This window comes from Dama dama, chromosome 23, assembly GCF_033118175.1.
Source record: "Dama dama isolate Ldn47 chromosome 23, ASM3311817v1, whole genome shotgun sequence".
In the NCBI taxonomy this organism is placed as follows: domain Eukaryota; kingdom Metazoa; phylum Chordata; class Mammalia; order Artiodactyla; family Cervidae; genus Dama; species Dama dama.
Genome location: NC_083703.1, coordinates 64,192,824 through 64,322,954, shown reverse-complemented (window position 1 = coordinate 64,322,954; position 130,131 = coordinate 64,192,824). Strand labels below are relative to the sequence as shown.

At 41.6% G+C, this 130,131-nt stretch overlaps 2 protein-coding genes, 1 long non-coding RNA gene and 2 pseudogenes across 13 annotated transcripts; 3 read left to right on the top strand and 2 right to left on the bottom strand.

Moving 5' to 3' along the window:
- The first annotated feature begins 2,798 nt into the window (after nucleotides 1–2,798).
- Nucleotides 2,799–26,596, top strand: GGT7 (gamma-glutamyltransferase 7). Of its 4 annotated transcripts, none has more exons than XM_061127125.1 (15): nucleotides 2,799–2,992; nucleotides 8,215–8,450; nucleotides 8,825–8,976; nucleotides 10,413–10,530; nucleotides 11,401–11,468; nucleotides 11,683–11,756; nucleotides 12,345–12,541; nucleotides 14,440–14,527; nucleotides 16,061–16,188; nucleotides 16,359–16,447; nucleotides 18,738–18,887; nucleotides 19,007–19,124; nucleotides 19,885–20,022; nucleotides 22,032–22,124; nucleotides 25,937–26,596. In XM_061127125.1, the coding sequence occupies exons 1-15, from the start codon at nucleotides 2,824–2,826 to the stop codon at nucleotides 25,997–25,999; spliced, it is 1,881 nt and encodes a 626-aa protein (XP_060983108.1). In that variant the 5' UTR covers nucleotides 2,799–2,823; the 3' UTR covers nucleotides 26,000–26,596. The 4 variants fall into 4 exon arrangements, with proteins under 4 accessions (XP_060983108.1, XP_060983105.1, XP_060983106.1 ...); XM_061127122.1 differs by having other exon boundaries at nucleotides 10,413–10,542; nucleotides 22,032–22,131; nucleotides 25,937–26,595; XM_061127123.1 differs by having other exon boundaries at nucleotides 22,032–22,131; nucleotides 25,937–26,594.
- A 113-nt stretch (nucleotides 26,597–26,709) lies between these two features.
- On the top strand, nucleotides 26,710–29,166 carry LOC133044458 (uncharacterized). Its single transcript, XR_009689940.1, has 3 exons — nucleotides 26,710–27,345; nucleotides 27,455–27,631; nucleotides 28,807–29,166. It is a non-coding gene; the product is annotated as an uncharacterized LOC133044458 (long non-coding RNA).
- Nucleotides 29,167–38,961: 9,795 nt separating this feature from the next.
- NCOA6 (nuclear receptor coactivator 6) lies at nucleotides 38,962–129,870 on the top strand. Of its 8 annotated transcripts, none has more exons than XM_061127118.1 (15): nucleotides 38,962–39,109; nucleotides 69,097–69,202; nucleotides 72,631–72,912; nucleotides 76,861–77,016; nucleotides 88,408–88,530; nucleotides 95,297–95,425; nucleotides 96,158–97,000; nucleotides 99,055–99,201; nucleotides 101,725–102,841; nucleotides 105,361–105,482; nucleotides 108,738–109,331; nucleotides 114,658–114,726; nucleotides 117,009–117,045; nucleotides 120,176–120,324; nucleotides 128,745–129,870. In XM_061127118.1, the coding sequence occupies exons 3-15, from the start codon at nucleotides 72,678–72,680 to the stop codon at nucleotides 128,786–128,788; spliced, it is 3,765 nt and encodes a 1,254-aa protein (XP_060983101.1). In that variant the 5' UTR covers nucleotides 38,962–39,109; nucleotides 69,097–69,202; nucleotides 72,631–72,677; the 3' UTR covers nucleotides 128,789–129,870. The 8 variants fall into 8 exon arrangements, with proteins under 8 accessions (XP_060983101.1, XP_060983095.1, XP_060983097.1 ...); XM_061127112.1 differs by having other exon boundaries at nucleotides 38,963–39,109; nucleotides 108,738–111,692; nucleotides 120,179–120,324; XM_061127114.1 differs by having other exon boundaries at nucleotides 38,964–39,109; nucleotides 99,091–99,201; nucleotides 108,738–111,692.
- Nucleotides 62,547–65,822, bottom strand: LOC133045047 (small ribosomal subunit protein eS1-like; annotated as a pseudogene).
- On the bottom strand, nucleotides 82,213–82,978 carry LOC133044457 (small ribosomal subunit protein eS1-like; annotated as a pseudogene).
- Nucleotides 129,871–130,131: the final 261 nt, after the last annotated feature.

Sequence of the window (130,131 nt, the reverse complement as noted above, 5' to 3'; positions counted from 1 at the left end):
GGACTCTCCAGAGTCTTCTCCAACACCACAGTTCAAAAGCATCAATTCTTCGGCGCTCAGTTTTCTTTATAGTCCAACTCTCCTAAACTGGGTTGGGGGGGAACCTCCCCATGGTCAGATCTTGATCCAGAGCCTACCTAAGCCTAAGGGAATGGTCTCAAGGCTCTCTGAAGGGGTAAAGAACACATAGAATAGACACAGAGCCCACCAAGAAGACAGACACTTCATCGAGGGGGTATTAACTGAGAGGACTCAGCATCATGAAGGGCCTGAGGAAATGCACATCACTGAGTGAACACACACTTCATTCAGTGAGGACAGACCCTACTCAGGGCATCAGACTTCACTGAAGCATAATAAGCCATTTAGACCTCACTGAGGAGATAGGACCACTCTGTGGAGAAAAAGGCACATGTTAGGGCACACGGTTCAGTTCAGTTCAGTCACTCAGTCATGTCCAACTCTTTGCAACCCCATGAACTGCAGCACACCAGGCTTCCTTGTCCATCACCAATTCCCAGAGCTTGCTCAAACTCATGTCCATTGAGTCGGTGATGCCATCCAACCATCTCTTCCTCTGTCGACCCCTTCTCCTCCTGCCTTCAGTCTTTCCCAGCATCAGAGTCTTTTCCAACGAGTCAGTTCTTCCCATCAGGTGGCCAAAGTATTGGAACTTCAGCGTCAGCATCAGTCCTTCCAATGAATATTGAGGACTGATTTCCTTTAGGATGGGCTGGTTTGACCTCCTTGCAGTTCAAGGGACTCTCAAGAGTCTTCTCCAACTCCACAGTTCAAAAGCATCAATCCTTCGGTGTTCAGTTTTCTTTATGGTCCAACTCTCACATCCATACATGACTCCTGGAAAAATCATAGCTTTGACTAGATGGATCTTTGTCGGCAAAGTAATGTTTCTGCTTTTTTAATATGCTGTCTTGGTCATAGCTTTTCTTCCAAGGAGCAAGCATCTTTTAATTTCAAGGCTGTAGTCACCATCTGCAGTGATTTTGGAGCCCAAGAAAATAAAGTCTATCACTCTTTCCATTGTTTCCCCATCTATTTGCCATGAAGTGATGGCAAATAGTTCTAGTCCAAGGGCACACGGTCCTAGTATAAACAGTCCTCTTCCAGTCCCACACACAAAATTCTGGGCAGCCCTCTACCTCTTGCCCTTCGCAGCTCTTCTCTTAAGCTCCAGAGCGGTTTCCCAACACACTGCTGCCCTCTCCTGTCTATAGGTGGCATGGCAGATGCTATACCCCAAACGGATTTCATGTGGTTAAAGTCACCTCTAAATCTGGAGCCTGGGGTTGGGGGAGGAGGGGATATGTGGCCAGGGCTTAACCAGCCCCCTCCCCCTGCCAGGGATTGTGGAAAAGAGAGACCAAGAGAAGAAGCTGATATTCCCTTCATGCCCAGGGAAAGGTAACAAGAATATGATTCTCATCTGTCTGTGAGTACTGGAAGACAGGCAGATAGACTGTTAAATGGAAATTTGGACAAGAGGCCTAATAACAGAGGGAACCAACATCCCATCCTTGGAGACAGGGTAGTAGAGCAAGCTCTGGTGTAGTTGGAATTTGTCAGAGTGGGAAGTGTTTGGGTCATGTTGGACAAGATGAGAATCCACGAGATTAAGGAAATGCTGATAAAGATTATGGCATTTACTGTATTAAGCAGGTGTCAAGCCATATTTTAAAAACTTTCCAAATGCGATTTAATCTTCACAAGCAAAGATGGCTACTATTATTCTCTCCATTTTACAGATGAAGAAACCCCATACTGAATGAAATTGGGTATTTTGCCCAAGATTACACAGTTTGTAAGCAGTCACAGACAGAGTAGGAGAACGCATAGATCCATTCCCTACCCTCTCCCACCGCAGCCCATTCCTGCCATATCATCACCACCACCATTTTTTCTTTCTCTAAGTGTCCTTTCCAGAACCACATAAAAAACTCTTTAAATAACGGTAAACACTCAGGTTCCAGAGATCCCATTCCAGCCAACTAAATCATGATCGCTAGAATGCCATCCAGAGACCCGCTTTTAAAATCCTAACATAAGCTCAACACTTGCTAATAGGTCAGGGGTCCCAGAAGAGATTGTGATTAAAAGAGGAGTCGGCGAAATGTTGAGGCGGGGTGATCCAGGGAAGGATCCGACGACCCAGGAGAGACGTCCAAGGAGCGGTCTCAAAGTGAAGCAGGTTGAGGATGAAGTAGGGGGCTGGGGCTAGGGGCGGAGGTGGTGATGAAGGTGGAGTCTGAAGTCGAAAGAGGGCTCTGGGGTCGGAGGAAGTATGAGATAGGAGAATAAGGATCTTAGAGTCCAAGAAAGGGCCTGAGGTTCGAGGAGTTTGGCATTAGAGACAGCATCTGGGGTCGACGAGAGGTTTGCGGTCAGTGAACTGGACAGCGAGCCGATGAGGGAGCCTGGAGTCTGAGGAGGTTTCTAGCTCAAACTGGAAGGAAGAAGGGGTTTGGTCCCTGGCCTGCGTGAGGTGCCCCGAGCCACTCAGGTCGCGCTTACTGCGTGCTCTTCCCCTCCTGACCCCCCACTGCGCGATCCGGTTCGTCCTCCAGGCTCTGCATCCACACTCTCAGCCCGACCTACGCGGCCGGTGCCGGCTGATAATGCTAAGCAGGAGTATGTCAAATCCCGACACCTCCAGGGTCAGGGTTTGAGGCGCCCCCTCCCGGCAGTCCAGGAGCTCAGGCCCCGCCCTCCTCCTCCCCTGCCCCCCCCCCCCCCCGTCCCCACCCCGCCAGGCCCCCGCCTCAGCACTTCCGGCAGGCGCTGCGCTGCTGGGGGGCGCGGGCGAGGATGGCGGCGGAGAACGAGGCCAGTCAGGAGAGCGCCCTGGGCGCCTACTCGCCGGTGGACTACATGAGCATCACCAGCTTCCCGAGGCTGCCGGAGGATGAGCCGGCGCCCGCGGTCCCTCTGAGGGGCCGCAAGGACGAGGATGCCTTCCTGGGAGACCCGGATACCGGTGAGGCCCGCTGGCCCCATCCCTGCCCCCTGGGACGTCTCTGGTCCTCCTTCATCTGCGCGGAGCATCACCTCCAGCTCCAACTCCCTAATTCATTCCCTTCCTCCTGGACCTCGCCCTTCTCCTCCCCAGTCTCTGTTAATTTTCTGGTGGGGTTGGGGATGCATCTCTCTGCCTTGGAGGCTTAGGATGCGACAAGGGAGAAGGATGCCGGGGACTGCAGTAGGAGGGGTTGGGGTTACCCCTTGGGAAGAACCAACTAATAAGGAAGGAATGTTGGAGGGCAGTTCCTAAGGAACAGTTGTGATCACCCAGCAGACTAGATTTTTCTCTAGTCACAGAAAACAGGATAGAATAAATCAAGTCAGAGACTGCAGCAGGATGGATAGAGGCTAGGTCTTGAGAAGAACTTCCCCACAGCCAGGGATTGTGGGAAGGAAAGACATGAGAAGAAACTGAGAATCTCTTTATGTCCAGGGAGAGGTAACGAGAATATAACTCTCAGCTGTCTGTGAATGATGAGTATTGGGAGACAGGGGGATGGACCTTGTGACCTCTCAAAGTCCTTGGGGACCAGAGCACCTTCACTGCCCTGTGGATACCTCACCCTGCCCAGAGCAGTGGATCAGGCCAGAATGTTAGTAAGGTATCCTGCCCCCTAGCAAGCAGGCTCCAGAATTTTACTGTGTTATCTTCAGCACTCTACAGGAACTGCAAGAGGTGGGAATAGGGAGGGATGAGACAGGACCTAGGGGAGACCTGGAGCTGAAAGCTCTCTGAGCAGTTTTTCCCTAATGCTCTCTCTCCTGTCCATGTGGCTCAGCTCTGTCCTCCCCTCCATTTTTCATCCTCCACCCCCCACCATCCCTCATTCCCTCAACGTCACTTCCTGGCATTAGAGCATCCTTCTGCTTCACTCTCTCTTCCTCTCAGTGCCTGCACTTGAGCCCTGTCCCTTACCAGCCTGGCGGATTCTGCTTCTCTGGCCCAGCCCCTTCTAGTCTGGCCCTTCAGTAGCTACGCCTAGGCTGACAACTGCCAATTCTTCCCCTCTCCACAACTCTCCAGTCACCTGGCTCTGACTTTCAGCCCCTGTCAACCTGACTCGATTATAGCCTACGTGAAGGGGATTTGAGGGGACCATGGAGAGGATTATGGCCATCACATGTCAAAGCTGCAGATTAAAACTTCTTTTCTAAAGAGAGTAGCCCTGGAATCAGGAGGAAGCGAGAGAGAAGTGGGAGGATATGTCCTGGTGGATACCAGGACTGAAACCAGTTTCTTTATGCAGGAGTCAAGAATACCACTTCTGGTCCCAACACTGCCCTGACTCACTGTGTGTCTATGGGCACACATACCCTGACCTGGGCCTTAGTTTCTTCTTCCAGCTCAAAACTGCGAATGCCTATCTCCCAATCTAGAGATTGGAAACCCCTGATATGTTTTATCCTTCTTTCCTATGAATGTCTTAGCATTTGTCAAAACTGGTGATTATTTATTTGGGTTACTTTTGATTACAAGCCCTATGAGGATGGGATCATGGCTGTCTTGTTCACCATCCTTTATGCACCATCCAGCACAGTGCTAATATCTCAGCAAAAATTGTTGAAGAAATAAATGAATGCAAAGAGAAGATCTCAAGATGAAAGAATGGCAGGGGAGGGAGTTATCAAACCTCAGGGAGTTCCTTGAAGAGTTAATACAGGTTCTGCCCACAACCGTAAAAAAGTCCCGCAAAGACCGTGGTCACTGGAGTTTCTGGGAACCTGCTCTTTAGGCCAAGTTGTGTGCTAAGGTTCTAAGGACCTTGCCATCCTACCTGTGTAGCCATGTCTCCCGTCACTATTTTCCAAGCCCCAAGGCTCCTCTAAATCAGCGGGACCACCCTACTGGCTAACATGTCCTCCTATGTTCTGAATCTGCTGGTTCCACTGGGTGGCACTGCCCTATCCTCTTATGCAGGACTTTGGTTGTGCCTAGCTAGTCTCTAGCCTACTGTTTCCCAGAACCAAGTGTCAGGTACCCCGCAGTAGGCTCTGTGGGTAACCAAGCTAGATGGTGACCACTCCAAGATTGGGGAGAACTTTCTTTGCTCTTTTCTGAGTTCCAGGCCCATGTGTTCTTCTCTTTCCCAGAAATCTGCCTCTAGATGTCCTGCAAGTCCTTCACCTTCAGCATGTTCCATGCTGTTCTTGTCATCTCTTCCCCATACACCTGTTCTTCCCCCAGTGTCACTCTCAATTAATGACACTGCCATTCATCCTGTCCCAAGGTAGAAGCCCTGGAGCCACCCATGGTTCTCTCCCTTCCTCTCATTTCTAGATGGTGACCAGATGCTTTCTGTCTCCCTCCTAAGTATCTTCCAAATTCCATCTCACCATCCCTGGCATCACCACTGTAGGCTAAGCTGCCATCCTCTTTGATCTGTATTACCCATAGGCTTCTAGCTATTCTTCCTGCCTCATTCCCTCTTCCCCACCCCTCCCAACTCAATCCATCCACCACCCCCCATTTCTGATCATGTCACTCCCTATTTAAAAAATCTTTAGTGATTCTCCCCTCAAGGGAGTAAGCAAGCCAGGTATGATCCCAGTCTCCTGCTAAGCTCTCTCTCCTGAGTTCTAGCAAATAAACTATTTAGGATTCATTTCTTATGTGCTGCGCTGTGCTAAGTCACTTCAGTCATGTCCGACTCTTTGTGACCCATGGACTATAACTTGCCAGGCTCCTCTGTCCATGGGATTCTCCAGGCAAGAATACTGGAGTGGGTTGCCATTCCTTCCTCCAGAGGATCTTCCCAGCCCAGGGATTGCATCCCTTAGACCTTCTGCATTGGCAGGTGGGTTCTTTACCACCAGCGCCACCTGGGAAGCCCCTTGTCTCTCACAAACCCAGCTAAAACTGAGAATGTTACTGGGTAGCATAACTGAAAAGTTCAGGATATAGGGCTTCAGGCATAGTTGCAATGAAGTACTTGAAAAAGAATTGGCTTTTCCCCATCTTTTGCTTTGCCTTCATTTTTGTGGGCTTCATCTTCAGAAAGCCTCTCATCTTGTGGGGGTAAGATGCCCCCAGCAGTAATAGGCTTACATCTTAGCAACCTAGACAGAAAGAAAGTCTTTGTCTTTCCCAGTATTCTAGCAAGCAACCAAAAAAAAAAAAAAAAACAAACAAACCCAGAGTCTGAGTATCATTGGTGCCGTTGCTGGTCACATGCATCTGAATCAATCACTGTACTGAGGGCCCTGTTCTGATTGGCTAGACCTAGGTTATATTCTCACTCTGGTCAGGAGGAGGGAATGAGGAATGAGAGAGGGAAATTGGTGTTCTCTAAAAGAAAATTGAATGAGGAATGGTGTCAAAGCAAATAAAATTTAGATGCCTACTAAGCCAACTGCCTTTCAGATAACTCCTGCTGTTGACCCACAAATTCAGAATAGCCAAAAGTTAAACTCATTCTTCTTCTGAAAGACTTGTTTCTTCTGGTCCCAAAATAGCCTTTTCCTGGTGTCTTGCTGTTGTCCTTACACAACAGTAAAATCAATGGTATTTTCTCCCCACCACTTAACACAGTTAGCACCTAGTAAATATTTTTATTGAATAAATGGAAAATGATATTCACTTGTATATTTATATTATTCATATGTAATATACATTATATTACATATTTATATTATATATTCATATATTATATATTCATAATAAATAATAATGATAATGATTGATTTATGGTAAATAATTCATTTACCATAATAAATGATTGGTAGAATAAGAAGACTTGAATATATCTAATTATGATGGGGCCATAGCACCTTTATCTTCTGACTCCTCATATATGATTGGACAAACAGATTTAAGGACAAGTTCCTGGAAATATAAACCTGAATTAGCATATAAGGTTCATTTTTGAGGATAGCACTGGCTCCTGATGCCACGTGGAGCAATGGAAAAGAGGTTTTCAAGTTATGGAGACTCTTGATTCTGATATCTGTTTATTTTTTACTCTAAGCAGGCAGTATCACCTTCTTCAGCCCCAGTTTACTCTTCGGTATAATGGAGAGAGTGGACTGTCAAGAAGTTATGGGAGCGGAGGGAATGTATATAAAGTTCCTAGTATAATTAGCATCAATAAATATAAGTTCAAAACCCTTACCTTCATTTGAAACCTCTAGGAGACAAGGAGAGTTCTGGATCCACCGTGGGAATTTAACATGTCTGTTGAGTGAATTCCAGTTTTATTTACAGACTCTGGTGTTGGTGCTGAGGGTTGGAAGCAAACATAACCAGCTGAGTTGTTGCTGTTGTTTAGTTGCCAAGTTGTGTCCGACTCTCTGTGACTCCATGGACTGTAGCCCATAAGGTTCCTCTGTCCTTGGTATTTTCCAGGCAAGAATACTGGAGTGGGTTGCCATTTCCTCCTCCAGGAGATCTTCCGGACCTGGGAGGGACTAAACCCGAATCTCTTGCATCTCCTGCATTGGCAGGTGGATTCTTTACCACTGTGCCACCTGGGAAGCCCGCATACACACACACACACACACACACACACACACATTCTTTTCCATCATGGTTTATCACCGAATATTGAATATAGTTCTCTATGCTGTACAGTAGGACCTTGTCATCCTTTTTTTTCTTCAGAGTACCTGCCACAACTTGTAATGATATACTCCTTTGTTTATTTGTTTACTGTCTTCTTTCCACTCGTCTTCAAAACCCAGAAGGGCAGAAACTGTCTGTTCCTTTCCCCCAGCATCTAGCATGGGACCGGACAAACAGCAGACCCTCCATATTTGTTGAACGAATGGATGGATGGATGGATGGATCAGGGAAACAAGGTTGGAAGCCAGGGCCTGTCCACTAGGTTTATGGAGCTGCCTCGTGGCCTACCTAGAAGGCTGGGCCCCAGCTAGGGCAGGATCTGGTTTCCCGGGAGAGCCCAACCCCCGCCTCTCCAGGAAGTATTCTCAGCGCTGAGTCCTGGGTCCCAGGCAATTTGGTCTAGGGACGGGAGGGAATCCAGCCACCCTGCTCACTCCCCTCCCCCGCTCCGCCCTCCCTGGAGTGCCTCGTAGAGACGCGGAAAGGTGGGTAGTGCGGTCCAGTGGCGTCTGTTTGACCCGGGCGGAGAGAGGGGAGGGGGACGCAGAACAGCCCCGCCTACAGGGCGGGTAGGGCCCGGTGAGAGGAGCCCAGACAGACCCCCGGCCCGCCGCCCGCAGATCCGGACTCCTTCCTGAAGTCTGCGCGGCTGCAGCGGCTACCTTCGTCGTCGTCGGAGATGGGCAGCCAGGACGGGTCGCCGCTGCGAGAGACGCGCAAAGATCCGTTCTCCGCTGCGGCGTCTGAGTGCTCCTGCCGCCAGGATGGGCTCACGGTGATCGTCACGGCCTGTCTCACCTTTGCCACCGGGGTCACTGTGGCCCTTATCATGCAGATCTACTTCGGGGACCCCCAGGTGAGGGGTGGGGGAGGGATCGGAGAGGGAGCGGAGAGAACCAGGGGAGGAGGGGTGAGAAAGCTCTGGAGGAGACCGTGGGAACCGAGGACGGGCTTGAGTGATGGAAGGGGGTCAGCAAATGGAAAGGGGAGAGGACGGTGACTTGAGGGGGGAGGAAGGTCTCAAGGGAGGGGCTCCCGGGCGTGAGGGGGTAGAGCTCACACAAAGGAACGGATCGGGTCGGAGGCAGAGTCGTAGGCAAAAGTCGGGGATTAAAGGGCAGGTCTCGCATCCCCAACGTCTGTTGGAGGTCCTGAAGTTAGTGGAGGTCCCTTAGGGAGGTGGGGGGAGGGGGGCTTCTACTGTCTCACCTAGTTCCCTGTCCCTTCCAGATCTTTCACCAGGGCGCTGTGGTGACTGATGCCGCCCGCTGCACCTCGCTGGGCATCGAGGTGCTCAGTAAACAGGGATCCTCGGTGGACGCGGCTGTCGCAGCGGCGCTGTGTTTGGGGATCGTGGCTCCGCACAGTTCTGGTCTGGGCGGGTAAGAAGCTCCCAGCTGTGAGGGTTGGGGTGCCCCAGGGCTACTTCTGTCTCTTGGTTTATCATCCTCAGTGTGTGGGAGGTCTAGTTTGAGCAGAGGGTAGACGGCCCCAAATCCTTTCGTTTGCTCTTTCTGCACCCAGTCTTACCCCCTTGTCTTTTCATGGAGTCAGAGGAGGTGTTTTTCTTTAACTGGGAAAATGACTTCATAAGGGAGTATGCTGTCATTAATTAAGGCTGTGATCCTTAAACTTTTAGGATTTACAAATCCTTAAATCCCCGTGAGTCTGATGAAAGCAACCAATCCTCTATCCTCCAAAAATACACCCCCCGGTGGGTGCATGCATGCTCATTCGCTTCAGTCTGTTCCACTCTTTGCGACCCTATGGACTATAGCCCTCCAGGCTCCTCTGTCCATGGGGATTCTCCAGACAAGAATACTGGAGTGGGTTGCCATGCCCTCCTCCAGTGATCTTCCTGACCCAGGGATGGAACCCACGTCTCTTAATCTCCTGCATTGGCAGGTGGGTTCTTTATCACTAGCGCCACCTGGGAAACCCCTACCTCAGGGTAAAACCTCCTAAAACAAAGATGATAAACTGGCCACCCACTGGCCACACCCAGCACACAGCCTGGTTTGGTTTGCACCCTTAAATTTTTAAAAATTTATTTGCTAATATTAAAAAATTGAGAATTTTCATAAAAATCTAGATCTCTAATATTTCTTGGACAGTCTGGAGACATGATAACACTGGGCCTACATTCTCACCTGGTTGCAATTATCTGGAGCTGAATAGAAGCTGCTTCCCATGATGGGGCCGTAGTTGTAGTTGGCCATAGTTCCTACCACTCCCTTTTGTTTATCTGTCCTGCTTTCTCTATTACATGAGTTGGCTGCAAACCAGTTATCTCAGATGTAACCCCCATCTCAGATGGAAACAAACCATAGACAAGGGACAGGCTGACTAAGTCCATATCATGGCTCCTGCAAGACCAACCCTCCAGGCCCTAACTTTTGTGTACAGTCTGTGCTTACGTAATTCAGTCCTGGGAGAGGGAGCAAGGCCATACCACAGAGGCAGGTGCAGGAAGCTGGCAGGGGTCCAGCTTGGTGGGGAAGGGGAGGAATGAGGGAGGGGGAGTAGAAGGTCCTGCTCTCCCAGTCTCTCGGGTTTTCCTAATCAGGGATTAAAGTCTCCAGTAACAGGCTGGAAGAGGTCCGTGGACTCTGGGTTCCCAAACCCCTTGATTTCACCCCCCTTCTTGGGGGAGTAGCTCAGGCTCTGAATCCCTGCTGGAGAGGGAGCTCAGACCCCTGAGTCCAGATGACAAACTGAGACTACAGCCATCACCATGGGGGAGGTTGAGGAATGGCAGGTTAATGGTTCAGAGGAGTGGCATCTTATCATCACCCTCCCCCTTCTGTGTCTATCCTAGTGGGGGAGTGATGCTGGTACATGACATTCGACGAAATAAGAGCCACCTAATTGATTTCCGGGAGTCTGCACCTGGGGCTCTCAGGGAAGAGGCCCTGCAGAGATCCTGGGAGACCAAGGTGGGGACCCTGGTGAGAAGGGGGGGGGGTGTCTCCCTTTACTACCCTTCTGCTAACCCCAGCATTACTTTGCTGAATATTTACTATGGAGACAAGGAAAAGAGTTAAGTAGGATGATCTCAGGCCATGAAGGAGATAGGCAGCCCCCCCAAATAAAATAATGAACCAAAAAATCTGAGTGATTGATAACAGGTAGTACAATAACACCTGACTTCTCTGGCAACCTTGCCTATCTGGCACATAATAAGGAAGAAGAAAGGCCACTGGGTAGTCTGAGATGTCACAAAATAGCTGCATTATCACTCACACATCTCATTCTGAGGCTGTTGTCGGTGACTTTCCCAGTCCCTGACGTATTGGAAGATTATAGAGGAACTGCTGGAAGTAAACCCACTATCTACTGAGTGCAAAGGAAGAAATAGACTAACTCGGAGAAATAGATATTTAGTGCAGTAGCAAAAGCCCAACACACCCCTGAATTATCATGGTTCAGAGTAATGGTGGTGTGATAATGAAAAGGTTAAATGAAGGTCCCTTGTCCACTGTTCTAAAAGACAAGATTAGGTATAATCCAATATAGACCGGTTTCCATCTAAATTGTTGTCTCGGCCCTTAAAAGGGTTTGCTTAACTTATAAATCTCTTGGTTATAATAGAGAAAGGAGGCCTTTCTGCATTTACTGATAGGAAATCAGGGAGATGGGAGGAATGCATGCTGGGGACAGATTGTCCCTCCTTTGGGATACTTGGCCTGTGTCTCTCCCCTGTGCCAGCCCCCCATCCCTGGCTTGGGGCTCTGCGGAGTTCAGCCCAGCACCCCCCCTTCCAGTGACCTGGTCTCCTCTCTCCCTCACCTGCCCGCCTTGCCCAGCCTGGGCTCTTGGTGGGGGTTCCCGGAATGGTGAAGGGGCTACATGAAGCTCACCAGCTGTATGGCAGGTAAGGATTATCCCCCTGGGGACCAGGGACCCCTGTCTGCACTCCTCCTTGGGTGGCCTTCTCCTCCCTTCCTGGATTCTCCCCTTCCCAACTTCCCCCTCCTAATATCCCCTTCAGTTGCCAGGACTCTCTTTCCCAGGAACCCCCCTCCCCCCCAGGACCCCTCTTCCTTCCCCCAGGACCTCCTCCACCCCCTGCTCTCCGGCTCCCCCAGGCTGCCATGGTCCCAAGTCCTGGCATTTGCAGCAGCTGTGGCCCAAGATGGCTTCAACGTGACCCATGATCTAGGTCAGTGGGGCCTGGGGGTGGAGGGAAAGGCATGAGGTTGATGGAGAGGGGAGAGGAAACCTCTGTGATTTGGGTCCAAAGCCAGGAAGTGTCTCTCTTCTGATTGGCTCCTCAGACCCCCCTACCCACACCACTGGTACCTTCACTGTGTGTGTGTGTGTGTGTGTGTGTGTGTGTGTGTGTGTGTGTGTGTGTGTGTGTTCAGTGGCTTTAGTCGTGTCGGACTCTTTGCAGCCCCATGGACTGTAGCCCACCAGTTCTCCTCTGTCCATGGGATTCTCCAGGCAAAAATACTGGAGTGGGTTGCCATTCCCTTCTCCAGGGGATCTTCCTGACCCAGGGATCCAACCCGTGCCTCTTGCCTGTCCTGCATTGGCAGGCAGATTCCTTGCCACTGGGCAACATCTTCTCTGAGAGGGAGTCTCAAATTTGGGGATCTGGGAAGGGTTCATATGCAACCCACCTCCTCGGTAACAGGCTCCTGGAGGGGCCTGCGGTCTTAGGGCCGACCTCTCAGCCCTCATCCACCCTACCTGTTGCGCGTGTAGTCCCAACGCCCCCAGCCTAGCCGCGCGTCCCTGCCCGCAGCCCAAGCCCTGGCCGAACAGCCGCCACCCAATGCATCTGACCGCTTCCGTGAGACGTTCCTGCCGATGGGCCACCCGCCACTACCTGGCTCTTTGCTGCGACGGCCTGACCTGGCGGCCGTGCTGGAGGTGCTTGGCACCTACGGCCCCGCCGCCTTCTACGCAGGTGGCAACCTCACCCTGGAGATGGTGGCCGAGGTAAGTGCCTTGTAGCACTTCCCCAACCCCTGCCCCACCTCGGAGGACCCTACTTTAGAGAAGTCCTCTTCCCCCTTGCTTCTCGCTTTCTTTCTACATGTGTTTGCTGGGGATTCCATGCACTTGAAATTCTAGAATAGGCACAACTAACCTCAGAATCAGATCAGTGGTTTGGGGATTGGAGGAGTTGACTGGGATGAGACACAAAGAACCTCCTAGGGTGATGAGAATATTTTGTCTTGATTGAGAGGGGATCTTTGAGCTCCCCAATGTTGGGACCAACCTCTAACAGTGGGCTGTCCTGGCCCTCCCAGGCTTAGTGGGGACCCAGGATCAGCCTCAGCTTCGCTGAGCCCACAGCCCCACCCTGCTCCCTGGGTTTTCTAGGGAGAGACACAGTCGTCACTGGTGACTCTCAGGATTAGGGAAGATTGACACAAGGGCTTACCAACCTACTCCAAAGAGTCTTAATCTGAGGCAGTAATGGGTTCTGGGAACTATTGTTGATAGTTCAAAACCACTGATGGAAAATTATGTTCGAGATAAGGATTCATGGGCCAACTGAGTGATTCTCTCATTTGTGCATTGGGAGTGGGAATTAAAACAGGCCCATCATTCATTCTACATTCATGGAGCATCTGCTCTGTGCCAGCCTCAGTGCTGGGCACTGGCGTTATGGATGTGGTTATAGACACCCATCTCAAATGGATTTCCCTGGAAAGCCCAGCAGAGTACTGGCTTTAGATCTCCTGGGTCCAAGGGCTCCATCTACACTTGGTCAGTCTCTCTTTTTCCGTCTCACAGCTCTATTTTCTTTTATTTGAAGTCACTCTCTGTCAGATCCTTTCCACACCTGCTGTTCACCAGCCATCCTTCCAGCAAGCCATCCCAAAGAAAGAGCCTTCTCACTCCAGTAGTTCTAGCAAAACCTCAAAGCTAGGTCTCATTGGCCCATCATGGGTCTATTCCCAAACCAATCACAGTGGCATGGAAAAGAAATGCCCTGATTAGCCAGACCTGGGTCGAATATCTTCTCCTGATGGTGGAGAAAGGAATGAACAAGATTCTAACAAAAGACCATCAGAGCTTTCCCACAATTGAGTTTATTAACTTACCAGACAAAGCCAAGAAATTCAATGTGTAGGTCACTGAGGGTAGTTTAGAAGCCAGAGGTTTCAAGTTTTAAAAAAGTACTAAAAAAGAAAAAAAAAAAAGAAAGAAAGAAAAGAGGAGGGGATTCCTAGTGGTTATGCTAATTTAGGATTAAAAAATAGCATGTTGGATAGAATGAGGCCATAGGTTTGTACAAGATTGGATCATTGGTCAGTGGAGTGCTCAGTTATGTCCAGTAAGGTCTGTTCCTTCCAGGGTCATCCATAGTTCCTGATTTTGGAGTGACTTTAGTTGATTGTAGTGAAATGCAAAATTCAGTTTTGATATCTCCTAGGCAAGTGCTGCCGCCAAGTGGAAAATCTTTCTTCTACATAGGCAGGGGGCAGTATGTGCAAAGACATAGTCATGAGTTCAGCATCTGCAGGTCACTCTGGTTGCTGTACAGAGCTCATTGGGGAGCAACAGGACGTGAAGTGGGAGAGGTAGGCAGGGGCCAGGTCACAAAGGGCCTTGGATGCCAGACTAAGGAAGTCATTCATAGATCGTATCTAGCACAACACCTGGCACATACTGGGTGCTTATCATTAGTGCTTTTTCCCTTTCCTTTTTCTTTGCGTACCCACAGCTGATGGGGTTCCCTAAAGCTCATGATGGGAATTGCAGAAGGCACAAAAATTGTAAACATTTGATCTGTGTGTGATGCAAACATATACCTTAAGCTAAACTGCATGCTTCCAGTGTGGTGTGTGACTCATGGTGGTGGGGGGTCATTCTCTCCTCTCCAGGCTCAGCACGCAGGGGGCGTCATAACTGAGGAGGACTTCAGCAACTACAGTGCCCTCTTGGAGAAGCCTGTGTGTGGCGTGTACAGAGGTGACCTCTCCCCCAGCTCCCAGGGTCCCCACTGAGGAGAAGCCTCCCAGTCCATGGCCACATCCTTTTGGCCTAGTGGCTCCTCCCCATTTCACAAGAGAGAAACTGAGGCAATGAGCTGCCTAAGCAGCCAACCGTTGAAGCAAGCCAGAGCCAGCCTACCTTCTGAAGTAGTCATGGGGTCAGTTACCCCAAATATTTAGGAGATGGAGAGGGAGGTCTGGTCAAAGGCTGAAGCCTAGGGTTTGGGGTTCTGGCCATAGGTTTTCTTGATCTGGGTTCTGTGTTGTTGTCTCAGCCCCCTCCCCAGCCCCTCTCTCACTGCCTGTACTTCCTAAGATGAGTCCTTAAGACCAGTATCCATCTTAGCTTCATGTTAGAACAAACTCTTCGAGACAGTCAGAGGCCCACCTCCTCACTGTGCTAAAAGAAAACTGAGGCCCTGGAGAGGAAAGGAACTAAATCTACCAAACTCAAAACCAATGAGGAACCCAAAAAGTCAAGCTTACGACATGGGTGAACTCCATGTTTGTTGAACCCAAAGTGGTGGGCTCCTGGGTTCCTCAGAAGGCCCTTAGGCCTTCTGTCCTCAGGAGGCCCAGATCACCTCAAGCTCCAGCAGAGGCTGCTTCTGTGTTCAGGTTTCCAGGCCTCCATCTCTTAGGCCTGATTCTTCTTCCAGAAGGGGTGGAATATTGAGCAGAGGATGAACATAGCCTTGGAGCCAGAAGACCTGGTTTTGGGTACCAGCTGTGCCATTCACCTTAAACAAGCCACTTACCACTTTGAGCCTTGTTTCTTTGCTTAAAAGGGAGATAATAATAATGCTTGCCTCTCAGGATACCATGAGGAGTTGATGAGGTGATGCTGGAAGTTGCCCTGAACAGAATTGGCACTTGACATGTCATATTTGATTTCCATTTGCCCTCCCCAGACTAGGTTCTCTTGGCAATGCCAGTACCTTGAGTACTCTGGGCCCTCCTTACCTCTTATAACCTTGGACCAGCTACCTCATTTTACAGTTTCCTCACCTGTAAAATGGGGATAACAGTACCCATTATAAGGATTAAATGAGTTAATTAGTGTTATTTGTCAGGTATTATTATTCCTTTGATATCCAAACATCTAATAACAGAGACCTCAAATTGGAAGAGAAATTTGCTATTTCCAAGAAGTTTCAAGAGTGGGACCAGCAGGGGCCCTGAGGGAGGAGCTGAAAGGAGACATATGGTAGACCAGAAATCTGGACATCTGAATACCTGTCTCTGTTCTGTCAATGGATGGCAGTGTGGCTCTGGGCAAATCACTGTTTTCCTGAGCCTCAGTTTCCTCTTAAGGAAGAGGAAACAAAAGACAAATATTCTGGCCCGGCCCTTGACTCACCATGTGAACTTGGATGCACCCCTTTGCCTCTCAATGTAGTTTCCCTATCTGATGAGGAGGTTCAGGGCAGTGGTCTCAAGCCTGTGTGATGGTGGGATGTGGAGATGCCTTGACCCCTCCCCTGCCATCGCTCGTTTCCTGTCCTTTCAGGCCACCTAGTTCTCAGTCCCCGACCCCCACACACAGGCCCTGCCCTCATCAGTGCTCTCAACATCCTCGAGGGCTTCAATCTCACCAGCCTGGTATCCCGGGAGCAGGCTCTTCACTGGGTGGCAGAGGTAAGGCTGACCCCTTTGCTCCACCTGGGTCTGGAGACACAAGAGTGGGGGAATGGGGTGCTGCCATAAGGCCTGACTAAATCACCTCCAAGTTTCCTCACACAGGAAGATCCTGGTGTGGGTGCTGGGAGGGGCTTGGCAGCCTCTTCACACCCCTGCTCTGTTTACAGACCCTGAAGATTGCATTAGCCCTGGCCAGCAGACTGGGAGATCCCATCTACGATTCTACCATCACTGAGAGCATGGATGACATGCTTAGGTGGGTCCCCAGGAGCAGGACCCTGAGCACTACAGAGGTGGTGGCAGGTGTGGGGAAAGAACCAGGTGAAGCAGCTGGTGGAGCAGTGAAGCCTGCAGTCCCAAGTCAATGTCAGCTCAACCCCAGTTCACAGTGTGACACTAGTCACCTCACTGTGTGCCTCAGTTTTCCCATCTGTACAACAAGGTGGTCTACTTCATACAGCTCTCAAATTTTTTTGACCCCAGTGAGTGAAAGTCACTCAGTTGTGTCCGACTCTTTGCGACCCCATGGACTGTAGCCCATGAGGCTCCTCTGTCTATGGAATTCTCCAGGCCAGAATACTGGAGTGGGCAGCCGTTCCCTTCTTCAGTGGATTCTCCCAATCCAGGGATCGAACCTAGGTCTTACGCATTGCAGGAGGATTCTTTACCATCTGAGCCACCAGGGAAGCCCTTTGACCCCAGAGGGCACCTATATGGACCCAGCTGTTCCCTCTTTGGAGTGGAAAAAGAAAGTAATGAAAAAGACCCCCCAAGCAAATACTGGAGGTGGTGGGGGTTTTGATTAAAATGTACCTACATTAGCAATGTAACGTAGTAAGATTGTGGGCTCTATTTGGACAGCCCCAGTACAAATCCCAGTTTTAACCAGCCACTAGCTATGCAGCCTTTGGCAAGTCATTTAAACTCTCTAAGTCTCAGTTTCTACAAAGGCCTGACAATAGTGGTGCCAACTTTGGGACTTCTCTGCTGGTCCAATGGTTAAGATTCCACTCTTCCAATGCAGGAGGTACAGGTTCAGTCCCTGGTTGAGGAACTAAGATTCCAAATGTAAATAAGTAAAAATATAGAAATTTTTAATTAAAAAAAATTTTTAAAGTGGTGCCAACCTTATGAGGTCATGGTGAGGAATAAACAAGATCATACATGCAAAGTGCTTAGATAGTTGTCTGGCACGTAATAAATATTCAACAGATATCATTGTTGTTATCAATTGATAATAGGGGTAAGATTGATTACTATTTAACTGCTACTATAATGAACTTAAAGGCTAGCTAAAGGGAAAATCAGAAGCCAAAAATATAGTTCATGTCAATTTATACCAGTACTCAAACAGCCCTCTATGAATTAAGTTGGAAATGATGAGGCTAAATAAACAGCTAATAATTAAATAGCAGAGACAGCAGCAACCAAAAATTATAACCAGTTCAAGGCCACAGGGATAAAACCTAAAAACCAAGCCTCCTCCCGCTCACCCCCCTCAAACCACTTGAAACAAAACCCTCCATACCATCTCTGTGTGCCCACCAGCCCTCATGGTTGAAAACTGAATGAATGTCTTTAGTAATCCTTGGTAACTTGTTTTTCTCTAATCAGAATAACTAACTAACCATTATCATGTAAGAAACCTTCGGTTGAACTTTAAAAAGTGAAGAATTGCATGTTCTCAAGATCAATGCAAATTTAACCCTAAAACACACACACACACACACACACACACACAAACACACTCACATATTCCTATATTAAATTAATTGAACTGATTTATCCAGTAAATAGTTATTAATGTGCCAGGTTCTTGTGTGCCTTGGGGAAAAATTCTAATAGCAAGTAAAGATCTCTGTATACAAAACCTTCCTCTGACTGAACTCTTAATAAAACTTTAGTTCTGGACTACAAACACTAAGTTAAATGAATTCAGTTTGTTCATTCAAAACAAATCTTTTCTGATCATCCCTTATGTTCCAGGTACTTTAATAGAAAGGATCAAATGAATTGTTGAGTAACTAAAAGATTTGATTTAAACATGAAATAAACTAAACATTGACTCTAGAAGAAAACCTGTGCTGTGCAAAGTCAATTGAATCGTGTCCGACTCTTGGCGAACCTATGGGCTGTAGCCCACCAGGCTCCTCTGTCCGTGGGATTCTCCAGGCAAGAATATTGGAGCGGGTTGCCACGCCCTCCTCCAGGGAATCTTCCTAACCCAGGGATCGAACCCACGTCTTATACATCTCTTGCATTGGCAGGCGGGTTCTTTACCACTAGTGCCACCTGGGAAGAAGGAGCTTTTCTTCTTTTTTTCCAGAAAAACCTGAACAACATTTAAATCAATTCATTCAATAACTATCCGCTATATGCCAGGAATAAGTGAACTTCTGCTCTCATAGATCTAACAGTTCAGTAGTGGGGCGGGGCTGGGGGAAGCAGGTTTTAATCAAATAATTGCACAGAGACTCCACAAAGTGTGGTAGGTGGGGGTAACGAGTGCCCAGTGTGTGTTCATCTCTTACTTCTTATCTTTTCAGCAAAGTGGAGGCTGCCTACTTCCGGGGCCAGATCAATGACTCGCAGACAGCCCCTGTCCCGCTCCTGCCCATCTATGAGCTCAACGGGGCTCCCACGGCTGCCCAGGTGTTGATCATGGGCCCTGACGACTTCATCGTGGCCATGGTCAGGTATGCCGGCTCAGACTCAGAACCTGGCACAAAGGATCATTGGGACCAGGAAGGAGGTGGGGGTTGGGTAAGAGTGAGGGCAGGCTCAGAGCTCACCTGGCCCTGACCTTGGTCCCCAGCTCCCTGAACCGACCCTTTGGCAGCGGCCTCATCACCCCCTCGGGGATCCTGCTCAACAGCCAGATGCTGGACTTCTCTTGGCCCAACAGGACTGCTAACCACCCTGCACCCAGCCTGGTAGGGCCTCGCTTCCCTTCTTCCCTGGGGACCCTGAGATCTAGGTAGAAGGTGCAGTGGCATGACTGCCCCTCCCTCCCCACTTCTTCTAGGAAATTATATTATCAAGAAAAACAGCTAAACAAGGTATCCACTTCCTCCCCAGCCCAAGTGGCTTGGAGCCTGGTGGATCCAAAGAAACCTCATCCCATTCTGCCACCGTCTCACTGTGTGACCCGGGGAAAATCTTGTCCCCTCTCTGGGCCTCAGTCTCTTCACCTACTGTACAGTGAGGATATTGGCCACCTTGGGATGCTTTGGGTACTTTGCAGAATTAGCAGTCTATGACTGTGTGATGCTGAGCACTGAAGGGGCGCTGAAGAGGGACCCAAAGAGAAAAGAGATATGAATTATTGTCTGTTGTGAGAGCAGTGTCCTTAGCATCCTGCAGGCTGGGTCCCAGCAGGATAAAGACAGATAGAGATGCCCAGGGTGGGCATGAATCTGTTCCTTCTCACAGTCCTCTTTCTGGGCTTGATCCCTCTCCCGCCACCCATGGTAGCCCCCTAGCAGCCCATAGTTCAGGGAATCCATTATCTACCTCAGTTATCCAAGGACCCTGCCCATTTCACAGACAGCAAACTGTGGCCTGGGAATGGGCAGCCCCCATGAAAACTGGGGCTGTGGAAGGTTCAGGAGAGGGAGAGATTTTGGAAGAGTGGTGGAGTAATCCTTTCCTGTCCCGTTCCACCTCTTATTCCCCTGTGGTCTCTGACAACAGGAGAACTCGGTGCAGCCAGGGAAGCGGCCACTGTCTTTCCTGCTGCCCACTGTGGTCCGGCCAGCAGAAGGACTCTGTGGGACCTACCTTGCCCTGGGGGCCAATGGAGCTGCCCGGGGCCTCAGCGGCCTGACCCAGGTGAGGTTCCCCCAGGTAGGCCTTTCATGGCTAGGAGTCAAGCTGTGACCGGGGCTGTGGATGCCCCTCATGTCTGACTTGTCCTCATCTCTTGTTTATTTATTTTGGGGGGCTTCCCCAGTGGCTCAGCAGTAAAGAATCCGCCTGCAATAAAGGAGATGCGGGTTCGATCCCTGGGTCAAGAAGATCCCCTGGAGGAGGGACTGGCTACTCACTTCAGTATTCTTGCTGCAAGAATCCCATGGACAGAAGGGCCTGGCAGGCTACAGTCTATGGGGTCGCAAAGAGTTGGACACAACTGAAGCAACTAAGCACATTTATTTTTGGCTGTAATCGCTTCTCAGCCTTTTGGCTAAGATCAAGTGTATTTTTGGCTGTGCTGGGTCCTTGCTGCTGTGTACAGGATTTCCTTAGTTGCAGCAAGCAGGGGCCACTCTTCCCTGTGGTGCGTGGGTCTCTCACTGCAGTGGCCTCCCTTGGTGCGGAGCAAGGGCTTTAGGCACGGGCTTCAGTAGTTGCAACTCTCCAGCTGCAGAACACGTGCTCAATAGCTGTGGCACACTGCCTTAGTTGCATGTGGAATCTCCTCAACCAGGGATTGAACCAGTGTCCCTTGTGTTGGCAGATGGATTCTCAGCTACTGGACCACCAGGAAAGTTCCTGTCTTCATCTCTTAACACACAGCAAACATGGGCTGAGGTTGCTTTGTGGCAGTCCCCTCCTGAGCGCTGGAGACATGAACTATGTCACTCTCAGTAAAAATGGAGCCCTGAAGCTTCATGTCATCCCAGGTTTCAGGGAAATCGCAGGGTCAGTAGAATTGAGAGATCAGAGAGCATCTGGGCTGCCTGGGTTCTGTCAACGTCAAGTCCCATTGTGCTCCTATTCAATATCCGAATAACAAGCAGCCCTCTTCAGGGTCTGATTTTGAAAGGGAGGGCCTGCTCCCTTCTAAAACATCTCACTACAGTTCCATGAATGTCTTGAGCATCTGTTTGATGTGCCAGACTTGTACTTTGGCAGATGATGAGTTAACAAACCTGGGCTTTGGAATCAGACCCCTCTGGGCCCCAGCTTAAGTGCTGCCAATTTCCAACTGTGTGGTGTTGGGGAATTCACTTAACCTCTCTGAATCTCGGTCTCCTCATCTGTAAAATGGAGATAATAACCAATAGCTAACATTCATGGAGCTTTTACCAAGTGACAGGCAGTGTTACATGTGTTAACCTTATAACCTTCCCAACTTTGGGAGGAATCTTTATTTCTATTTCATAGATGAGGAAACTGAGACCCAGAGAAGTTCAATCTAGTAAGAATGGGCAGGCAAGTAGGGGAAGAAGGTAGGATGAATTGAGAGCGTAGCACTGACATACATACATACATACATATATATATATGTATGTACTACTCTATATAAAACACTGGGAGGGCTCAGCTTGGTGCTCTGTGATGACCTAGAGGGGTGGGATGGGGCGAAGGAGGCTCAAGAGAGATGGGATATATATATACTTACAGCTGATTCACGCTGTTGTACAGCAGAAACTAACACAGCATTGTAAAGCAATCATCCTCCAATCTAAGTAAATAAAAAGGATGGGCAGGCAATTTGGTTGCAGAGCCTACACACACTTCCAACCCCAAAGCTGTAAGTATCTGCACGTAGTGTACCCTAGTGTACAGTCCCATCTGTTAGCCCTCTCCTGGCCAAGAAGAAGGGAGGAGAGCCTCAGCTTGTATTAAAGGAGACTGGTGCTAATGGTGCCTCTTCCCTAGCTCTTTCCAAACTCTGGAATGAATCCCTTTTCTTCTCTGGCCCTGGGTTTCCCCTCTGTGAAATAGAGACGGTCATCACAGGCCTCCCTGTCTTCTGGGGCTGTTCAGAAACTCAGATGACACCCCTGGTGTAAATGGTTCAAATACTAAGGAGTCTGGACCAGGGGTGAGGGCTGTGGAGGCCTGAACCTACACCTCTGGGACAGCCCTGACTTCTGCCTCTTGGCTGCCTACAGGTACTGCTGAACGTCCTGACCTTGAACCGGAACCTGAGTGACAGCCTGGCCCGTGGTCGCCTGCACCCGGACCTGCAGACCAACCTCCTGCAGGTGGACAGTGAGTGAAGAGCAAAGGTCCCCATGGGGTGGGCACAGGGCAGGGTGGAGAAAGGGGCTCCTCCCAAGGGTGCCCCTTCCCTGACTGGCACCAGCTCCCTGCCAGTGACAGTCAGGTTTCTTTCGACCAACTCCTACCAGAATAGTAAAAGGTCTGGGAATTGAAATCTATCCTGCCGTTTCCTGTCTGTGGCCTTGCAAAATGCAGGTCTCCACTCTGAGCCTTAGTTTTCTCATTTGTAAAATAAGATATAGTTGTTCATTTTGCAAACTGTTCATTCAACAGTTGTACTGAATACCTACTGTGTGCCAGGTATTATCCTAGGTGCTGGGGGCACTGCATTTACAGGCTTACAGGAAAATAAATAAAGAAACATGAAAAAGTGAAATAAATTCTCCACAGAGCATTAAAACAGGATGATATATATGACTGACTCCATGACTGGGGAAACTTTCTCTTTGGTGACATTTAAGCTGAGATCTGAAGAGTGGGAAAGAGGCTACCAGGAGAAGAACTGTGGCAGGAATGTAGGCCAAGGGAACAAACGCAAAGAACTCATTGCAGGAATAGACTTGGTGTTGCAGGAGTAGAAAGGAAACCAGGGTGAGTGAGGGTGAGATAAGATCAGAGAAGCAGGCAGGGGCCAGATCAAAGACCTTAGAGATTATGGTGAGGAGACAGACTTTCCTCTAAGAAGGATGGGTGCTTAATTTTGGACCCCGCTTAATCTCATAACTGGGGAAGTATGTGCACCTTTGAGAAGTTTTTATTAGAACAATGTATTATGTTAGTCCAAAAGGGATACAGAATTGAATGAGACATGGTCCTTGCTTGTTCAATCTCTCCATTCTATAGATAAAAAAACTGATCCTCACAGAGGTTATTAGTTAGTCAAAGGTAAACCAATAAATGGCAGAACCGATATCAGATACATGCCAAAACAGTTTTTTTACTGCATGACTCTTGATATCTCCTGGACAGAAGCATGTTAGAAGCCACAGACCCTCAGTAGTTACACCCTGTAGTTGGCCAATGTCCCTTGGATCCCAGCTGATGGGTAATGAGGTCAATTCCTTGAAAATGAATATTGCTTAACTACTATCTTCTGGTCTCTATCAAATGTAAGGCTCTGTGCTAAGTTACTGTGGGGATGAGGGGTGCTCATCCCAGCCCTCCCTGGAAGGACACACAAGTCTGAGGATATGGAGAGTAGAGGCTTGGTGAAGGGAAAGTTCATGCACTTGAGGGCTCTGGAAGGCTTTATGGAAGAGGTAACAACTAGCTGGGCCTTGATGTATGAGCCGAAATTTGGCATGTGGAGGTAAAGAACATTCTGGACCAGGGGGAGGGGGTATACCTTGGACAAAGACAGAAAAAAATGGTTCAGAGAGCAGCCAAGAGGCCAGCTGAACTAGAGACATGGTTTCCCAAACTTCAGAATTTATCCAGTACCTTCATGACTTTTGCCACATTTGCACACCATTTAAAGCATTATTTACATAATGCTTTGTGTGTCTACAAATGGACTTCCCTTTTCACCTAAGTGTATTTTAAAAGTAAATCTTATAACCACAAATGGGAAAATGGCATCATTTGCCACAAACAGATGGTAAACGGCTACAAAAATAATCAAATTTTTTAGGTTTTAGTTAGATGTTTTTGCCCACAGATGGTTCTGAGATCTGCTTGCTCTTAAAGAAAAAGATTAGAAATGTTAGAGACTACACTGGGATGTAGTCCTTTCTATTATCAAAAGGACTGAAAGTGAACCCCAAAGGGAATATATTTCCAACTTGGTGATGTAATGTTATCCAATGTGTGTCTTTATCTCAAGAAGTACCCCAAAATCATCCCATTTGGGGAAATAAGAAGATCAGATTTTTGTTGAGCAGTGGGAGGTGAAGATACACGGCATACCACGAAGGTTCATGTTAAGAAGTATGGACTTTATCTAGTTGAGCAAGGGGCGAATATGACTTGATTTGTTTTATGTAGGGAAGGTAGATTGAAAGGAGAAGAACTTAAGTCAGAGAAACACAAGAAAGCAGCTGGGATAATGGTCCACGCAAGAGATGATGAAGACCTGAAATTATGCAGGAGAGTGAGATTGATTTGTTCATTTATCCATTAAATTTTAAACATTTACTGTGTCCTCACTCTGTCCTAGGCAATGGGGATCAATAGTGAGCAAGATGGCATTCTTGCCTTCAGAAAACTTATTTTCTAGTGAAGGGAGACACAGTAAATACATAAACAAGATGCAGGTGGCAGTAAGTACTTTGAAAGAAAATAAAGCAAGGTAAAGATGACAGGGGCTGCTGTTTTAGATAGTGGTCAGGAAAGTTCTTGAAAACTAGAAGGAAGTATGAGAGCTAGTTCTGTGATTATTTAGTAGGAGAGCATTGTAGGCAGAGAGAATAGCAGAGGCAAAAGCCCTGAAGTAGGAGCATGTTTGACTTACTTGAGGGATGGCAAGGAGGCCAGGTTTTCTGGTAGCTCAGACAGTGAAGAATCTGCCTGAAATGCTGGGGACCCAGGTTCAATCTCTGGGTCAGGAAGATCCCCTGGAGAAGGGAATAGCTACCTACTCCAGTATTCTTGCCTAGAGAATTCCATGGACCCATGAGCCTAGCGGGCTACAGTCCTTGGGGTTGCAAAGAGTAGGACACGACTGAGTGACTAACACTTATTTACTTAAGGAGGCTAGAGCAGGGTTTTAAGCAAGGAAGATAGTAAAAGGAAGTGAGAAGAGGAGTTTAAAGAGATGCGAGTTTCCTGATAATGTTGGGCCTTAGAGACTTTGGTGAGGATTTTGGATTTCGTTCTAAGAATCATCAAAATTGTTGGAAGGTTTTGAGCAGGGGAAGTGACATGGTCTGACTAATGGCTGCTATGTGAATAGGCTGTAGGGAAGCAGGACTGAAGTACAAAGACCAGTTAGTGGACCTTTTGGTAATGCTGGCAAGTAATGATGGCAGCTTGGCCTAGGCAGATGGGATGAAGACCCCCAAAGCCAAGCCCTTTTTCCAGTATTAAGAATGATGACACATTATTGATCACTTACTATATTCAAGGGCTCTGAGTTTTGTGCTTTGTGTGTATTATTTGCTTTAGTGTCTGTAATAACTTTATGTGGTAAGTTCTCAGATAATACCCATTTTGTACATGAGGAAACTGAGGCTCAGAGAGGTAACACAATTTGCCCAAGGTCACACAGCTCGTTAGAGCCAGTGCTCTAAACCAGTGGTCCCCAACCTTTTTGGCACCAGGGACCAGTTTCGTAGAAGACAATTTTCCCATGGACTAGAGTGCCTGGGAGATGATTTGGGGATGATTCGAGCACATTACATTTACTGTGCACTTTATTTCTAAAGCTTCCCTGAGAGCTCAGTTGGTAAAGAATCCGCCTGCAATGCAGGAGACCGTGGTTCGATTCCTGAGTTGGGAAGATCTCCTGGAGAAAGGAAAGGCTACCCACTCCAGTATACTTGGGCTTCCCTTGTGGCTCAGCTGGTAAAGAATTCTCCTGCAATGCAGGAGACCTGGGTTCACTCCCTGGGTTGGAAAGATCTCCTGGAGAAGGGAAAGGCTACCTACTCCAGTATTCTGGCCTGGAGAATTCCATGGACTGTATAGTTCATGGGATTGCAAAGAGTTGGACACGTCTGAGCACCTTTCACTTTCACTTTATTTCTAATCTAATCCCACGGCTGACCTGACAAGGAGGTGCCAGTCCACGGCCCAGAGGTTGGGGACCCCTGCTCTAAACTCTCTGAATGTGTGTATGTTGGGGAATGGTTTTCAGGTGAGTTCACAGAGGAAGAGATTGAGTTCCTGGAAGCCAGGGGTCACCACGTGGAGAAGGTAGATGTCTTATCCTGGGTCCATGGCAGCCGGAGAACCAATAACTTCATCATCGGTGTGAAGGACCCTCGGAGCCCAGATGCAGCCGGAGCTACCATCCTGTAGAGCAGCAGGGGGGGCAGGAGTCTCTGCTCCCTGCCATTGCATGTTCCTAGAGTCCCTCCTTCTCCCAGGTTTGGTCTCAGAGGGACCCCAGGGATGCCCCAGATCAGGGGCCAGAGGGGATGCTTAGCAAACCCTATCCCAGAGTAATGGGAAAATTCTCCATCTGGAGGCCTGTGGTGGTGGCAGTGGTGGTGTCAGTGTCCACAGGACCTTGAGGAGTCAGACTGTCTGTCTGTCTCCTTTCCCTCAGCCATGCAGGCCCTGAGCTTAGGGATGTGCTTGCAAACCCTTTTCAAGAGTCCTCACCACCCCAACATTGCCAGTTGGGCCTGACCTGGCCTTGTCTTCCAGCTCCTTTCTCCTGTCCCCAGCCTCATTTCTGAAATGACTAGGATTTTTTTTTAATGGACCATCCTAGGGAAGCGAGTGGGGGAGGGCTCTTTTCCTTCTCCCATCAGGTTGAGGTGGGGGCCTTACATCTGGGGGGCCCCAGGGTGTGGGGTAGGGGTGGGGGTGGGGACCAGCTCAGGGGCTTCCATTTGCAAAAGGGAATTAAAGAAAGAATATTGCTTAACCATGGCTCTGACTTGATTTATGTTTCGTTGTGCTGGGAGGGGTATGAGAGAGGACACCTTGGCTCACCTTATCCCAGTAGCCCTGACTCCAGGGCAAGCTGGAATGAATTTTGTGGAGGTCATAACAGTATTCACCATCTATCCAAGACTGCTTCCCAGGTGGCGCTAATCTTTATAAAAAACCCGCCTGCTACTGCAGGAGATTAAGAGACGTGAGTTCAATCCCTGGGTCAGGAAGATCCCCTGGAGAAGGACATGGCAACCCACTCCAGTTTTCTTGCCTGGAGAATCCCATGGACAGAGGAACCTGGTGGGCTATAGTCCATGGGTTCGCAAAGAGTCAGACACGAGACTTAACACGTAGCAGGCATCCAAGACTAAAACTAATAAAAATAATTAATAACAATAATTATAATGATAGAATCTGTTGAACACTTACTGTGTACCAGGCTGTATGCTAAATGCTTTATGTGGATAATATTAATTACATTATAAATCTTCATTACAGACTTCATGAGGTTGGTACTGATATTATTCCTATTTTACAGATGGCAAAAAGAAGTTAAGGAACTAGTTTAATGTTCCTCCTGTATTAAATGGAAGAATTGGGATTCAGTCTTAGGATATTGAACTCCTAATCTATGCTCTTAACCATTTGAACATCTACTAGGTAAACTGTTTGTTATAAAGCATACTTTACGTAGTATATATCAGATAATAAATACATTTTACAGATTATATCATTCATGCACGAATGTTATCTACCCATTATGTTACAGGTACTTTGTTAAGCACTGGAGATTCAGGATTGAAAAAAAAAACAGACAATTTTTTGTGTGTGGATTTTCAGTCTATAGGAGAAGTCAAACGTTAAATAAATAAGGACCCAGATAATTAGGGTAATTCCATCATGATACGGTCTATGAGGAAAGCTATGAGGAAGTACAACAGGAAAGGTAATTTTGTTTTGTTTTGGAGTGGGATCAGCTTCTTCCAGATAATGAGATGAGCAAGATTGACAGAAAATATTAGATGCGAGGTGTGGGAATGTCATTTTAGGCAAAGAGACCGGTAAATGCAAACATCCCATGGTGAAAAGGTGAAAGAACACCGGTGTACTCTTCCTAGAGCAGGGGTCAGTCAACAGACTTTCTGCAAAGGGCCAGATATGAATATTTCAGTCTTTCAAGCCATCTGGTCCTTATAGTAATTACTCATCTTTGCTGTTATTGTGCAAAAGCAGGCATAGACAATAGGTAAACAGATGGCTGTGGCTATAGTCAATAAAACTTTATTTTAGAAAAACGGCCCAATTTGGCCTAAGGACAATAGTTTGTCAACCTTTATTCTAGAACATACTGAGAGAATGAAAGTATGTGATGAAACTGTTACAGTCGGCACAACATTCTTATGAGGCTGATACTAATTTCTCCATTTTATGGATGCAGAAATTGTGGTTCAGAGACATGAAATAACTTGTCCAAGCTCACCCAGCTGATAGCTGGGTGATATCATGATCCATGATATAAAAGCAGTTTGTTTGACTCCAAAGATCATGTCCCTCTCTTCTTTGAAAAAAACTTTTTTACTTTATGTGATTACAGATGTAACAGTCATTCAAATATCAAACATTTCATAAACATATAGTATAAATGATCCATGCCCTCAAAATCTCAACTTTTCAAAAATCTCACTGTTCTTCACATATTCCTCCAACTCCTCCAAAAATCTCACATATTCCTCCAACTACTTTTTTCTGTAACTATCACATACATCATTGTTCTATTTATTTATTTTTAAAATAATACTTTATTTATTTGGCTGAGGTGGGTCTTAGTTGTGGAGTGTAGGATCTAGTTCCCTGATGAGGAAGCAAACTGGGCCACCTGCATTGGGAGCTTGGAGTCTTAACCATTGGACCAACAGGGAAGTCCCTCATTGTTCTTTTTAAAAGTAAAAATGGTTGCTTCCATGTCCTGGCTATTATAAACAGTGCTGCGATGAACATTGGGGTGCACGTGTCTCTTTCAGATCTGGTTTCCTCAGTGTGTATGCCCAGAAGTGGGATTGCTGGGTCATATGGCAGTTCTATTTCCAGTTTTTTAAGAAATCTCCACACTGTTTTCCATAGCGGCTGTGCAACCTAGATGCCCATCAGCAGATGAATGGATAAGGAAGCTGTGGTACATATACACCATGGAATATTACTCAGCCATTAAAAAGAATTCATTTGAACCAGTCCTAATGAGATGGATGAAGCTGGAGCCCCTTATACAGAGTGAAGTGGAGTAAGGCAGAAAGATAAAGAACATTACAGCATACTAACACATATATATGGAATTTAGAAAGATGGTAATGATAACCCTATATGCAAAACAGAAAAAGAGACACAGAAATACAGAACAGACTTTTGAACTCTGTGGGAGAATGTGAGGGTGGGATATTTCAAAAGAACAGCGTGTATACTATCTATGGTGAAACAGATCACCAGCCCAGGTGGGATGCATGAGACAGGTGCTCAGGCCTGGTGCACTGGGAAGTCCTGGGGGAATCGGGTGGAGAGGGAGGTGGGAGGGGGGATCGGGATGGGGAATACGTGTAAATCCATGGCTGATTCATGTCAATGTATGACAAAACCCACTGAAATGATGTGAAATAATTAGCCTCCAACTAATAAAAAAAAAAAAAAAGTAAAAATGGGATTATATTAGTCACAGTGTTTAAACATCTTTTTTTTTTTTTCACTTACCTTTATAACATGGATATTTTTTCATGTCAATATCAAGATACACAGATTTACCTGATAATTTATAATGATTCATCATAGTTCATTAAACATTTTAACTGGTTTCCTATTGATGGATATTTGGGTGGTTTCCAATGAAGCTTTGACTATCCTTGCCCTGATATCTTTAAGTGCTTGAGTAACACCTGTGGTCATACCAACTCTTCTACGCTGATGTTACAGGACCTTCCATGCAGCAGGTTTTTGGAGGTTACATGGGTATCTTGGGGTCATTTTATTTCTTAAATACACAAATAATGATAGGACAGCTTTGAATAAAACATTTGTCAAGTGGAACAATTCTTATTTATCAAAGCAAGATTCTGATATCTTGGAAAGTCTGTTTTCTCACTCAGTATATGAAATATCATATTTCATGAATATTTTCTTAAGTGTCTACTCTGTGCAATATACTGCCTGATGCACTGGGAACACTGATGAGGAAGACAGACAAGGTCCTTGTTTGCCTGGACATTACTTTCTCAATTATTTTTACTTTATTCAGGTTTTACTCTCTTGATCTACCATCAGTTCAGTTCAGTCTCTCAGTCGTGTCCGACTCTTTGCAACCCCATGAACCACAGCATGCCAGGCCTCCCTATCCATCACCAACTCCTGGAGTCTACCCAAACCCATGTCCATTGAGTTGGTGATACCATCCAACCATCTCATCCTCTGTCATCCCCTTCTCCTCTGCCCTCAATCTTTCCCAGCATCAGGGTCCTTTCAAATGAGTCAGCTCTTCGCATCAGGTGGCCAAAGTATTGGAGTTTCAGCTTCAGCATCAGTCCTTCCAATGAACACCTAGGACTGATCTCCTTTAGGATAGACTGGTTGGATCTCCTTGCAGTCCAAGGGACTCTCAAGAGTCTTCTCCAACACCACAGTTCAAAATAAAAAGCATAAATTTACCTCATACTGAGAAGCTAACTTTAGCTGACTATGAAATAAAGAAAAAATAAACTTGGAAATTTAAAGAATTTTTATGATATTCTCTCCACTCCAACCTAAAATAACTCCAGGATATACCCATTTGCTTCTTAAGTTGGGTATTTTAGGTATTTCCTTCATATCTTAGTTAAGATATGAAGCTTACTGACTTCAAAACTTACTATATGACAAAGTTACAGGAATCAAAACACTGTGCTACTGGCAGGAGGATGAATGTATCAATGGAATAGAATTGAGAGTTCAGAAATAAACCCATCTACCTATGATCAATCTATCTTGACTTTTCATAAGGATGTCGAGATCATTCATTGGAAAAAGAATAGTCTCTTCAACAAACTATGCTGAAACAACTAAATATTGACTTACAAAAGAATGAAGTTTGACCCTTAACTCACATCATATACATAAAATAACTCATAATGGATCAAAAACCTAAATGTAAGACTTAAAACTATAAAACTCTTAGAAAGAAACACTGAAATAAATTCTCATGATTTTGGATCTATGACGAACAAAAGCACAAACAACAGAAGAAAAAAGTAGATAAACTGCATCAAAATTTAAAATTTTTGGCATCAAAGGACACTATCAAGAGAGTGAAAAGACAACCCCCCAAGTGAAAAAATGTTTGCAACCAAATACCTGATAAGGGATACTTCCCTGGTGGTTCAGTAGCTAAGACTCTGTGCTCCCAATGCAGAGGGCTTGGGTTTGGTCCCTGGTCAGGGAATTAGCAGCTTCCCTGATAGCTCAGTTGGTAAAGAATCCGCCTGCAACGCAGGAGACCCCAGTTCGATCCCTGGGTTGGGAAGATTCCCTGGAGAAGGGAAAGGCTACTCACTCCAGTACCTTGGCCCGGCCCGTATAGTCCATGGACTCTCAAAGAGTTGAACACGACTGAGCACTTTTCACCTCGCAGGGAACTAGATCCCACATGCCATAACTAAGACCTGGTTCAGTTCACTTCAGTTCAGTCACTCAGTCATGTCCGACTCTTTGCAACCCCATGGACTGCAGTATACCAGGCTTCCCTGTTTATCACCAACTTCCAGAGCTTACTCAAACTCATGTCCATAGGGTTGGTAATGTCATCCAACCATCTTATCCTCTGTCATCCCCTTCTCCTCTTGCCTTCAATCTTCCAGCATCAGAGTCTTTTCCAATGAGTCAGTTCTTCGCATCAGGTGGCCAAAGTATTGGAGTTTCAGTTTCAGCATCAGTTCTGCCAATGAATTTTCAGGACTGATTTCCTTTAGGATTGACTGGTTTGACCTCCTTGCAGTCCAAGGAATTCTCAAGAGTCTTCTCCAACACCACAGTTCAAAAGTATCAATTCTTTGGTGGTTAGCTTTCTTTATGGCCCAACTCTCACATCCATACATTTCTACTGGAAAAACAATAGCTTTGACTAGACAGACCTTTGTCAGCAAAGTAATGTCTGCTTTTTAATATGCTGTATAGGTCTGTCATAGCTTTCCTTCCAAGGAGCAAGCGTCTTTTCATTTCATGGCTGCAGTCACCATCTGCAGTGATTTTGGAGCCCAAGGAAAGTCTGTCACTGTTTCCATTGTTTTTCCATCTATTTGCCACGAAGTGATGGGACCGGATGCCATGATCTTCATTTTTTTGAACATTGAGTTTTAAGCCAGCTTTTTCACTCTCCACTTTAATTTTCATCAAGAGGCTCTTTAGTTCCTCTTCACTTTCTGCCATAAGGGTGATGTCATCTACATATCTGAGGTAACTGATATTTCTCCTGGACTGAGCAATCATAGTCCTAGGTATAAATCTAGCAAAAATTATACATGTGTTTACTCAAATACACAGGCAAGAAGGTTCATAGTAGTACTTTTAAAAGTTGACCTGGGGCTTCCCTGGTGGCTCAGTGGTGAAGAGTCTGCCTGCCAGGGCCAGAGACACCGGTTCGATCCCTGATCCAGGAAGATCCCACATGCTGAAGAGCAGCTGAGCCCGTGGGCCACAATTATTGAGCCTGTGCTATAGAGCCTGGGAGCCACAAATACTGAGACCCACATGCCCTGGAGCCCATGCTCTGCAACAAAAGAAGCACTGTAACGGGAAGCCCATATGCCACAACTAGGGAGTAGCCCCCACTTGCCACAACTAGAGAAAAGCCCATGCAGTAATGAAGATCAGCACAGCCAAAAATAAATAAATCAATAAAATTATTAAAAAAAAAAAAAAGTTGACCTACAGTGAAAACTGAAATGCTCATCATCAGTAGAATGGATAAACTGTGACAAATTAAAATAAGAAACTATATGTAGCAATGAAATGGAACCAACTACAACTACCTGCAACAATATAAAAGAATCTCAAAACACAAAATCGAGCAAAAGAAGGCAGACTCAAAAGAGCACATTTTATATGCTTCCATTTACGTAAAATTTAATACCTGATAAACCTAATCTATGTCAAAAGTCAGAATACTATTTACCCTCAGAGGTGTGGAAAAGGAGAACGAAGGAGCTTTTGTGGGGCTCGAATAGTCTGTTTCTTGATTTGGATGTTGGTAGGACATCCAGTCCCATCACTTCATGACAAATAGATGGGGAAACAGTGGAAACAGTGGCAGACTTTATTTTTTGGGGCTCCAAAATCACTGCAGATGGTGACTGCACCCATGAAATGAAAAGATGCTTACTCCTTGGAAGGAAAGTTATGACCAGTCTAGACAGCATATTAAAAAGCAGAGATATTACTTTGCCAACAAAGGTCCGTCTAATCAAAGCTATGGTTTTTCCAGTAGTCATGTATGGATGTGAGAGTTAGATTATAAAGAAAGCTGAGCACTGAATAATCAGTGCTTTTGAATTGTGGTGTTGGAGAAGATTCTTGAGAGTCCCTTGGACAGCAAGGAGATCCAACCAGTCCATCCTCAAGGAGATCAATCCTGAGTGTTCATTGGAAGAACTGATGTTGAAGCTGAAACTCCAATACTTTGGCCACCTGATGCATAGAACTGACTCATTGGAAAAGAACCTGATGCTGGGAAAGATTGAAGGCAGGGGAACAAGAGGACGACAGAGGATGAGGTAGTTGGATGGCATCACCAACTCAATGGACAAGAGCTTGGGTAAACTCCAGGAGTTGGTGAGGGATAGGGAGGGCTGGCGTGCCACAGTCCATGGGGTTGCAAAGAGTCGGACACGACTGAGCGACTGAACTGAACTGGACATGTGTGTTCATTTTGTGGAAAACCATCAGGCTTTACACTTATGAGTTGTGTATTTTCATGTCTTTATGTTATATGCTAATAAAATGTTTAAAATTTTCAGAATATTTTTGAAATCAGGTTTTATAAGTCCTAGAATATTTTTCCTTTTTTTTTTTTTTTTTGGTCTCTTCTTAATACTCTTTCATTTTTTTTAATTGTGTATTCTATTTTTCAGAATTTTTATCCCTCTTCAAGACACTTTATTTCCTATTGTCTGAAAACTGATTTTGTAATAATAAGGCACGTTACTGCCATCTACTGGTAAATTACCACAATAAAGGTATACATTACAATGTGTACCAGTGAGTGGCATCCACTTACATGTGATGTCCTCCAGTAAGACACAACTCGCCTAACGAAATGTGATAACCTTGCCATTTGGCACCATCGTGATGAACCCCACAGACAGTAGCATGTTGACGCTCTCTAGTAGGTTTTAGTCTTCAATTTTTTTTTCTCTTTGATGTTGTTCTTAAAGACATGGTTCTAGTGTTCATTATCAGTCTTACCACTGCAAAGCTTAAGCCCATTGGACAAACATGAAAACAGATGTTCAAAAAATGCCGATCAAAGTCAGTCAGAAAGAGAAAAACAAATATCATACGTTAACGCATATATATGTGGTGGTTGTGGTTTGGTCGCTAAGTCGTGTCTGACCCTTGAGACTCCATGGACTGTAGCCTGCTGGGCTCCTCTGTCCACGGAATTCTTCAGGCAAGAATACAGGAGTGGGTTGCCATTTCCTTCTCCAGGATACCTTTCTGACTCAGTAATTGAATCCAAGTCTCCTGCATTGCAGGCAGATTCTTGACCAACTGAGCTACGAGGGAAGCCCTAACACATATATATGGAGTCTAGTAAAATGGTACTGATGAACTTATTTGCAGGGCAGAAACAGAGATGCAGACGTAAAGAACAGACTTGTGGTCACAGAGTGGGAAGGAGAGAATGGGCCAAATTGAGAGATTAGCACTGACACATATATACTACAATGTGTAAAATAGATACCTGGTGGGAAACTGCATAACAAAGGGAGCTCAGCTCCTGGCTCTGTGATGACCTCGATGGGTGGGATGGTGGGGTGGGAGGGAGGCTCCAAAGGAGGGCACATATGTATACTCATAGCTGATTCATGTAGCTGTACAGCAGAAGCTAACACAATATTGTAAAGCAACTATCCTCCAATTAAAATAAAAAGCCAAATTGTTCACATCAAAGAATAACTGATTTGCTTTCACTTTATCAATTGGACTTCCTTGGTGGATCAAACAGTAAAGAATCTGTCTGCAGTGCAGGAGACCCAGGTTTGATCCCTGGGTCAGGAAGATCCCCTGGAAAAGGAAATGGCAATCCACTTCAGTATTCTTGGCTGGGAGAATTCCATGGACAGATGGGCCTGGCAGTCAACATACAGTCCATGGGTCACAAAGAATCAGACATGACTGAGCATCCAACACTTTCTCTTTATCTAAATCTGAATCCAGAACAGTCTTGGATGTCTCAGGACTGCTTTTCTTGCTCAAAGCATTCTGTGAAACAGCCTGATAACCTCTTCAGCGGCCTCAGATAGTCTGTTGCTTATTGAGGCGATCATAAGTGCTAGTCACTCACTCTTCTAAACATTTTGGATCTACTAATTCATTTTGAAGTGAAGTGGAAGTGAAGTGATGCTTTTGAACTCTGGTGTTGGAGAAGACTCTTGAGAGTCCCTTGGACTGCAAGGAGATCCAACCAGTTCATCCTAAAGGAGATCAGTCCTGAATATTCATTGCAAGGACTGATGCTGAAGCTGAAACTCCAATACTTTGGCCACCTGATGTGAAGAACTGACCCATTCGAAAAGACCCTGATGCTGGGAAAGATTGAAGGCAAGAGGAGAAGGGGATGACAGAGGATGAGATGGTTGGATGGCACCACCAACCCTATGGACATGAGTTTGAGTAAGCTCCAGCGGTTGGTGATGGACAGGGAAGCCTGGTGTGCTGCAGTTCATGGGGTCGCAAAGAGTCGGACATGACTGAGCAAGTGAACTAGACTGAACTGAAAGTCGCTCAGTTGTGTCTGACTCTTTGTGAGCCCGTGGACTGTAGCCCACCAGGCTCCTCTGTCTGTGGGGTTCTCCAGGCAAGAATACTGGAGCGGGTAGCCATTCCGTTCTCCAGGGGATCTTCCCCACCCAGGGACTGAACCTGGGTCTCCTGCATTGCAGGCAGATTCTTTACCGTCTGATCCTGTAAGGTACCCTTATTATGTACACCTTACAGATGAGGCAATTGTAGCACAAAAAAGTTAAGTTATATTGAAACAGTGACTGACTTTATTTTTCTGGGCTCCAGAATGACTGCAGTTGGTGATTGCAGCCATGAAATTAAAAGACGCTTACTCCTTGGAAGGAAAGTTATGACCAAACTAGACAGCATATTAAAAAGCAGAGAATTACTTTGTCAACAAAAGTCCGTCTAGTCAAGGCTATGGTTTTTCCAGTGGTCATGTATGCATGTGAGAGTTGGACTATAAAGAGGGCTGAGCACAGAAGAATAGATGCTTTTGAACTGTGGTGTTGGAAAAGACTCTTGAGAGTCCCTTGGACTGCAAGGAGAACCAACCAATCTATCCTAAAGGAGATCAGTCCTGGGTGTTCATTGGAAGGACTGACGTTGAGGCTAAAACTCTAATACTTTGACCACCTGATGAGAAGAGCTGACTCATCTGAAAAGACCCTGATGCTGGGAAAGATTGAGGGCAGGAGGAGAAGGGGACGACAGAGGATGAAATGATTGGATGGCATCACCGACTCAATGGACATGGGTTTGGGTGGACTCTGGGAGTTGGTGATGGACAGGGAGTCCTGGCATGCTGCGGTTCATGGGGTCGCAAAGAGTCGGACATGACTGAGCGACTGAACTGAACTGAACAGGCTGTGATACTACAAAAATAGAGCTTATAGTCTTTTGGGAGCAAAAACCATGTAAGGATTTAAAAACAAAGGGAAAAAATACTTCGGACCCTGTTGGACAAGTCATTTTTGTCCTTTTGGTCCAAGTTGTATCATCCTTAAGAAAAGAACTCCAGATTTGCCTGAAGTCACACAGCTAACAGGGGCTTCCCTTGTAGCTCAGTCGGTGAAGAATCTGCCTGCAATGCAGGAGACCCGGGTTTGATTCCTGGGTCAGAAAGATCCCCTGGAGAAAGAAATGGCAACCCACTCCAGTATTCTTGCTGGGAAATCGCATGGACAGAGGAGCCTAAAAGGCTACAAGGAGCTGGACACGACTGAGCCACTAACAGATTCAGCTTTCTTTTTCAGGATCCTTATAGGAGGAATCATATAGTAGTTGATCTTTTGTGACTGCCTTATTTCACTTAGCATAATGTCTTCAATGTCTGCAATGTTATAGCTTGTGCCAAAATTTCCTTCCTATTTAAGGCTAATGTTCCATTGTATAGATATGCTGCATTCTGCTTATCCATTCATCTGACAGATATACAGCCTGCTTCTTCCTTTTGGCTATGGTGAATAATGCTGCTATGAACACGAGACTACAAATATCTGTTTAAGTCCCTGCTTCTACTTTCTTGGGATAAATATCCAGAAGTAGTATTTCTGGATCAGATGGTAATTCTATATTTAACTTTTTGAAGCTAAAGTGATAACTGTGGTGGTAAACAGGAATGTAGGTAAAAATGTATTAGGTGTACACTTAAGATGTTTGCATTTTCCTGTATGTAAATCATACTTCATTTTCTAAAAGAAGAAAAAGTTTAAAATTGTTTTCCAGGCTATTTAAACCCTTTTGGTGTTAATTTCTTGGGCTCAAGTGTATGAGGTGCCCCCTTTTGGCTGCCTGTGGTTCTCTTTATTTTTCTCTGCCCTTTAGGGTCCACCACCATTCTCAGGATTCACACACAACAAATATTTACTGAGCATATGCTCTGTGCCAGGCCCTGTGCTATGTGCTGAGAAAACAGCGGTAAACAAGATGGATAAACTCTCCCTCCTAATGGGGTCCACAGCCTCGTGAAGACAGGTGATAAACAACCTAGCGAGTCCTATTGAGGGCAAGAACTTGCCTAAGGAATCTGCAGAGAAGGTGTCCTTGGGTTAGTGATGTTTGAGCAGGGATCTGAAGGCTGACAAATTATCTAATGAGGAGGGGGAGCACACCAGATGGCCCAATCAGCATGTGCAAGGATCCTAAGAAGGAAGGAAGTACAGTATGTGAAGATCAATGTACTTACAGTCCAGAGAGAGTTAAAGAGTGCTAGGAGATAAGCCTGGTGATGTGGGAAGGGCAAGAATGGGACATCTATTTGGCCTTTATCATAAGAGCAATATGAACCATCAAATAGTTTTAAATAAAGGAGAGACATAATCATATTTCTGACTTAGAAATATTGCTCTGACAGCAGGGTGGAGAATAGGTTGGAGGGGAGCCAGGGAGAATGTGGACCCACCTTAGAAGGCTACTGCACCAGTCCAAGCACATAGTGTGTGCTCAATAAATATATTGGTGGAATGAAACGACTCTGATTTTTGTTAGATGAGACCAGTATGCCTGAGCTGTATAATCGGCTAACAATCCCCTGCTTATCTATCTAACATGATGCTTGTAATAGACCCTTAATTCCCATTTCATAGATGAGGAAGTTGAAGTTGAGGCAAACGAAAATTACACAGCTATCAAGAGTGAAAGTCAGATCTGAATCCAGGCCTTTAGGACAAGCATCAAGCCCAGTGCTCCGCAGGCCTCCCTACATTTGGGAAGAAGGGGAAAGGGCCGCACTACCTTATACCCACTGAGTCTGCCTAGGGTCACAGTGATGGGACTTACAGGCAAACATCAGTAATAAAGGCTAAAGATGATCTTTATCATGATTAGCATTATTAGATACTATGTGTCAGGCACGGTGCCAAGGGCCATGCTTTCCCTCATTTCCTCTTTGCAAAGACTATTATTAGATCCATATCTCAGGGGCATAAACTGAGGCTTGGAGAGTTGACTTGCCCAAGGACACTCAGCTTAGAGGGTTCCCATACGGCTGAGCAGTGACTCCAAGATGGGGGCGGCAGCCACTGGCAATATTACAGCGCCAGGGGACAAACAATCTCATATCCCGGCTCCGAGCTCTGGACCCAACCGAGCTGGTGCGCGCTCGGCCTCGCGCTCTCGGAGACGTTTGGTCACGTGGCCAAGGCCCCGCCCCCGCCCTACCCCGCCCTCTCCCGCGCTCCCACCCTCTCTCCCTCCCTCCCCCTCCCTCCCCGGCCCGGTCCGGCCCATCCCCCTCCCCGCCGGCTCCCTGAGGCCCAGCCGGGTCGGGCTGCGGGCGGCCGGGCGCCGACGGCCGGATAGACGGGCGCACGCGAGGACGGACCGACAGACACACGGAGGGCCGCGGGCACGCACGGCCCGGGCCGGTGCTCCGAGGCCCGCCCGGGAGGGCTGGGGCCGCGCTCAGGTGAGCTGACGGCGACGCGGGCCCGTAAGGGGTGGGCCCGCCGGGCGTCCGCGGTGCCGGCCCGGCTGGCGCCGCGGGAAGGAGGCGCCGCCCGGGCCCGGCGCGGGAAAATGGCGCCGGCGGACCGTGGAGCACGGCCCCTGTGCGGTCCCGGCCCGTAGCCGCCCCGCCCGCCCGCCGCGCTCGTGTCCCCGTCGCCATGTTGGGGAGCGGGCCCGGGGCCTGCGGGCGCGGGCGCTGGGGACTGCTGGGGGCCCGGCAGGGTTGGGGAGGGTGCGGGACTCGGTGTCCGGGAGCTGAGGGAGTGCTGAGCCGGCCGGGGTCTGCACGGGGTGGCGCTCCAGGCCCGAGGAACTGGCGGGAGTCGGACGTGGGGTCGTGGCCGGGGTCGCCGAGAAGGGTCGCTGGGTCCAAATGGAATCTGGATCAGGATCCGTGGGGCTTGGGGAGCAGGAACTGGAGCTGGGTTAGGCCGTGGTTCATGTTCAGGACCCCAGGCCGGCAGGGCGCGGAGGGGCGTGGGATTTGAGCCCAGGCTGTCAGGGCTGGGACAGTTCTTTCTGGGGGGCGGGGGTGGTGGTGAAAGGGTTGATTGAAAATGAGGGCCCTTTCGGTACAGAGGCGAATATCAATTTGGTCTAGTCGTTAAGAGTTGCGGGGCTAGTCCGTGTAACTCCCAAGGGACTGAGGACATACGTGCCCCCAGGATCCTGCACTCCGTATTGGCAAGAGGAACAGAAAAAGTAAGGCTTTGATGAAGAATAGAAGGGGGATTGAGGTTTGGGTGTAGGAGCTGGCCAGCAAAAGAATGCAGAGTAGAACTGGTTGGCAAGAAGAGAGAGAACCTCCATCAACTTAGGGAGTTTGTGTGTGTGTCTTTAAAAGGAGGGACCCGGCTGTTTGTGGGCGGTGACCCAAGGTGTCTTCCCAGGAAGGGGACAGCCCACTGTTTTTTAAGAGCAGTGTCACCTGGGGAGGTCATCAGAAAGGCGTTTTTGAACCCGTGAGAATGGTAAAGGATTGAATGTGTAAAAACTGCAAAGGCCCTTAGATCATGTAATAATTTCAGATTATGTAGTGATTTTAGCTGAGACACAGAAAGGTAAAGTTGACTTCTAAAGATCTAACCAGTAAATGGCAAAAATAGTACTAGAACTCAGGCCTGTTGCCTCCTTATTCAGCACAGCTGCTTTAGAGGAATTGGTCAGGTGGGCAAAAAGTATTAAAAAGTCAAGCATGAATAAAAAAAAAAAAAAAAGTCAAGCATGGCAGCATATATCAAAGAACTACTAAGTAAATTATTTTTGTATTGAGTTTGTCAGTACAAAAATTGAGGGGGATAGGAGAAAAGTATAGATAGCTAGCTGTTTGATAATTTCTAGTGTACTTCTGTTTGTGCAAAGAAGTTATCTTCAGGATCTTTTTGAGTTCTGTCTTTATATAGAGTCGTAAGAGATGCTCCTTCTCTTCTAGGTGTTTACTATACAGCAAAGGGACACAAAAAGCCCAAAAGGTAACAGTGAACAATGGATCTCTATCATGACTGTAATTGAAGTTCAATCATGATAGAAGAGTTCAAAGTCCCCATGGGCTATGAGAGAATTCTCAGTTACCTTATAGTTGTCCCAGGGCCCCCATATAATCAAAAAGGACTTTCAACAAAAAGGTTATGAAGATGTTCATAGCAATGATATTTTTAATATACGTTCAGTATCCTTATTCAGCAACATGATTCGTTTGTTTTTGGTCTTTCTTATGCAGGAAAGCCTAATCTTGTTTGTACCATGGGCTCCTTTGTTGCTCAGTCACTAAGTCGTGTCCAACTCTTTGCCACCCAGTGGACTGCAGCATTCCAGGCTTCCCTGTCCTTCACTATCTCCCAGAGTTTGCTCAGATTCATGTACAGTGTGTAAGTGATGCCATCCAACCGTCTCATCCACTGTCACCCTCTTCTCCTGCCCTCAATCTTTCCCAGCATCAGGGTCTTTTCCAGTGAGTTGGCTCTTCGCATCAGGTGGCCAAAGGATTGGAGCTTCAACATCAGTCTTTCCAATGAATATTCAGGATTGATTTCCTTTAGGATTGACTGATTTAATCTCCTTGCACTCAAAGAGACTCTGAAGAGTCTTCTCCAATACCACAGTTGGAAAGCTTCAGTTTTCGATGCTCAGTCTTCCTTTTGGTCCAACTCTCTCTGTACATGACTACTGGGAAAACTATAGTTTTGACTAGATGAACCTTTGTCGGCAGTCTAGCAAACCTTTTGGATCCCTTTTAGAATAATATTTTTAATTGCATAATACAAAATACCTGGGGTTATAGAGAAACCTACTGTATTGAAATGCAATTACTACAGTATACAAATTGTGATGTAGTAATATAGATATACTTCTTTAGCAGCAAATTAAGAAATTAGATCTAGTGGTGGTTCTGATAATTACATCAAATGAACAAATAATTCTTTAAGATATCTGCAATAACTATAATATGATATAAAGATATCTGTGATTATAGTAGCAGAATCACAGATCTGCTAATACAAGAATGGCTTACTGCCTATGTTCATATTTGACTAAAATGGTAACTTTCAGTTAGAAGTTAGTGAAAATAAAGTAATTTTTTTCCTATCCAAGTTCATAGCCCCTCCACTCCTTCCCCGGGAATTCTGTCTGTGAACTCCCATCTGTGAACCCCAGGTTAAGGAACCACAAAGGATGTCTTCCATTCAACAGACATTTACTGTTCACTGAGACATCTGTTTATATCAGCCATTATGCTAGGCTGTGAGGAGTCACAGGTCTTTAAGGCAGGATAGGGTCTTTTCACTTTGGATATTCAGTCCCATGAGAGAAGTGAACATGTAAACAATGACAGTTAAGGATGTTAAATGCCAAAGGAGAGCTGTCAGGTTGTTAGGACACAGGTAGGCATGTCTGCTCTAGGATCAGGGAAGGCTTTGGAAATAAGTGAGACTTGAGGTGTGTCCTGAAAGGTAAAGGAGTTTGCCAGATGCAGAAGAGAGAAGAGCTTTCAGGTAAGGACATATATTTTCAGGGAATGTAATTTAACGTGTCTGCAGCATTGTGTGTGTGTGTGTGTGTGTGTGTGTGTGTGTCTGTGTGTGTGTGTCTGTGAAAGTTGGAGATGAGACTGGGAAGGTTGTTTGGAACCTGGGTTGAAGGACCTTGCTAAGGAATTTGGACTGAATTCTTGGCTTTTAGAGAGGCATTCAAGGCTTTCAAGGAGTGGAGTTATGATGAGGTTTAATTTTTAGAAGATAAATTAATGTGTTTTGGAGGGAGGGTGTATTGGAGAGCAGAAAAGAAGTAATGAGGGAATGAGGGCCTAAACCAAGGCAGAAGCTGGGCACATTGGATAGAGTTAGAATTTTCAAGTGTTGATATAATTACGTTGTGAGTGATGAGTGAGAAGGGGAATTTTTTAGATTTCTAGTTTGGGGTGGCAGTCAAAGAGGTTTAAAAAAGGAGTGAAAGGAAAATGAATGAGAATTGCTGCAGATAATAAGGGAAAAGATTTTTTTTTGGTAGAATAATAGACTTTTGGAAGCCAGTACAGAGCTGTCAAGTGTGATGTCGTTTATTGCTTAAGAAAATCATGTGTCAACAGACTGGGAAAGTATTCCTAGAGTAGGAAAATCATAACTATCAATGTCAGGTCTTGGCAGACTGTGACCCATGCATCAAATCTGTTCCACCACCTGTTTATGTAAATAAAGTTTATTGCAACACTGGTACACTCATTTACATATTGCTTTTGTCTGCTTTCATACTACCAATGGCAGGTTAAATAGTTGTGACAGAGAATATATAGCTCACAAAATTGAAAATATTTACTTTCTGGCCCTTTACCAAAGATATTTGCCAGTTCCTGATCTGTGTGTCTGAATGTTGGACATTAAATTTCTGATTTACCATCCAGTTCCTATGTGATGAAGAATAACCATCTTGGCACTGTCTTTCTGGCTGGATTCCCCATGCTTTGTGTATCTGCAGCATGACATAGATCCCTAAATATTTTATATTGGTCAGTGGTGCCATGGTTTACTGTTTTGGGGTCCACTGTGTGACAACTGGTTCTTGCCAGGTTTTCACAGTTTAGACCTTCCCGGGGCCTGTTTTGTCATTTTTTTCTATTGGGTTGTCTTTTTCAAAAGATTTCTTCATATTTTTTGATTATTAATCCTTTTGTTAACTATATGTATTACAGATATCATTTCCTGGTTTGTTGCTAATGTGTTTACATCTCTTTAAGTTGTTAAAAAGTTTTGAATTTTAATCATGTTTATCTTTTTCTCTCCCAAGATTTTGAAGCTATTCTTTCTATTATCTTTTTGCCTTTTTTGTTTAGATCTCTTATCTGGATTTGACATGTGTGTGTCGTGTGAGGTAGAGTCATTTCATTTTTTCTGATGTACAATTAATTATCCCAGTATCATTTATTGAATGGTACTCTGTCTTCATATTGCGAGCTCTTTTTGGTAAAATCTATTGAAGGCCCTGTTTCCAGCTCCATTGTTTGTGAATTGTGTACCTTGGACACGTTGCATAACCTCCTTGTGCCTTGGTTTTCTCATCTTTAAAATAAGGAAATAGAGTTGTTGTGGAAAATAGAGATGTAGAGGATTAAGTAAGCTAATTCTTAAAACATGTAGAACAGAGTGGCATCTAGAAAATGCTCAATAATGTTAGCTATTATTTATTATTTAGCATTATTTTTCATTTAGGATTCCTAGGCAAGAGTGGAAGCTCAATATGCTCAACTCAGTTGTAGACTTTATTCAGTTTTCAGATCGAAAGAGAATGGCTGAGAGCTAAGTGTTGCAGGAGGTGCTTCCAGGTGGCTGCTTAATTTTAGCTGCTGCCTTAGACTATCTGCTGGAGTGGAACTCCTTCCTGTAGTTCTTTGCAGTTTTCACTACTCTCTTGTTCATTTACTTTATCCCCCTACAGGCATTTGATTTTCTAGTTCTGACTTTACCAAAGTGTTATATATTACCTCGCCTGAACTAATAAGGGACATATTGAGATATTGTCAGGATGGCCAGAAACTGACAGATGAATTTGGGGGCAGGTAAAAACTAAATTCCATTTCTAAGATTGAGCCATTCTTAGTCATAATGAATAAATTGATCATTGAAGTTAAAAGATGAGATGATTTAGGCATCTACTATGTGCTGGATGCTATATTAGAAATTACCACATTGGTAATAGAAAAGAAAACTAGCTGACCAGCTTTATGAAATACTACAGAAGAGATCTTTTTACTTGTGATAGGGAGCTGTTTTCCAAGAGAGCATTTATTTGGATGACAGAGAGGAAATATGGGCATTTATTCATTTGTCAACAAATTGAACCCTATCATGTACACTGGGCTAGAACTCTGCAGAATACAAGGATAAATCTAGCCAGGATTTGTGTCATGTGGAGCGTATATATAATGTGTTATGGAGCTGGGCTGTCAGAGGATGATACCTGAAAGAGAAGGCCTTTTAAGCAGGATTGCCAAAAATGTTTAGGATCTTATGACTTGAAGATGAGACAGTATTTTTCCAGGCTGCGGGAAGGCATGAATGTAGAGATGGATGTTTAAGAGATAGTAAAGAGTCTAGTTTGGTTGGAGAACAATATTGTCACAGGACTGTTATTAAAGTTGAGGCTGGAAGTGGAGATTGAACAACAGTAATAATAGTAGTAGTGGCTCTCATTTTTCACTTGCATACCGTTTGCCAGATAATGTGCCGGGCATTTTACAAGCAGCATTTCATTTAATCCTCACAATAACCCTGTGAGATAGGCACTTATTTTTAATCCCCTTTCTGTGGATAAGGAAACTGAGAAATAGAACTAACAATTGATAGAGAATGAGTCTAAGCAGTCCAATTCCAAAGCCTGTGTTCTTAGTCTCTGCATATTATTCATGGAAGGCTTTGAATCCTCTTCAGTTCGAGGCTGAGAAATTTAGAATTGATTAAGTAATGGGAAGTCATCAAAAGTTCTTGGCTGTACAGTGACATAATGAAATCTGTACATTCGGAAAGTAAGCCTGGTCATGAAATACAGAAGCAGCAAGGTGAGAAAGGAGAGATATGGAGGTAGTTTCCTCTCTCCTTCCTTACCAAACTGGTTGTTCCTTTAAGGGCTGGGACTATATCTCTCCTTTCCTTCAGCTCTTGTGTCTACTTACTATGTGTCTGTCACATTTATTTATTTTTAAAAATTTATAATCTTTTTCTTGTTCTAAAAAGGACTTAAGGTGACTGCCTAGGAGCTCAGTAAACAATTGCTGAGTGAATTAATAAATGACTATAGGTATATATAGATGTGTACATAAAGGGAATACTCTGGTTTTGTTGGAGGGAGTAAATGCAGCTTTATAATTTGGTGATAAGCTATATTTTATATAGAGAGTCTACAAAGAGAAAGGCCAGAACTGCTTCTTTTTTAACTTGTGAAGAATTGTATGTTCTATTTCAGTTAGAATATTACACTCAGTTAACGTTAGCTATGTCAGTTAAAAACCCAAACTCATAGAAACAAAAGAGTAGAATGGTGGTTGTCAGTAGCCGGGAGATGGGGGACATGGGGATATTTGATCAAAGGGTATAAACTTATAAGGTGAATGAGTTCTAGGAGTCTGACATACAGCATGGTGACTATAATTAATAGTACTGTGTTATATATTTGAAAGTTGCTAAGAGAATAGATCTTAAATGTTCTTACCATACACATAAAAAATGGTAATTATGTGAGGTGATGGATATGTTAACTAACCTTATTATAATAGTCATTTCTCAATATATATGTGTATCCATCTCATTGTACACCTTAAACCTATACAATATTGTGTATCAATTATATCTCAATGAACCTGGGAGAAAAACTATGTCAGTCTTAATAATATTAATGATCACCAAATTCAGAGGGTATTCATCTTTTAAATAGATATTTAGGTTTGTATTTAGCATTAATCAGCTGCAAGTCCCCCCATACACAAAGAGGCAACAAAAATTGCCAATAATCAGCTCCTTTACTGACTTTTGAACTGTGGTGTTGCAGAAGACTCTTGAGAGTCCCTTGGACTGCAAGGAGATCCAACCAGTCCATCCTAAAGGAGATCAGTCCTGGGTGTTCATTGGAAGGACTGATGCTGAAGCTGAAACTCCAATACTTTGGCCACCTCATGCAAAGAGTTGACTCATTGTAAAAGACCCTGATGCTGGGAGGGACTGGGTGCAGGAGGAGAAGGGGACGACAGAGGATGAGATGGCTGGATGGCATCACCGACTTGATGGACATGAGTTTGAATAAACTCCGGGAGTTGGTGATAGACAGGAAGGCCTGGCGTACTGTGATTCATGGGGTCGCAAAGAGTCAGACACGGCTGAGTGACTGAACTGAACTTACTGACTTTGAACCTGTTGAATATTAGTTCCATAGTGCCATTTATGTACATTTTCTTAAGACCAGACTGCAGTCTCTCTCAGGAAGAAGTAACTAGTTGCAGATTTGTGAATCAGATGCCTGTTTTGGATTTTACTGAGGGAAATTAGTCAAAAGATTAAGTCCCTTGCAATAAATTTAAATGTTACTTGGAAGTAAGGCTGTGTTCTTTCTATCAGATACAGACTTAAAAATTCAAACATTTTGGAGAAATTCAAAGACACAGGTTAACTGCCAAATACCAGTAAAAGTAGGAAGATATTAAGTAAACCAGCATTTGACTAGATCAATTACAATTCAATAACATTCTTTTCCATTGTGGATATTAGCTATCAGTAGAATGTACATATACATGCATGCACATATCTAAGTGTAATATATATTGATAAAATTAATATAAGTACATTTGGATCTAGGAACGTTCCTAGAGAAAATGAATCTTCATCTGAGAGTTGTGTGTAACTCTTAAGTATATTTGGGGATAACTCATTCAGAAGTTTTACAATCAGAATGATTATGTATTGAGAAAAAGTTAATTATGAAAGTCAGTATATGTTGACTACCTACCACTGTTGAGGTCTGTATACAGTTGATTAGTTAGCTTCTGCCTTTTAGGAAACAAATTCATCTGGGGAAGTGATGTGAACATAAATAAAAGAGGGGAAAGTGTGTTTTAAATGAAATAGTAAGTGCTGTGGGAACTCAGGAGAGATTACTTCTACTTGAAGAATCAGGGACCGCTTCATAGAAAAGGTTGTGTATTTGTTTCCTAGGGCTGCCATAACAGACTACCACAAACTGGGTGACTTAAAACAACAAAATATTATTCTCTCACCGGTTCTTTAGGCTAGAACCTGAATGCAAGGTGTCGATGGGGCCGTGCTCCCTTTGAGACTTTGAGTAGAATTCTTTCCCTTGCCTCTTCCTGCTGCTGCTGCTGCCTCTTCCTAGCTTCCATCAATTCTTGACATTTCTTGCTCTGTGGCTACATCACTCCAGTTTCTGTCTCTGTTGTCACATAGCATTCTACCTTTGTGCCTCTGTATCTAAATTTCTCTCTTATAAGGGCACTAGTCCTATTGGATTGGGGGTCTACCTCATCTTAACTAATTGCATCTGTAGTGATTACAGATCAGGTTACATTCTGTGGTACTGAGGGTTAGGATTTTAAGTATATTTGGGGAGATGAGATTGAACTTAAAACAGGTGACATGATACGGAAGTATTAAATTAAAATTTACTAATTAAATGGAAGAGTAAAACTGGAACGAACTGAGTTAAGGAAAGAAGAACTAAGGGAATGATGGACATAGTAGATTGTAAGGAATATTTAGGAAATGAGGTAAAGAAGTCTGGTTTGCTGGTGTATTGAGGAGTTGTGAGAAGATGAAGGCAGAGTAAATGCATTGAGGTCCTAGGTACCAGATCTCAGATATTTGAGTGCTGCTGAGTGGGTAGTGTGTGGGAGCAGGATAGCCTTGCAGAGTTTTGAAACGGTGGATAACTAATTCAGACTTTGGATAATTAATTCAAGCTTTAGGGAGATTCTGTGATCAGGTGAACTTGATAAGGATAAGATTCTGTGATCAGGATAAACAAATGGTTAGTGACTTAACACACCCAGCCTCCCTCATTTGCCTATGCCAGTAACTTTTCACCAGGACAGTCCAGAAATTCCCCATAGACAGAAAACACCACCACAGCACACGAGGATTTTACTAGCCTCTTGGTCAGTCGTCTGTGGGCATTGAGACACATCTGCTTTTTTAGGGTCTCTATTCTATTCAGAAGCCTCTCTTTGGATTTATAATCATGTTGTTCTTCATTTTTCCTTCAAACTTTTCTTCAAAATCACCGATTTTCCATCCTGTTTTTTACCTCTTGATTTTTCTCTGAACCATTTTCAGTTTCTTTCCATGTCTTTTAAAAACATCTGACTAATGGAAAGAATTGAGGAAGATTCTGTACTATCCAAGCCAGTGATACTCTTTTCTGTATCCTTTCAATGATAGTTTTGATGACTTTTGTCCACAATAGGACTTTATTTAAATTATGACTGTTCATTCAAATTGTGGTCAACAGCCGAGCTCAGGTGCGTTTCCTTCTTTGTGCCCAGGCATTTCTTCCTGGTTCTGTATTTGCATCTCACATATTTTCTCTAAGAGCATGTGTCTTCATAACATTTAAAAAAATTACATTTGAATATTACAAACAAACATAACTTCCTAGTCATCATATGCATACGGTCTTTTCATATAGTTTTTTATAGTTTTCTTTCATTTGGCATTATATTGATACACTTTTCTACATGTCAACATAGTCATCATTTTTAATGAATCCACAATAAAGTTTAAATACTCTTTGGTTATTTGGCATTTGGATGGTTTCCAGTTTGTTTTTATTTTTGATTTACAATTCTAAATGATACTACTCTAACAGCTTTTTATCCCCCCGCCCCATTTTTTTCTTAGACTATATTCCCTAAAATAATTCAGTTCTGTCTAAGGATATCACTTTTTCACTATGTTGTTAGATTATTCATTAGAAAACTACCAGTTTATACAGTTTTACTATAGTTAACAGTAGATTTTAGAGTTTTTTTCTTCTAGCGTAATAGTGATTGAGGCCTCCCTGATGACGCAGTGCGTAAAGAATCCACCTGCAATGCAGGAGACACAGATTTGGTCCCTATGTGAGGAAGATCCTCTGGAGGAGGGCATGGCAACCCACTCCAGTATTCTTGCCTGGAGAATCCCATGGACTGAGGAGCCTGACAGGCTACAGTCCAAAGGGTTGCAAAGAGTTGGACAAGACTGAGCATCTAAGCAGGCTCACACGGGTAATAGTGATATATCACAGTTTTGTGGGATTTTTGGTATTTTAAATGTTTTATTATGAAAAAAAAAATTCAAACATTCCAAAAAGACCCTTCCAGAAATAGTTCAATGAACAATTCAGTATGTTGCCATACACTTACTAATATACTTCTTAGGTTAAACCTTTTTAAAATAAAGACATCATAATAGTATGCCTTTAAATACTTTAGCATGCGTCTCTTACAAATAAGAACATTTTCCTACATTGTTGCAACACCATTATCACAGGGAACAAAATTATCAATAATTCCTGAATGTTTCAGACATTAAGTTTGTTTCTCCAGTTGTTTCTATAATGACTTTTACAACTGACTTATTCGAAGTAGAATCAAATTAAGAACTATGCATTGTATTTGTATTTGTTATTTTTGTAGTCTTTTTTTTTTTTAACCTGAAGCGATTCCCATTTCTTATCTGCTCCCTCACCTCCCCCCACCCCCTCAAGGCATTGATTTGTTGAGACCTGAGCATTTTTCTTGTTTGTCCCACATCCTGGATATGCCTGATTGTTTTCTTTGTGGCATTTAACTTGTTCCTTGTATTTTCCTTAACTGGAAGGTTTAAGACTTGATTAGATTGTAGCCTAACATTTTGACAAAAATATTTAATACATTTTTTTACATCGCATTATATCACGAGGTGCATAAATGTCTGGTTTTCCCCTGTTGATGTTAACTTTGATCATAGGGTTAAGATTGTGACTGCCAGATCTCTCCTGTGAAGTTGCATTTTTGTGTGTGTGTGTGACTAGAAAATATGTTTTTTATGAGTATTTTTTAGTCTTGAGCTAGTTTTTCATTCATTTGACCGTTTGTTCAGTGTAGATTTGATATTTTCCTTTTAAGCTTATACTGTGCATTTAAAAATTTTATATAGTGTAATAAAGAATGATGCATTATAAAAGATAAATTTCAAATTTCAAGGTATAGCTTAAATCAAATATAATTTAACCAAGAAAAACCTTACAGATTGCAGATATACATACAGTAGGGGGCATTTCTTTGACAGAATCCTGTGATGTTTGCTTTTTACAAAAGCATTGTAAGCAGGCAAAACTAAGAGGCGTAAAGCTCTTGAATAAAGCAATTTCTTTTTCTTTTTGAAAGGAGTAAGTCCTGAATTCATAAGTTGTTTTACAAACCCAACCCCAAAACACTCAGAATTTATTTTTGCTTCTTGTCCTCTTCAGTATTTCATTTGGCTGTCTTTATCAACTTTGCCAGTTCTTTATCAACTTTAAATAGCTATTTTGTGTATTTGGGGTCTTAATCCCTTTTTTGACATGTGGTACAAATATATTATTCCAGTCTCTCAGTTGGCTTTTGACTTTGCGGTTTGTTCTACATATAGACTACTTTAATTATCTAATCATGCCTGTCAGTCTTTTTCTTTATAATTTCTAGGTTCGTGTCTTGGTCACCACCATTCCACCGAAGTTAATAATTCTAATCTTTTTTCTATATTTTTGTCTTGTTAAGTTTTAATTTTGTTTTTCTCGTTTTTGCAACTTGGGCAGAAATTTCTTTGTTGTTTAATATAAACGAGCCTATTTATTATGCTGCTGAATTTCTTCTCTTGATCAAAAACTTCTTTCTTCACTGTTTAGGGATATAATTATTTTAAACAATCTCTCTTGATTTTGAAGAAATGCTTTTCTGGTTTTTCTAAGTCAGTTTGGATGCTCTACCTGTGTTTGAAAGTAATAGTGTATTCATCTAATAACAGTTCTGTCTGCAGGTTTGCCAGGTATTTCTGGGTCATCAATTATGATGAAATGGTAGCTACAGAACTCGAAAGCTGATCTAAGGACTTAAGTGTTTGATTTTTAAAAGAAAGTGACAATTATAAGAGTATAAAGCAAAAAAAAAAAAAAGGCTGACGAAACTGTCTTTGAATACATTTGACTCTCCTTTCCGTGGGTTCCTCATCTGCAGATTCAACCAGCTGGAGATTGAAAACATTCTCCCCCCAAATTCCAGAAAGTTCTAAAAAGCAAGACTTGAATTTCTCAAGACTGGAAACTATTTACCTTGTATTTACAACTGTTTTGACAACTGTTCACGTATCAGTTACATTGTATTAGGTATTATAGGTAATCTAAAGATGATTCCTAGTATATGGATCGGATGTGCTGTTGTATGCAAATACTACATCATTTTATGTGAGGGACTTGAGCATCTGCAGATGTTGGTTTTGAGGGGGCGGTCCTGGAGTCAATCCCTCGTGGATACTGAGGATGACTGTATGCTAAGACAGTGGAGAAAAAGAAACACTGGCAGACTCTTAGAATGATGGTCTAAGGACTTTTTGTAATTTAGAGCCCAGATTTCATGATTTAACAGTTTCTTGTTAGAAACTTAATAGAGAAAGAAAGCCATTGTTCTCTAAAGTTGTTTTCCAACACTTTCTTAAGGCAGGGCAACATTCATTATCATTATATAACATACTGTGCTGCTCCTTTTAAAATGAGGTATTTCTTTTGAAAGAAGTGTCATACATGAAATGAAAGACTTCCCTCCTACTGAGAAGCTTTGGACAAATTATTTACTTGGGCCTTAATTTTTTTGTCTGTTCAATGAGGGTATTGGACCTGGGGCCCTCTGATATTGCTCAGAATCTCATCAAGTTATGTTTAGGGATTTTTTAAAAAAATTATTAGTTACTACATTGTAAGATTTGGTCAACATTTCAGTGTCATTTGTATATTACAGCACGGATTAAAAGACTAGAATTTTTTTATTTTTTATTTTGGCCTTGCGGCAGGCAGGATCTTAGTTTCCCAACCAGGGATCAGATTCATGTCCCCTGCTTTGGGAGTGTGGGAGCGTAACCACTGGACCACCAGGGAAATTTCCTCTTGCACTGTTTTTTGACTGAAGCTTTATTCTGAATGAAAGAACGTGGTGGTTCACCATTAGAACATGATGTGTAGTGTAGTTTTTTTCTAAACTTTACTTTATCCTCTTACCGTGGTATCTAACAAGATGGGAAAACTTTCATTGAGCCTCTGACTTACTCTGCTGATTATGCTCAATTAAAATTATAACTACAGTTGACCTTTGAACAACATGGTCTGACTGTGCCAATCCACTTATATGCAGATTTTTTTCAGTTAATACATACTGCAGTACTACACATCCATACTTGGTAGAATCCATGAATGTAAAACCACAAGTATGGAGGGCTGACTGTAAACTTATACTCAGATTTTTGAATGCTCCTGGGATCAGACCACCTAACTCCTGAGCTGTTCAAGGGTCAACTGTATGTATCTGTGTTAGTTTAGGGATTTCAAATTTTGTATTTCACACATTTTTCCCACAAATATTTATTTTATTATGAGGCTTCATAAATTATACATATGTTGCATCTGTTCTTTTATGAATATGAAATATAAGACGAATGAAAAGAGAGACTTGGAGGTAAAGATTGTATTTCACAAATTTATCTTTTGTTTCTTATACTATTAATAAAATGTCAGGATTGAAATTTATATTTAATGTTAATATTCCCAATCTCTTAAATTATCTATTATGCCTACAAAGAGCAAACCAGGATTTTTACAGTAGTGAAATGCCAGTCTCCTCAACAGGCATTTTGTTAATCTTTTCAGGGCACTAAGTTTCTGTGATTTGACTGGAGGTTTACATAAATTTTCCCTTGGCATCCCTGGACTTAGGAACAGGAAACATATAAGAGTTTTATAAGAATCTTATGAAATGATGTAGGGAGGATAGAATTGGATCTTACACTAGTTGTGCCATGGCAGATTGTCTTTGACAGTTTATATTTAACTGGGTATTAATACAATTTTAAAAATGCCTTATCTTGAAACATTGAAAGCTATGTAGTTTAAAGAACAACTTAACTTTTAAAGCAGTATAAGTGTAATATCCAGACCTAGGCATTCATGAAAATCTTATTTAAATTATCCATTCTGTATTTTTTTTTTGTTTCTTATATAGTAACTTCAGGAGCAGGAATCTATTTAGTAGATAACCTGATGCATAGTAGGTGATTGGTAAAGGGAGGTTGAACAAATGCATCCATTGAAAGTATTCAAATTAAAATAGATTAGAAATTATGAAAAAAGAAATTATGAGGGACTTCTTTACACATATATTTTCCATTTAAAAAACTATCTTGTGTTCTTTAAGTCTGAAATGATTTCAAAATGTAAAGTTTAACTCATGCAAAAAAAGTCTCGTGGTGATGTTGGTGGTAGTGAGGATATTGTTTATATTATTTGCATCTAGACCACAAACGTAGGAGATTTGTATTTTATACAAGCTGAAGAATATACTTGTGTTTGGAGAAGGAAATGGCAACCCACTCCAGTACTCGTGTCTAGAAAATCCCACCGATAGAGGAGCCTGGTAGTCTACATTCCATGGGTTCGCAGAGAGTTGGACACGACTGAGCGACTTCACTTTCACTTTCTTGAGGCAGATGACCGAGGAATTCTAGGATTCTTACTTTACAAATACTTAAAACATATGAGTAGCGAGAGTATTTGTTAAAGTGAAACCATGTGTTTGTTGTTGTGTGTGCATGTTTAGTCATGTCTGACTCTGTGATCCCATGGACTATAACCTGCCAGATTTCTCTGTCCATAGAATTTTCCATGTTAGAATACTGGAGTGGGTTGCCATTTCCTACTCCAGGGGGATAAATAGTCCTTGAGTTTTCTTAAACCCCTAGAAGGAACCTGTAATCCTCTTTAGTTCTAGCTTAGTGACCCATCCTCTCATTTTATAATTTAGGAATCGTAGGGCTTCCCAGGTGGCACAGTGGTAAAGAATCCACTTGCCAATGCAGGAGGTGCAGGAGACATGGGTTCTATCCCTGGGTCAGGAGGATCCTCTAGAAAAGGACATGGCAACCCACTCCAGTATTCTTGCCTGGGAGTTTCCATGGACAGAGGAGCCTGGCCCTGGGGTCACAAGGATTCAGATGTGATTGAGCACACACAGGCACAGAGAGATTGCACCCTGCCCCAATTCATAGAACTTTATGGGAAGGTCACAACTAGAACTTGGAGCACACTCATTCTGCCATGCTCAGCCTAGCTCATTTTTCATTCTGTCACCCTCTGTTTCACAGTTGTGAACCCAGGACATCTGTGTTTTCCATTTGTTTACTTGTTTGTTTTTTGCAGTTGTCATTTGTAATAATTTTTTTCAGAGAATAAGTAGGAGAGTAAATGTTAAATTTAAAAGTTTAATATTATTACCTTATTTACAGTTTTATAACAGAACGAGTAGGAAAATAACTTGAAGGACTAAGTCAGTAGCTAACTACGTATGTGACCTAGGGCAAATCTTGTAGCCTCTGTGAGACTGTATCTGCTACTTTCTTAGAATCCTTCGGGGCTTCTGCCCAGAAGAAATATTTCTGTTTTGTTTTTTTTTTTTTCAGTATTTGTCACTGAAAGTATAACACAATGCAAAGTGTACAAGTCGTAACGATAGTGAATTATAAAATGAACATACTTGTATAACCATTGCTGTTGTATTTTGAAAAAGCTTCCTTGGTGATTATAATAAGCTTTCCTTTAAAAGCAATCACTGAACTTGGGGCTGTAGGTAATGTCATGTTTTTTACAACTCTTTCTAGAGTGAAATTAGCAGAAACGGGGTAGAGAGAAGGAATTTGTCCAGTCACAAAAATGTACTTTGAATAGGTTTATTTTGATTATGTGAAGTCTTGTCTTTCTGATGTTTCTCTTCTTCCTCTTTGCCCTTTTTCCTTTCTGTCTAGGTCCTGGATGGAATGGAGAGGGCTCCTACTCAACCTCTAACTATCTTTTCTGAAAGTGGTCAGAGAGTTCTTAAACAGGTCTGTTGATTCTGTAGTATACAAATGCAAGTTTGAGTTATAAAATATTTGGTTTCAACCTAAACAAAGGATTGAATTAAGAAGTAGCCTTTTTAAAAAAGAAGCCATTTTGATCTCAGTGTCCACAGGGTATTTACTTTAGCAAGCTGCATTTGGCATGTGAATTGGACCCAAAGTAACTCAATTAAAAAGATCTGCTTAATAGAAAAGCAGTTGTCATGTCTTTATCAGTTATGTTAGTTATATATAATATGGCAGAATTCTTTGTTGGTTTCTGGAAAATAACAGGAAAAGATGACAAAGTGAGTATCTCAGTTGTCTGTGATTCTGGTGGAGAATGGAGGCATGGAAAAATCCAAGAAGGAAAATAATTATTTGGCTCTCTTGGTGATACTCTCAGAATTCATAACACTGGGGAAAACAATCACAGCCACCTTTACCTTTCAAATCTCTCATTCAGGGAAGGGCAAGTACATACAGGCTTTGGTTTTTGTTTTTTTGGTTTTTTTTTCTGTTTTTCTTTCTTTTACCTCACTCTGTATCACCATGAATGAACTTTATCATTATTCAGACAGATAAAAACTCAAGCTTAGTGATTTTCCAAACTTGTCTTTACTCTGGAATCTCCAGCAGAACTTTGCAAAGTACTGATGTCTTTGTTCTACCTCCCAACCACCATTGCACCCCAGGTTGTAATTTAATTGGCCTGGGGGTATGGCCTAGGAATTTTTAAAAGATCCCAACAGGATTCTGAAGTGCCAAAAAGTTTAGGAACCACTGTTCTAGCTAGTTAAAGCAGATCTGGCCACTACGCAACTTGTGACTTTTTTGTGTAAATATTTGGGTAAATATATGAATAAAGGACACATATTTTTGTTTTAAAATCCTGTTCTTTAAACCTAAATTCTTACCAGAATGTAAGCTTCATAAAAGCAGGTACCATGTATATATTTTCTTCCCCATTATATCATTAACATTTAAAGCAATAACCTGCATGTATGCTTAAGTATTTGTTAAGTGGGTGAATGAACCTCTCATTCTTTAGTGAACTGAGTATGCTTTTACCTAGTACACAAGTGGTCTGAGATACAGGGTGGTGGTGGTGGTAGTGAAGAGTCCAGCCTCTGTGACTGACTGACTGGCTCTAGTCACAGCTCTGTCACTTAGAAGCTGTCGGACGTTAAGCAAGTTGTATGGTATATCTTGGGCTTCTCTGGTGGCTCAGTGTTAAAGAATCTGCCTGTTAATGTAGGAGATGCCGTTTTGATCCCTGGGTTGGGAAGATCCCCCGAAGAAGGAAGTGGTAACCCACTTCAGTATTCTTGCCTGGGAAATTCCACGGACAGAGGAGCCTGGTGGGCTGTCGTCCATGGGGATACAAAAGAGTCGGATACAACTGAGCAACTAAACAACAAAACTGGTACATCTCACTTGTTAAGAAACTGCCAGTTTATTTATTTATTTTAAAATATTTCTTTATTTCTTTTGCTGCACTGGGTCTTAGTTGTAGCACGTGGGATCTTTAGTTGCAGCTTGTGAACTCTTAGCTGTGGCATGTGGGATCTAGTTCTCTGACCAGGGATCAAGAATTCCCAGCAGGGATCTGCATTGGGAGCACAGAGTCTTAGCCACTGGACTACCAGGGAAGTCCCTGCCAAACAGTTTAAAAAGATGTGAATGTTCAGCAGAATTTCCAAGGAGGGTGCATTAGTTATCTGTTGTTGCATAACAAGTTACCACAAATTTAGCCGCTTGAAACATATATTTATTAAGGCACAGTTCGCAGAAGTCAGGAGTTTGGACACAGTTTAGGTGGGCCCTCTGTATCAGGGTCTCGCAGGCAGCAGTCAGGGTGTCAGCCAGGAATGGAGTCATCTCAGTGATTGACTGAAGAAGGATTTCCTTTAAACTTACTTGGCTGTTGGTAGGATTTACTTCGTCAAGGGGTGTTGGATTTTTAAGGCCTTGGTTTCTTATTGGCTATTGGCTGGAGACAGTTGTCAGTTCCTTACCTTGTAGCCCCTCCAGCGTGGCAAGCTGAGAAGGCGGTAGAGTCTCCTAGGGAGATGGAAGTCTCATTCTTTTGTAACCTAATCATGGAAATGCCACTGTATACATTTGGCTATAAGTAAGTCACTAGGCTAGCCCACATTCAGGGGGAGGAAGAGGGGCAGGGGTGATTATACCAGGGCATGAATACCAGGAGGCTGGGATAATTGGTGGCCATCTTAAATGTCTGTCTACCACAAGAGACATGGCTTAGTGCGAGGCTGGGACTCAGTGGGGTATTAAAGGGAGTAGGGGTAGTGAGGAATAGTTTGTGAAATTTTCTTTACCTTCCCCATATCAGACTATATCTTTCTTCCTTCTGTCTTTAACATTAGCTCCTCTCCCTTTCAAGAACGGAGACATAATACAAAGATCATTCTCACAGTGAGATTTTAATCTTGAGTGGGTGGTGTGTGTGTATGTTTTAAGATTCAACTAAGGCTTCTCCCTGTATCATTTAGTGTTTATATATGCATGTATTTTTTTAAAAACATTTTGTCATGGAACTTGAGACAGATACAAAAGTAGAATGCTATCCTGAACCCCCATGTACCTTTCACCTACCTTCAACAATTTATTTTTTACTAATCTTACATGTATTATTTATACATAGCAAGATGTACAGTTTGAGTTTCGATAGATGTGTATATCCCCACAATAAAGATATAGAACATTTTCACTCCAAAGGTGCCTCATCCTTGTGTAATCAGTCCCCACCCCAATCCGAGACAAGTACCCATCTGATGGCTATTGCTGTAGGTTGGTTTTGCCTACTAGAACGCCATAGAAATATTCTTTTGATCACCATGAAGTTTTTGATATTCATTCATGTTGTTGCATGTATCAGCGGTTCAGAATTCTTCAGCCTTGGCACTGTGGACATTTTGAAAAGGATAATTCTTTGTCTTGGAGATTGTCCCGTGCATGTGGGGTTATTCAGTAGCATCCCTGACTGCTATCCACAGAAGCCATTAGCACTTCCCTCTCCAGTGGTAACAGTCAGAAATGTGTCCAGACTTTGCCAGATGTCCAGTGGAGAACAAAATCCCCTCCCTACTCTACTTGAAAATCATTTCAGTATTATTATTTGTCAGTATTCTACTATAGGAATATACTTCAGTTTATCCACTTACTAACTGATAGACCTGTCCTGAAGTAAGAAGGCAGAAAAATAGCCTTTTACCTGGGTATGGTGTGTGCTAAGTCACTTCAGTCATGTCCGACTCTTTGCAACCCTTTATATGGTAGCCCTTCAGGCTCCTCTGTCCATGGGATTCTCCGGGCAAGAATACTAGAGTGGATTGCCATACCCTCCCCCAGGGGCTATTCCCAGCCCAGGGATCAAACCTGCATCTCATGTCTACCTGCATTGGCAGGTGGGTTCTTTACCACTTGCGCTACCTGGGAAACAAAGTCGCTCAGTCGTGTCCGACTCTTCACGACTCCAGGGACTGTAGCCTGCCAGGCTCCTGTGTCCATGGACTTTTCCAGGCCAGAATACTGGAGTGGGTAGCCATGCCCTTCTTCAGGGGATCTTCCCAACCCAGGGATCAAACCCAGGTCTCCCACATGGCAGGCGGATTCTTTACCAGCTGAGCTACCAGGGAAGCCCTGGAAGCCCATACAAAGGGAAGTTATTTGGTGGTTTAAAATAGTGAAGTACTGTTACTTGCTACAGCACCTTGGAGAAATAAAACTAAGTGAAAGAAGCCAGTCACAGAAGACCACTTATTGTATGGTTCTTATGGTATGCTGCTGCTGCTAAGTCGCTTCAGTCGTGTCTGACTCTGTGCCACCCCATAGACGGCAGCCCACCAGACTCTGCCATCCCTGGGATTCTCCAGGCAAGAACACTGGAGTGGGTTGCCATTTCCTTCTCCAATGCATGAAAGTGAAAAGTGAAAGTGAGTGAAGTCGCTTCGCGACCCCATGGACTGCAGCCTACCAGGCTCTCCGTCCATGGGATTTTCCAGGCAAGAGTACTGGAGTGGGTTGTCATTGTCTTCTCCACTTATTGTATGAGGTATCTCGAATAGATCAATGTTCCTTGACCTAGCCTAAAACTCTTTATCCTTTAATGGGGAGGGGCAGGTAACCCATTAAATTAATGACAGAGCATATTAGAAAAATTGTTCATAGTACTCAAATAAAGATCATGGTGACTGATAGTAATTTTTACTTTGTACCTTATCTTCCTTTTGAATAATTTTTTAAAAATAACATTAATCATATTTATAATATGATGAGCACAATAAAGAATAGAAATGCTATGGACCTAACAGAAGCAGAAGATATTAAGAAGAGGTGGCAAAAATACACAGAAGAGCTATATAAAAAAGATCTTCATGACCCGGATAATCACGATGATGTGGTCACTCACCTAGAGCCAGACATCATGGAATATGAAGTCAGGTGGGCCTTAGGAAGCATCACTACGCACAAAGCTAGTGGAGGTGATGGAATTCCAGTTGAGCTATTTCAAGTCCTGAAAGATGATGTTGTGAAAGTGCTGCACTCAGTATGCCAGCAAATTTGGAAAACTCACCAGTGGCCACAGGACTGGAAAAGGTCAGTTTTCATTCCAATCCCAAAGAAAGGCAATGCCAAAGAATGTTCAAACTACCACACAATTGCACTCATCCCACACTAGCAAAGTAATGCTCAAAATTCTCCAAGCCAGGCTTGAACTTCAACTGTTGAAGTTCAAGTGAACTGTGAACTTCCAGATGTCCAAGCTGGTTTTAGAAAAGGCAGAGGAACCAGAGATCAAATTGCCAACATCCGCTGGATCATTGAAAAAGCAAGAGAGTTCCAGAAAAACATCTACTTCTGTTTTATTGACTACGCCAAAGCCTTTGACTATATGTATCACAACAAACTCTGGAAAATTCTTCAAGAGATGAGAATACCAGACCACCTGACCTGCTTCCTGAGAAGTCTGTATGCAGGTCAAGAAGCAACAGTTAGAACTGGACATGGAACAACAGACTGGTTCCAAATCAGGAAAGGAGTATGTCAAGGCTGTATATGTCACCCTGCTTATTTAACTTATATGCAGAATACATCATGTGAAATGCTGGACTGGATGAAGCACAAGCTGGAATCAAGATTGCCGGGAGAAATATCAGTAACCTCAGATATGCAGATAACACCACCCTTATGGCAGAAAGCAAAGAAGAACTAAAGAGCCTCTAGATCAAAGTGAAAGAGGCGAGTGAAAAAGTTGGCTTAAAGCTCAACATTCGGAAAACTAAGATCATGGCATGTGGTCCAATCACTTCATGGCAAATAGATGGGGAAACAGTGGAAACAGTGGCTGACTATTTTGGGGGGCTCCAAAATCACTGCAAATGGTGACTACAGCCATGAAATTAAAAGACGCTTGCTCCTTGGAAGGAAAGTTATGACCAACCTAGACAGCATATTAAAAAGCAGAGACATTACTTGACCAACAAAGGTCTATCTAGTCAAAGCTATGTTTTTTCCAGTGGTCATGTATGGATGTAAGAATTGGACTATAAAGAAAGCTGAGTGCCGAAGAATTGATGCTTTTGAACTGTGGTGTTGGAGAAGACTCTTGAGAGTCCATTGGACAACAAGGAGATCCAACCAGTCCATTCTATATGAAATCAGTCCTGAATAGTCATTGGAAGGACTGATGCTGAAGCTGAAACTCCAATACTTTGGCCACCTGATGCAAAGACATGACTCATTGAAAAAGATTCTGATGCTGGGAAAGATTGAAGGCAGGAGGAGAAGGGGATGACAAAGGATGAGGTGGTTGGATGGCATCACCGACTCATTGGACATGAGTTTGGGTAAACTCCAGGAGTTGGTGATGGATGGAGACCTGGCTTGCTGCAGTCCATGGGGTCGCAAAGAGTTGGACACGACTGAGTGACTGAACTGAACTGATATTTATAATAACTATTTAGAATTAGTCTTATGTTTGTGTTTATGCTTGAGGAGGGCATGGCAACCCACTCTAGTATTTTTACCTGGGGAATCCCAATGGACAGAGGAGCCTGGAGGGCTGCGGTCTATGGGGTTGCAAAGAGTCAGACATGACTGAGCGACTAAGCACAGCACAGCAGTCTTATGTTAAACTGATTGCATTTTTCCTTCCTATTCTCAAGGTCTTTGTTTTTGGTTAATTATATTCAGACAATGTAGTTTTTATGTACTTTTTAATAAAAAGTACATGATTGGTATACATCTGAAAGTATCATGTTGATTTCACACTGAATGACAACTTGGTGGGGAAGGGAGCAGAATTATTAGGTCACCTTGTTTTTTCCATTCTTAATTCTTTAATATATTACCATTATCTTCCAGTCTTGCAAACCAAAAATCTGTGGCCAGACCAAATTTTGGTCTTCTGTGTATGACTTCTTTTTTCTTTATTGGTTGATTGTGGGGCATTTTCTTTATCCTTAAAATCTGAAAGTTTCACTAGAACAAATCCAGTCACTCTCTTTTTAGTAATTTTGCTGGTCTTTTGTGAGCTCTTTTGATCTGGAGATGCAGAACATTCTTTGACCCAGGAAAGTATACATTTCCTTTTAGAAAATCTTTGATGATTATTTGTGTTCATTTGTTTCCAGGATAGCAAATTAGTTGAAGTTTATTTCTCTCTTCTCTTCTTATCAGTCCTCTCTCATACTTTTCATTATTTGTCCTTTCCTACTCTATTCTGAAAGAAATTTTGAATTTGTTGTCCCTGTGTTTCTAATAGAGTATTCTGCTCTTTACTTTTCTAGTAAAGATTTGAATTCTGCTTTGGTATATTTGTAATTTTTACCTTTCTTTTCCCCCTGTCACATTTATTCTTGCATCTCAACTAGCTTCTTTCATTTCTGCCTGTGAACTTTGAGCTCTTATTTCAATGTGCTTTATCAAGTTTGTTAAGAGCAATGTAGTTGATTTCTAAAATTTAACCGATTGCTCCTTATATTTTCATTTTCTGGATTACAGAGGCAGAGTTTCTCTTCTTTTATGTTGCAGAAAGTTTTCCTGTCTCTCCCCTCAATTCTTCCTTGAGTAAGGAGAGGGGTATACAGGTCTAGCGTGTGCCAGATAGGGTAAACTGGTTGCTTCATTGGCTGCTTGGTAACTATAGGAATTCTCTTTTAAGGTGTTAAACTAAAGGACTAATTGATTCACATAGTTTCTGAATACTTTCGAGTGTCCAGCAGTCATTTATGTGTTTCCTGCTGGATTGAGTAGAGGAAATTCCTTCCTTTGGCCTGGTAATTTTACTTTGAAAAAGATGATTTTTTGTTATTGTTGATAATTTGAAGTCTAGGCTACAAAAAAATGATTTCCAGTATGTAATGCTCCCAGGGCTTTTGCTATCTCAGCCCTTCCTGCATTTGCCTTCAGATCTCAGGGTGAATGTACTACTTTGTATGTTACAGAATCTGAAGTACAGAAGGAAGGTTGTAGGTATATAATACTAATAGCACTGACTGTTTTAAGTGAATCTCTTACAGAAGGGTAATGTAACTTAGCATTGCCATTGCTGCCTCTGGGGAAAGCTGTTTAGGAACAGGTAGTTGGAGGAAGTTAGAAATTTGTTGCTATCCTCCTGGCTCCTATTTGTGCCTGCTCTTCGGCAGAAAAGTCATTTTTGAGTCCAGCTGCTGTTTGAGCAGCAGCCCTAGTTGCCAGTGCTGTTAATAACTTTGAGTCTCAGTGTGTCCTTAAGTATATCAATGAAAAATTAGGGTAGAGGTGATGATAGAGATGAACCAGGCATTGTTTGGTAGGCTCCATTTTAGCTCCCAGCTTACTGTTAATTTTTTGAAAGAAGGAAGATGAGAGAAGAGTGGAGAATAGGCACTAGTGGAAGAAGGAAGAGTTTTAAATATCTTGTACCAAATTAGTTGCAATTTCTAAGGGAAATGTGATAACATTGAAATCAAATAGTCAAGGTTTAAAATACTCTTGGTTAGTCTTTGTTTTAAAGCTTATTTTGTTTGATACAAGTATTATTACCCCAGCTTTCTTTTTATTTTCATGCAATACCTTATTTCATACCCTCATGTTCGGTCGGTGTTTTTTTTTTTAGATCTGATATGAGTCTCTTGAAGGCATTGTGTATCTGGGTCTTGTTTTTGTATCTATTTAGCTACTCTATGTCTTTTGAGTGGAGCATTTAGCCATTCAGGTTTGAAGTTATTGATGGTATGTACTTACTGCCATTTGTTTATTTTATTCTGATTGTTTTGTAATTCTTTTGTGTTCCTTCTTTTTTTCTCTCTCTCTTCCCTTGTGATTTGATGACTATCTTTAGTGTTATGTTTGGATTCCTTTCTATTTTGCATGTTTGTATTATAGATTTTTGCTTTGTGATTACCATGAGATTCATATATAACTCTGTGTGTGTGTAAATTAAGTTCAAACACATTCTAACAACTCTGCATTCTTACTCCCTCCCCAACCACGTTTAATGTTTTGACATTATATTTTACCTCTTCTTGTTTTGTATATCCCTTAACTACTTGCTATGGATAGAAATGATTTACTACTTTTACCTTTTAACCTTCCCACTAGTTTTATATTTGGTTGATCTGCCTTTACTGTATGCTTTCCTTTACAGTATGCTTTCCTTTACAAATAAGTTTTTTTTGTTGTTGTTTTGTTTTGTTTTTACCATGCCACACAGCTTTCAGGATCTTAGTTCGCCAACCAGAGGTCAGATCTCTTCCCCCTCCAGTGGAAGCGCAGAATCCTAACCACTGGATTGCCAGGGAATTCCTCATAATTCTGATATTTCTAGTTGTGGTCTTTTCTTTTTAGAGAAATCCTTATAACATTTCTTGTAAAGCCAGTTTAGTGACACTGAACTTTTAGCTTTTGCTTATCTGCACAACTCTTCATCTCTACTTCAAATCTGAATGATAGCCTTGCTGGGTAAGCTATTTTGGGTTGTAGGTTTCTTCCTTTCATGTCTTTGATTATATCATGCCCCTTGCTTCTGGTCTGTAAAGTTTCTGCTGAAAACAGCTCGTGGTCCTGTGAGAATTCCTTTGTATGTAACCATTTGCATTTTCTCTTGCTGCCTTTTTTTTTTTTCTTCTTTTGTTCATGCTGTGTGGCTTGTGGGATCTCAGGTTCACAAGCAGGGATTGAACTCCAACAAAGGCAGTGAAAGAGCTGAATCCTAATCACTAGACAACCGGGAACTGCCAAGTCTTGCTGCTTTTAAGATTCTCTCTTTGTCTTTTTTTTTTTTTTTACCACAAATAAGATCTTTTATTTGTCACCATTAAGAGTCTGCATTTTAAACCGATTCTTGGAATGGTGGCTCGTATCCATCAGCTCGTTCAACTTTAGCACCTGTCTTGTCCCCAGTAGCTTTTCTAGAACTACTACCTTCACTATGTAGCTCCATGAGTTTTCCCAATTCAAATTTGGGCTTCTTCAGCATTTTTACTTTTCTAATGAAGACATCATGGAGCGGATAAACAGATTGGCAAGACTTTTCTATGTTCTTTCCAATGCTATCTGGAATCAGTTTATTGACCACCTCTTTCAAATCGTTTGTCTGCACCTCTCGGGTCATGATCTCCATCATCTTGCAGATCTGGTGCACCTGCTGATGCTGGGCATAAGAGGTCTTCCGGATCTGATTGTTGCACTTTTTAGTAAAACCCACACAGAACAGATGAAGCAAGTAACCATCGGTAGTCTTGACATCAACGTGAGCTTCAATCATGGTCTGCCATTTTTTGACCATGGAGCACATTTTGTCACAGTAAGATCCATACTGTGAAAATTAGGCAGTTTTTGCCCTGAACATCCTCAGTAATTCGCTTGAATTTTCTAAATGCTACTTCATCATCTGCAGATCAGCAAGACTCACTTCAAAATCACGACCTTTGAGGCCATCAGATGCGATTTTGGTTCCTTGAGTTCTCGTGACCAGTGTTTTCCCAATATTCCTTATATTGAACATAGCTGATGCTTTCACATCATATCAATCTTTTTTAGAAAATGGGTCAACCACTTTCTTCTTGGCTCTCTTTTTGCCTCCTTTCGTAAGGCGCTTGTTCTTGCCGACCGCCATGGTGCCGCTCAAAGAGCCAAAAAGGCTCTCTTTGTCTTTAACTTTTGCCATTTTAATTATAGTATATCTTGGTGTGGACCTCTTTGGGTTCATCTTGTTTGGGACTCTGTACTAAGTCCTAGATGTGGATGTCTGTGTCCTTTCCCAGGTTAGGGAAGTTTTCAACTCTTAATTTTTCAAATAAATTCTCTACCCTTTTCTGTCTTCTCCTGTTTGGGCCTCTAAACTGCTAATGTTACTATGCTTGCAGTTTTCCAAGAGATTTCTTAAGCTATTCTCATTTTCATAAGTTCTTTTTTCTGTTCAGCTTGTGTGATTTCCATTACTCTGACTTCCAGTTTGCTGATCTGTTCCTCTGTATTATCTAATCCACTGTTGATTACATCTAGTGTATTTTTAATTTCAGTTATTGTGTCCTTCAGCTCTGTTTGGTTCTTCTTTGTATTTTCTCACTCTTAAATTTCTCACTTTGTTCATTCATTCTTCCAAGTTTGTTGAGCATCTTATGATCATTACCCTGTACTCTTTGTCAGGTGGATTGTTTATCGCCACTTACTTTAGTTCTTCTTTGGTTTTGTTTTGTTCCTTTGTTTGAAACATACTCCTCTATCTCCTTGTTTTGCCTAAATCTCTGTTTATTTCTATTGGTTTGACCAAAAGGTTCATTCAGGTTTTTCCACTGTTATGGAAAAATCTGAACAAACTTTTTGGCCAACCCAATATGTAATAGGTAGGCCAGTTATTGAACATTTCCCAATTTTGGAGAAGTAGTCTTATACAGGAGACGTCCTATGGGGCCCAGCTGCATGCTACTCTTGGTCACTTAGTGCTATATATTCTTGCGGTGCCCTCTGTGGACTGTGTGGGTCATTTTGTTGTTGGGGGGCCATGTACTGTGGACATGCTGGTAGGCAAGGCTGGCTGCCAGCCTAGTTGGATGCCAGGTCCTGCCTCATGAATGGCTGCCAACCCACTAGTGGTGGGCCTAGGTCCTGGCACAACTGGCTACAGGGTCCCAGGGGTCTCAGGGTGGGTGTTGGCCCATGGTTGGGAGGGGCCAGATCCCTCAGAGGCTGAGGCTGGTGCTGGCCTGCTAGTGGGTGGGTAAAGCCCCCAGGACTAATAGGCTAGAGGGAGTACTCCAAAATGTCTCTTGCCAGCACCAGTATCCTCATGGTAGAACAAGGTCACTCATTTGGCTGCTGCCAATATCTATGTCCCCAGGTAGTGTCCCAGTTGATACATTCCTCTCCAGAAGGCTCTGCAAGATGAGCAAGTGTTTCTGACTCAGGCTCCTTTCAAGTTACTGCCTCTGTACTGGGAGACCATGTGAGATTTGACATGCACCCTTTAAGCCTGTGTGCTGCAACTACTGAAGCCCATGTGCCTAGAGCCTCTGCTCCACAAGAGAGGCCACTGCACTGAGAAGTCCACACACTGCAACTAGAGAGTAGCCCCTGCTCTCCACCTGCACGCAGCAATGAAGACCCAGCACATCCAAAAATTTTTAAAAACAAAAATAAAACAAAATTTGAGATTATAAAATCTGTATTTGGCAATAATGTAAACTTCAGCAGCCCAGTTAAAGACATTGTAGACATATTTTCTTAAGAGGGAAATTTTTTCTGATGCATACCAAAATTATTCAGTTTCCATACATAAATTTCTTAGGTACAATAAAGAATGCTTTAAAACTTGAACTGAAAATTTAATGAAAAATAAAATGTATAGCTAGTATCGATAAAATAGGAAAAAAGTATAGGTCTTGTATTTAGTATATGTACAAAGTAGTGGGCTTCCCTGGTAGTTCAGCTGGTGAAAAATCCTCCCGCTATACAGGAGACCCTGATTCAATTCCTGGGTCAGAAAGATCCCCTGGAAAAGGGATAGGCTACCCATTCCAGTATTCTTGGGCTTCCCTGGTGGCTCAGATGGTAAGAATCCGCCTGCAATGTGGGAGACCTGGGTTTGGTCCCTGTTGGGAAGATCCCCTGGAGAAGGGAACACCTACCCAGTCCAGTATTCTTGCCTGGCGAATTCCAAGGACAGAGGAGCCTGGCAGGTGACAGTCTGTAGAGTCTCAAAGAGTCGGACATAGCTGAGCAACTTTCATTTCACATACATGTGTATGTATATATGTTCTTTTTCCTTACAGGTTATTAGGCAATATTGAGTGTAGTTCCCTCTGCTGTACAGTAGGTTTCTGTTGGTTTTCTGTTTTATATATAGTAGTGTGTATATGGTAATGCCAACCTCCTAATTTGTCACTCCCCCCTTCCCCTTTGGTAACCATACGTTTGTTTTCTGTGTCTATGAGTCTTTTTCTGTTTTGTAAATAAATTGATTTGTATCTTTTTTTTTTTTTTTAAAGATTCTGCATGTCCTATGATATTTGTCTTTGTCTGACTTCAGATAATCTCTAGGTCCATCAGTGTAACTGCAAATGGCATTATTTCATTCTTTTTTATAGCTGAGTAGTATATTCCATTTGTGTGCATGTATATCTGTATATACACATACCCCACATCTTCTTTATCCTGTCAGTTGATATGTAGGTTGCTTCCATGTCTTGGCTGTTGTAAATAGTGCTACAGTGAGTATTGGGTTACATGTATCTTTTTGAATTATAGTTTTGTTCAGTATATGCCCAGAAGTGGGAATGTAGATAACTAGTTTAAAGGAACCTCCATACTGTTCCCCATAGTGGCTGTACCAATTTATACTCCCACCAACAGTGTAGAAGGATTTATTTTTCTCCACACCCTCTCCAGCATTTGTTATTTATAGACTCTTGATGATAGCCATTCTGACCAGAGTGAGGTGATACCTCATTGTAGTTTTGATTTGCATTTCTCTAATAATTAATTAGTGATGTTGAACATTTTTTCATGTGCTTGTTGGCCATCTGTATGTCTTCTTTGGAGAAATATCTAGATCTTCTGTCCATTTTTTGATTAAGTGGTTTGTTTTTTTTTGAACTGAGTTTATGAGTCAATTTTATATTTTGGAAATTAATCCCCTGTCGGTCACTTCATTTGCAAATATTTTCTCTATTCTGTATGTTGTCTTTGGTTTATGGTTTCCTGTGCTGTGGAAAAGCTTTTAAATTTAATTTGGTTCTTCCATTTATTTTTATTTCTGTCACTCTAGGAGATGAACCCAAAAAGATATTGCTGCAATTTATGTCAGAGAGTGTTCTAATTTGACCAATTTAAAAAATGAATGTATAGGGAGGTTTCTAAGGCTTAGGATCCCAGTTTCATAATTCTGGCATACATCCCTGAGTTTTGCTTCTATATTCTTTAAATTGCTTGTTGATGGAGTTATTCTTTACATTTGCAGCTCCATGGACTAACAGCCCACTGGGCTCCTTTGTCCATGGAATTCTCCAGGCAGGAATACTGGAGTGAGTAGCCATTCCCATCTCACCCAGGGATCGAACCTGGGTCTCCTGCATTGTAGGCAGATACTTTACCATCTGAGCCACTGGGGAAGCCCAATGAGTGCTCTAAGATCTCCTGGTTGGGGGTGGGGGGGGGACTATTCTTTGCATATTTCATGAAAACCCTATTTTATCGTTATCTGAACATGTCTGAGTTGACTTGATAAATTGTTATGTTTGTGTTCTGATGGAAGGATGGGTCACCTCTGTAATTTCTGTATAATACTTTACCTTTCTTTTGTTGTTGTTAGGATATTTATTTGACTGCTACCTTAAAATACAGGCCGTTAAAATGCCAGCTTGTTTGGACTTAGAAGATGACCTGGACAAATGATAAAAATTAAGAAAGACATTTTGGTGAGTGAAAACTTACGTGAGAGTAAATATGGCTCAACTTAATTGCTACTAGTGGAAAGACTCTACCAGAGTTATATAGCGAAATTCTCTTAAGTTTGAATGCCTTCTGTTTCTCTGAGGTTAAGACCTTGATGTTGCTCTTTTTTTTATTCTCTCTGTGAATCCACAGACCTCCCAAGAGGCACATCATAACACTTAAATGCATTTTAAATACCTGGTCTCTTCCAGCATTCCACCAAACCCAGCATAACTCACTGAGGCCTAGTGTTCTACCAGGCTTCCCCAGGTGGCTCAGACAGTAAAGAATCTGCCTGCAGTTCAGGGGACCCAGGTTTGATCCCTGGGTAGGGAAGATCCTCTGGAGAAGGGAATGGCTACTCACTCCAGTATTCTTGCCTGTAAAAATCCCATGAACAGAGGAACCTGGTGGATTACAGTCCATGGGGTTGCAAAGAATCAAACACAACTGAGCAACTTAACACTAACGTTCTACCAGTCAGTTTTGTAAGTTATTCTTGGATTTAACTCAATCCAGGTTAGACCTAGACTAATTAGACTTAATTAGAAACTGATTAGACTTAATTAGAAATTGAAAACTGATGGCTTGTGGGCCATATGCAGCTACAGTGTGTTTCATTTGGCCCATAGGGTATTTTCCAGAAATATAAATCTGTTCTTAAATTTGGAGATTTTACTCAGCGTATGGATTTTGTGCTTAGTTGCTCAGTTGTGTCCCACTCTGCAACCCCATGGACTGTAGCCTGCCACGCTCCTCTGTTCATGGGGATTCTTTAGGCAAGAATCTGGAGTGGGTTGCCATGCCCTCCTCCAGGAGATTTTCCCAACCCAGGGATCGTACCCAGGTCTCCCACATTGGAGGCGGATCCTTTACCGTCTGAGCCACGTCTTTTCTTCAAATTCAGAATGTTAGTCCTGTGCCTGCGCAACTCCTTCCATCCCTCCAGAAAGAAAATAATAAAATGGAGCAAAGTAGCGAGTGCCTAGCATAGATGGGTATTTGAGTTTCCCGTTGCTCAAACCATTCATACAGTATATACAAATGCATTTGATATTCAACATTCTTCCCTTATTTATTTTACACACCTGAAGCCTGTAGGTATATGAATTTGTGATTTCTGAGGTGTATAGTAGTGTCTTATCTCTTTACTCAAATGGCAGATAATCTGAATAGTCTGTGATAATCTTTTAACGATTATTCACATATAAATCTGAATATGTATAAATACATATATTTATATCTGAAAAGACTGTTGCTGCTAAGTCGCTTCAGTCGTGTCCAACTCTGTGCAACCCCATAGACGGCAGCCCACCAGGCTCTGTCGTCCCTGGGATTCTCCAGGCAAGAACACTGGAGTGGGTTGCCATTTCCTTCTCCAATGCATGAAAGTGAAAAGTAAAAGTGAAGTCGCTCAGTCGTGTCTGACTCTTAGCGACCCCATGGACTGCAGCCCACCAGGCTCCTCTGTCCATGGGATTTTCCAGGCAAGAGTACTGGAGTGGGTTGCCATTGCCTTCTCCAATGCATGAAAGTGAAAAGTGAAAGTGAAGTCGCTCAGTCATGTCTGACTCTTAGCGACCCCATGGACTGCAGCCTACCAGGCTCCTCCGTCCATGGGATTTTCCAGGCAAGAGTACTGGAGTGGGTTGCCATTGCCTTCCCCGGAAAAGACTTATCAGTAGCTAAATATATGTAATATATGTGATAGGTAAATTTATATTTTTATAAATGTGTATGTTCAAATATATATATATATCTAAAACCTACTGTGATTTGGAAGATATTCATAAATAAGCTGTTTCACATTCCCAATGTGGTGGAGTTTTACTGTGAAACAACACTGTGTTTCTGGTATGCTTGCTTTTCCTTTTTTAAAAAAAATTTTTAACTCTTTATTATGATCAGTTTCAAATATATGTATAGTACAGATAAAAATACAATGAACACCCATGTACCCATCATCTATAATTAGCCACTATTAACATTTTATTGGGTGGCCCAGTGGTAAAAGAATCTGCCTTCAAACTCAAAAGTTTGATCCCTGGGTCAGGAAGATGCCCTGGAGAAGGAAATAGCAACCCACTTCCATATTCTTGCCTGGGAAATCCCATGGACTGTAAGATACTCTGCTCAAATGTAAATTTTTTTTCATATTTATTTACAACAGAGAAATTTCCCCTCTTAAGGTTGCTTAGGTTAGTTTTTGAAACGCCTTTGCTCTTGAAGTTTACTGACTATTTAAAACAGAATCATTAATTTTTAAAAGTTGATACTTTTTTCTTATTTGTGCAGGAAGTATAATCATAGTATGGCATATGTAGCTTTCCTTTTTCCTAAAGACTTATAGCATATTTGGAAAATAGGAAAATTTACCAGCAATCTTGCCAACCTAGTACAATCACTATTTGTATTTTAGTTGATTTATTTTCAGTCCTTTTTTCTTAATCATCTTAAAAAGAAAAACTCATAGTTGTAATTATGCTTTATGTAAGGAATTTTTTTTTAATTAGAAGACTTGTGCGAGGTTCTTATTTCCTTGCCATTCTTGCTTAACACACATTAATAAAAACTGATGTTTATTCATTCACTTTTGGGTTAAGAATGTGATCATCAGTCCCAGAGATAATGGAGGAAATGGCCATGTGGTGTGTGGTCTTTAATATTTGTATTCTTTGGTAGGCAACATAACTGAAAATAGCAGAAGATTTGAGTTCTCTAAACCTAAAAGTTAAAAAGTAATTTGGTTCTGTCCTAGACATAGTTCTTGGCCTCTGTAAACATGTGGTAACCACTTGCTTTCCTTTTGCAAAAGTATTTCTTTTTTCTTTTCTTTCTTTCAAAACTTTTTCTTTCTTTTTTTCTGTTTCTGAATCATTATTTTTAGCTATGCCACTATCAATAACCCTTTAAAAGTTATTTTAAATGGTCCTTGTGAAAGACTTTAGAATTTTAGGTAGTCCTGCAGATGCTGTTAGTGAGGTCAGGTTGTCCTTTGCAGGTTGAAGAGGAGGACTTTAGAAACCTTGGTTGCTCTGAAGCATTTGTTGGGACAGGAGTAAGAAGAGTCTTGGGGTTAGCCTGAGTCTTGCTCTCTGGGGATCAACCAAAGGCTTACGTGAATTAACTCTTAGAAGATACCTATTTTAGTTTTTTGTGATCTCTTGTTCCTTTCTGCCTATATTCTAGGCCAACAAAAGGAATTTTAGTTAAAACTGGTAAATTTTTATTTCTAGTATCTATAAGAACTTATAGAATATCTTAATTAAAATAGTTTATCCTCACTGTAATTTTTAATTTACTTAATAGTATTTTGTTATTACTTGTCAAATAAATTAGTTTTCATAGAACTATATATTGTTGATTGTGTAAGTATGTGTTGTAATACTTTGTGTATCTTCTGTTTTGAAAGGTTTTTTTATTGTCCACTTGACATATGCTTCTGGAATAATATTCACCATGGTTTTGGATGACCTTACAAACTTAGAAGACATCTATACTTCCTTGTGTTCATCAACAGTAGAAGACTCAGAGATGGATTTTGACTCTGGACTAGAAGATGATGACTCAAAAAGTGATAGTATTTTGGAGGATTCCACAATCTTTGTGGCCTTCAAAGGAAATATAGATGATAAAGACTTCAAATGGAAATTGGACACAATATTGGAGAATGTGCCCAATTTGTTACACATGGGTAATTTGCTTTAATTGTTTTTCCTTTTGTTACTGTTTTTGAATTGCCCTTCTGTAGTTATCTTGAGTTTTACAAAGTACAACTGTGCTATATTAAGTTGAAAGGCTGATTTTAATTGCAAAGTTGGAATTTTAGAATTTTTTAAATAGAAATGCTGTTGTATTTTTTTAAGTACATGGAGTGACTGAATATAAAGCATTGCTTAGCATTGTAATCCTTAAATTATCTGTTCTAATGGATAGGAGAGGGCTTCCCAGGTGACTCAGTAGTAAAGAATCCAGCTGCAATTCGGGAGGCGCAAGAGACACAGGTTCAATCCCTGGGTCAGCAAGATCCATCCCCTCGAGGAGTAAATGGCATTCCATTTCAGTATTCTTGCCTGGGAATTCTTCCCATGGACAGAGGAGCCTGGCAAGCTACAGTCGATGGGGTCACAGAAGAGTTGGACATGACTGAATGACTAAACAACAACAACAAAAATGGATGGGAGTAATTCTCCAGACCCAAATTTATTTATTGTTTGTAGCTCTCTGGTCTTTAATTTCCTTTCCTATAAAATGACTGGCTCTTTGAGGCCGCTTAAAGCTTACAAAAATCTTTTACTCCATGGCTTTTTTGGCTTTACTTAAAATGGATTTGAAATTTGTTCTCTTAAATTTTAGATCAGAGGTTAACTGATAGCCTACTGGATCCAGTGTGCAGCCATGTGTTACATACAGCTCACTTTAGTTTTTCTGATTTTTTTTTTGTTTGCTTATTTGTTTTTTAGTGTTTGAATTTTATTGCCAGTGCTTCAAGAAATATATATTTTATATTAAAATTCAGATTTTGGATTTGTCTTTATACAGGAAAGGTCTAATAATATTAAACTCTCCTATCCCAGGTGGTGCTAAGTAGCAGCTGCTGCTGAAGACATACCTTCCCCTCACCATAGTCCCATCTGGTCTCTTCACACATTTAGATAACCTATAGTGGTCTTACAGGAATTTGTGCCTATCAACTTCGGTTTCTGCGTTCTCTATCTTTTCTGGTTAGCGCAGTTATTTAATCCCTTCAGATGTAGTGCAAAGCCTAGATTTTATCCTTTTATCACAAATCTTAAGCACTAACGAACTTTTTTAGGTTTTGAAGTCTTATTCTTTAGAATTAATGTCAGGAGGAGAGCTTTTTTTTCTCCCCCCATTGTTCTTTTTAAAAAAAAACGATGTTGTTTAAGGCTTCTTTCTAGTTATGGATTATTTAATACATTATTAGAGAATTTTATGGTGAAAGTTGTAATTGTCACCATAATCATGTTATAATGCATCATATTTTAAGGGCTAGCTGGGTCTGATTATTCATTGTTCTTAATTATCCACATTTTTTCTTGTTTTTAAATAGCTGAATTAGTTTATTAATGGCTTTTAAATACATTAGCAAACTCAGACTTACGGTTATCAGTTATATTCTTGATCCAAAAAGTATTTTAAGTTCAGTTCAGTCGCTCAGTCGTGTCTGACTCTTTGTGACCCCATGAGTCACAGCACGCCAGGCCTCCTTGTCCATCACCAACTCCCGGAGTTTATTCAAACTCATGTTCGTTGAGTCGGTGATGCCATCCAGTCATCTCATCCTCTGTCATCCTCTTCTCCACCTGCCCCCAATCCCTCCCAGCATCAGGGTCTTTTCCAGTGAGTCAGCTCCTCGAATGAGGTGGCCAAAGTATTGGAGCTTCAACCTCAGCATCAGTCCTTCCAGTGAACACCCAGGACTGATCTCCTTTAGGATGGACTGGTTGGATCTCCTTGCAATCCAAGGGACTCTCAAGAGTCTTCTCTAATACCACAGTTCAAAAGCATCAATTCTTCAGTGTTCAGCTTTCTTCACAGTCCAACTCTCACATCCATACATGACCACTGGAAAAACCCTAGCCTTGACTAGACGGATCTTTGTTGGCAAAGTAATGTCTCTGCTTTTTAATATGCTATCCAGGTTAGTCATAACTTTCCTTCCAAGGAGTAAGCGTCTTTTAATTTCATGGCTGCAATCACCATCTGCAGTGATTTTGGAGCCCAGAAAAATAGTCTGACAGTTTCCACTGTTTCCCGATCTATTTCCCATGAAGTGATGGGACCAGATGCCATGATCTTAGTTTTCTGAATGTTGAGCTTTAAGCCAACTTTTTCCACTCCCCTTATTTTAAGTTAGATGTTCTCAAATATGAAAGTTAAGGGGAAAAAAAATTTTATAAAATATAGCGGTGTTATAATTAAAATTTTTTCTGTAGGCTTATCACAAGTAGATAACATCAAAAGCAAGTTTAATGTTTGTCTGGGCCACATAGGTATAAGATTCCAGTACTGTTCAGACTGAGAAGAAGCCCTGCAGCATCTGTCCTCTGTGGTAGCAGAATCTCAGGCTCCTTGCCTTTTGCTATTTAGATGTATAAGTGTCATGGAAAGGAAAATGGCCTGAAAATCAGAGCTGGATTTTAATGCCATTTTAGTGATAGGTAGCCACTGGATTCTGGGTAAATCTCTTAGATTTTCTGGGTTTCAGTTTCCTCCCCTATAAAGTACATTTGGACTAAATCATGCATAATCCTTCCTAAATTTCCTTAATTATATATCTCACTGCTCTTAGCCAGTGGTCTCTTTTTTTCCATATTAGGACAAGTGGACTCCATGTCTGGATAAACTGATAATGTATAATGGTTTTGAAGGTAGAAGGGGCTTTTAGGTAACATGTAGACACTTTCCCCATCGATGTAAATTTATTATTTTGAGAACACATATGCCTAAATGACCATTTTCTCAATACTTGAATGTATAATTGAATAGAGGATACAAAAGATTTGATGTAGCTGAGTTTATAACAGAAGGGAAAAATATTTTGTGTGGGGTTGTTGGGGAAAAAGATGTTTTTTTATTATTATCTAACTGGACCTGGGATTTGCTTTCCATCTGTAAACTATAATTACAAACAATATTACCTCCTCAATTAGTTTAACTTTTGCAATCATAATTTAAAAATATCTTCGAAGTTTACATTGACTTTTCAGGTTTGCTGAAATATAATGTTTTCTTATCCTAACTGAAATATAGTTGTGAGATTTATGTTGCTTTTCTCCTCAGTTTGGTGTGCTTCAGTGGAAATTCTGCTCTTGTTTAAACTAGAAAAAGATTAAAAATCAGAGATGTAAAGAATCAAGACTTAAGCCTTCCTTAAACTGAAGCATTTACAGGACATTGGAAGAAATGTTTGCTTCCTACATCTATGAATATCTTCCACAGAGATGCTCAGTGAAAATTTAAATATGAGTACTAAAAGTACAACTTTTTCATTTGAAGAAGTATAATTGCTTGACATTTTATAAGTGAATCTACTATCTTCCCTTTCAGTGCTCTTTCTTTAAACAAGTTTTTAGTGAATTGTAGCTGCATATTCCCTAATATCCTACTGTTGGCATATCTGCCAGTTGAATTTCTATAGAATTTCACTTAAAATTTGAAACTTAAATTTTCTTAGCTTCTCAGTTCACATACATTAAACTGAGTCTAGAAGTAGACCTTATTCTAGTAATTTAAACTTATCTCTCCCTTCTGTCATAGGATCCTTATTCCATCTTACTGCTTTCCATCTATTAAGTGCCTATGGTTTGTCAGGTGCTATGCTAGATTTTTGGCATTTAATTATATCATTTAGCACTCACAGTCTCATGAAGTAGTTTTTTCGTGGTTTTAGAGAAGAGAAAGATAAGTTTCAGAAATGTTAAATAGCTTGTTCATGAGTTCCCGGGTGCTAAGTGGTAAAGCTGGGATTAAATTTAAGGTCTAATACCAAAGCTTAAGCTTTCTTAGCTACTCCATACTGGTATTCTGCCTTGTTCTTTTACTTCCTTGTTGTTCATTCCATGTCTTCTGATGGCTAAAACATTACTAATACTATTCTCTTCCTTTCATGACCAAGAATCCAGCAAGCTAAAGGTACAGAAGGTGGAGCCCTGGAACAGCGTGCGTGTGACATTCAATATCCCCCGGGAAGCAGCGGAGCGGCTTCGGATCCTGGCTCAAAGCAACAACCAGCAGCTTCGGGATCTGGGAATTCTCTCCGTTCAGATTGAAGGTACATGTCTGGTTTCAGATTATAGGAATACTAGAATATAGTATGATTTATAGCATGTGCTGCTTTGTCTGTTCCTCTTAAGTTGAATTCACAATGCCAAGTAACTCACAGAAAGCTAATCAAAATGATCACATGGATCATAGCCTTGTCATGGTGAAGGGGTTTGCATAACTCAATGAAGCTATGACAAAATGTGGTCCACTGGAAAAGGGAATGGCAAACCACTCCAGTGTTTTTGCCTTAAGAACCCCATGAACAGTATGAAAAGGCAAAAAATATGACACCAGAAGATGAGCTTCCCAGGTCGGTAGGTGTCCAGTATGCTACTGGGGGAAAAGCAGAGAAATAGCTCCAGAAAGAGAGCTGGGCCAAAGCGGAAACAGTGCTCGGTTGTGTATGTGTCTGGTGGTGAAAGTAAAGTCTGATGCTGTAAAGAACAATATTGCATAGGAACCTGGAATGTTAGGTCCATGAATCAAAGCAAATTGGATATGGTCAAGCAGGAGATGGCAAGAGTGAATATCAACATTTTAGGAATCAGTGAAGTAAAATAGACAGGAATGGGCAAATTTAATTCACATGATCATTATATCTACTACTGTGGGCAAGCATCCCTTAGAAGAAATGGAGTAGCGCTCATAGTCAATAAGAGTCTGAAATGCAGTACTTGGGTGCAGTCTCAAAAACAACAGGATGATCTCCATTCATTTCCAAGCAAACCATTCAACATCACAGTAATCCAAGTCTATTCCCAAATCACTAATGCTGAAGAAGCTGAAGTTGACTGATTCTATGAAGACCTACAAGACCTTCTAGAACTAACACCAAAAAAAGATGTCCTTTTCATCTTAGAAGAGTAAAATGCAAAAGTAGGAAGTCAGGAGATACCTAGGATAACAGGCAAGTTTGGCCTTGGAGTACAAAATGAAACAAGGCAAAGGCTAACAGAGCTTTGTCAAGAGAACACACTGGTCACAGCAAACACCCTCTTCCAACAACACAAGAGATGACTTTACACATGGACATCACCAGGTATCAGATTGATTATATTCTTTACAGCCAAAGATGGAGAAGCTTTATATAGTCAGCAAAAACAAGACCTGGAGCTGACTGTGCTTCAGATTATCAGCTCCTTATTGCAAAATTCAGGTTTAAATTGAAAAAAGTAGGGAAAACCACTGGGCCATTCAGTTATGACCTAAATCAAATCCCTTATGATGATACAGTGGAGGTGATGAATAGATTAAGGGATTAGATCTGGTAGACAGAGTGCCTGAAGAACTATGGACAGAGGTCGTGACATTGTATACAGGAGGCGGTAACCAAAACCATCCCAAAGAAAAAGAAATACAAGAAGGCAAAGTAGTTGTTTGAGGCAGCCTTACAGATAGCTGAGAAAAGAAGAGAAGCAAAAGGCAAAGAAGAAAGGAAAAGTATATCCAGATGAATGCAGAGTTCCAGAGAACAGGAAGGAGAGATAAGAATACCTTCATATTTGAACAATGTACAGAAATAGAAGAAAACAATAGAATGGGGAAGACTAGAGATCCCTTCAAGAAAGTTGGAGATGCCAAAGGAACATTTCATGTAAAGATGGGCAGAATAAAGGACTGAAATGGTAAGGACCTAACAGAAGCAGAAGAGGTGACAAGTATACACAGAAGACCTGTACAAAAAGGCCTTAATGTCCCAAATAACCACAGTGGTGTGATCACTCACCTAGAACCAGACATCCCAGAGTGTGAAGTCAAGCGGGCCTTAGGAGGCATTGCTACAAACAAAGCTAGTGGAGGTGATGAAATTCCAGCTGAGCTATTTCAAATCTTAAAAGATGAAGCTGTTAAAGTGCTGTACTCAATATGTCAGCAAATTTGGAAAACTCAGCAGTGGCCACAGGACTGGAAAAGGTCAGTTTTCATTTCAGTCCCAAAGAAGGGCAATGCCAAAGAATGTTCAAACTACCATACAGTTGCACTCATTTCACATGATAGCAAGGTAATGCTCAAAATCCTTCAAACTAGGCTTCAGAAGTACATGAACCGAGAACTTTCAGATGTACAAGCTTGACTTAGAAAACGCAGGGCAACTAGAGATCAAATTGCCAACATGTGTTGGGTCATAGAGAAAGTAAGGGAATTCCAGAAGAGCATCTACTTCTGCTTCATTGACTACTTTAAAGCTTTTGACTGTGTGGATAACAACAAACTGTGGAAAATTCTTAAAAAGATGGGAATATACCATACCACCTTACCTGCCTCCTAAGAAACCTATATGCAGGTCAAGAAGCAACAGTCAGAACTGGACATGGAACAACGGACTGGTTCAAAATTGAAAGAGGAGTTCGTCAAGGCTGTATATTGTCACCCTGCTTATATAACTTATATGGAGAGTACATCATGCAAAATGCCAAGCTGAATGAAGCTCAAACTGAAATCAAGATTGACGAGAGAAATGTCAACAACCTAAGATATGCAGATGATACCACTCTAATGTCGGAAAGCTAAGAGGAAGTAAAGAGCCTCTTGATGTAGGTGAAAGAGAAGAGTGAAAAAGCTGGCTTAAAACTCAACACTCAAAAAACTAAGATCATGGCATCCCGTCCCATCACTTTATGGCAAATAGATGGGGGAAAGGTGGAAACAGTGACAGATTGTATTTTCTTTGGCTCCAAAATCACCATGGATGGTGACTGCAGCTATGAAATTAAGACACTTGCTCCTTGGAAGGAAAGCTATGACAGACTTAGACAGCATATTAAAAGAGACATCACTTTGCCAACAAAGGTCCGTCTAGTCAAAGCTATAGTTTTTCCAGTAGTCATGTATGGATGTGAGAGTTGGATCTTAAAGAAGACTGAGTGCTGAAGAATTGATGCTTTCAAACTGTGGTGCTGGAGAAGACTCTTTGAGAGTCCCTTGGATAGCAAGGAGATCAAACCAGTCAATCCTAAAGGACATCAGTCCTGAATATTCATTGGAAGGACTGATGCTGAAGCTAAAGCTCTAATACTCTGGCCACCTGATGTGAAGACCCAACTCGTTGGAAAAGATCCTGATGCTGAGAAAGACTGAAGGCAAAAGGAGAAGATGGGGCGGAGAATAAGATGGTTGGATGGCATCGTGACTCAGTGGAAATGAGTTTGAGCAAAGTCAGATAGTGAAGGACAGCAAAGCCCGGTGTGCTGCAGTTCATGGGGTCACAAAGAGTCAGATTGACAGCGACTGAACAACAAGTTACTCGTGTCACCTGCGCTTCACATTGTAGCACTTTAGTATGAAAATGAGTTGAGGCTCTGGTTGGGTCCTGATGCTTCAGCATCCATAGCCTCAGACTCCATTCCCTTGAACTGATTTTGGCTATCAGTCTGTCCAACTTTGGTTTTACTGGCACCCTAACCAAGGACTGATTTGTCTTTTAAACAGTATCTAATTTCAGGCCTTCCCTAGCAGTCCAGTGGTAAAGACTGCCTCCAATGCAGAGGGTGTGAGTTTGATCCATGGTCAGAAAGCTAAGACCCCATATACCTCGAGGCCAAAAACCAAAACTTAAAGTAGAAACAATATTGTAACAAATTCAATAAAGACTTTAAAAATGGTCCACATCAGAAAAAAGAAAAACCTTAAAAAAATACCTAATTTCATCTGCTTCCTTTCACACAATATGCCTGATTTAGTATTTATTTTTTATTTATCTAACAGAGGCCCTGAACAGTCCTTTTGTAGCAGTATTCATTTGCAGGTGTTTTTGTCAGCATGATCTTTTAAAAATGAAAATATGGTACACACACACCTTAAAACCCTGCTATGACTGGCCATTATTTGCAGAATAATGTCCAAACTCTGTATTGTGACCTCAGGCTTTGCATAGTCTGACCTTTACATTTCTCATCTAGCCTTATCTTGTCCAGCTCTCCTCCCTCCTCCTTGGCTGTCTGTTCTAGCCTCTTCAGCATTCTTTTGGTTCCTTGAATATACATTTATTCTTCCTGCCTGAGGTCCTTTGCATTGATGTCTTCTCTGTATAGATATTGTTCCCTACCATTCCTCTTTCCATTAGTTATATACCCAGCCTTCAAGTATCAGCTTAGATCTTAAGGATGTGTTTTCTGAACTCCTTGACTGAATCAGTCTTTTTTCATATGCTCTTGCAAAAGTCTGGTTTTCCCCCGCTCTGATCATTTCTTACACTTTGACTAGAGCAGTTATTTTGGTGATTGTTTTGTTCCCCCATGGACTCCAAGCTCCAGTAGGGGCAGGAACCATATCTTGTTTTGCTCACTGTTGTATCTTGACTTGACTGTACTTGTTAAGTTCTTTAATAAACATATGCTGAATGAAAGTAAAGGAAGCACATATATAATAGCACTAGTTTGGTTCAGCTCTTGGAATATATAATAAGCAAAATATGGGCTTTGCCTTTATGAACTCAGAAGGAGCTCATGACCTTAATGAGGGAGATAAACCTGAGAGATATAACTACCAGTGTGAAGAAGCACAGAGGAGCTTCTGTCTTTTGGTGCCCAATGAACTAAAATCTTCTTTCCCCTTCCTGCATTGATGCAAACAAGGTAGCAACCAGTGAGTGATTCCAGCCTTCTCTTGCCCTTGTCAGCCAAGCCCTTCTGACCCTGTGCTTGCATGGGACCTGAAGTTCCACAAAACCTCAGTAACTGAAAGGTCAACATTTTATGTTTAAGAGTGGGACACATTTTGTGCAGTTACGATTATAGGTTATGGTGCCCCAGAAGGAGCAATAACAACAAACAGATTGTTTAGAGATAGATTGAGAAATGAGGTGAATTCCATAATTTGCTAAATAAGAGAATAGTGGCTTAAACAATAACCAGTTTGTTTCAATTGTCCAAAAGGATTCAAAAAAGTAAAATTAATTCACTGCAATCTATTAAATATAGGATGAACTTTTGGGAAGAGTAGAAGTCAAACAGCTATTGTTAATAATACCATATAGGTTGTTTATGTTTTATAAGCACATCAACATACTTTTTTTTTTAATAAGAAACATATACGCAGTTTCTTAAAAACCCTAAACATTTTATAGTCTGTGTTACCTATTTGCTTGAATTAAAAGGGCTTTGTGGTAGTGTTTTCCAGTGGAGAAAGGAAACACCAAATTTCTACTCTTTTTTTTTAAACCACAAATAAGATCTTTTGTCTGTCACCATTAAAAGTCTGCATTTTAAACAGGTTCTTGGACTGTTGGCTTGTATCCATTAGCTTATTCTGCTTTAGCACCTGTCTCATCCCCAGCAACTTTTCAAGAACTACTGCCTTTACCATGTAGCTCCGTGAGTTTTCCTACTTCAAACTTGGGCTTTCTTCAGCATTTTTACTTTTCTAACGAAGACATCATGGAGTGGAAAAATAGGTTGGAAGGCTTTTTCTCTGTCTTTTCCAGTGCTTTCTGGAATCAATTTATTGACATCCTCTTTCAAGTCATTTGTCTGCACCTCTCAGGTCATGATTTCCATCATCTTCTTGTGAATCTGGTGCACCTGCTGGTGCTGGGCATAAGAGGTCTTCCAAATCTGATTGTTGCGTTTTTTAGTAAAACACACACGAGAACAAATGAATCACATTGATATCAACAAGCTTCAATCATGGTCTGCCACTTTTTGACCATCGAGCACATTTTGTCACAGGTAAGATCCATACCATGAAAATCTCAGGCAGGTTTTGCCCTGAACATCCTCTGTAATTAGCTTCGATTGTCCAAAGGCAGCTTCGTCATTCTGCGGACCAGCAAGATTCATTTCAAAAACACAACCCTTGAGGCCATCAGATGCGATTTTGTTTCCTTGAGTTCTTGTGGTCAGTGCTTTCCTACTATTCCTTGTATTGAACATAGCTGGTGCTTTCACATCATACCAATCTTTCTTAGAAAATGGGTCAACCACTTTCTTCTTGGCTCCCTTTCTGCCTCCTTTCGTAAGGCGCTTATTCTTACCAACCGTCTTGGTGACGTTCAGAAAGCCAAAAGGGCAGACGCATAGCTTGCTCGAGAACTTAGGTGAGCAGGGCAGGATGTGCTGTCTGTATGACCCCAAGTTTCTTCTCTTAATCATCCCTACTTCCTACAAGTCTTCAAAAGAGTAAGACTCCCGTTTATTACTGTAGCCATAAATTAAAATGCAATACCAGCATGGAAGCAAAATAGATAAGATATAAGAAATTATGAAATTCTCATGTGGCAGTGATTATCATACTACAGAAAAGAGTTTTTTTTTAACTTTTAAAGTACACCTGTGTCCCAGGCGATCTCCTTTTCTCTTTCCACATTCACTGGGAGTTGAGGCAAGAGTGAAAGTGGTGTCAGCAACTGTTGCTTTTGTGAAACTAATGATGGGCTGATGCCTTTTAGGTTATAAGAGAAGGTATTGCCACTATTGTGGTCTCTGCTGCAGGGCTGAAGGGACAAGTTGTCCCCCCAAGGACACACAGTCTTTTCTCCATTGAAGAACACTCCCTGTACCCTTCTTTTGAGTTTTGGCCAGGGAGTTGAGACATTTCTTTTGAGGACATTTTGTGACTCCTCTGTAAATTCATTCTGATTTAAAGTTGGAGTCTGTAAAGGGTCAAAGAGGAAAAATTTTTGGCTCTGTGGGTCAGAAGATCTCTGTCAAGGCAACTCAGCTCTGCTGCTATAGTGCAAAAAAATGGTCAAGGCAATATGTAAATGAGTGAATGTGGCTGTGTTCCAGTAACACTTATTTATCTGAACAGGCAACAGGCTTGATTTGGCCCATGGGTCATAGTTTGCCAACCCCAGTCAGCAAGTTGGAGAGCCAGTAGTATTCTCTTCTATGTCTGTTTCCTTGACAACAACTAACTTATGTGCAGCTTACAAATTGGAAAATAACAGTAGTATAGTGTGGAAATTGTGTTTATTCATATATTATTTTTTTTTCCTGGGCAAAGGGAGTTAGAATAGTAGGAATAGAAGGTTAATTGTCCGTAAGCCTTTTGATCTGTTGCTACATGGGTGGGAGTCCTTTCAGCTTTTTTTCAGGAAATTGAGAATGAGAAGTGACACTCAGGTACCTTCCCCAGAAATACGCCCTCAGCATCGCATGGCTCTCAGCTTGTGAACTTTACTTCCTCCCATGCACACCTGGAAGGCAGCTGCACCGACTCAAAGCCCCACTGCATCTGCATTCTCTCCCAGCTTTAACCAGACATTTCCAATCTAGTGTTCCGGTGTGTTGCCTACACCAATTTTTGTTTTCATTAGAGCACTAGTTACAAAGCCGCATGGGTTTTGAGTTTTTGCCTCAACAGTGTTTCTCCCATGAAACCTATTATTTTCAGTGTGAGATTTTTATAGACTGTGAGATTTTCTTGGAATGCAATTATCATATGGAAAAGTGCCTATGATTCTTTGTAAGATTATGATAAGATGACTTTTCATCATATAGTCAGTAAATGCTAATGAGTGCCTATTATGTACACCAGACACTGTTCGGTGTCTAAAGGATATAATTAAGGTGGCCATAAAATTTATCATTTAAATTAGGAAATGAAAATAAATGGAGTTACTATGAATAACTATTAATAACTATCCTGGGACAACAGATATAAAGGGGAATGTGTGTACGTGCTCAGTCTTGTCTGACTTTTTGCGACGCCATGGACTGTAGGCTCCTCTGTCCATGGGATTTTCCAGGCAAGAATACTAGAGTGGGTTGCCATTTCCTACTCCAGAGGATCTTCCCGACCGAGGGATCGAGCCTGTGTCTCTTGCATTCCTGCATCAACAGCCAGATTCTTTACCACAAGTGCTACCTCAGAAGCCCATAAAGGGGAGGCAGACAAGAAAATAAGTGAATGAATAACTACATGGGATGTGCTCTGAAGAAGTAACAAGATGTTTTGATAAGGGTGACCTGACCTTGGAAAAAATGATTGGAGAAGACTTTTGGGGCTTGTGACACAAGATTACACTGAAAATTGAGAAGTTGGTTTATGTGAAGAGTGCAGGAGAACTGTTCTAGTCAGAGAGAACAACATGTACAAAGGACTTAAGGAAAGTGGGTTTGTGTGCCTTAGAAAGTAAAAAATGCCACTGAACCTGAGTCCTTGTTATTGAAGGAGAAAGTAGTGTGAATTGGGATTAGAGAGACTGGCAAGGACTACATCTGAGCTATTAGTAATAGCCAGAAGCCACTTTTTTTTTTTCCATTTATTTTTATTAGTTGGAGGCTAATTACTTTACAATATTGTAGTGGTTTTTGCCATACATTGACATGAATCAGCCATGGATTTACATGTATTCCCCATCCCGATCCCCCCTCCCACCTCCCTCTCCTCCCGATCCCTCTGTGTCTTCCCAGTGTACCAGCCCCGAGCACTTGTCTCATGCATCCAGCCTGGGCTGGTGATCTGTTTCACCATAGATAATATACATGTTTCGATGCTGTTCTCTTAAACATCCCACCCTCGCCTTCTCCCACAGAGTCCAAAAGTCTGTTCTGTACATCTGTGTCTCTTTCTGTTTTGCATATAGGGTTATCATTACCATCTTTCTAAATTCCATATATATGTGTTAGTATACTGGATTGGTCTTTATCTTTCTGGCTTACTTCACTCTGTATAATGGGCTCCAGTTTCATCCATCTCATTAGAACTGATTCAAGTGAATTCTTTTTAATGGCTGAGTAATATTCCATGGTGTATATGTACCACAGCTTCCTTATCCATTCATCTGCTGATGGGCATCTAGGTTGCTTCCATGTCCTGGCTATTATAAACAGTGCTGCGATGAACATTGGGGTGCACGTGTCTCTTTCAGATCTGGTTTCCTCGGTGTGTATGCCCAGAAGTGGTATTGCTGGGTCATATGGCAGTTCTATTTCCAGTTTTTTAAGAACCCTCCACACTGTTCTCCATAGCGGCTGTACTAGTTTGCATTCCCACCAACAGTGTAGGAGGGTTCCCTTTTCTCCACACCCTCTCCAGCATTTATTGCTTGTAGACTTTTGGATAGCAGTCATCCTGACTGGCATGTAATGGTACCTCATTGTGGTTTTGATTTGCATTTCTCTGATAATGAGTGATGTTAAGCATCTTTTCATGTTTTCGTTAGCCATCTGTATGTCTTCTTTGGAGAAATGTCTGTTTAGTTCTTTGGCCCATTTTTTGATTGGGTCATTTATTTTTCTGGAATTGAGCTGCAGGAGTTGCTTGTATATTTTTGAGATTAATCCCTTGTCTGTTGCTTTGTTTGCTATTATTTTCTCCCAATCTGAGGGCTGTCTTTTCACCTTGCTTATAGTTTGCTTTGTTGTGCAAAAGCTTTTAAGTTTAATTAGGTCCCATTTGTTCATTTTTGCTTTTATTTCCAATATTCTGGGAGGTGGGTCATAGAGGATCCTGCTGTGATTTATGTCAGAGAGTGTTTTGCCTATGTTCTCCTCTAGGAGTTTTATAGTTTCTGGTCTTACATTTAGATCTTTAATCCATTTTGAGTTTATTTTTGTGTATGGTGTTAGAAGGTGTTGTAGTTTCATTCTTTTACAAGTGGTTGACCAGTTTTGCCAGCACCACTTGTTAAAGAGGTTGTCTTTTTCTCCATTGTATATTCTTGCCTCCTTTGTCAAAGATAAGGTGTCCATAGGTTCGTGGATTTATCTCTGGGCTTTCTATTCTGTTCCATTGATCTATATTTCTGTCTTTGTGCCAGTACCATACTGTCTTGATGACTGTGGCTTTGTAGTATAGTCTGAAGTCACGCAGGTTGATTCCTCCAGTTCCATTCTTCTTTCTCAAGATTACTTTGGCTATTCGAGGTTTTTTGTATTTCCATACAAATTGTGAAATTGTTTGTTCTAGTTCTGTGAAAAATACCGTTGGTAGCTTGATAGGGATTGCATTGAATCTATAGATTGCTTTGGGTAGTATAGTCATTTTGACAATATTGATTCTTCCAATCCATGAACACGGTATATTTCTTCATCTGTTGCCACAAGCCACTTTTATGATCTGTTGTCCATTTCAAAAACAAAAGTCCTTCCACCTAGAACATCTTCGCAAATTTAATATGTTAATAGTTCTTTCCCTTTGGTGGAAACCCTCAAGATCTGTATTCTTTTTCTCCTTTATTCCTAACTCCCATAGGCAATTTAGAACATTGTATATAGCCCTTGGTGATTGGTCACTTATTGTTAGGATATTTGTTCCCTGTTACCAAGCTATCTGCCTGGTTACAATAGTTAATATTTTATCTATTTATCTAGCTGACCTATATCGTGACAAGACAGGAAACTGCTGTGCCTTCATTGGCTTCATTCTTTGTCATCTTGCCCTAAAACAGTAGGAGCAGCCTTTCAAATCCTCGACCACAGGCTAGCTATACTTTTTTCTGTCCACAAGGTGGTGCTGTCTACCAGAGGAAGAATAGTCAAAATTTGGAATTAAGCTCAGGAAGCATCTCAAAACTTGTTTCAGAGATCTTTTTATTAAGTGAGGTTTAAATTGCCCCTAACTTTAGTAGTTAACTCTAGAAGGAAAGGAAAAGCATGTGATGTTAAAGGAGCACAAAGGGCTCACAGGGAGTCTGCTCCTTAAAATGAATGGTGGTTATGTGAGGTTTGTGTTGCAATTATTCTTTGAACTGAATTTGTTTCATGCATTCTTCTAGGTACATGATATTTACTAAAAAATAAATTTCATCATGTCATTCTAATTAAAATAAATAAATAGCCTTTAACTTTAGAGTCTACTCCATTGGAACACTTCTAGTGACATTTATCTACCAGGCTATTGTGAGGTTCAAATGAGATAGTTTTTTAAGCATTAAAATCCCTATACAAATGTTGCTCTTATCAGATCTCAGAGGTAGATTAGTAGCAGCGTATCTACTCTTCACTGCATGAGTTTCTCCTCTGCATATCTCTTTATATTGCAGTTGTTGAAAGGAAAATGTTATTTTACTTACAAATACCACAGTGTCCTCATGACATTGTATGTTCTTCCTGCATTAGACCTACTCATATTTCTAATTTCTGATCATAAATTCTCAAAAAGTAATCTAGGATTTGAGACTTTCTGAGAATATTTTCTTCCTACACACATATGAGTTGGTTGAAAATAAATATTCAGCCTTCCAAGCTCTCTGCTGATGCCATACATCATTAATGATTGTCCATCTGCTGTGTTGTGATAATTAGTTATGTTCTTCTTGTGCTTCATGTAAATAAACCTGCTCAGGTGAGGTTGAAAAGAGACCTGTATAGTACTGAACTCACCCTTTTTGTGGTGGTAAACTTAGCATAATTCTTCAAAAACACATAAAACTAAAGCTCTTGTATATCTGTTTTTCAACAAAATTTACATCTTATTCTGATGATTTCCTTTTAAACCTGACTATCATTTTCAGGGGAAGGTGCTATCAACCTGGCTTTGGCTCAGAACCGGAGCCAAGATGTGAGAATGAATGGACCCATGGGAGCTGGAAATTCAGTTAGGATGGAAGCGGGATTTCCCATGGCAGGCGGTCCAGGTGAGATCTCCCACTCAGTTGTATGACATTTGACTAGTTTCCTTTTTTTGGCTTTATTTGCTAATGTATAATCATTTGAGTTCTGCAATATAAGTGGGGGTTCCTCACACATTTCTGTTGATTTGTTCAGGAAAACAAGACATGAATCTAGACTCTTAGGAGACTAGAATCACAGAACATGGAGCATATATAGTCTTTGAGATGTTTGGGGCTCATACTTAAAGGTAGATGAGTCCTGAGCCATGCAGGAAACATTTATTGAGTTCTCATTGTATGATAGGACCTATGCTAAGTGTTGCAAGTAGAACTGAATAAAACATCTTCTATCCTCAGGGTGTTTATAGCATAACATAGCCTTCTATGTTATGAAAGAGAAAGAGTCACCTTTCTCTGTGACTGAGAATCCAGGAGTTTGTGCATGCTTAGGTGGAATCTGTAGAAGTATGTGGGAGAGTATGTGTTTTTATGTATTTAGAATTTGAGAGAGTTACAGATTATTTGCTACCTTTGTAGCAGTCCTGAAATTTCTTCTTTAGAGATTGAACCCACGTTCTGTGAGTCAAAGAAAGTTAGAATTGAGTTGGTACTCTCATTTTAAGCTGGAGAAACTGTGGAGTTCACAGAAAGGAAGCAGTTTGCCCAAGGTCAAGTAGCAGTGGGCAAATCTGACTCCCCATGTCAGTGCTATTTTCACTGCACTAGCAGCTTTCAGGCTTTTTCTGCTATAGGAACTTTTATTCAAATAAGCCAGAAAAGCACAGCTGCTGTGGTTGAAGGAGAGTCTCAGTATGTGAAATTATACCCGATCATTGACTTCCAACCTACCACAGTAGCTCTTGAAGAAATGCAGCAGAATAGAGAAGCTCAGTTTGTAAAGCCATTTTTTTCTGAACTGTAGCTGAAGACTTGGCCATGGAGAATTGGAACTAGGTTTTTATCCTGGCACTGCCACTTCATGTTTACCTCAAGCGAGCCACTACCTCTCCATGCAACAGTTTCTGCACTGAGATAATAGTCCCTATAATCTTTTGAGCTCTTGCTTGAAGATGGATGAGCCTTGAGCAATGTAGCAGACCTTCACTGAGTTCCTGTTGTATGTCAGGACCTGTATTGTTGGGCTGTTTTGGAGTACTGTATGGTAAATGGAAAATACCCAACCTGGAACCTATAGTAGGGAGTTAAATAAATTTAGTTCTCCACAGAAGTCTGAGCATTTGGTGTTAAGGCAGCTTGATGAGAGATTATAGGTGACACTGTTGCCTCTATTGAAGAGCCAGAAGAGTGGGCAGAGTATAGCCAAGTTGCATATAGTTAGTGGAAGAAAGACCAGACCTAGGATGAGACTCAGGAAATCTGGGTTCTAGTCTCAACTTCTGGTCAGATGTCTTAATAGTTACTGGCCATAGTTACCTGTAAACATGTTTATGTCCAAGAAACAATATTTCAGATCCCTTCCAACCTTAAAATGTTAAGACTCCATTAAGCCAATATCAGCACACTAATTGCAAGCTCTCCTAGTATCTGGCAAACAGCAGGCATCTTTACTAAGTATCTCTGAAAACTGAGTGTAAATTTTAGTGATGCATGTAGTTCATTATCAACATAGGAAACTTAAAAGCTTTAGGTTGAAATTAGATTGGTGTTTAATGAAGGACACTGTGATAAAATATACAATATAAAGTTTCAAGAATAAAAAATTAGTAATGATTTGTAATTACAGTAACATTTTAACACCTAAGTATCTTTTTTTACTGCCAAGCATACTTAAAATAAGAATGTTTTTTCTCTGTTGTCTGTTGGGACAGTGGATGCAAACAAAATTTAATATTTAGTTAAACTAAACAAATTTTTCTAGGGAAAGAGACCTTAACTACCCTCTAAAACTATAATAAATAATTTTAGAATTGTGTATCTAGAATGTCTTTCTTAGACTAAATTATTCTTAACACTACTTTATTCTCTTTGCATTGGCAACAGAAACTTGACTGATAAGCAGGAGTCTTTTGAAATGAAAACCAAATCCATAGCCAATTTTTTTTCATAGCTTCATAGAATTCCAAGATTAATGAGGTACCACAGTAGTCATTTAGTCATGTGTCACTGCTGATGTTTTGAACTGATAATTCTTTCCCATGGGGAGCTGTCCTGTGCCTTGTTGGATGTTCACCAGCATCCCTGGCCTCTGCTATCAGGTGCCAGTAGCACCACCACACCTTCCTCCCAGTTATGCCAACAGCTGCAGGTCTGCAGACCTTTCCAGATATCCCTTAGGGGACAGAATTGCCCCCAGTTGTGAAGCATGACTCTAGTCAAGATTCCCACATCGTGCTAGAATGTATTCTACAGTATCACCACTGAACATGTTAGTCAGCATGTGCTTAAACATTTCTGGGGATAGGAAGCTGATTGTAGACTAAGAAAACCTATTTCTTTTTATTTCCCAAGAACTTTCTTACTATCCAGTTACCATCTTTGGAAAGTGGGGTGGGGTTCCAAAGAAACAAATCCATTTTTAACAGATAAACATTTGCCTAACTGCGCTGTCTCCGCTATAGAACATCTGAAAATGTCGGATAAAATAGAACATTTAATGCACAGATGAGCTTGTAAGACAATAAGGGAAAATCCCCAGGGCAAGAACAAAGAAGAACATTTAAATAGCAGTGAACACTTGAGGGGAGAAGGAAATGGAAACCCACTCCAGTATTCTTGCCTGGAGAATCCCAGGAACAGAGGAGCCTGGTGGGCTGCCGTCTATGGGGTCACACAGAGTCGGACACGACTGACGCGACTTAGCAGCAGCAGCAGAACACATGAGGAAATGCTGAAGGAGCCAAGGGATTTGAGTTTTAATGGCCAGGAGGGATAAAATAGGAAGCCTTGCCTTGGGTCAACATAAAGAAGGAAGTTAGAATTCAGAATCCTTCATGAAACCAGTATTTTCAGTAAAAGGTAGATAAGAAAAAGTTTCAGTCTCTGGCGCAGGAGGCCGAAGGCAAAACTTTTCTCTCTTGGCCTGGGCTCTAGTTGAGTGGGGGAAAAGGTGATTATAGAATTGTCTTCTCTATCCTCATACATGTTGGACATGTGTCATTGAAATGACCCAGGAACAGCAAGGCTAAGTTATTAAATGATTCTGAAGTGGTAATAAACCATTGAAGCTCTCACCCCAAACCATTGCAGATTTTTCATACTTACTGCCTCTTATAAACGAGCTCATTCTCTGAATTTATAAAATTTAAGATTAGACCCTCTTTCCAGAATTCTAGATAATAGGAATATCAGCATGTTTAAAATAATGAAAATTCTAGGAAGAGCACAAGACACTATCAAAACACAAAGAGAATTTAGGGGAAAAACAGAACCTACAGAAATTTTAAAATTATTGAAGTAAGTAACTTATTCAGCCAATTAGAGACAGCTGAATTGGAAGGTGAATTTGAAGAAATTACCCAGAATGCAACAGACAATAAGTAAATAGAAGGAAATATGAAAGAGGTCAAGAGAAGTGAAGGATAAAATGAAAAAGCTTAATGTATGTCCCTGAAAAGAGTTCCAGAAGGAAATAAAGAAATTGAGGAGTGACAGTGGTGAGAGAATGGCTGAAATTTTTCCAAAATTGATGAAAGACATAAGTCCTCAGATTCAGAAGTCCAATAATTCTGAGCCCTACCAAAAAAAAAAATAAATTCACATCTAGACACAAAATTGTAAAACTGCAGAGCAGAAAAACAGGGAGAATGTTAAAAGCAATTCAAAATAAAGCACCAGTGATTTACAAAGGGAAGATTATCAGACCCACAGCTAATTTCTCAGTGGCAACATTGACGCCATGAAACATGAGGATAATATTTTCAAAGTGATGAGAAAATTAACAGCCTAGAATTTTAAACAAAAGCTATAGTATCAAGAGTAGTGTGAATTAAAGACCTTTTTAAAGAGACTAAGAGAATTTACCATTAACAGACCCTTGCTAATTGAACTGCTCAAGGATGTACTTCAGGAAGAAGAAAATTGAACCTAAGATGGAAGAAATAAGAGCTAAGAAGGAATGGTGAGCTAAATAATTGGTAAACATTGGGTAAATGTAAATAAACATTAACTTACTTAGTAATAATGATGATCATACATGGCCTTTAGATATGTCTGCTGACATTTTTAAAATATCACTAAAATAATAGAAATAGAAGGTATAATTTCTAAACTAGTAGTGGAGGGGTTAAAAGGAAGGACATGATGAAAAAAAGTCCAATAAAATTCAGAAATAGGAAAACACAGAAAAAACAGGGTAAAAAACAGTGATATCATAAAATAATAAAATATACCAGTAATTAACAGTAAATGCAAGTGGATTATAAGCACTGATAAAAAGAAAGTGATTAATCAGATTGAGTAATTCAGATTTAGCTATGTACTCTTAGAGGAACCATATAAAACATAAGGTCTCTGTTCATAGTCAAAAGGATAGAAGAAAATAGAGAATCCAGGTGAATATTAACCAAGAAAAAGACTGTTTTTATCAGATAAAAAGCATTACTGGAGATAAAAGGGATGACTGTAAAACATAAGAGGAAAAATCCAAGAAGATAACTAAACTTTTGTGTTTTTAATAAACTAGCTTTAAATATGTAAAGTAAAAATGGCCCGGATTCATGTAGATAGCAGATCTTAAGGAAGATTTTTACACACCTCCGATAGTAATTGGTGGATCAAACAAAAATTAGTAAGGATAAAGAAAGCTCAAACAATATAATTAAAATAGTTTGAGATAATGGAGATACTTAGAAACTGTACTAATAATTCAAGAATTCTTAATCTTCTCACGAATGACATTTGTATAAACTGATTATGTTATTCCAAAAGCAGGTTTTAGTAAATACCAAATACAGGTATCACACAGATCATTTTCTCTGACCATAGTACAGTTGTCAGCAGCCAAAAAGAAGAAAAAATTAAAATATCCCATATTTTTAGAAGTTTTAAAATGTATTCTAAATAACCAGTGATTTTTTTTTAAAAAGCATTCACGATGGACATTAGAAAATATTTAGAAGGAAATAATGAGAATAGTTCCCCAGTGGCTCAGCAGGTTTAGAATCTGCCTGCAGTGCAGGAGATTGCAGGTTCAATCCCTGGGTCGGGAAGATCGCCTAGAGGAAGAAATGGCAACCCACTCCAGTATTCTTGCCTGGAAAATTTCACGGACAGAGGAGCCTGGCAGGCTACAGTCCATGGGGTCACAAAGAGTCAGATAAAACTGAGCACATAACATGGCAATGAAAATAGTACATATCAAAGCTTGTGAGATGTAGACAAGAAAATTTGACCCCTCAGATATTTAGAGCAGTCTGAAATATCTAATCTGAGATATCTAGAGCTATCTGAAAATTAAAAGACCCAAGTGTCTGATATAAGAATGAGAAAAAGAACAGCAAAGTAATAATTTAGGAAGGAAATTTAGGAAGGAAATAATAAAGGTAAGAGCAGAAATAAGTGAAGTATGAATTAAAAAACCCAATGGAACAGAGCAGTAAAACCAAAAGATGTTTCTCTGAAAAGACAACTAAAATTGTTGATCCTAGTAAGACAAATAAAAGAGAGAGGCATGAGCAGTGTAAAGAATGAAAAAAAGTGTACACTTTAAAGGGTGTATTTTATTATGGTATGTGAATTATATCTCAGTTTTTAGAAAGAATGGGAAAAAAGAATATTCCATGAATAACTTTATGCTAATAAATGTGAAAGCATTGGCAAATTAACAAGTTTCTTGAAAGTATAATTTAACTGAAACTGACTTAGTAAGATATATCAAATGAAAAATCTACAACTACTTAAGAAATAAAATAATCTGTCTCCCTGTGAATCAACTAGTATAACCACAGGCTCAGATGATTTTACAGGTGAATTTTACTAAACATTTAAAGAACAGATACACATATTCTTTCAGAGCATAGAAAAAGAGGAAAGATCCTTTCCAACTCACTTCAAAATTGTTTTCATCGTGATGCTAAAATTAGGACTAGAGCAGAGGATAATTATAAGTTGTTCTCACTTATAAAGGTAGATACTATTAATAAATCCTAGAAAATCTGATAGTATCAGAAATTAGCAAGATGTGAATCAAGAGGAGTTTTCAAACCTCTAGTCAAAGTATAAATTTGATATAACTGCTTTTGAGTGCAGTTTACCAGTATCTAGTAAAATTGAAGATGCTTATCCTTTAAAATTAAGCAATTTTAAGTATGTAGTCTAAAGAGACTCTTACATGTCTATGGAATACAGGGCAAATACATGCCATTGCAAAATTCTAACGATGAAAAGTTAGTGTTCATCAGCAGGCGAATGGATGTATTGACTCCATAAAATGGGGCACTATTATAGTCAGGATGGGTGAATCTCAACAAAATACTATTAAGTGAAAAGGGGAATTGAAGAATACATATAGAATGGTATCACTTATACAACAATTAAAAACATTCAAAAAATGTATTGCAGTTTATATATGTAGAAAAGATAAAAACTTGGGACTGTTAACCCCAGATGTAAGATAAGGAGGGAATGGAATGAGATTGGGAAGGAATAGGAGGCTTCTTATATATATTTGCATATATATATGAAGCAGGCAGGGTAGAATGTTTACATTTAAATAAGGTAGATGATGGTATAAAAATTTTCTATACCTTTTTACATCTTTGAACTATTTCATTAAAAACAAGCATTGTGTCAATTCCAGTACTCTATTCTAGAGATTTTTTTTTTTCTCTAGGATTAATAAGGATGACCAGCCCTGCCACTGTTATGATACCCCAGGGTGGAAACGTGTCATCTTCCATGATGGCACCAGGCCCCAATTCAGAACTGCAGCCCAGGACTCCGCGCCCTGCTTCTCAGTCAGGTATTGACCTCCAACCTTTGAGAACTGAAGAGGCTGCACTGCCTGCACAGAGCATCATAGAATTCAGCTCTCTCTCTGATGCCAGATTTCTAACTGCCCAGCTTAAATGCTGTTTTCTATATAAAATCTGCCCTAGTTTCTTCAAGCTGGAAGTCATTATTTCCTTTTCAAAATTTCTTCTCAGAGTTTCTCACTATTCTTATCAGTTATACCCCAACATTCCTAAAAATGTCTTCCGTGGCCTACTTAATCCTGCTCCTCCATAACAGAGAATTCTATAGTGAAGTAAATTTGGTTAATGTGTCCTACTAGATCCTCCCTCCCAGAGATCCAAAAGTAACATGTTGGAAGCACTGAAAGTCCTATAGTGAAGAAACCTGTCTAAGGCTGTTAGGTCCAGTGTCTCCCAAACCTGATTGACTTTATTTTTTGTTTTGTTTTCTTCTAATACTAATGAACATAGTTCCTCAGAATATGCTTTGGAGAATACTGCTCTGCATAGTTTGTCTGGCTCTTATATCCACTTGAGAATCATACGCTCTTTATAGACAAGATTCAGTCTTTCTCTCATCTCGGTAGTTGTTTTGCATTATAGTAAATGCTCACAAACATTTCATTAAATGATACTAGAAGATTTTACTCTGTTTTTTCAGAATTGCCAAGACTCTAGGATTGCTCTAGAATCTAGGTTGCAGTAAGTTAATTATTGCTTTGTTGACTATCTTTAAACAGATGCAATGGATCCACTCCTCTCTGGGCTCCATATACAGCAACAAAGTCATCCCTCAGGATCTTTAGCGCCCCCGCACCACCCAATGCAGCCTGTCCCTGTGAACAGACAAATAAACCCAGCCAGTTTTCCCCAGCTGCAGCAGCAGCAGCAGCAGCAGCAGCAGCAACAGCTGCAGGCAAGACCCCCACAGCAACATCAGCAGCAACAGCCACAGGGAATCCGACCCCAGTTTACTGCCCCAACTCAGGTGCCTGTTCCTCCAGGCTGGAACCAGCTGCCTTCCGGAGCCCTTCAGCCTCCTCCAGCCCAGAGTTCTCTGGGCACAATGACTGCAAATCAAGGGTGGAAGAAGGCTCCCTTGCCTGGCCCAATGCAACAGCAGCTCCAGGCAAGACCATCCTTAGCCACGGTACAGACACCTTCCCACCCTCCCCCTCCATATCCCTTTGGCAGCCAGCAAGCTTCACAAGCCCATACAAACTTTCCTCAGATGAGCAACCCAGGCCAGTTCACAGCTCCTCAGATGAAGAGTTTGCAGGGAGGGCCCTCTAGGGTCCCGACCCCCCTGCAGCAGCCCCACCTCACCAACAAGTCTCCTGCCTCCTCACCCTCCTCCTTCCAGCAGGGATCCCCTGCTTCCTCCCCAACGGTTAACCAAACTCAGCAGCAGATGGGACCAAGGCCACCTCAAAATAACCCACTTCCCCAGGGATTTCAGCAGCCCGTCAGCTCTCCGGGTCGGAATCCTATGGTTCAACAGGGAAACGTGCCACCTAACTTCATGGTGATGCAGCAGCAACCACCAAATCAGGGGCCACAGAGTTTACATCCAGGCCTAGGAGGTGAGGAACACTGGAGCTATTTGTGTTGGTAACTTGACTGGAGCTAGATCTTAGTAGCACTTCAATTTTTAGAGTTAATGGAGGGAGTGAAACGAGGATGTAACTATTTGATTTTGTGAATATAGTGATGACACTTGATGTGACTTAGTTAACTTGATACATTATGCAGCATCTTACTGGTTATGTTTAAGCTAGTCCTCTGGATAAAAACGCAGGTAAAATTCAATGTAGCTATATGTTCATTTTGTTTTTCAAAATATTTTTGCCTGATCTTGTACTAGTAAATTAAGGCGTCCGGAAGAATCATGGTTTTATTAACAAGTTAAGCTGCTCCACTGTTGAAAAAATTAAGGTTATGCAGTAGAGCAAAATTGAAAAGATAAGTGTAGGGTTTTGTTGGGGAAATGGCCCTGTGGTTTTCAATTTTGATAATCCTAGTTAGCAAAAATATTATTAGCATGGTATTTGTTAAATTTGCTTAAAGTATTAAAGGGGAGTAAGTTCAGAAATCATTGACTTTTACAGTTTTATAATGCCAATGCCTGCTCCTTAGAGAGGGAATTCCACCAGTTATACCTAAAGGAGATTTATTTATTTATTTTGTAAGGTGCCTCTTGTATGAAGAAAAAGCAATGGAGCTTAATGTGTGAGAGGTAAAACGATTACAGTAAAACTTATCCATCTCCATGTTTATTATTTATTCTTATTAATCATTGATCTAGTGCACATGAATGTGCTTGGAGCTTTTCAGTAAGGTATAGAGAGTGTAATACTGTCACCTGATAAACATACCCCCCACCAAAAGACACCCATTGCCTATCCAGAAAAAAAAAAAAACCCTTGCATCTTTAATGCAACATAGCAAAGGCATGTTCCCATGATTTCTGGTAAAATTAAATCGCTCATCAGTCTTTTCACTCTCTTGTAATTATTTTTACTGACATGCAGGCTGTAATATTTGAATCATAAGAAGTTTTGAGAAAATGCAAGAATGTTTTGGCTCCAAACTTCACTGTTCTGGGCATCTAGCCTTGGATCAGTGGGGGCTGGGTAGTCCCTCCTGCAAATGTGATTACTGATATAATTACAATGGAAGCATGCAAATGGGGACTTGTCACTGCTAAAGAAAGGACAAATGCATATTTGTCTTCAGAGCGTTTTCCAGGACATTGAAAATTTGGCCCTTAAATAAATGGACTAATTCAAGTGAGCTTAGGTCTTGATGCTTTCATAGAGCAAATGATGTGCTCACCTAGGTGATCTGGCCACATCCAGGCCTATGTTATAAACAGTGAATGGGTTCTGAGATTCTTCTTATTACAGATTTGTTTTCTGAAATTAAACCTTCCTATAAAAGAAAGTATTACTTTAGTAAGATTCCATTAGAGCACAGTTTTTGGTACCATAGCTGTCAGAATTTCAGCAAACCCTTTTGAGGGGAAGGTGTAATGATAAATTTAATATAACCTCACTTTGATGCTCCTATAAATTGTTTCTGATCTCTTGTCTCTTCGAAAGAGACCAGCACAATACAAGGGAGAAATTTTTCCACAAAGAAAATTGTCATCTATTCCCTCAATGGAAAAAAAAAAAAAAAAAAAACACCTACCTATGCTTAATATCAGGACCCAGGTCTTTGTTTTATAGTATTTCTGATCAGTTTGTTTGAATATGAGAGAATTTAGTGTATTCCTTTGGTACCTATGTTAAAGTATGTAAAGGTTTGGGGTCCATTGTTTTACAGAAAAGTGAGCCCTAAACCTTGCTGTGACGTGGCCTCAGATCACATTTAGGGAGCAGATTGCCATCTTTTCCTTGGCATGTTCAAAGTGTAAATTTTTTAGTATTTCTTTTTCATTTTGACAATGCTCATGTAAGAGATTGTGTTGATTTTTTTAACCATCTTTCCCAACCTTGTTAAAGATCCTACCAGTGTGACAGAGAGAGCTAAGCCAGTGGAGACTTCATGCAGCTCATCCTTCCTTATTCATTCCACATCTAAGCAAGAGTATAAATTTGCTAGGTAACTGCCTTACTCGTTGTTTTCTATTAAGGAATGCCTAAACGCCTCCCACCTGGCTTCTCAGCAGGACAGGCCAATCCGAACTTTATGCAAGGTCAGGTGCCTTCGACCACAGCAACTACCCCTGGGAATTCAGGAGCCCCTCAGCTGCAAGCGAATCAAAATGTCCAGCATGCAGGTTTGTTTTCTATGACTTATTCAGCCAGCATTTATTGAACATTGTGTGGTAGGTAGACAACAGGATATACAGAGAAATATAAACCTTGATCCTTCCCCTTCGTTTCAGACCTATAAATATTCTTTCAGGGCAATAACTGTTATATTGAAAGTAGGTAAAATGTCTTGAAAAATCTGGAAACACGTAAAGAAAGGAGATAAACCTACAGGTAGAGCTGGAGTCAGCATTTTTTTTTTCCTGAAAAGAACCAAATAGTAAATATTTTAGGTGTCACAGGTTATATGTTCTCTGTTGCAGCTACCTAACTTTGCTGTTATAGCACCAGAGTAGCCATAGACTCATTCATAAATGAATGAGCATGGCAATGTTCCACACTGCCTGTATGCTAATGCAAAGCTATATTCCTGAGCTCTGAGTGAATTCATGTCTGTTTAAAAGCTGGCAGTGGGCCTCGTTTGATCCGTGGATCATAGGTTGCTGATCCCTCAGTTAGTAAAAGGACAAAAGATATTTCTGGCAAAGAAGATGGTAGGTACAAAGGCATGGAGGTACATGGCATTTTGAACAACTGCAACATTTAAAATCTTTATAATTCATGTTAACATTGTATATGTTGAGTGTCTGAATTCTGGTTTACAAGGTGGTGTTTGAAGACCAGGTTTTATCAGTACAGGTGTAATGCCAGTAGTGTATTGTATATAAGAAGAAATTTAGGAGGGCATATTGTGTACAGCAGAATGGCTAGAAAGTATTTGTAAGCAATATTGTATTAGCCCAGGCTGCATGTATCTGATTGCTGTTAGGTAGCACATGATTAATCCTCTTACCCTTTCTCATAGGGAGTTTGGATTGAGGTAGCACAAATACCTTCTGAGCTCCCATGCCCATTTGGAGTTAGTTTAGTTCCACTGTTAACTCTAAATCACTAAGGAAGGAGAACAGTTCGAAACTTAAAAAAGTTCAACCTACCTCTTGAAGGGCTGAAGAAGTGTAGGGCAAACCATGACTTTCCCCATCTGCTAGTGCAAAACTATAATTCCTGAGCTATGTAAATTCACATTCTATAGGAAGTTTTAAAACAGTAATAAAATCATTCATAATTCCTCCACATAAGCACAGCTGTTTTTTATTTTTATATGGTGCCTTCCACATGCACTTACTGTATTGATTTCTCCATTTATCCCATCTAAGATAGCTCTACTCTTGTCTGTCGTTTCCTGTTCTCTTACTCTATTTCTCTTGTTAGCTTTTACTTCTTCCTGTGAAAATACTTAATCTGTTTGTTATTTTACTCTTGCCAACTAGACTCCAAGGGGTAAGGGATTTGGTCTGTCTTGCTTATTGATGTTACCTCAGTACCAGAAGTGCCTTGCACATATTAGGTACTCAATAGATGATTGTCGATTGAATGAATATATACTGGAATATTTAGTGTATATAGTATATACAGTGGTCATGGAATTCAGTTTAAGGCCCGTCTGGAAGATCTTAGGATTCAGGAAAAATCTAGATTGTATGAACAAAGGACAGTTTGTCCCCTGCCTCCTGGCTGGAGCATGGACTGGCTTGATAACTTCATTGTGGCTATCACTTTTTAGTCCCCATTTAAAAATGAAAAGGGTAGGGAGGAGATAAAATAAGCTAGAAGGTTATTCTGCAGAAAGGAAGAGAGACTATAAGCAGCTATAGGAAAATCCCAAAGACCTAACAGTAAGTATACACTGTGGCAAGCCAGGAAGTGTTCTTTGTCTGAATTGGAAATAATTAAGAAGGCTAAAACATGCCCCATGTGGTCTACTAGAGACTGCCACAGGAGAGGATCACTGAAGCTTTATCATCCTTTGCTGACTGTCCTCTGCTTGCAGCTTCTTAATTGTCTGTCAGTTGACTTCCACTAAAGTCTCAGCTTCCAGATCAAGATTAAATAATTTTTACCACATTGGGGTGGGGGAGACCTATCTTTAGGAGGTATTAGCTGTTCTTTTCTTTAAAGTGAAGCATCCAGATAACACATCCATAACCTTGGAGAGTCTTTATTATAGTTTCCTAAGGAGCATTGTTAAATGTCTTCTCAGCTTTGCTGAGATTTTCTTAAGAGGCTGCAGCACATTTTTTGTTTCCTGATTCATCTAAAGGAAAACTTATTTCATTACCCATAGCACTTTTCATTAATTTTCTTCATTTTAAGATAGTTACAAGTTATTTTTAAATAATGAGATGCTGCCTTTCTTTGTTTAGTCTAAGAGAAAGATATTGATCTTCAAAATGTTATCAAGTTACCAAATAGGAATAAAGAAATGGTTTCTCTTTCTCTATTGTATGGTCACTGAGAATGTATGCCACAGTCACAGCCTCATTCTATAGAAAACTCACAGAAATATGTTAAACATAGCATATCTGTTTATGTTGATCACTGGATATGGGTGAGGGGTGTTTTTCTAATTAAGGTAATTTGAGAATCTTAATACCAACAAGATAATAGTATTTCTTGCTGAAACTGTGCCTTTTTTTTTTTTTTTTAAGGTGGTCAAGGAGCTGGTCCTCCTCAAAACCAGATGCAGGTGTCCCACGGGCCACCAAATATGATGCAGCCCAGCCTCATGGGAATTCATGGCAACATGAACAGCCAACAGGCTGGTAGTTCTGGGGTTCCTCAGGTGAACCTGGGCAACATGCAAGGCCAGCCCCAACAGGGCCCACCATCTCAACTGATGAGCATGCACCAGCAGATCGTGCCCTCCCAGGGCCAGATGGTCCAGCAACAAGGAACCTTGAACCCTCAGAACCCCATGATCCTTTCAAGGGCCCAGCTTATGCCGCAGGGTCAGATGATGGTGAATCCTCAGAGCCAAAATCTTGGGCCCTCGCCCCAAAGGATGACCCCACCCAAGCAGATGCTTCCCCAGCAGGGCCCCCAAATGATGGCGCCACATAACCAGATGATGGGGCCTCAGGGGCAAGTTTTGCTCCAACAGAATCCAATGATAGAGCAGATCATGACCAATCAGATGCAGGGGAATAAGCAACAGTTTAACACTCAGAACCAATCTAATGTCATGCCGGGACCAGCACAGATAATGAGGGGACCAACGCCAAACTTGCAAGGAAACATGGTGCAGTTTACAGGACCGATGTCCGGACAGATGCTGCCGCAGCAAGGGCCCGTGAACAACAGTCCATCTCAGGTTATGGGGATGCAGGGGCAGGTCTTGCGGCCACCAGGGCCAAGCCCCCATATGGCCCAGCAGCATGGTGATCCTGCTACGACAGCAAATAATGATGTCAGCTTGTCTCAGATGATGCCAGATGTTAGCATGCAGCAAAGCAACATGGTCCCCCCCCACGTGCAGGCCATGCAGGGGAACAGTGCCTCGGGAAACCACTTCTCGGGCCATGGGATGTCCTTCAATGCACCTTTCAATGGAGCACCCAATGGAAATCAAATGTCCTGTGGTCAGAATCCAGGCTTCCCGGTCAATAAGGATGTCACGCTGACAAGCCCGTTGTTGGTCAACTTGTTGCAGAGTGATATCTCTGCAGGCCATTTTGGGGTAAACAATAAGCAAAACAATACCAACGCAAATAAACCGAAGAAGAAGAAGCCCCCTCGGAAGAAGAAAAATAGTCAGCAGGACCTAAAGTAGGTTGTGATAGTCTTGTCTGAAATCTTATTCGTTTATTTCTATGTGAACAACTTTTTTTGATGGAAATTTTTGAGCATGTATAAGAACAGTATAATGAAATTCCCCATGCTTCAGATTTTCAGCTCATAATCTGTCTTGCATTCATTCATGTTCTTCCCATTACCTCTTGATTATTTTAAAGCAGGTTTACTTTAAATATTTCAGTGTGTACCTCTAAAAGATAAGGACAGGTTTTTGTTTTCTGTTTTTTATGACCACACAATACAATTAGCACACCTGGAAAAAACGAATGCTTCCTTCATATTCTCACATATCCAGACAGTGTCCAGATTTCCCTGATTATCTCAAAATAATTTTTTTTTTTTTACAATTTGTTCAAATAAGGAGCCAAACAGGGTTCATATATTGCAGTCAATTGATATATGTCTCTTAAGTCTGTAGTCTCAGAGGGGATTGTGCCATTCAGAGCCTAAGAAGTAGCCAGTGCTACCACACTACAACTCTACAAAGCATGTCAGGCTTGTAATGACTGCTGGGGAACCAGAGAGGCTATATGTGTTTTAGGAATGAAAACTACTTATGGAGACTCCCTTCTGTCTCTCAAATAGAAATGGTTTTTTGTGCAAACGCCTTTCTTTTAAAGGCTCTTTATCATCCTTAGCAGCTTAAAACCTAAAAGATGATTAGACCTTTTCAATCACCTTTTGGTAAAGGTGAGTCTTTTGCAAGATCACAGTGGGAAGGGCAATTAATTTATATTTCGTTTCCTAATCTAAGTGTTAAGTCATATTTTTGGCTTTGATAAAATGATTCCCAAAGGAACATTGATTAAACTGGATTTTCTGCCTTTAATCACAAAACTGAAATCCAGAGACATTTATTACCAGAAAATAATGACTGAGGAGTATAAAAGCAGGTTAATTCAAGTAAATTACTAGGATTATAGAAGAGAATAGGGGAGCTTTAGTTAATCAAACATAAATGTTCAAAATAAAACCATCTATTGGATTAGCCAAAAAGTTTGTTCACATTTGTCCATAACACCTGGAAAAAAACTGGATGAACTTTTCGGCCAACCCAATACCTTTCTCTCAGTCTTCTCACAATATGCCTTTGGTTGTACTATAAAACTTACCATATTCACTTTCTTCTTGAATCTTATAAATCAGAATTCAATAATTGTATATTAGCAACCTGTATTTTTCCTGAATTCAGAATTAGTAAACTCTTTGGTTATCTGATTTTTCCAGTAGCTCTTTTTAAGTTAAATTCTTTACTGTCAATCTGTATGGGAGTAACATTTCTGTCACAATATTTATTCCTTTCAGTAATCTAGGAGTAACACTGTAAGGTACTTCAGTTGCCATTAGTATGGATTTTTGCTATCTGTACCAGCACTTAGGGAGTTGCTTACTTGTTACGGCTACAGATTGTGGAAAGGGCCTTATACCACATCAAGGCTTCTAGGAATGGAGACAGTAAGTTAAAAGGAAGAGCGCATGCTCCCAGCTTTACCACTAGCTTACCATGGAATCTTCAGCCTGTTTTCTTACACCTCTGTGGGCCTTTGTTTTGTCATCCAGTAACATGAGGTGGCTGGACCTGAGATATTTTTTTAGCAGTATAATTCTTTGAAAGTAAAGAATACTACAGGAATCCTTACTTATAATTGAAGCAAGAGAGAAGTCATTAAAGGAGCAAATCAATACAGGAATCTAGATGTGCTTAGGGCCTGCTTCAGGTTCTAAATTCCCATGTGCTAGAGCTTTTAAAATGGGTTTAAGGTAAGGTTTATGAAACCACAGAGTACAACGAGATAAAATACTGTCTAAAAGTGGGTGACTAATACCAGGGCGAAAACAAAATGAGAGCTGTGAGCCCTGGGTCTTTGGGAATGTGGGTGTTTCTTCATTTTTTTTCCTTCTGTAATAAAATTGTAAGGTACACTTAGGTGAAAATGAAAGCATCCCAAAGCTGATGGGGATGTCTGTTAAATAGACATTCTGCAACAAAATTAATTAGCTTTGTTCTAGTATTCTCCAGCTTTCTTTGTTCTCTGAATACCATTTCATTAGCCAGTCTACAACTTCTTGCAAGGTGTTACGAATTGTTGGAGCCACCATTGCAATATTCACAAAAAAAGAAGTCTGGATTCCCTGGTTCAATTTGATAGCTACCCCAAAGATAGTGTGGTTTCTTAGGAACAGTACAATACTGATAACCCAAAATCAGCTGTTAAAACATTGGATGGATAATTAAATGAAAATCATTATATCAGAAATTTGTAGAAAGCACCTCAAGTAAATAGCCATTTATTAAATTAAGTGGATTTTAACATTTAATGAAATTGGCAGATTTTTTATGCCAAATATTGAATGTTTTATCAGACTACAGAGAGATAAATAATTCTAAGAATGAAAATGCAGATGGATTTATTCAGACATAGGGGAGGGGTTAAGCAATTTTCATGTATAAACTGTACAACTTACTCGCAAACATGTAATTTATTTTTTAGCACCCCAGATACCCGCCCAGCTGGTCTGGAGGAGGCTGATCAACAGCCATTGCCTGGAGAACAAGGAATTAACTTGGACAGCTCAGGCCCTAAACTGCCAGAATTTTCAAACCGACCACCAGGTGATAAAATGTTAGCTAAAGTTTATATACTTGTCATCATTTATTTACAGCATTATAAGGCTTTTTTTCAAGGAAACAATAGTATTTTATTTTGTTTACTAACTAGACTACTTTAGTGATTTAGTGTGTCTAGTATTTGGAAACTTTGCCTTGTTAGTAAGTAAAAAGTTTCAAATATAACCTCTGAAAGTGTGTGTATGTGCATGTGTATGTATATATATTTGTGTGTGTGTGTATTTTGCTCAAATTATTCTTTGTTATTTTAGGTCCTCATAAAAATCAAACTAAAGTTAGTCAGTGCCTCTTTATTCTTGTCAATATCAAGGTTCTAGTTGGCATCAAAATGGAATAAGATTAAATGAAATGAAGCTTTCACTCTAATCCTGCTTGCTGCCTTTCCTGAACCTTTTCTACTGGGACTTTTTCAAAGCAGAGAACTACCAGGGTTTAAAATAAGATTTTTTAATAGAGTTTTTATTATGAATCTTTAAACATTAAAAAATATGTAAAGAGTAATGAAAGAGACACTTATGTACTTCCTACCCGGTTAATAATAAAAAGACCAGTATTGTTGAAGCCCTCTGTGTTGCATCCCCCTCTGATTATAAAATAATACCATCCTCTAAAATGTTGGAAGGGAAAAAGTCTCCTAAAACTAATTCATTCTAACCTAGCTATTATAGAACCAAGGCCAGCTGCCACAATGTCTCCAAACCTGGTTACAATTAGCCCTAGCAGTAATTTGTAACTTTATTCCCCTATGAGGAAGACACACAAACCTATCACATTTAGGCCACACTTCCCTGTGTATACAAAGGATTATGTTTTGTTCCTTCCTTTCTAATTATTCCACCTCCTTTTTGGCATATAAATGGAAGTGATTTTGTAAGTTATCTTAGGGATAAACTTCAGTATCCTTAATTTATGTATGTTAAAAGTGAATCCAAAAAAAAAGTAAATTCATTATGATGTCAGTACTATGTGTTACCGATTGCAAATTGTTTGGGCACACCACATTTCCCATCGGTGAATTGCAGCAGCACAGTTGAGGCTGGGAGGTCACCAGTCTTTGGTGGGTATGTCCAGAGGCGTTATGAGCAGGAAGGCACCTTCTTCCCTCAGACTCATCTGAATTCTATAAATCCCAGAGGTTCTCACACACGTTATTGCTTCCTTTCTACAGTTTGCCAACTGGAAGCCTATAGGCTGAATTTGGCCTGCAATATATTTGAATTGTCATGCAGAATATGAAAGCAAACAGAAACCTGATTTTAGATGTCTTTAGGTAGAGCATCAGCTCTGCAGTTTGGCTCTGTCCACAGAGCTACTACTGTCTTACAGCAACCCACTTCTTTTATTTACCAGTCTGGCCCCTAAAGGCATATGAATTTTCATCTTTTGATTAATAAATTTGGTTTTTGATTATGTTATACGCACTGTGTGTGTCCTGGCTGTGCCTCTCCACCATTCTGTCGCCATGGCCCCAGGCTATCTTCTTACCATTAGTGCTCTTTGGACTGCTGACTCCAGCTTCTGAAACCTTTATAGCAGTCATGCCCTTAACTGTTACTTTCAAGAGGCTTCTGTATTGTCTATGCTGCTCTCTTTGGTATTTATGTTGTTTGGTGCCCTAATTTTAAAGAAGGCATTTGTGTCATAGCCTTGACATCAACGGGCTATGTAATTTCTATAGAAATTACAATTTTCTTCACATGGGAACCTGAGTTAAACCTATAGAAATGCCATATGTTGTTGGCGTTATAAATGTAAAGAAGTCAGTTGGGCCTAAAACAAAAAAGGATTTAAAAAAAAACAAAACAGCTTTAAAAGTGGATTCTGGGGACTTCCCTGGTGGTCCAGTGGCTAAGACTGGACCCAGTGCAGGGGACCCAGGTTTGTTCCCTGGTCAGGTAACTAGATCTCACATGCCACAACTAAGACCCAGCGCAGCCAAATTAGTAAATAATTTAAAAAAAAAAAGTGTACTCATTGGGGTCATGTCTGTCATTGGCCAGAAGACATTGATTAGCTATTAAACACAGGGTGTGAACCTATGGATCAATAGCATTTGATAGCTGCTCTGTGAAAATCTGGAGCTGGCACTTCTTCTGACCGCCAGAGCCCGCTGTCCTTATGCCTGTGCCTTCATAAAACTTTCCTAATATGTTTTTCATGTAACAATGAAATAAATCTAGTTTGTAAAATTGTATCGCAGCTATATCTCCACTTTTTCCCACTGAACCACCTTTATTCTTGGTCCTTTCTGCTGATTATGTAAGGTTTTGGTTCTAAAATGCCAAATAAAATCTTCACAAAAGGAAGAATCATTTGAGATGTTGCCTTCTAGAAATCTAAAAGGCATTGTCTTCAGAATTCTTTTCCCAAAATTATTTTTTATTCCTGAGGGCTATGCTTCTTGCTCACTTATTTTCCACTTATGGATTCAAAGACAGTATTTCTCCAAATACAGTTTGACATGTAAAAAAGTACGTGGAAATTAGCATTTATAAAAAGGACTTCAGTGCCCTCATTTTCTTTTCAGTGTATGTATCAGCTTCTATTTAGCTCCTACTATTTATGAAATTGACTTACGTTGGAGGGACAGTTTAATTCACTGGGTTTCCCAAAGAAGCAAGCCGGAGGGTGCAGCGTGGTGTGTGAAGCCAATGGATTGGAGTGATTTTAAATCCTTCTTTCTTAAGGAATTGAACCCTAGAACTTTATATTTTACTTCTGTTGAAAGAATAAAAAGGCTATCTTCGATGTTGGTGTTTTCAACAAAACCAAGTCTTTAAAAAAATTAATCTGTGCTAAAAGAAAAAAAGTGTATCTTAAATGCTTCATTCACAAATCCAGTGAAATGTTTACTGTGCCTGCATGAGAGCCCAGTACTGGGTGGTCATCTGTGTGCTGTTGATGGAGTTGTCCTCATTTCATCTGAACGTGAGGCTGGCATAGACTTGGCCAGTTTCAGTGCATAGCACAGTGCCTATTAGAGTCCTAGTACAGTGATGCCTCATGCAAACGCTGAAGACTGAGGAGCTCCAGGTTCTCGATGCTTTGCTTTTTGCTTCCTGAAGCAGTGTGCCTCTTTGCTTACGCCAGAGAAGGAGGGGCCGCCCCTTACCCCCCTGGGACCGGGCATGCCTGAGCTGTTTGTGCCACCTAGATGAGTATTGCTTGGCCATCCCCTAAAGGTCGCAAAGCTTTTCTTGCTGAAAATCTAACTTCCCTGATTTTGGGGGCTCGTTTTAGGTTATCCTTCTCAACCAGTTGAACAGAGGCCACTTCAGCAGCTGCCTCCTCAGCTCGTGCAGCATGTGGCACCCCCAGCACAGCCGCCACCGCAGCCGCCGCCGCCACCTCCCAGTCAGCCACAGTCTCAGCAGCAGCAGCAGCAGCAGCAGCAGCAAATGATGATGATGCTCATGATGCAGCAGGACCCCAAATCCGTTAGGCTTCCGGTCTCCCAGAATGTCCACCCGCCCAGGGGCCCATTGAACCCAGACTCCCAGAGAATGCCCATGCAGCCGAGTGGCAGCGTGCCTGTCATGGTCAGTCTGCAAGGCCCTGCCTCGGTGCCGCCGTCACCTGACAAGCAAAGAATGCCAATGCCTGTGAATACTCCTCTGGGAAGCGCTTCAAGGAAAATGATGTACCAGGAGAACCCCCAGAACCCTGCCAGCTCACCACTGGGGGAGATGTCCTCGCTCCCAGAAGCAAGTGGCAGTGAAGGATCGTCCGTCTCAGGAGGCCCAAATAACATGCCTTCACATTTAGTGGTCTCCCAGAATCAGTTAATGATGACAGGGCCAAAACCTGGACCATCACCGCTTTCAGCAACTCAAGGTGCAACTCCCCAGCAACCTCCTGTAAATTCCCTGCCCAGCTCTCATGGCCACCACTTTCCAAACGTGGCTGCTCCCACCCAAACGTCTAGGCCTAAAACACCCAACAGAGCCAGCCCCAGACCCTATTATCCTCAGACACCCAACAACCGCCCTCCCAGCACAGAACCTTCAGAAATCAGTCTGTCACCAGAAAGACTCAATGCCTCCATAGCAGGACTCTTCCCCCCACAGATTAATATTCCTTTACCTCCCAGGCCAAATTTAAACAGGGGCTTTGATCAACAGGGCCTAAATCCGACAACTTTGAAGGCCATCGGGCAAGCACCTTCAAACCTTACCATGAATAATCCTTCCAATTTTGCTGCCCCACAGACTCACAAATTAGATTCTGTGGTGGTGAATTCTGGAAAGCAGTCTAATTCTGGAGCACCAAAACGGGCGAGTCCAAGCAACAGCCGCAGGTCTAGTCCTGGGTCAAGTAGGAAAACCACCCCAAGTCCTGGCAGACAGAATTCAAAAGCCCCTAAACTTACACTTGCCTCTCAAACAAATGCAACATTGTTGCAAAATGTAGAGTTGCCAAGAAATGTATTGGTTAGTCCTACTCCTTTGGCCAATCCGCCTGTACCTGGGAGCTTCCCTAACAACAGTGGGCTGAATCCTCAGAATCCTACCATGCCTGTGGCCACAATAGGGGGTGTTCTGGAGGATAACAAGGAGAGCTTGAATATGCCACAGGACAGTGATTGCCAGAATTCCCAGGTTAGGAAGGAGCAGGTAAACATTGAGCTAAAAGCAGTCCCTCCCCAAGAAGTGAAAATGGTTGTCCCTGAAGATCAATCCAAAAAGGATGGGCAGCCTTTGGATCCTAACAAACCTCCCAGTGTCGAAGAGAACAAAAATTTGGTGTCTCCTGCTATGAGGGAAGCACCAACATCACTAAGTCAACTACTTGACAACTCTGGAGCTCCTAATGTGACCATTAAACCCCCCGGGCTTACAGATTTGGAAGTAACACCTCCAGGAGTGTCTGGAGAGGACCCGAAAAAAGCATCTGTCATTCCCTCCCTGCAGGATCCGTCTTCTAAAGAACCCTCCAGTTCCCTAAATTTACCTCACAGTAACGAGCCATGTTCAACCCTTGTGCATCCAGAATTGAGTGAGGTCAGTTCTAATGTCACCCCGAGCATCCCTCAGGTAATGTCAAGACCGGTCAGCTCTTCCTCCATTTCCACTCCTTTGCCCCCAAATCAGATAACTGTTTTCGTGACTTCCAATCCCATCACAACTTCAGCGAACACATCAGCAGCTCTGCCAACTCACCTGCAGTCTGCGTTAATGTCAACAGTTGTCACAATGCCCAATGTGGGTAACAAGGTTATGGTTTCTGAGGGACAGTCAGCTGCTCAGTCAAATGCCCGGCCTCAGTTCATTACGCCCGTCTTTATCAATTCATCCTCAATAATTCAGGTTATGAAAGGATCACAGCCAAGCACAATTCCTGCAGCCCCACTGACAACCAACTCTGGCTTGATGCCTCCCTCCGTTGCAGTCGTTGGCCCTTTACACATACCTCAGAATATAAAATTTTCTTCTGCTCCTGTGCTGCCTAATGCCCCCACCAGTAGTCCTGCTGCAAACATACAGACAGGTCGACCCTTGGTCCTTAACTCACGAGCCGCCCCTGTTCAGCTTCCTTCCCCGCCTTGTACAACTTCTCCAGTTGTTCCTCCTCACCCCCCTGTCCAGCAAGTCAAAGAACTGAATCCAGATGAGACTAGCCCTCAGGTGAGCACCTCAGCAGATCAAAGCACTCTGCCCTCTTCACAGACAGCCACAGTGGTTTCTCCCCTTTTGACCAATAGTCCAGGATCCTCTGTCAACCGGCGAAGCCCAGTCTCGTCTAGTAAGGGCAAAGGTAAAGTGGACAAAATCGGCCAGATTTTGCTGACCAAGGCATGTAAAAAAGTTACAGGCTCCCTCGAGAAAGGGGAAGAGCAGTATGGTGCCGATGGAGAGACTGAAGGCCAGGGGCTAGAGACCCCAGCTCCAGGGCTCTTGGGAACGGAGCAGTTATGCTCAGAGCTGGACAGTAAAACCCCAACTCCCCCAGCGCCCACTCTGCTCAAAATGACCTCTAGCCCTGTGGGCCCGGGCTCCGCCTCAGCAGGACCCAGCTTACCTGGCAGTACGCTCCCCACCAATGTACGCTCAATAGTAACTGCTCTGGTACCCTCTGAACTCATCTCCGCGGCGCCGACCACAAAAAGCAATCATGTTGGCATAGCATCTGAGCCACTTGCAGGTGGCCTAGTGGAGGAGAAAGTGGGATCTCATCCAGAGCTTCTGCCCAGCATAGGTATGTACTTGATACCTGGCATCATCTCGTGTCAATTTTTGATGACCTATCCCACCAGAGAAAGCATGGCTTCTTTTCTACTTGGAGGAAGAAGAGTGGGCTAAATGGCTATAGTGGTAGTTTCATTTATTTGAAGTACATTGGGAAATATACTTCCTATTAAATTCCCATGTTGTTTACATTACTAATATGGTTCTCGCTCAACTCCTAGAATAATGGTATACCTTACATTTTTACAAAATTTTTCATTTTACAAAGAAGCATTTTTACATACGTTACCTCATCTTCATACCAACCTTGTCAGGTAACCCTAATCTCGTCCTACAGGTGGGAAGCTCCAAGTTCAGTTGTTCAAAGTCTGTATGTGAGCATCTAATTTAACCTTGTCTCTTAAGGGTGAACCGCAGCTCCTGCAGGTTCTTACGATGGTAAAGACTTGCTTTCAACTGTTCAGAGTAGGTTTCTCATAACCCCTTCCTCACTGTACTTTCTCCCAGGGATTCTTTCCTTCTGACTGGCTGGGGGAGAGCTTTCCAGAAAAACCAGGTTTCATGGCAATAGAATGGAAGGAGGTATCACAGTGCCAACCAACATTTACCAGCTGTTTGGTCTTAGGCAGGTTACTTTACTCCAAACTTGAGTTTCCTCCTATGTCATATAGGGACAGTAGTAATTGTAAGAATTCAATGAGATACTGTATGTAACATGATTAACAGGTTACAGGGTTACAGGGCTAGAATATAGTAATCGTTCAATAGTAAGTGTTCTTATTACCAGTTTCTTTTTGACGCAGTCTCTTTGAAAATTAGACCATCCCATTGATGTATTTCTAGTTCAGATTATTTCCTATGTACTGGTAAGGTGGGCTACTTCATAGGAAACATAGGTGTCCTTACATTTCCCTTCCTTCTTTTGGTATCCCCCTCACCACCACTCCACGCCACCTCCCCACCTCTACACACACACATAATGTTCCTCCTCCTGTGAGGTTTAAGTGCTACAGAGCTCTGTTCCCCACAGTAGAATCAGTCAAAAACTGCCAAAGCTCAAAGGACCTTTGCTATATTCTAGGCCAGCCAAGAGCACCTGTCTTGTTTATGTGGCTAAAATGCTTGGAGGGGCTGGAGGAGGGGCGGAAAGAACACAAGCTTCAGGACAGGATCATAGTTCAAGTTCTAGCTCCACTGATACCAGTCATGGTTGGATAAATCCCTTAACCTCTTATAACCTCTTATAAGATGGACTTCACCTGTAAACTGAGATTGTGTAGATAATTCCTACCTCCCATAATTGATACGAAGATTCATTGAGGGGCTTAGCATACAGGCCAGCATGCTGCCTCCCACAGAAGCCAGGAAAGGCTAATTCTCCTTCTCTCTACCTGTTCACTTCAATACCAGAGATGCAGGGAGGGATAAAGGCCTTTAAGGAGTTCTCTGTCCTTGGAGGAGAAAGACTTCATAGGGCTGGATACTATATTAATAGATTTCTGGTTCTAGTTCTGTTGGTGTAGGTGAGCCCTAAGAATTTTTCAAACCTTCTAAAATTTTTAAAAGAATTAAAAATATGTGACATAAACATGTTTTCCACTATTAAATGTTTCCATTCTACTTCCTTTTGGGTAACTTTCCCCTCTGGTACCAAGAGAATAATGATTTAGAAAATATTTTATCAGGGTCCTATATAATCCTAGAGAAATAAATGAGTGTTAGGGAGATGAACCAGTAGTTGGAGAGAAACTTCTCAAATTTAGATAAGATGATTTCCAGTCTTTTTCAAAGGCTTTTGTGATTTTATCTTAAGAGTGTGAGAAACCAATACTGGAGTAAGAAATAAAAGTTATAGTTTTAAGCTGTATTATATAAGCATCCAAAATAAATTCTTAACACAAATGCATCATTGACTAAGCAGAGAGAGAAATCTGCAAGAGTCACATTTGCACAAGAAGATAAAACTTATTGTTGTAGAGTTTATCTAGGATGTTTGAGTATCAAGGTGGGAGGACTTAACCTTGAGTGACTGTGGCATATCTATGCCCTCAATCTTTACTGTATGATCCAAGAAGTTTCCATTCTAGAGTACATTGTGTATTCTGTTCCACTCCTCTTCAGGGGCCCAAGTTCTCTCTGTCCTTCAAAGCCTGATTCTGATGTTGCTGCCTCTAGGGTACCTTCAGATTTCTCAGTTTAGAATTGATCTCCCTTGCTTTGGATTCCCATAGCACTTTGTACTTTATGAATCTACTTCATTTTAACATCACAGTTCACTCCCGAGTGCCAGTTGTATATATTTCTTTAATATTAGACTGAGTTTCTGATGGGCAAAAGAATGTAATTTGGTCTCTAAGTTGCCTAGCACAGAGCCTTGCCCCTAGAAAGTTCTTGGTAACTGTTTGTTAGATAAGTAGATAACATCAAATTGATTTGCTTCTTTAAATATGAATTGAATACCTGCTTTATGCCCATCATACTTGCCAGGTGCTATAGAATAGTATAAGATAAATTATATGATTCAATTCAGTTCTCAAGGAATGTAGTCTTTAGAGAATTGAAGCAGTTTTTTCAATGCTAAGGTTGGATGGTATAATTGTCCCTCTGAAAGAGGTTTGGGTTGCCTGCCAAAGTATGCTTTGGGGTGTTTTAGAATACTGGACAGAACTTGACCCCAAGAAGCAAAAATTATGAGTGCTATTATCTTATGGCCATATCCTTCCTTGATCTTTGTACATACAAAAAGGAAAAACAGACTCTCCTCACGGCAGTCTTTGTTACTGAGTGTTAAAGTAATAATTTTTAAAGTCAGTTTTGAAATGTACTGTACTTTCAAAGTTAACTTCAAGTACTGCTTTCTAAGAGTATATGTATTTCAGCAGTTACTTAGCTCTTGATTCGGTGCTTTCTACTTTGTTCAGAAAAGAAAGTTAAAGACCTGTTTCTTTCTTTTTTTTTTTTACTTCTTGCCTTAGCTCCTTCACAGAGTTTAGTCCCAAAGGAAACTCCAGCCACAGCACTGCAGGGGTCTGTTCCCAGACCAGGTAAGGCCCATCTTGGCAAACTTTCTCGAGTGGAATTGATTGCATGTGAAGGAACCACTGCTGTTCTCAGTGTGCCAGGAAATGGCTGAAACTATCTTCCTTACTTTAGGGCAGACTTTGGTTGAGTGGCAGCTTATGCAGTACTCTCTGAGGTTATTTTTCCCTTGAGCAACTTGCTCTCTGACGCATTCCTGGTATCAGCCAGGGAACTCAAGAAGGGCACCTCAGTGCCCATTGTCTGTCTGCCACCCAGCTGTGGGTGGTTTCCATTGCACAGTTTGCCCTGTTCCATGACCCTGCCCCCGTACTTGGCCCCTGACTGACTGGCATATGGTAACTCACTAGGATGGCAGGCATTATTGCATTAAGATAGTAATTGCACTATGATATCAGGAGTACAGCCTTGTTCCGAAAACCTAGGCTGCAGTGAGGTAGCCACTCCTCCAGAGTCAGAGTCATTTCAGTCATCTCTGGATGGCATTAAGTTTCTTCCCATGACCAAGATATTGTAAATAGCACTACGGATGGTGTTTCTGGAAGGTGGAGTCCATGGTAATCTGACAGATAACTACTATGAGATGCTGGGTCAGCTCTGAATGCATGAGAATCTTGATGGCAATAATAGCACACTGCCTTCATAGATTAGAGTGCCAGAGCAGATAAAGAGCATAGATTTGTTACAGTTTAGTCCTGCCTGGCTCTTTGCATTGTAGGTTATTGTAGGTATGCCCCACAAAAAAGTATGACTGCTTTCTACAAGGAGGTTAGAATCTCACTGACAATACAGTTCATACACTTGACAGAATTTTTTTTTAATGTTTAATTTTGAGCCTGAGTTAGTAAAAGTAAGGTAAAAATTGGGAATTCCCTGGTAGTCCAGTGGTTAGGACTCCACACTCTCACTGCCGAGAGCCCAGTTCAGTCCCTGGTCAGGGAATTAAAATGCCACAAGCCACACAAAATAGTCAAATAAATAAATGAATAAAATAAGTTTTTTTTTAAGTAAGGTAAAAGTTGTGATTATTTTAAAACCTGCCTTAGAGTGCTATGTCCTATATGATGGATAGGACTTTCTATTGTACATTCTTTGGGTAAAACCAGACCTCTGGAAAAAGTGGTTGAGGAAAAAAACATTTTAACCACCCAGATTTTTTTGCTCCCAACTACCCACATGATACCTGAGAAGGATAGGAATGGAGCAAGTTAGATAGTTAAACTCATTTTTGGTGAGAAAGGGAGCAACTAGAAAGGGGAAGAGAATTCTATCTCCTGAACCATCTTTTTTCTCCACAAAATGGATCTTTTTAACTTTGAAGTGGGTAAAGTGGTTATCCCTGTTTTTTCAGGTGAAGCATTGAGGACAGAGAGGTCAAAAAGTTTGCCCAAGGTCTCATGGCTAACAGGCAGTGAGGTCAAAATAACCAAGGCACTCTGACTTCATTGCTTTCAAGGAGGTTACTCTGTAATAAGTAGGGTAGGTTAGACATGTACACTGAGTCTGAGGTGCTGAATTCTCTGAAAGTGGGGGATGGGGAAAGGACTATTGGAGACCAAAGGACTGTTGGAGACCAGGTGCACCAGGGATGGTCTTTTGGAAAAGATGAGACTACCTAAAGGTGGGTAATAGAGGAAGAGGATGTTTTCCTGCTGGTGCTAAGAAAGAAGTGCCTGGCAAATCCATAGGATGCTCATTTAAGCAAAACCCAGCTAGGCAAATTACTGAAGGTTTCCATTTTTAGAGGGCATTGCTGAGAGGTTGAGGAAGAGAGGGACATAATGGGGTTGTAGGTGATACCTTAGAGTAGAGCAGTCTGCCCTCTAAAATTCAGTGGGGAAATCCTTTGGAGAAGAATACATCCTTAATGGATTTTTAAGACATATTTGAAGATTACTGTTTAAAAAATATGTCAGGAGGGGAGAGATATTCTAAGAATGAAAACAGTCTCTTTTTACATGAGAGAAAGAGGATTATTTTACTAACCTAGTTAGCTAGATGAAATATGAAGCAGGCAGTGTGAATTTAGTTCTGTTGATCCAGACAGGATTATTTCACAGTATGGAGTAGAAGTGAAAATAGAATGAGTTAGTGTCTTCTGCCCCAGTCAAGTTGTGTCCATGCCAGCTCTGTCTCCACACTGCATCGGGGTGAGGATCCTGCCACGCTTGGAGACACGGCAGCCTAAACAGGGCATTTACAATTCTCACAGATACCTAGCCTCTCCCAGTGGACATATACACGAGAAGCTCCTACATCTCATTTCTGTCCTTTGTATTTTTAACAGAACTCGAGGCAAATGCTGCCGTAGTCTCTGGACAAAGGTAAGATGATCATTTCTGCAGACTTAGCATGAATATGGCATAAGCCTCTTTGAAAGGTATCAGCTTTCTCAGCCTTTCAACCTCTCCTCACCTTGGCTTTTTCCTTCACTCTTTGTACCAGTTTTTTGCCTGCTGAAGTAGGGAGCTGTCGTGAGTAACAACCTCTCAGAGGTAAAATTTCTTTGAATAAAACTTGGTGGCCAGGTTTCTGCCTTTTGTGGTTGTTTTGAAACTGAATCATAACATTTTTCAGCACTCAGCATAGTGAGTAAATAGTAAGTGTTCAGTATATAGGAATTGTTGCTGTCATTGGTCATTAATAGTATTCCTTGCAATACCTTCTAAGTGTAGCTGTTTGATCCTCAAGTGAGAGAAAGGCAGATGGGGTCTGACTACAAAACTCATGCTTTTTCTTTTATACTGTGCTGTCCTATATAACCTAACAAGATGAAATACAACTGTGGCTTCGACCTCACTAGCCCCATGGAGAGGAGTATTATTGTATTAAAAAAAAGTCATTCCTTTTTTAGTGTAGGAATGTACTAGACAACATTTTAAAGAATTTGTCATGCTCTGTACCAACTTAGATTGTAAAACAGCTTCACAGTCATTTTCTCATTTAATCATCATAGCTACCCTGTGAGGTGGTAATAATAGCCAACATTTATCTGAATGCTCTACCATGTCATATGCTGGGCTAAAAGCTCCCTAGATGTATTATCGCATTTAATTTTCACAGTATCTATTAGGAAAGGAAATTCTGTCTTACATATAAGGAACGTAAAGTTCAGAGAGGTTAACTAAATCACCCAGAACCACAGGTTTAGTAAATGGTGAAGCTGAGATTCAAACTCAGGCTTTCTGACTGCAGAGCTCTCACACTTAATGTATTGCAGCAGACAAGATGGGAATTTATAGATCAAGAATCTGAAGCATAAAGCTAAATATCATGGCCAGTAAATGCATAGGTAAGACTCAACCCCTGTTCTTCTGACTCCAGATTCATTGCTATTCCTACAGCAGCACTCTGCCTGTCTAGTTTCATTTGGATTGGGCTTATGTTTGAATTCATTTGCATTTGTCAAAGTATACACCAACTGTATGGCTAAGGAAGAGATAATCAGACCAAAGATGCCTTATAGGTGTTTTCCCTGAGTCACTTGACCATTGACTCTATAAACACCAGGACAGTATTGCTGAGGCTTTTGTTTTACCAGGAGAAAGAGGCAACTCCATTAGGAATCTTCTTTCTTAGAGGCTTTGACCGTTTTCTGGACTCCTAGTCAGAAAACCATCCTTACATACCATTTCTAAAAGGATATATAAATCCCCCTGACTTGCAGTGCTAGCCCAGCCTCCTGTTTGACTTGCCTTGGCTTGCCGGGCAGTTGTTAAAAGTAAAGCTAGGATAATGAACTCTGTGGCTGGATTGCCAGGCAAAGGGTCCTCTGGCAGGACTAAGCAGTGGAGGGCTATGGATAGTTGACAGGCCCAGTTAAGAAGCTTACGTTGTAGTGGAAGACACAAGACACTAAAAACGTGCTGTACGGCCCGGTGGGTGCTCTAGGATGCCAGACACAGACTCTGAACCCAAAATCAGAAGGGCCAGCTCCTCTTGGGGAGTGAGGTCATGGAAGACTTCCCAGAAGAGGCATCCCTTTGACTGGTTTTTTATTCTGTTTCTGTTGCATTCCTTTTGTTTCAGTTCCATGTCTTATAAGTAAATGTAATCAAGTTCTTTTTTTTCCTAATGACTTTAACATGAATTTTTTTGAACTGTGAAAGTAGTGAGAGTTTACTGAAAATAAATTGAAATTCAGATCAGAGAATTACAAAGAAAAATGTTATCCATTAGCCAGTATTCCTACAATTCAGCAGTATTCACTGTGTATATTTTAGTTCTTCTAGTCTTCTTCACAAAGTATGTGCACATAGAGTTAAAACTCTCCAAGGATGGTATATATTAATATATATTATAGTATGGTATACATCTAATATGTAGTATTATATCCATATATAAATCCTATATGTTGTATATGCACATATAAATATATCACACCCATTCATATGTGTTACATATATACTCAATATATGTTATAATGAAAATGAAATTATACTGTTCATAGTGGTGATAGCTTTTTTCCCCCTATTTAATGTATTATGAACAGTTTTTATTATTAACCTTCTACAGCATGATTTTTATAGCTCCATTTAGATGTGCCATGATTTAGTTAACTAATCTGCTATCATTATTAAGCTTCTCGGTCTTCTGTCTTCATCAATATGAATAAAATGCTTTGGCATCCTTGTGTGTAATCAGAGCTCTGTAAAAAGATTTGTTTCCTTAGACACCTAGAAACAGAATTGCTGAGCCAGAGGATTACACCAGGGTGTCTCAGCCTCAGCGTTACTGACTGGATCAGATAATTCTGTGTGGAGTGTGGGGGAGGGTGCTGCTTTATGCATTAGAGAATATTTAGTGGCATCCCTCAGTCGTAACAGTCAGAAATGTCTCCAGACATTGCCAACTGTCCCTAAGAGGCAAAACTGCCCCCTGTTGAGAATCATTGGGTTCTGCAGTTTACATTCCATCACAAGTTTTTGTCCCTGTATCCTCAGTAATACTGAATGTTACTATTTTTTAATCTTCATGTACTCAAAAAGGGGGATTGGAGCAATCTATATACCCAGCAGTGTATTGTAAATATATTCTCCTATCGATTCTCCAGTGTGACTTGTAATATGCAATTATCTATCTAACTCATAGTAAATGTCAGTGTATGTTATTCATTTCCTAGATTTTAGGTGCTATTAACTTTTGAAGGGAAGTATCCTAATCCTAGTAAAATGGGTGAGGAAGTTTGATATTTGTTCCAAGTTCTTAATGTCTTTTACCTGTTTTTCCACAATCTCGCCAGTATTACGCTTAAATTTATTTTATTTTTACTAATATAACAAGCTGGACTCACTTTTAAATTGTCAGTAACATTAGAGTGTAACTGTGATTATTATCCCAGACTGCTCAGAATGATTATGTAGTTCTTAATCTCCTGTGAATGAAACTCTTAATCTTTATTTTTTGTGTGACTTGATTCCCTCACTCCTTGGACTTTGTGCTTCCCTCTGTCAGCAGTGAGCCCAAAGAGATAGTTGAAAAGTCCAAAACTCCAAGCCGAAGAAACTCGCGAACTGAAGAACCAGCTATGGCTTCTGAAAGTGTGGAAAATGGACATCGAAAGCGATCCTCCCGGCCTGCTTCAGCCTCCAGCTCTACTAAAGGTTAGCAGTGGGCTGTGGATGCTGTTTCTGGGTCAAATGGAAGAACAGGGTTCTTAGCACAGCATCAGCGGCCTTTGCCCTTCGTCTTTGCTTATATCCCTTACATTTTCAAGTTGCTTTGACTTCTGCTGCTTAGTAGGTCCTTTATTTGTTAGTTCATTTAATTGTGTGTTTGCAGTGTATTTACCAGAGCAGCAAGCACACAACAGGGCAGATGGATCCATGATCGTCACTTCAGACAGGTCCTCAGTGTGGCTCCTTTGTGTTTCTTATGTTTCTGTGGTCAGCTTGTTTTCCTTCTCTCTACTCTTTCTAAACCTCTGGCTCCTAGTTTATGTCCTCTCTTTCAGCAGAGACTTTCACCTCTTCACAGAGAACCCTCACTACCAGGACATAGATCTACCAGTGTCCTCCTTTGCTCATGCTCTGATAGAGTACTGTCCCTCCTTCAGTCCAAAGCCAGTGCCTTCACTTGTGCCTTTGATCCCATCTTCTCTGAGCTTCTCAAGAACCTGACACAATCAGTTTTCTCTTCTCTGTTGACTGCTGTCTCTCCATTAAATGAACTCTGCTCTTGGCTTCTCTGACCCAGAACTCTCAATGGTCTTCTGACTATTCCTTCTCAGATCCTGTCCCCATGCATTAGATGTTGGCCTACTCAAACTTTAATCCTGAATCACCTTTTCTCTTCAACTTATATTTTCTCTCCAGGTGATCTCATTCATGCCTCCCTTCTTTAGTTACAACCTTTCACAGATGACTCATACATTTGTTTTTTAGTCCTGACCTCTAGAGATCTTAGACAGTTGCACATACATTCTTAACAGGACCACAAACTCAGCATGTCTGAAAACAGATGTGATTTTTCACCCCTGATGCCAGGTCCTTTGCTGTTGGTCCCCTGCTCCCATCTTTCTGTCTATTAGGCATGTCCTGCTTGACACCTCTGTCTTTCACCCTCACATATATCTCAGAAAGCTACTGATTTTCTCTCGGATGACTCAAGTTCATCTACTTTTCCCTATCTTTACTGCTACCCCAGCTTTAAACCTTTTAATGGTTTACCATTATAACTGGGATTAAAGTCTAAAAGCGTCAGCATGAACCACAGGTCCTGTCTGGTCTGGCCCCTGTCAACCTCTCCTGGCTCATTTGACTTCCCTTAGCAACTTGGACATGCCATCCTTTCATCACAGCCTGGGTATATGTGATGCCTATTGTGGGGAGTATTCTCTCTTTCTTCCTCTTTTTTCCTCATTAACTTCTCACTCTTTCTGCTTATCTTAACTCAGTTGTCCTTGCTATGTGGAACCATAGCACCATGCTCTTCTCCTTCATAACACCACAGTTGTAACTTATGTCAATTTATGTGGTAAGTAGTTAATATACATATTCTATTAGGGCAGGAGATGTCTGGTTTTGCTCACCACAGTATGCCTGGTGCCTACGTGGTGCCTAAGTGCAAGAAGTATCCAATCAGTAATTACTATGTTAATAACCATCTATCAACTATATGTTAAGTACTTTACTGCATGCCAGGCTCTGGGGATGTAACAGTGAAAAAACAGAGTCTTTATCACATCAATTATAAGCTATCAAGAAAGATTTTGCTATGATGCTTTTATGATAGCAACGTTATATAGTACTGTAGAGGTATTTATTGGGTTGGCCAAAAAGTTTGTTTGTTTTTTCCCATAAGAAAACTCTAGTAGTGCTTATTTGTTTTTAACTTCATTTAAAACAATTTTCTTGTATTGTATTGTGACAGCTATCATTATCAGTGTGTATTTTTTTTAAAAGTATCAAAATTGGTGATTTTTTTGTGTAGCCATTTTAGTATTGAAGATGGAAGAAAATAGGGAACATTTTCTACATACTATATTATTTCAAGAGAGGTAAAAGCACAACTGAAGTGCAAAAAAAAGATTTGAGCGGTGTACAGAGAAGCTACTATGACTGATCAAACATGTAAAAAGTGGTTTGCAAAATTTTGTGTTGGAGATTTCTCGCTGGATGATGCTCCATGGCTGGGTAGACCCACTGAAATTGATAGCAATCGAATAGAGACATTAATTGAGAACAGTCAGTGTTATACCACGCAGGAGATAGCTGACATACTCAAAATATCCAGATCAAGCGTTGAAAATCATTTGCACCAGCTTGTTTATGTTAGTCACTTTGATGTTTGGATCCCACATAAGCAAAAAAAACCTCCTTGACCATATTTCTGCATATGATTTTCTATTTAAATGTAATGAATGTGTTCCATTTTTAAAACAAATTGTGATGGGCAATGAAAAGTGGAAACTGTACAATAATGTGGAACAGAAGAGATCATAGGGCAAGTGACATGAACCGCCACCAACCACATCAAAGGCAGGTCTTCATCCAAAGTAAGTGATGTTGTATATGGTGGAATTGGAGGAGAGTCCTCTATTAAGAGCTCTTTTCAAAAAACCAAACAATTAATTCCAACAAATACGACTCCTGGTTAGACCAACTGAAAGCAGCACTTGACGAAAAGTCTCTGGAATTAGTCAACAAAAACACATAATTTTCCATTAGGTTAACACAAGACCCCATGTTTCTTTGATGACCAGGCAAAAACTGTTACAGCTTGGCTGGGAAATTCTGACTCATCCTCTGTATTCACCAGACATTGCACCTTCAGATTTCTATTTATTTTGGTCTTTACAAAATTCTCTTAATGGAAAAAAGTTCCTTTCCCTGGAAGACTGTAAAAGGTACCTGGGAGAGTTCTTTGCTCAAAAAAATAAAAAGTTTTGGGAAGATGGAATTATGAAGTTGCCTGAAAAAAGGCGGAAGATAGTGGAACGAAACAGGGAGTATGTTGGTGAAAATGAAAAATATGTTTTTTATTTTTACTTAAAAACCAAAGGAACTTTTTGGTCAACCCAATACCTGGGATGCTTTGTTCTGTCAAGTCAGTGTCGGCTTTCTGGAGAAAATGATGTTTAAGCTGAGACTGAGAACAAAGAAGCATCATCCAAGTAAAAGATAAAGCATGTGCAAATGCCCAGAGCTGAGGGAGGGTATCATCTTCTCAGGAAGTGTACTGAGCTTAAGTAGCTCAAGTTAGACAAGAGCTGGGATCTTGGCCAAGTGCCTGATATCAGCAGGGCTGCTGCAAAACAGCAACGCACCATTAGGATACCAGCCTGAAGACCAGGGCAGATTGCGAAGCTCCAACACCAGACGCTGACCGAGAGCTCAGTTGTTTCTGGGTCACGTTTCTGGGTCGGAATTCAAATGCCTCACAAGAGTTCCTAGAGGAGGCCACAAATCTGCAGATCAAGTACAGGCAAAGCAGAGATGTAGACATCACCTTACCTCAGCCTGCCAGATAGGGGAGAGGTTGGGAGCGGCCTTCTTTCCTCTCCAGACATACCATGTATACCACAGTCAGGGTCCTATGGGTATCCCCACTTTGGATGCAGAAGTGGAACCAACAACTTCCTTCTCCCTCCCTGAGAATCATCTCCTAGGCAAAAACTTGTTTGGAAGGAAGCATAACGTGGAAGATTGCTGGAGTTCTGTGAGGAAATCTGCTTCCCCTCAATTCTGTATTTTCCCAAAGGATCAGGGTCTTCCAGGCTGTAGAATATGGTATGTAGCTATCTTTAAAGCAGGAAAATAAGTGTTGACCTTTAGAGATGTCACACAACCAGATTTTTGGAAATCTGGACTGAGCCCAGAGCCTCAGGATACTAAAGATGCCATTTACAGTGCACCAGAAAGAACTAATCTGGCAGCTGGGACAGTTAAGAGATGCCCAAATTAGAGCCACTCTGTAGATAACTGCTAGCCAAGAAAAGATGGAAAGCTGGAGCCTGTTTTAGAAGTGGGTTGGGGTGTACAAGCCTGTATACTTAAACTGAACATTGTCCCAAGGTGATGGTAGTCATGTTGGAATGCCTGTCCCATCCATGCTTTGAGGCTTAGCAACTGGCTTAGAAGAGGTCATAATGACTCACAGGCTTTGTGATATTACATGGAGTGACGCTGCGTAAGTATCTCCTGAGAGGATGGCAGGGTTCTGGCCAGACCCCAGGAATCACAATCATGTCTAGATCTCCACGTCAGCTTTAAGCCCTCAGGCTATCTATCCTTAACTCTTCTAGGGCAAGTTATTTTTTAAAATCAGAAATGAATGCTATAGCTCTTGATTTTTAAGTGTTAGAGCTCTTGGATCCAAATTAAAGAATTAATATGCATATTATTTGGCCTTCTATGTTGTATCCAAAAATGAACCAGTGTCATAAAATATCAAGCTGGCTTCTAAGCTGTATGTGTCCCAAACTTATAGACATACATGGTGCTGGGTACCTGAAACATCTTCCTGCAGCATCAGTACTTCTTCAAGTTTTGAAAGGAAGAGAGGGTTTTGCCTTTTTGTGCTCTTTAAGATTTTGGTCCTATATGCCCAAATAAAATCAGAAACAGTCTGTATTTTTTCATGAGAATTTTGAAAGCTGAGAAATATTATGAGCAGTTTATAATGAGAAGTATTGGTACATTCTGTATTATTGAAAAACCAGTAACCTTCATCATGCTTCTGCTTTGAGAACAGAGTTTGCTTACCTCATGCTAACCAAGGCCCATTGGACTACCAGATTGGAGCCGGTAGGATGGATGATTTCTGAGCAAGTCCAGGGAGGCCCTCATGGTCGATGGGTCACTCTCTCCAATCTGTTGTTTGATTTTGGTTGGTTGGGTTCCCCCCACCACCACCAACCCCCAGCACCCTGCCACTTTTGTTTGTCTGGCCACATGTCATGCCATGTGGAATCTTAGTTACCTGACCAGGGATTGAACCCCTACCCCCTGTGCCGGAAGTGCAGGTTGTTAGCCACCTGACCTCCAGGGGAGTCCCCCGTCCTGCCACTTCTCATTACAGACAACGGAAATTGGCTCCCACCAATCAGTGAACTTTTTAAAATTGCACTTGATCAGATGTGTTTACAGATATGCAAATGAGTAGTTCTGCTTCCTGACATGATGAATTCTCCATTCACACAGAAATGATTTTTCTGGTTTCCCTTGTCATTCTTTATTTAGTCTTATGTCTGTAGTAGCTTTGTGTTATATTTTCAACTGGGAAAAAGGATCAGTAGTTAAAAAGATAAAGTTTGGTGTACTAGTTTGAAACCTGGAAAAATATCCTAATAAGAGGGAAGTTTAGAGCAAGCTGTAATCAGCAGTAGCTGTGGGTGTCCCTGGTGTGCCCTTAGATGCCTCTGACAGCAAAGTGGGGTGATAACTGTGTCCTGTCCACAGCTAGTGACTTGAAAAGCAGCAATCTAAAAAGCACAGAGTATACAGATACACTGGAATCAGTGGCTCAGGTGGTCACAAAGAGTTGGACAAGACCGAGTGAACTGATACAGATACACTTAAAATGTAGGTGTTATTACAGAATAAGCATAATTAGATACATCTTATGGAAGGAAAGGGCTTCCCTGGTGCCTTAGCTGGTAAAGAATCTGCCTGCAATGTGGAAGACCAAGGAAAACCCTAAACAGGAACTGCACTCTTGTAGTCATTTAGAAACAAGCCATACAAATTTTGAAAGGAAATTTCCAGAATTTTTTCACAATTAAGTGGAAATCTTGGCTAGAAGAAGAATAGTAAAAAGCGTAATGAAGTGAGCAAGGTCAAGGTTAATTTATAAAACTCCTTAGAAGGTAAAGCTCACATACTAGAAGATTTAATAGAACCTTGAACTATATAGATTTGGCCAAATTTGCTTAAGGTCAAAAAATGAGGCAGTCATTTAAAAATTACTTTAAAAATGCTTTAAAAATGCCCTTTCAAATTACAAATTTAAATGTTTCCCAAGGATATACTTAGATACCACCTGAAAGACTGTTACTGACCCTCACTTTAACTATATAGTTGATTGTAAAATATGAATATCAGTGAAGTAATTATACTGTTAGTCTTTGGACTATTTTTATATCTGTGAAGACATTAATTTGTAAAATCCTTGAAGGTTGGGAGTCCCCTGGTGGCTTAGTGGTTAGGATTCTGGGCTTCCACTGCCATGGCCCGAGTTTAATCCCTGGTTGAGGAACTAAGATCCTGTCAAGCAGCGCAGTGCAGCCAAAAACAAAAAGATCTTTGATGCTTAAAAGAAAAAAAAAAAACCTGAGAGTTTTTCAATAATGTATGTAATTTTTTTTTCCAATATGGTGTTTATAGTAGGGGCTTGGGGTAGGATTATGCATAATCAGATAAGCTAGGTGGCCATAAGGAGCAGGCCTTACATATTAAATACATCCTGAATATACCTTCACCTACTACATTACTTCCCCAGAATTCCTTACCTTAAAAACTTAGCTTCTAGATTTTCTTATTGTGTACAACGGAATGGTAGAGGTGGTAATATTTTAGAGGGAGTATAAAATTGAACCATAAAAATAACTTTCCAAGTTTATAGAAACATCAAACATAACTTTGCTCTGTGACCAGATTGGCTGGATTTATCCAGAGAAGGTGATAGAGACTTCAAGATCAGGTTTTCTTTTTCATGGAAGTGTAAACATACACCCTACACCACCACTGCCCCCTCTCACTCTAGTATCTAAAAGACTTTTATTTATTTTTTTTTTGCAGTTTCTAGCATAGATAACTTGTTTACTCATGGCCCCACTCATTGATTCATCCTCAGAAGCAGAGGGAGCCTGCCAGATCCCTGGGTGCTTTGGAGCACTGACAGATGGGAACAAGCAAGGAGGGAATGGAGAGGGGAGCCTAAGGTTGTTTATTCCCCCACTGCTAACCATGCTTCCCAGCCACATGTGTTGCTTAGACACACCACTTCATCATTCATATCATAACAAAGGAGAAGCTCCCAAAGTTGACCTAAGTAACAGATATTTTTCTAAGGATGAACACTTAGTCAAGAGAAAACCCTGTATCTTTTCACTGCAAATGACAAATCTACAATGAAAGTGAAGGTTGAAAGGTGGATGTAAAGAGTTGATTGATCATGGGGAGTTGTGTGCTATGTGGGACTCGGTTTATTTACATGGAATTAAAATAACACCATTATCAACATCATATCAGATTTACTATCCTCCAATTAGCAAAAGACTAATGAGTAAATGAGAGAAAGTAATTCTACCACCTGGCACAAGCATCACGATCTCCCCACAAGAAGCAAGGTGTATTGAAACTTCTACCAACAGAAGCCTGAAGTCACCACACAGGCCACCTTTTAGAAAATCATCTAGGTTTCACTCCTTAGCAGTTACTTAGCTAAAATTTTACTTAGTGAAATTTCTGCTATTTTCATCTACATTTTAAGTCTGGGTTCTCAAAATTTGATATAATACAAAAAAGAAAATAAAAATTGCTTAGAATACTGAACCTAATAATGTGCAACATCAGAAAATTCAGCCTAGTTTCTAGAAAGGGGTAAGTTGGATTCATCCGACACATTTATGTTAACAATAGTACTTTTTTTGTCCTTATTGGGAAGTAAAAATATTTTTTCATTTTAAACCAAAAATACCTATTATGGCGCAGCATGAAGAATGAGGGTGAATTTTTAATATTAATAAGAGATTTTAAAGAAATGTTTACAGTTGGGGAGCTTTAGGCTATTCACTGTTTGCTGTAGAAGACTTATGTTGAAAAGTTTTTGAGAAAGATGGTTTAAATATGGGAGAAGATTAAGTTGGTTGGTTGAAGACATAATACTAAAGGAGTTAAAACACACTCCTTCCCTCCCTTTTATGTCAGTGTTACCCTGTCAGTGTTATAAACCTCTCAGTTCCTACCTCTTTCATGAAGCCTTCAGGCTCACCTGGGCTTAGAGCAGGCTGTGGCGTGCTCCGAATTGCTGTTAGGCCATAGTAGACACTTGCTGACCAAGATCATGCTCATGTTATTTAGAGACTTTGACTATGGCATGGCTAAGAGTTCTTCAGTGCAAAAAAATGGCTTGGCCCCAGAAGGGATTCAGAGGCTGTTTTGTTTTGTTTTGCACTCTGGCACAATATATTCACTTGCTTGTAGCATCACTCATTGATTTCTGACTAAAAGTATTGTCAGTCTATCCATCCTTTTGTTGAGTGATGGAAACATGTGATGGAGATGGTGGGGTTAATTGCCCGGCTAAAGAGTCTGTCCCCACCTTGGCACTTTTTCCATGTATGTTTGCTTCACCTCCTACTACCTGTATAACATTTCCCCAATTGCCAGCCAGGCCCTAGTCTTATCAGGCCGAGAAGCCTGAGACCCTCTTCACACTAAGCGGGCCTTTTGAGGCTCGTAGACTGACTCAGAATCCAGTAGGCCTCCTCTCAGGTCAGCCCTGGTTCTTGTGGACTGCCTGAAAGTCACTGCGGTAAAAAGTTGCCTCAGCCGAACATGTCCTTCCTTTCTCCCCACAGACGTAACCAGTACGGTGCAATCCAAGCGAAGAAAATCCAAGTAAACAAGCTGGACGACGACTTGATATTTGTAAATGTGTGTGAATTTTACAAAAAGCAATTTTGAGCTGTGACTTTTTAAAAATCCATTTCTGTACAGTTAGTTATTTTAATAACGTGGTCCTTTTCCTAGTCCCTGCAGCCTGTTTCGTAAAGTGCAATGGGGAAAGCAGAGTTGTTGAACCATTTTGGTGTTGCAAGATGAAGTTCAAGGTTTCTAAAATGTTGCCGTGTATTGAGAGGAGCTAACGCGATTATGTTATTAGTTTTCACATTTCCTAAGCAGCCTAGAGTACAGGGTGAGCATTTTTAGATCTCTAATGATGTATTGTGCCGTGGAAGTACTGTGTGTGGATAGCAGTAGTAGGGCAACAGGAAATCTTCTCATTTGGAAATGTTGTAAATAATTTTATTATATAGTGTTTTGGATGTATTTGTTGTAGAAATGGACCAGTGAATAAAGAGAATCTAAGGGTTTGTACAATGTGAAATACTGAATGTGTTAAATAAATGTCTTTTGTCCTAGAACATAAACGTATGTTATTGGTAAGGGATTATTGGGTAAGCAGGCTCTTTCTTTGGACCGTAAGTGAATAGGAACAGCCTTCTTTGTGAATTAGAATTCCATCTTGTCCTCGTTGCACTTGAGATGCCCACCTGGGAAGTTTTGGAAAATGAACATACTTGTGCACTCAGCTCATTCCTTGGCTTTGGAAAATTAGCTCTTTTTAGCACTGTACCAGGCACTTTGATATTGGTCAGATTTCTTTTGGTTGAAAATAACAGAATCAACTTAGGATCAAAGTCACCCAGGATCATCTAGAAATGAGAAGCAATCAGCAAATCAGACGGCACTTTTCTCGACCTCTTTCGTCTACTTCTCCATGCACATGATAGCTCCAAAACAAGCATGTATACACTTCCTCCATTCAAGAGAGAAGCCCAGACCGACCAGCAAGACTTTTTGTTACAGCATCAAGAATCTAGCCCAGTTTAGGTCAGGTTTCTAACTTCAGTCCATATCTGTGGTTAGATGGAGCAGCTCCCAAATAAAAGTGGTCATTTTGCATTATACAGTTCAGAGACACCCACTGTGTTCCACTCTTTGGCTACTCTGTTTCTAATTGGCATCACCATGGCTTGGGGTGACTTATGAACATGCCTAGGTTTCTTCCTTTCCTGGCTCTGTCCTTACATTAAAAATTGTGGTTTCTAAACCAGCTGCTTCTGCCCCTCTCCTACCATCAACATTCAGGGGACATCAGTGCTTGAGGTCTTGTCTTTATCTTCGTCTGGGCCCCAACCTTCTGCTATGTCTCCTATAGCCAGACATATACTCCATCCCTTC

Coding starts and splice junctions, on each gene's coding strand:
- GGT7 (XM_061127122.1), top strand. CDS start 2,824: ATGGCGGCGGAGAACGAGGCCAGTCAGGAGAGCGCCCTGGGCGCCTAC. Junction 11,757..12,344: donor CAACGTGACCCATGATCTAG/GTCAGTGGGGCC, acceptor CCCTGCCCGCAG/CCCAAGCCCTGGCCGAACAG. Junction 19,125..19,884: donor ACCACCCTGCACCCAGCCTG/GTAGGGCCTCGC, acceptor CTCTGACAACAG/GAGAACTCGGTGCAGCCAGG.
- NCOA6 (XM_061127110.1), top strand. CDS start 72,678: ATGGTTTTGGATGACCTTACAAACTTAGAAGACATCTATACTTCCTTG. Junction 72,913..76,860: donor GCCCAATTTGTTACACATGG/GTAATTTGCTTT, acceptor TTCATGACCAAG/AATCCAGCAAGCTAAAGGTA. Junction 114,727..117,008: donor GGGGTCTGTTCCCAGACCAG/GTAAGGCCCATC, acceptor TATTTTTAACAG/AACTCGAGGCAAATGCTGCC.